This window comes from Anopheles moucheti, chromosome 2 (genome assembly GCF_943734755.1).
Source record: "Anopheles moucheti chromosome 2, idAnoMoucSN_F20_07, whole genome shotgun sequence".
Lineage (NCBI taxonomy): Eukaryota > Metazoa > Arthropoda > Insecta > Diptera > Culicidae > Anopheles > Anopheles moucheti.
In genome coordinates this window covers 62,975,439-63,119,617 of record NC_069140.1, presented here as the reverse complement: position 1 = coordinate 63,119,617, position 144,179 = coordinate 62,975,439, and the positions used below count along the sequence as shown (strand labels likewise).

At 39.9% G+C, this 144,179-nt stretch overlaps 11 protein-coding genes across 16 annotated transcripts in view; 4 read left to right on the top strand and 7 right to left on the bottom strand.

Moving 5' to 3' along the window:
- Positions 1-41,339: 41,339 nt before the first annotated feature.
- Positions 41,340-43,335, top strand: LOC128297061 (sodium channel protein Nach-like). The gene is made up of 6 exons (XM_053032621.1): positions 41,340-41,779; positions 41,863-42,298; positions 42,364-42,709; positions 42,789-42,903; positions 42,981-43,090; positions 43,166-43,335. The coding sequence occupies exons 1-6, from the start codon at positions 41,340-41,342 to the stop codon at positions 43,333-43,335; spliced, it is 1,617 nt and encodes a 538-aa protein (XP_052888581.1).
- A 522-nt stretch (positions 43,336-43,857) lies between these two features.
- LOC128296687 (succinate dehydrogenase [ubiquinone] flavoprotein subunit, mitochondrial) lies at positions 43,858-47,757 on the bottom strand. Its single transcript, XM_053032146.1, has 4 exons — positions 47,637-47,757; positions 45,437-47,182; positions 44,658-45,024; positions 43,858-44,460 (listed from the first exon to the last, which is right to left on the bottom strand). The coding sequence occupies exons 1-3, from the start codon at positions 47,688-47,690 to the stop codon at positions 44,845-44,847; spliced, it is 1,980 nt and encodes a 659-aa protein (XP_052888106.1). The 5' UTR covers positions 47,691-47,757; the 3' UTR covers positions 43,858-44,460; positions 44,658-44,844.
- Positions 47,758-48,275: 518 nt separating this feature from the next.
- On the top strand, positions 48,276-51,858 carry LOC128309741 (1,4-alpha-glucan-branching enzyme). The gene is made up of 4 exons (XM_053046205.1): positions 48,276-48,647; positions 49,147-49,316; positions 49,775-50,465; positions 50,546-51,858. Exons 1-4 carry the CDS (start codon positions 48,562-48,564, stop codon positions 51,645-51,647), a joined length of 2,049 nt encoding a protein of 682 aa, XP_052902165.1. The 5' UTR covers positions 48,276-48,561; the 3' UTR covers positions 51,648-51,858.
- A 100-nt stretch (positions 51,859-51,958) lies between these two features.
- LOC128308258 (serine palmitoyltransferase 1) lies at positions 51,959-59,403 on the bottom strand. Of its 2 annotated transcripts, none has more exons than XM_053045475.1 (7): positions 59,144-59,403; positions 55,171-55,357; positions 54,614-55,101; positions 54,190-54,517; positions 53,871-54,106; positions 53,663-53,792; positions 51,959-53,599 (listed from the first exon to the last, which is right to left on the bottom strand). In XM_053045475.1, exons 2-7 carry the CDS (start codon positions 55,219-55,221, stop codon positions 53,423-53,425), a joined length of 1,410 nt encoding a protein of 469 aa, XP_052901435.1. In that variant the 5' UTR covers positions 55,222-55,357; positions 59,144-59,403; the 3' UTR covers positions 51,959-53,422. The 2 variants fall into 2 exon arrangements, with proteins under 2 accessions (XP_052901435.1, XP_052901436.1); XM_053045476.1 differs by lacking the exon at positions 59,144-59,403 and adding an exon at positions 58,679-58,783.
- A 978-nt stretch (positions 59,404-60,381) lies between these two features.
- Positions 60,382-63,240, top strand: LOC128299712 (general transcription factor 3C polypeptide 3). The gene is made up of 2 exons (XM_053035754.1): positions 60,382-61,929; positions 62,003-63,240. Exons 1-2 carry the CDS (start codon positions 60,472-60,474, stop codon positions 63,161-63,163), a joined length of 2,619 nt encoding a protein of 872 aa, XP_052891714.1. The 5' UTR covers positions 60,382-60,471; the 3' UTR covers positions 63,164-63,240.
- Positions 63,241-63,403: 163 nt separating this feature from the next.
- Positions 63,404-94,070, bottom strand: LOC128299711 (probable serine/threonine-protein kinase DDB_G0282963). Of its 5 annotated transcripts, none has more exons than XM_053035752.1 (7): positions 93,711-94,070; positions 83,358-83,381; positions 70,506-70,825; positions 69,658-69,971; positions 69,464-69,595; positions 65,372-68,026; positions 63,404-64,887 (listed from the first exon to the last, which is right to left on the bottom strand). In XM_053035752.1, exons 1-7 carry the CDS (start codon positions 93,814-93,816, stop codon positions 64,554-64,556), a joined length of 3,885 nt encoding a protein of 1,294 aa, XP_052891712.1. In that variant the 5' UTR covers positions 93,817-94,070; the 3' UTR covers positions 63,404-64,553. The 5 variants fall into 5 exon arrangements, with proteins under 5 accessions (XP_052891712.1, XP_052891708.1, XP_052891709.1 ...); XM_053035748.1 differs by lacking the exons at positions 83,358-83,381; positions 93,711-94,070 and adding exons at positions 68,786-69,244; positions 76,609-77,113; XM_053035749.1 differs by lacking the exons at positions 83,358-83,381; positions 93,711-94,070 and adding an exon at positions 76,609-77,113.
- A 3,151-nt stretch (positions 94,071-97,221) lies between these two features.
- LOC128310192 (trimethylguanosine synthase) lies at positions 97,222-101,294 on the bottom strand. The gene is made up of 2 exons (XM_053046774.1): positions 101,257-101,294; positions 97,222-101,110 (listed from the first exon to the last, which is right to left on the bottom strand). Exon 2 carries the CDS (start codon positions 101,080-101,082, stop codon positions 97,963-97,965), a length of 3,120 nt encoding a protein of 1,039 aa, XP_052902734.1. The 5' UTR covers positions 101,083-101,110; positions 101,257-101,294; the 3' UTR covers positions 97,222-97,962.
- A 3,586-nt stretch (positions 101,295-104,880) lies between these two features.
- LOC128299069 (carbohydrate sulfotransferase 9-like) lies at positions 104,881-105,944 on the top strand. Its single transcript, XM_053034920.1, has 2 exons — positions 104,881-105,130; positions 105,208-105,944. Exons 1-2 carry the CDS (start codon positions 104,881-104,883, stop codon positions 105,942-105,944), a joined length of 987 nt encoding a protein of 328 aa, XP_052890880.1.
- An 871-nt stretch (positions 105,945-106,815) lies between these two features.
- On the bottom strand, positions 106,816-107,829 carry LOC128297052 (carbohydrate sulfotransferase 11-like). Its single transcript, XM_053032609.1, has 2 exons — positions 107,631-107,829; positions 106,816-107,552 (listed from the first exon to the last, which is right to left on the bottom strand). Exons 1-2 carry the CDS (start codon positions 107,827-107,829, stop codon positions 106,816-106,818), a joined length of 936 nt encoding a protein of 311 aa, XP_052888569.1.
- Positions 107,830-123,392: 15,563 nt separating this feature from the next.
- Positions 123,393-125,609, bottom strand: LOC128297041 (signal transducer and transcription activator-like). The gene has a single exon (XM_053032598.1). It carries the CDS (start codon positions 125,607-125,609, stop codon positions 123,393-123,395), a length of 2,217 nt encoding a protein of 738 aa, XP_052888558.1.
- A 6,353-nt stretch (positions 125,610-131,962) lies between these two features.
- LOC128298343 (neural cell adhesion molecule 2-like) overlaps positions 131,963-144,179 on the bottom strand; it is a 17,474-nt gene continuing 5,257 nt past the window's right edge. Inside the window, exons 2-8 of the mRNA XM_053034093.1 lie at positions 138,169-138,315; positions 137,709-138,079; positions 137,009-137,159; positions 135,817-135,971; positions 133,838-133,984; positions 133,017-133,470; positions 131,963-132,425 (exon numbers count right to left, since the gene is read on the bottom strand). Of these exons, the coding sequence (XP_052890053.1) occupies positions 132,229-132,425; positions 133,017-133,470; positions 133,838-133,984; positions 135,817-135,971; positions 137,009-137,159; positions 137,709-138,079; positions 138,169-138,315 (1,622 nt within the window). The 3' untranslated portion in view covers positions 131,963-132,228. The remainder of the gene's footprint in view (positions 132,426-133,016; positions 133,471-133,837; positions 133,985-135,816; positions 135,972-137,008; positions 137,160-137,708; positions 138,080-138,168; positions 138,316-144,179) is intronic.

Sequence of the window (144,179 nt, the reverse complement as noted above, 5' to 3'; positions counted from 1 at the left end):
TTACTTCATAAGATAGATCCTTTTCTTATAACTGTCACCCTCTTCACTCCCTCTTCACTTTTATCGAATTATTACTGAGGTTTGGGATAGTGAATCGATGCCTTGTGAATGGAATTTTGGTATCATCTACCCCATATACAAGAAGCGAAATTAACTAGAGTGCAGCAATTACAGGGTATTACGGTGTTGAAACCGCCTACAAGATATTTTCCCTTATGACCCTCCCTATCCGCGACTAGATGGTGGTAACTTCGGGGATCATCTTCTGTAAAACATTCCAGATCCTGGCATACGCTGATGACATAGACATTGTTGGTTCACGGCTCTTAGCAGATGCTTACCAAAGGACTGAGCTGCCGGCAAAAAAATCTCGGGTTGGAGATTAACGAGGCAAAAACCAAATTGATGTTGGCATCATCAACGGCCCTGCTATCAAATCCTAACTAACGCAGGGGTGATGTACAAATAGATGACCACACTTTCGCAGTCGTCCATAACTTCACCTATCTTGAGTCAAAAGTCAGCACCGACAATAACATTGATGTTGAGATACGCACTAGGTTGTTGGCTGCCAACCGGTATTTTTACATTCTGAGGAAACTTTTCCATTTAAAACACCTGTCGCGACAAACGAAGCTGAGACTATATAGCACTAACATAGTTCAAGTACTCACATACCCCTCTAACACATGAACTTCAATATCCAAAACCGACGAAACCCTCTAAGCTGAAGATGTTGAAGAAGAAAATGCTCAAAAGGATTTTTGGCCCCGTATGTGTGGAAGGACACTGGAGGAGCCGCTACAATGACGTGCTTTATGAGCTGAATGGCGAACTCACTGTCGTACAGTGGATGAGACTCGTCAGGTTCCGGTAGAATGGTAACGTCATGAGAATGACACCGGACGACCCAACCCGTAAACTCCTTTTAGGTCGTCGTCCATTTGGTAGACCCAAATTGAGATGGAGTGATGGCGTTGATGCGTCCGCTAGAAAGGCCGGGTTAATGCTCTGGTAGACGAAGGCGCTCGACCGTGTGTGGTTTAGAGGATTTTTGCAGCAGACCAAGACCGCGAGGCGGTTGTAGCGCCGGACAAGTAAATAAGGTATATTAATATTATCGAGAAAGTTTCGGTGCTGTATTTAATCGTTCACACATGACAGGACCGAGACACCAAACTCACTCACTATTCCTAGCGATAGGAAATTGGGATGGAGGGAAGATTATGCTCAATTTTTATTGTACATTGATTCGACATACGCAGACATTAATCGAACGTGGCACGATGCTATTCTCTAACATCCGTGTAATTCTGTAAGAGTACCACTGTATTTAAAAAACCTCACTTACTACACTACAATAACCCTTAGTTATAAATTCAGCAGCCCTGTATTCATCTGATTATATTATCATGTTCTTTATTTCTGATTCGATTCCAGAAGAATTAGTATTTCATACTCATACTACCAGTTTGTAATATGGTCACTTCATTATTGCTGAATGTTTTTCAAAACCAAAGAGCAAAAGCCAAGTCGCTTGAACAAATTGTTGACGGGCATCATCATGAGCGATATGAATATTACATTTATTTGGTGATGACAGCGTTTACTGGGGGTAGATATATAATAATATAAATATATCGTAAAACTAATAACTATGTTTCCCCTACAACGTTGAACAAAATATCTTGATCTTGATTGAAAAATCAAAAATTCTTGATAAGCACCAAGAGGTAAGCCGCAAAGGTTAAATCATATATAATATTACATAATCATTAAAAAACAACATGAATGATTTCGATACGGCCAAGCCGTTCTTACAAAAAAATACCTGATTAATGAAATTCTACACTCACTTTTCATCAAATCCAAATGAAACTAAATTCCTTTTTTCGATTTACATCCAATGACCTGAGTTTCCAACACATGCCTAGAGTTGTTGTAGATCTTAATTATGTTTTCCAATGCATCATTATCCGCGATTAATACGATTTGCTATACCGCTAACTGACAATCCGCTAAACTAACCTCACGCACCGAACACCCTAAAGCTGGCACCTTTCACAGTGACTATTCACTGTAATCCATGCACACTAGACCAACACTAGACACATAGAATTCGCTCATTCCAACTAATTTGCCGTTCCGCCGAGATTGTTCGTTCGTCGGTCCTTCTCGTTGGACATAACCATGGACGGTGGAAATAATGAATATAGATTGCACATTGGTGCGTTTTGGTAAATCTGTTTCATCGTGATGGTGATACATGGCTTAATTAATTGGGCTGGAATTAATTTCGGATAGACGGACGTAGACCCGCCTCTGCGCTGGATGTTGGTCGGGATTGATCGTAATGAGAATGTATTATTATTCGTAACAGCTTTTTCCGGCCAAGGTAAATAAATGAAATGGATTCCTTCAGCCAAAGATTTTATGGTTATAGGTACGATAAAAAGCAAAGGGTTAATGGTACGATTCGGTGCAAAGCAATTATGCAGCAGCATAACAATTTGTTTTGTTTCCACCACACATAACAAAAGAATTATTGTTGTGACGCATGATAAGACATGATCGATGAGTATCTTTTATGCTATTTTACTGTAGGTCAGCATAGTCCGACCGAAATATTATCCCTGACATATCTGATTGGTTTGAAGCGATCCATTCTATCCGTACTTACTATTCTACCGTTGCATACAACCTTAATAATGATTAATGGGGTATTTCGCCATTTCAGTCATGATGTTTCAGCACTTTAAATTAAGCTTGAAATTCGGAGTGCATATAACCAATAGATATAACCCCATGACCGTCCGATTGTCGTTTCAATTGGACAAAAATTCATTGCGAACAGAAAATGATTGCCTGTGTTCAGTGTGTCTTGATTATCTACTAGTCCAATTTCGTGCGAATCTTTTCTTCACCTAAACGTATTCTCACGTACGTTTTCTCGCACTTTTTTCTTTCAACGAAAATGAACTCTAACAACTGAAGAGCCATTTGTAACGTCTTCTTCCGACACTCGACCCTCGAGTTTCTACCATTTCCTTGTCGTACCGGGTCCAGTAGAAGGTACATGCTTCTGCCTTGCAATCACCGCTAGTAATGGGAACTGGATTATAATGTGTACTAAAAGCATTGCAGAAAAATTGCATACATTCCATTCGGACACCTGCCCATATGCATTTGCAGACGAAATTTGCAAGCGGTAGCACAGTACGGTAAGCAGGGTGTAAGCAGGGGAAATAAAAATGCTCTGCTGTACGATTCGCTGACTACCGAAGGTAAGTGAAAATGGTAAGGAAGTTCGAAATTCCTTAGCATGGGCACAGTTGGACGAAAATAACGGCCCTGTTAGTTTGGTAGGATTTGGGTAAAATTTATTGCAAAATAAATTTGGCCCTGATGGCAATGGGTTGCTTCAGCTGCACTTTTTTTGAAGCGCACAAACATTTCACGAAATGCAAGAAGATATCTTACATGTAGGGGTGTCCATAAAAACGGGCTTTAGTATCTACTGCGCCCCATATTCAATTTATGACTGGCTAAAAATCTGTTTTCAATTTATGAGACGTCTCAATTACTTTGAAAAATTAAATATTTATGCTGGAGGATAATGTTCGGATCAATGAGCTGCAGCAAATGGTGGGTTCCGAAAATGAACCAAGAGTGGTAGCAAAATTTCCATCCAGTAAAGTTTTTTTTCTATCAATGAAGTATGGACAATTCAAATGAGTGCACAGGAAATTTTGACTCAACTATTTGACGAAAGCCAACCTTTCGTTATAAAATAGATTATTGATTTAATTTGTTTATATCTTGCACAATATTTCATGGAATAAATCAGAATGGTACAAATTCTACTTTGGTTATTTATCGTTATCTGACTAGTAAATCATAACTCAAGAAAACTGTACAATAGAAATTTTACAGCGATGCCAAACCCTTGCAGTTAAAATTTACGCAAAGTGAAATAACCAATCGAAAGCAATGGTTTGAAACTACTCATGCATTTAAATGAATCTCAAGGAAGAAATGTTTCTTGCAAATGGAACCCACATTGGTACGACAAATTAAGAATGAAAACACATGCACACAGGAAAAAAATGAATCATGCAAAACCACAAACGATGTCGTTCGATATCGACGGAAACGAACGAACGGTTTATGGCTGAGTAGAAAATGAATTAAATTAGCATATTTTTATCACAAGCAGTACGCTTCTTGCTGGCGCTCATGTGATATGAAACTGAAGAAAACCGACACGGTAGGTAAAACGTAGCTGTTGCGCACTGAAAGTGAAGTACGACGAATTTAAGCTACTGCTGTTTCTGCCTCGATGCAAAGCATGTTCATGTTTTGCATTACGTTATATCGCGTCTTGAGCATTTTCTCTTCCGGGAGATTTTTTTTTGCTCTGTCTGAAATACCGCGAAATGTTTCTTTAGTGTCAAAACTCTCCAAACGAACCAGATGAACACCACGCTGTGGTTACTAACTCGGCAAAGGTGCCCCAGTTGACGATGATGTCGATGATGATAGTTCTAGCAAGTTTTGCATAAATTATCGGAGCAACAACCGTCGGCTTTGCAAACCTTCCGAAGGCATTTCGCTTTGGTACATGCTCTGCTGGCACTTACTGATCGTGTAGTATCTGACAATTAGAGGGACCTTTCCTGTACTGATGAGGAGGGAAGGTAATTGCAGGGCCATAAACATGTTTGTAGTTTGTTTTTGGCTAATGAAAATTGAACTTATGCGAAGCAGGATGATACTGCATGTGGTTTGATAGTATCGATATTTCCACTAGCAAAAAGAAACCAACAACTAGGTTTTTGAGCTCGTGTACTATAGTGGTATTAATTGAAAGTATACGAATACAATAGCGTGAACATCGCAATGCATTTAAACAGAGTTGGTACATTGTTTTTTTGCATGAAACTGTGATGCTGATGTTGGTATTGTGGAAACCGGCCGCAATTTTCCCAACGTTACTTAATGGAAATTGCCAATAAAATGAAGATTAATATAATGTTACTACATTTACTACATATCTATAAATTGTTTTAATCAAATAGCTACTATCAAATGCTTCATAATTTGATAAAAATAGTTGAAATGTGTAAGCGGTTAAATAACTTTGAACATTTTATTTTAGCGAAACGGCTTTATGTTAATGATTGAATCTGTGTCTAATTTTGTTAAATTTTATTGGAACAATTCCGTCAATATTTACCACATAGGCGGATAGTCAATTAATTCCTTGCTATACGGGAACGGTCTTCATCGAATCTACCGTGGAACCGGTGCGGCTACCTAATACACCACCGAACCGCGCTTCACGTTAAGCATACAGTTCCATTTAAGGATGATGTAAATCAATATAAATAAAATGTTCCAAATACTTCCACTATATAAATATGGATACATGTGGACTTTTCGTTATAAGTCTGAAACCTAAAAATCATGAACATAATACAATTCTAAAATGTTCAGCATGCAATAAAAGTCCGTTGAAATCCAAATCATGCAACCGCTTCAACGAGTTATCTCGTTCGATTGAAGGAATTTATAACATTGATTGAAAATCGTCCAACGCTTAGCAAACATTCTATTCCACACTTTCACATCGAATTCAGATGGCAAAGAATGCCAGTTTGTGCTAGCAAAACAGGACCGGTGTCAATTTCATTCGTAAGCAAAATCGTGTATCAAGCAATCATATGTATCTCGTACACTAAGCTCTCTCAGTGTCTGCTAACCCTGATCTATTTGAATGACCACAGAAACGTTGATACATGTGAAGCAAAAGCTGTTAGGCAAAGTCACTGAGCAATCTCAAGGACACTACGGTAGCTACACTCAGAAAGTGCAAAAGATTGCCATCATTTCACAAGCTTGCCCTCAATGCCGAATGCAGCTTCCAACAGCATCTGTGTTGGTGAAGAATTGTTGGTTTTGGTTTCGGTTTGTCGTTAAAAGCCTGATAAATCGTTCGTTCAACTAAGGTTTCACCAAGACCATAGCTCTAAGCCCGTCGGTCAACAAGCTCCTTCTTTATGTTTACCAAGTGTAGAGATAGGTCACTGTCTCGTTCTCCCCTATTGAATTTCATGCAACACGAAATGGTACCCAAACACCTTCCACCATGGAACGTGTGTTGTAGAATCTATGCTATAAAGAATTGTTGTGTGGAATCAACCATGGGAAATTTATGGAAAGGTAATTATATACTTGTTTATGCAAAAAAAATAAACAAGGCACCTGCTATGCAATTTAGGTTTAAGGACTAGTATTACTTTAAGCATGAAATACTTTTTGTTTTGTATAACCATGCGGAAATCACTATCGAAATGGTGCTTACTTGTTTTGTTTGAACTGTTGATCATACGTTAAAATCATATCAGATCGATAGTTTTCTATCAAAGGGAATGGTCCGCTTCATTCCGTTGCTAACCTGCTCGAATGAAAATCGAATGTGACGGTACACATTTTTTCGTTTTTGTAACCATTCTTTTACCAGTGTGAATAATGAGGATTATTCGATTTACAGAACTGGAAAACAAGCCTAAGCTTTCCATAATCTGCTGAGGTACACTCTTGATTGAATAATATTTCAGCTCACAGTTCATAACCATTATTTCTGTCATAGCACTACCCCTTCTATATTTTTTAGTCTGTGAATGTTTATCCATTAAAAAGTTTCATATTAGTACTGCCTCAGTCAACATTGAATGGGCTCAAACTTACCCTTGCAGATACCCTTTTGATAGCACAAACAGTTTGACTTTAACTGACCTTTCAATAAGGCGTGTTGCAATTTTGCCTTTTTATCATCTTAACACTCATCGAGGTTTCGGGTTCCTCGTCATCCAGTTATGCAAAAAAGGTTCCAGCTAGAGCTGAAGCAAACAAATTGGCCTACGGATGCTGCTGATGATGGATAAAATGTGTACACCCAGGCAAACAAGCAAACTCCGGAATAGTGACAACCTACTCCATCACATCCATCGTCCATTGGGCTCTCTTTAATCTCGTTCGTTCACGGTAGTGATTAGAAGAAGGTTATAACACTGCAAAGTCTGAGCCTTCGTCATCATATCAAGCTTTTTCGAACTGTCATCGAACGAAATTACGTGTTAGCAATCCCACGTCAAACTGTGAAAACTGTCAGCTTTCGAATGCATATCTCGTCCACTGGCGACTAGGGCATAAATTGAAAAACTTTTTTCATCACTCAACAAAATAGCGAAGGCCAACATTTCTTTCGCCCGTGAAGAACTGTGCAGGACATGTTTAAGACACTTCAATTAATTTTTTTTGTTCTTCCCAAACTGCGACACGCTAGGCTTGGACAAATTTCGGTAAGTATTAGTTTTACCGTTTGCTAACGCAATGCTGTTATTCGACAAGCAAATGATTTTACAAAATGCTTTGTTTAATATTAGTGCGGTAAAAAGTTTTTGTTTCTTTGCTGATGTAAGTAACTTTACAGAAGAAACCGGACTGTACAATTTCAATCAATAACAGTCATGTTTACATATAACATGACTGTTTCCAAACAAAGAAAAGAAGAAGACTATATTCTGTGTCGTGAAATTTGTGACTTTCTGTATCGTATTGTAAATGAAATGATACATTATTTGTTGTGTTTATTGATAATATCAATTATCATCTCAAATTACTGGTATTTTGCCCAAATTTTAATCAAAACAACATTTCTACCGATTCTGATCAAACAATACCACGAGTTATCGGTTTACATCTGATCTGGACCTCATCATCGTTAACAAGGAATCTCTATTTGATTGCTTGGCAAACACAATGTGAGGTAATCGAGAACTAGATTCCACGGTCGTTGCGAAAAAAGAGAAACAATGAAAAAAAAATATATTCCTTTTATGAAAATACTTTACGATTACGTTTATTTTGCATTTAAGATGAGGTTCCAGCATAAAATTCACTGACTAAAAACTAATAGTAATTGATAGTAGTAATTTGGCATTATTCCATGCATTGATTTACACGAAATTGAAATGGTGATTTATACAGTGACGTATGCACATACAACCAAGCTACTATTGTATTGTCCATACATATGACAACAAAAATTAAAGCATTCCAGACGTGGCCTTTGATTTATTTCATATGTAACTACTTGTGGTATAAATGTTAATCATATTTTCTATCATTTAACAGACAATCTACTGTTGTTAGATTAAAACCATGGTGTGTTGAGAATGCGATGAAAAATTTTAATTGACTCGAGTAAAACTAATCCAACCAGACAACATAGCACCCGTATTTTCCTTCTCAATCTTCCCATTTCTACGCTTAGTGACAATTTTCCTAATTGTTGTTATTTCCCTTTTTCAACCAGAACGTAGCGGAACGGTCAGAAAAACAGCGTCGACAACGAGTTGCTGTTCCGGGCATCATCTGTCACAGGACCCCAGTACAGCTCGTGGTTATCGCGCAGATTTGCTAATTGTATTCATTTGTTACCACCCGGAAACCCGACTGTGACATCCAATTAGCGCAAGACGGAAGAAACCGTCGGAAGCTCGGATGGAAAATGAAGGTGGCAATATATCTGTAGCGGTGGAACCTTTTCCGATTTCTCGCCTTCTCATCACATGACACGAACTAGGCAATACTGGACGCTCCTGGCAGCATAGTGAACTGTATTGCCTGGCCTGGAATATTGAAGTTTACGTACGGTCCAACAGCTTCGTAAAGCATAGGACGTTTGAAGAAAAGCAGCTGAAACCTATTTTCGTCAAATGTCGTAGGATGAATGCGCAACAATGGGAGAACTGTTAAATGTTTAATTTTAACTTCACTGCGATTCGTTCCCGTTGCCATACTTCCGACATTATGGCAAATGCCTTGTAGCTCCGTGCCAATGATGAATAAGCCTTCTGGGAAAAAAATTCAGGAAAAGGGTAAAGGAAAAAAAATTACCCTCGTTCACCGCTGTTAGCTAAAATGCCAAGTAATAACTCAGTAGCAGCAGCAGCAGCAGCGCCACCAAAAACCGGTTGTGGCCATGGCTAATTAACTGTTAAAAGTTTCGCTGACGCTACCATTTCTTATGAGCGCCATAGGCTATCAATCAAACTGAAAGAAAATAAACTTGAATGAGTCACGATTGAAAGAAATGCGAAGTAATCCTAAAATTATGAAGCAACAGTCGAGCAAAAGTTCAATCCAAATGCCTGTATACAAACAGATCGAATTAAATAATGAATCATTGCGAATACAATAGTTAAAAATAACTTGATAATCATTCAAAAATGTTGTTTCTTAAAACCAAAAAAAAAATCTGCTCTTGTATACGAGGTATAAGAATATTCATATTCAGAACATTCATCGATCGAAAATATAATTAAAAATACCACAGAAGGAACATTTCTAAAATTATGGTTAAAATTTACAATGAGAATCCTTGACAGTCCTTCACAGAAGAAACATCTCTTCGTTTCGTATTAATGTGAAGAAAAACGAGCCAAGTCTTTCCCCCATCAGCCTGCCACATCATTTTTACTTCACATCATACTATTTCAGTACACAAATTAAATCTATCACATGTAATAAACGCTAACATGCCTTGAAGCGACTAAGTAAAATTTCGATTTTTTTTTATTTACAATCATGCCAATCATGCAAACATTTTCGTTCACGTTTGTTGCACTCAATTACACTGACCCTGTTTGATGTGCTTCACTTCATTATGAGTTGTTCATTATGAGTGACTGTACAAGTGGGTGCAAGTAAAATTGAAAAGCTACTTTCTAGCGTTTGCAGGTATCTACGCTAAACCATTGCTGACAAACTGCCCGTGAATTGCTGTGAAATAAGGCCATGCTTACAATTTGTTACGCGTCTGCAAGAATTCGCTTTTCGAAACAGAGAAAAGGAACAACAGATGCAAACATGAACAAAACCCTCCACATCATTTACTTACAACCACGCCAGTAATCATTTGCGCCAGATCCCGAGCTGTTCCGGTGGTTGGGCGAAAAACGCCGTCATCGATAACGTGCAAATAATAATGAAAAAACTTTTTCAATCAAGTCCTACCTACCTACAAAACAACGTCGATCGCAAAGCGACCTTCGTCATGACGGTGACGGGCTTGGTAGCGCTACTTCCGGCATGTGCCCGCGTTACGCACTTGACGGACAATGAGGCACCGTGTTTGTTTTTGCCAACCGATAAAGCACACGCCTAACCTCTTTTTTTACTGCCTGTTATACTTCAAGCACACCTTTTGATAACAGTTTCCGTGTGGAACCGGATCAAAAAGTATCGTTTGTTATTTAAAGTAACGAGTTTTACCTTTAGCTTCATTACCTTCGCGTGGAGTCTATTGTTTGAGGGAAAAGGAAAAACTTTTACTTACACTGAACATGTTGGGCGAAGCGTTTGATTCGATGGAAGAAACAACATCCCAAACGTGCGTTTAAGCTCGATAAAATTAAATAAAACGGTTATACTATTCCAGAGTAAGGATAGGTTTCTTTTGCGTACTTCATGTTTGGGGTCATTTTCATTGAATCTGTTTCTAGCTTCCGTTTCTTCTTTATAGACGCCACAATCTCAAGATATCTAGGCCTGACTTTCTTTGATTTTATTTATCCGTACCTGGATAGTCCATTCTTCGTACGAAGCAGAAGTCGAGATGGGATTTCGTACTGCTCCTGTTGTATAACTAATTTAATGCGATTAACAAATAGCTACGAAAATATAATAAAGCATTGTGTATTTCTTGTGCCAAGAAAACACCAAAATGGATCAACTCCAAACATTACCTTAACACAAAAGAAGATTGAGAAACTAGTAAAAAAGATTTAATGCATAAAGCGACTCCTAGAGCAAATAGTAAAATGCACCAGCTTTCTCGTGTCAACCGGCTTGACAACATGATGCCCCGTATTTAACCATCTATCAGTACTTGAACTGTCAAATAGTAGCATATTCAATGGCTGAGGTTTTTCTGCTCACTTCGGAAACATATCACAACCTTCCATATCAAATACATAGTAGAAGCGATTAAAGAAGGCCCGTTCGGTCGTTACACCAGAAGCCCCGGCCGAAGATGAGCATTTGAAAGCGTAACACTGTTGTTAAGAAGTTTTTTCACTCCCTATCGCTCAGCCCTGCTGCCAACGTACTCTAGTCTCTGTTCTATGATTTATGGGTTCTTCGTCTTGAATTGGACCCCGAACGGACGGTACCATTTTTGTGTCGTGTCTTCGAACGCCCGGTTGCATTAGCGACGAAGCGGTAAAGCACTAAATCATGTCAAGAAGAAAAAAAAGTTTACGACAGTCTCTTATTGTCGATGACGTTCGCTCAAAGTATTATCCTTATGTCATCAGCCACTGTCGCAGAGGATTCGAGGCTCTGATATTCAATCTTTTCCTGCGGTCCAATTTCCACATCGCATCCAATGCTACGATAAGGATTGCGAACCTTGTTTACTGTTGATCTTTGACCCAATGGTGTTTGTTCCATCTTCCCGTAAAGAGCATATTGAATTTCCGACTGCAGAAATGAAAATTTGAAAAATGCATATCAGTATCAAACTGAACCCTAATGGAATAGTGACCGTCTCTTAATACAAAACACAATTACTGACGACAGCCGAGTACACCCGGGATAAGGTGGCCTTTTACCGTTTAGAGGAGGAAATGTCTTCAAACGAAAGTGAATTGTACATCATATTAAGCCACTAGTTATAAGCAATACGTGTCTGGCCGTTCCACTCGAATAAAAACCACTAACGTGCTGTTTTACAATTTAATATAGTCACTGGTCCGGTGGACGATGGATATTTCAACAGTTATAGAAGTAGGTATAGGTATAGAAACATCTCTAACTCATACTTCCTGGTATGGTACGGGACTTCTAAAACAGGTATGTAGTCTATCTCCAAGCACAAAATAAAGTTTTTCAAAAAAGGGTAAAATAAAGTAGCAATAAAGTTTCCCAGTGCAATGTAGGTTCGAAGATTTATTGCTTACATACCATTCCATGTTTGCTATCACTTTTTAGTACCAATATCGGTAGCATTTGCTTTATGCGTAACAACTAAGGGCTTTTCACAGCGTTCCTAAGTGAACAGGGACTGAGCTTCCGATACTTATCAAAAGTACACAACTGAACTGTGGGAACTTTCAAATGTGCAACCATTGACTCTAGAGATTTTCTGGCATGTAAACAAATGTGATTTTCTAGAAGACCTTTAGTAGTCACCAAACACCATACATCGTATTATTCACACAATCCGTGAATCCATTGGGGTTTCAAATTTTAACTAAAGGTCCTAGCTCGGTTTTGGGTTTCCCAGCTGCGTATTAATTTGCAATAATTAACGTTACACATGCTCATTTTGAGAACATTAAAGTGTTTGGTTTTAATTTTAATGTACTGTGATGTGTCATGACTATCTAAACATAGTCTTAAAATCTAAAGCATGCTTCATTACTTGCATTTCATTAATATGAATAGAATTTTTAATACTCTTCCACCGATCAGAATCCCGGAGACTAATCCTGGGACCGTAAATCAGTGGGACCATAATGTGGATGGGGCGGAAGTACGCGAGTCCATTAATTTTGTCACCGTGTATTCACTGCACCTGTACCTTAGGGCAACGTCCTCGGTTGCGAACCGGTCGTGAATTATGTAAACGATGTAACCTACCGTGATTCGGTTCCGTGGCCCCAAAACGTATTATTTGCCATAAGATACATTCTCCTTCGTTCTGCCGTATCGCTTGCAATTGGTCAATAACTGACCACGGTACTGTTGTACCCGTGTGGTGACGGTAGCAGCACGGTTGTTGCAAATGGCCTCGGTTTGTTTTCAAATATGGCCTCGCGCTATAATCTCGGGTGGTGTTGATTAAAATTTCATGATTTGACCGTGTGATGATAGCAAGCCGGCGGGTCGTTTCAAACCAAACAGTAATTATTGGCGGATATTGCATTCTGGTCGTTGCATTCGTTTCCTTTCAAATTTGTTAAGCTTTCATTCAAATGATTAAATCGAGTTGTTGTTAAATGTTTTTATATCTTAAACATTTCATAATTTCAAATAGTCATACATTTGTACACACTCGAACATTAGTTTAGGTAATGTAAGTTAGCATGCTCTGATGTTTATTTTTTATTCAAAAAGAACGATCACGACAGGCTCTGCTGTTACTGTCAGGAAATACAACAACAAAATTGTCTTCTTCACTTAGATTCTTCACTTAGATAACTACTGTCTAACTAACAATTGCAGTAATTGCTATTGTATTAACCGTTATTTTATACTACCAGTATGATGTATTAGTTACTTTACGAGCAATGCTTTAAAGCTTAATCATGTTATTTATCCAAACCCGATAAAAGAAGAATCTGCGACTAAGTTTAAAGCTGGGAACAAAGATGAAAAGTTGCGAACATGACATTAATTGAATCAAACCTACACATTCAACTTCACACACGCACACAAACACTTACAATAATCATTGCTCACCTTATATGCTAAAGTAATTCTTGCCTTCGCATGGGTTTAGGTTACGCAGGCAATAATTAATCAAACAATCTATTCCTTCAGGGGGTAACCATTATCGTTTTTCACGGTATACCCTTTATGCGTTCAAACCGACGAAGTCGGTGTCATTAATTAAACACTATCCCAAGAAAAGTCAAATTGTGTTTAATGCTACGGCTTATAGGACGACTGATGGTACTGGAGAAGGCTGTGGTTGAATCGTTTACCACAAAACTCAAGTGGTCCCATTGCAACCATTTATGTTGATGAGCTGTACTGTTCTAATTGAAAAGCACGAGCCTTGTTTAATTAGTGGGAAAGAAATCGACATTTAATGTAAGCAGTTTGGATATTTCTACAGAAACTCTCTTGAAGTGGGTGCTTTATGTTTGTAAAAGGAGTCTCCTTTTCAAACAGAAATTATCTTACTGTGTCTACCTAACAACCGTTAGCGACTCTAGGAACGGCCAATAATAAATGAATTACAAATTCTGCCTACCACTCAATGACGTAAACGCCACCTCCCTAATTTTCATTATTCATTTAAGTCATCAAATGACTGCGCTACAACAAATCTGACAAATTTGACTGATACTCTGTTGAAGATTCTATTTGCTTTTTCAAAAGATTTCAATAAACAATGCTCAGTTTTGAAAGTGACAGCTAGTAATTTGAATATGTATGTGAACCGATCCTGTGACAAGGAAAGACAACTGAATCTGGTCGTGGAAGTACTTAACGGTAACAGCAAAAAGGGAAGCATTCTCATGCATGCGATTTGCCACACGCACCATCCATTACGTCACTCTGAATCCGGCTGATGGGTTCAACTTTAAAGGGACAATGACAATTTCTTTATGCCTTTTCGTACGCAACAAAACAACGGCTCGAGGGAAATGTTTTGTCACGCTTTTACTACTGCTGTGTACTGATGCGACACCCTCGATGTGCATGTGAAAAATAACGATTCATGTGCTTGCTGCCAGGAGTGCTCCATTTGCCATCAAGTTGACGAATGCTGCCATGGTTGTTTCCGGTTCCTAAACTTGTCTTGCGGAGGGAATTTGAAAAATGATCAAGTACCATTTTCCTCACTGTGAAATAAAAATCGAAAGGAACAATCGTAAAAGCAAAAAAAAATCAACACAAACATCGGACGAGCACGACCAGAATCCAAGTATCCGTTTTTGAGAGTCATTGTATTTTTTCTGTTTTGTTTTTTTGATTTTTTTGCTTTGCGCTACGGTTTACGCTTCCAGGCAACATGCTGGTTGAATAGATCGTAGACAAAGCTATGCGTAGCATTAACAAAATGTTACTGTTGTTTGATTAATATACCTTGAGGGTTTCGCACTTTTCGTCGCCTTTCTAATGCTATCTCTGGAATAAATTCCCCATCGTGTTTTTATTGTACCGGAATAAAAGAAACATGCTAAACACTGTAATATTATTCTTTTTCAACTGAGCAGTTCCTCTGGTGTCCGTACGTTCATAACAATTCGCTTTATTTTACATTGTGTATTCCATAAATGGAGATTGTTGTGTTTCGTTTTGTATATTTTTTTCAAAGCTTGATGGTATAGCATTTGTCAAATACTACATACATGTTAATAAAACTACAACTTCATAGTTTCGAAAGTGTCATTTAAGAATAAGTGCCACTAATATGCAACAATTACCATCTTTATCACTAGCCAATGTTTGATTAAGAATTATCCATAAAGGATCACTTATCACAAAGAACAAATGCGTGAGCTTCTGATGTCTTCAAGCTCTTCAATGATTCTCAAATATCGACCACTAACTTTTGTTTTTGGCGATTTATGGTAAGTAGGCGCCATGAGCGTGAATTCGTTGGTTATGTCAATTTTCTTTCCTCATTCATTCTCCCGTTGCCTCATTTGCTGACTACTTCTTGTTCGTGAGCTATTTTGCTCCTGGCCTACCAGGATTGCTTCCCATCGGCTACCAAGGACTCGAAATTAATAGGGTACAACTGAACATTCAGCCTAAACGATGTATAGAATGCCTAATAACGTAAAAAAATTCATGAAGCTGAATTCTAGTGATGTGATGAACTGAAAAAGTGATGAACCTTGGAATTTAGAATGTCCAAAATATTAAGAATATTTTGAGATTATTTATCTGTGACTTGGATTATCGTTCGTCGAATAATCCTTCCATGCTCGATCTAAAACAAAATTGATGGCTTTGGCATGGCCATAGAATTAATTTTTATTACATGAAATATTCAAAGTTCAATCCTTAAAAATATGAACCATACTGGACACATTGTACCATTTCTTCATCTACCAGAATTGAGTAATTTTACTATACTTATTTTAAGTAGCATGAAATACTATCCATTTAAGATCCTAGATCGAGGAGAATCGCACCATTACTACCAACATCCGTATTGATATACGTCTGCATACGAAAATCCTGCAAATGCTAGAGTAACACGAATCACCAAAAGCCTTTCCAACCCACGCGTAGAAGAAGTATCTTATCGTAAATTGAACATAAAAGCCTTCAAGGATTTATGACCTCCTGCATTAGATAATATTCCCGTGTCACGAAGGAACTTTTACGAGCCCATGAACATTGCAGCTCCAGAGCTAAAACTGTCTATAAAGACGATCTTATCAAGCCAGCCACAATTATCTTCATCGTCACGAGTTCCAAAGCACTTAGCGGTCGTGTGGTTTGTACAGCCGAAAATGCAATGGATAGTTTCGTAAATGATAATTGAGTGCTATCGTTTCTCGAAACGTTTCTGATAGGTAATATTGACGTAAAGAATCGTTATGCTCATCAATTTGTACCCTCAAAGCGAATTAACAGTATTTCATAAAGAAAGTGAAATTTTCTTCTCTGTTCTAATTTTAACACAAACTAATAATTAGTGACAGTCGTAATTTTACTGTTTGATACAATGTTGCTAAAATCACCTAACGCACTTTAATACTTCAGGCTGCAACGCCTTGTATGTAACACAACCTCACTTTGAACAAAAATTCTTTACACCATTCACCCGTTACAAATTTACCATAAACTTGCACAACTAGGAATCACCAACAAGGTACACTGTTTAACAAAAATGTCAGCACGCAAACTTTGCTTAGTACAAACATTATTAGTAAATCATGGTTCATCTTCAACTCGTGTGTGATTTACTACCCTTGTTTGAAACATTTCAAAACCCGCCCGCAATAAATCATATTTAGCACTGCAGCACACAACAACATTTAAAATTAAAACATCTTCGGTAGCACATGAATCGAATCGGTTGCTATCCCCGTCTGATACCATATTTGGAAGAACGCACGCACCATTCGTTTCATAAATTTGTTTGTATCAAATAAAACGAACACCAATAAATTACCGGAAATAGCTTCACAAATCTTCCTGCCTTACCCCACGCCTGCTAAAGAAAACCGAGCACCCTGGCTACACCATAGTCGTCCGTCGTTGGAATCCTTCGAGGAATGATAAGAAGCAGGGCTACGTGACCTTTTTTTCTTCCTGCCGGAAAACGATCCACCTTCACCCACCAGGAAACAAGGAGCAAAGCCACAAGGAACACTACAGCGACAAAACACGGTAACACGCCGTTGCGAACCGAAAAGGTAACGAACGCAACTTGACATTTTCCAACGTGTCAACATCGCCGGTGGGCTCGTAAATCTTCGCCTATGTTTCCAGCCCATGGTATATGCTGAACGCACCAAAAACTCCATGCGTCACTTCGATATGAATACGAATCAAGAGTCGCACTGGTTGACATATCGCTTTAATAAATGAATTTTTATGTCTTGTCGTTTTGCAGTTTACCATGCGGGAAAGTGAGTAAAACCGATTTACGATCGCAGTTCGTTTACATTGAGCCAAAATGAACGCATTTGAATCATTGTTAGGAAGTGACACCATAAAGATATCTTTGGTGTAGTCAACACTACACTTAGTGATGTTGTATTACATCACAAGAAATTTATCCCAAATTATAGTTACCAAAAATGTAATTCATGCAATCTTGATACTGATATCACTGTATTAAACGGTATAACTATAATAATTGTATTTAACATTGAAATAAAAAAAAACAATCACAATTGTGAACAATGACGGGTGAAGCTGAAAAAAAATCCATAACTAACAGAAAATCAAGACTAAATTAATCAACTATTATGATTAAATGGCCGTAGTATGATAAGTAAATAATAATTATAAAATACTACTACTACTACTACTACTACTATTTGTGAACAGTGGAAAATCTGGAATTTCGGAAGATTTTGTACAGAACTTGCCCGACTGAGATACATAAATTATTTTCGGATCATGTTTAATTTAAACTAGCATGTGCCAAGGATACTGTTCCCTTGTTTAAATTGTTTCTATTCAATGCTTTCCAGACCAGCATACTGAAATCATTGCATTCACACATTTCACAACTGATTCCAGAAATGATTCTGACTTCCCCAGTAGTACTCGAAAACTATGTAACCTTATACAAGTTCCGGAAAGTGAAAAGTTGCTTAATTGTACCTCACCAGTACCTTGTTATTGTACTCAATTCAGTATAAATTGAAGAGAATCCAGGAATGGCTTCCAGTTTGCACATTTAACACACTTAGTTGAAGCATGTCATAGATATTCATTCAGAGCTGTTCATTTAAAAGCTGTTTGTTTGTTTTAAAACATGTTGTTTAAAATATCATTGCAAATTAACAACTTTGTTGTCTTATTTCTATTATATAAGCTAATATGCGTACGTATATGTATAATACAATTGTACGTACTATACGTACAATACGTATAGTAAGTATTGCCTTTGACAGGTTCTACTACTTCCTTTAAAAAAAACAATTCTAGTTCCGATATGCCTACGAGGGTTGTTCCGTAACGCCTACGACTACTATCAATATGTATGACTTCAAGAGAACATTTGAAAGATCATTCGATGAACAACACGCAGGTAATCAATTATAAATGGTATTAAATTTTCTGTCTTATGGTACATTATGGATAGAGTTGTACCGGAAGCAATCAAATTACGCAAATCGTATAAATGGTCAAGTTTGTCGTTGTTAGTGTCTCCTGCATAAGCGAGAGCTTCAATGTTTTCTCTACCAAATAAAATCATTTCTAGTCTCTATCCCTACACTCGACGTGGTTCACGCTGTATCCATATGACAATTTTAGCCGATTGAGCACCTGAACGTGTGGCGAAATTAGCAACATTTCATTAAACGAATACTCTAATGGAATGTCTTCGAACGAGATACTTCAATTACCATTCACGAAACATAAAGCACTCCAGTTTAACCGTCAATTAAAATATCATTTTCATGGGTCATTACTCTTCACTGTATTGGAGTGTTTCACTAAATTTGATAGAACGATGGGATCCATTTTCCATCCACAGCTGCTTAGCTGAGCAAGCCACCCTGGAAGGCATTTTCAAATGGTAATGATTTACTCGTCTCGAATGAAAACAGAGGCTTGTGGGTTTTGGAAGCGTTGACGCTTTTCATTTCATTTCTGAGCTTCGTTTGATAAATGCAACCGGTAAAGAATTATTCATTGCTTTTTGGTGGTTTTTCCCCATGCCACAACACTTCCCGCTGATGATCCACTGTGCTGACGCCTTTCGAGGTTCCGATGAAATGGATCGTAGCCGCTTTCCGCGCAGCACAACTTTACACGATAGTGCTTTTCCATTACGAATGCTAACTAACCCGGCCAATACATGTACAAAATACACAGCCAACGATCGCTCGCAGCCAACCACGTGTTTCGCTGCGTTTCCAGAGCAAAGCGTTTCACTGTTCAGCCCGTAAAGAAGAGTTTACTGTTAAATTAATTGCTTGACGAAGAAAATACCTGCTGCCAAGCATCAGCGGAGATAAACGAAGATTGCAGCTGAGCTGAGTGGCTCAAGTGGTGGCTGCTAGCTGCTAACGAGCGCTGCTAATTACGCTCAAAGTTTTAATTTAGTTTTAGCAAGGAACTTATTACGTTCCGTGTCATGTTTGGAACAGTCACATTCGGAACCCTCCTTCCGTCAGTATGGTTTCCGTTGCGATACCGTTGCAATCGTCCCTGCAGTGCACAACACTGGGAGTTCGAAATGGTTTAACCGGATGAAAAATACTACCAGCGTTCGATGATGAACATCCTCGTGGGAAGCAAGAACATGAGCAAGTAAACCAAAAAGCTGCAGAGAGAAAACAATTACATTGCAAACGTTTTCGGCTACCGCCATGAAGTTTTCGTTGTTTTTACTTAGCATTTTGCGCCAATACGTTCTCATCGCTTCGAAATTAAAAGAAGTGGCACAGCGCAAACCATAAAGGAAGTTGTACAAAGATAATTGAATTGTAAATTACGTTACGTTTTGCTGTGCGAATTGAAACAACATGAAAAAAAAACCACTCCAAACAGGCGTTCATGTTTCGTAACCGTTGGCCATTGGTTGCAGGCTGCCAGCATAACCGGAATTGTATTAATTTCGGGAAAGCTACCGTTTTGCTCATGACATCCACCGTACCGCAGTTTGACAGCGGTGTTTATGAGGCACATCCTGTTTCCAACAGCATTGTGCAATAACTCTTTTCACAATACACTTGCTGAGTTTGCAATTTTATTAATGATGACTTTATAAAGTATAGGGAAAAAAGGTTTTATAAAAAATACATTTGAACATTGCATAGAATTCGAATTCGACGTAAAACGATATTGTCCTGTCCGCTTTTTTGCTGCATATTCGGACAATATAGAACGTTCATAGAAGTTTTTATCAATTTATCTATGTTTGAAATATTCTAACACAGCAAACAGAGACACAAGTTGATCTACAAAACTTGTACTAATCTTGTGAAAAACATCTTGAACCAGTTTCCCAACTAAATATTTGCTTCTTTGCCATTCGAACCCCCCAACAAATCTTGAACAAGAGACTAATTTACCTAATAACAATCGGTATTTGATTGAGAGAATGGGAGATAAAAGTTTTGGATGTTAATCAAACCATTTCCCAAAGTTTACTCCCCTCCTCCCAAACCATTTCACACAGCCGAGAACATTCTAACCGACACCGGAGTTCTCGTGTGGTAGTTTTCCCCCCATTCTAACAATCGATAACCAAGCTTCTGAATCGAGCAAGGGTGTGAGAGCAAATGGTAGAACATCACACGAATTTCTATTGAAATTATTGAAATGACTTCATCACGTCCCCCAAAGTGCATAACCGCCGAACGTCGCACCGTGCAAAGTGCGAAGAAAACTTTCTACTTAACGCCAACTACCAGACATGGCAACGCGTCTTCTGGCACGTTTCGTCCAAGATTCATTCGATGGTTGCAAGAAGATCAAATCAGAATGCGAACGAAATGCCATTCCACATTGCTTCCCGTCCAATTGTTCCGCCGCCAAACCCCTGGAGACCGCAGACAGGGAAAGTTTTGAGGGCAAAATATTTTCACTTCCACCGATAAGCGACGGCTTTTGGACAACGTTGACCGTGCCTTGATGGGAAAAGCAAATTAGAAATTCATTCACACATTCTTTCAAACCTGATTGCTTCTGCTATTTAAATTTTACGCTGAACAACCGTACGGGCAAGCTGTGTCCCAATAGAGAGACAGGAGCAGAGGTTCTAACAGCACGTAACTCAAACACTTTGTTCAGGAATTTCCCTACACCCGTCACATTTTTGCTTTTAAATACATTTTAAATAACTGCTCTTAAATGTTACGTTCCTACATCTCAAAGCATTGTTTCGCCCTCGATTGCCTTGAAAATGCCTTATCATTTTCTTACTGTTGCATGATGTATTATTGTGTTACCAGTTTTTCAGACATTCCAGATACATACTGTAAACAAATATCATTTTTTGTGCTGAAAAGTAATGTGTTTGCGTAAGTTAGTTTTAAATAACAACAGACCATACTTTAACGTACTTCCAGTTTCCATATCATTTCGGCCCGAAGTGAGTTATCGTTATCAGAAAGCCACCAACTGACACATCTGGTTGCGTTTACCTTCAGGCATATTCGCATTATTAAAACGGGAGCACCCAAATGCTCATAAACAAGTTTTCATACCCATACAAGCAACAAACCATCCCCAAGTTTTGCAAAGCGCTATAATGTTTATGGGCTCAACGAAAGAACGCACGTACCAGTGCTGTGTGTAATCATAAATATTCCTTTTTACAGCAGAAGCTCAAGATGAAAGTTTAGGCCATAATTTTTTATCTATCTTTTCTTTTCTTGCCGAGCGCAATAGCAAGCAAAAGCACCAGGGTGACACTTTGCGTACGATCATACGCCATCCCGGTTGGCTCACCTTTAATATCGTCTCCGGCGAACGACAAACGTAACAAGCTAATTTCGTACGATAAGCCCGAATTCGCTCTACACCGTCTTAAAGCATTTTGTCGACGTGCTCAATAAATTCATGTTAATGGTCGAAACTTTTCGTAGAACCTAATAAATGTCTCATCGAAATGCGTTTTCCTAGAGCACTTGGTACCGCCGTAGGCTTATGTTTTCCTTTTTCCTTTTAGCGGAATCGCATATCCATTTTTTTCCTCTGGGCAGATTAATCTACTGGAGCAACATCCCAACCATGCCAGCGATTGAGAATATTATCCGTACAGCATGATAAGCCGCGCCGAATTAAATATCCATTCGCACAAACCATCAACGCTGCCCTCTGTGCCTAATCTAGATGGAACGAAATCAACATTTTCACCAGATTGAAAGAGCAAAGCTGAAAACATGCTAACGAATAACACACAAAAAAATGCTCTCCTGTGCCATTTTCCTTACAGTCGAACGAAGCGATTGTAGTTAACCACATAATATCGACCACATTCTATTCCTAACGCTCGTAAACATCGATTATCGTGTCCATCGGATATCCAACAACGGCCCGTGACGAAGGAAACAACTGACAAACGCGTGTCTTTCCGTGGAATCATCATCTTGAGCACAATTCTGCCCAGAACCAGGGACCAATGTGATGGCGAAACACCAGAATAAAAATGAGTCCACAAACACACACACACACACACACACACACACAGCCAACGGGAATGGGGAAGGATATGATGAAGCAGATTAGCTTTCGGAGTGGACCATTCTTTCTATTTGCCGTCATTTCCGTTGAATAGCATCTTATCAAAATGAGGTCAACTATCGAGATTATAAGTAGATGGTCATGAATGAGGATGGGATTTTGCCGGAAAGGTTACAGTGGCTTGGAATGAGTGACAACGTTACGGTAGGTGGCCAATATAGCCCAACAACACTAAAAAGGCACCGACCGTGGGAGTGAATGATCTTCAACATAAGTATCCAATTATCCGAGCATTATGTATAGTTTCATGCAACTTACAAGATTGAAGACATTCATTTTCGAAGGATTCATTTAATATCACTATCGGGTTGCCTCTGTTTTCCATTGAAAAATTTGTCACATTTTAGAAAGAAAAGTAAACCCAAATATTTACATTTCTTCAGCACTGATCCAATCTTGCAATATGAATCCCTGTCTTGGCGGCACTGTCCGGTGTTCAACACGACAGGACTATTGGGTTTGTAGGTGTGCAGAACAATGTTTAGTATAGCGATAAGTAATTAGATTTAAGTAGTAAGTATGATGTTGAGTCTCCATTTGGCATCATCATGTAAAGAATTCCATATTAATTAATATCATTAATATCAGAACTAAATCTCATCTCATTCCGACTGTTTCTTCCTAACAAGCACTACCTATCCGACTACGTGTGAAAAACAAGTCTAGTAAACTTTAGTACATCTTTAGTCATTTCGTTTTAGTCTAAATTTTTAGTCTACTATTTTAGTCTTTTTTAGTCAGTACATTTTTAGTCTGCTATTTTACGTTATTTCTACTTCGTTTCGTTTTTTTTTTTTGTAAAACAGCCTTAGTAAACAGTATAGTATGTTGTGTAGCAGACATGATCTAGTAGGACGTTCCACTTAAAAGAAGATGCTTTTTCCGAACAAAATTCATCATTGCTGAATGACAGCTTCCGTCATTTTCATTCCTTGCACATTATTCCACTGGTATTGCTCATTCGTTCTCTTCGTAGGCATTAGTTTTTTTAAACTGGGATGTTTGTCATCGTTATAAAAGTGGCACCAGTAAAACCTGTGCGATGCTCGGAGGGATTTTACCACAATAAACAATGACGCTTCGGGTCTAGTCAATAGAATGGCTCTCGAATCCCCTCAAACGTACCGCAGGACCATTGTGTGTGTGTGTGTGTGTGTGTCCGTTCGAAATGGAAGAAAAATATTTGATAACAAAAACAACAAAACACCGAAACGAAAGCGGAAGAACGTCTGACAATGACTGGCGAGAAAAGAAAAACGAAAACAAACAAAAAATATATGGTCCAACCTATACGACTTTCCACTCCCAGGATTTGCAGCGAGAAACAATGGAAATTCGAAACAGAAACTGTTTCCTACTGCTAACAAATAACACCCACAATACAGCCGTTTGTGGATGGCATTTTTCTCACATTCAACAACAAAGGCTGGGAAGAAAAATGGTTTCCTTTCCGTCTGCTCCATACTGATCCACTTCCTATGCCTATCTTCTCTTCCCCTCTAACGCTAGATGCTTGTTTTCTCGAAGAAACCCGCCACCGGCCAGCTATTGTGAGAGATAGCATAATGACGTTTCAAAGAAATAAAAGAGCAAAACAGCATCAGTAGTATAATATTCAAAAGTTCAAATAAAACTTCTACGCCGCGTTGCCGACGACCACGCTCTCGAGTGAATTGCACCGGGTCTGGTGTTTCGCAAAACTTAATGCACTGAAATAGTTATACCACTGCAAGAGCCGTGAATTGCCATGCAGGGAATAGGTGAGAGCATTCTCGCTGCCACTGAAACAAAAACACCTCTCGAGCGGGATGCTCATAAACGGAAACAATTCTTGCGTGGTTTTCCTGTTCATCAAAGCAAAAGTTTTCAGTTTTTCTATCGCACAGTGGTCTACACTTCGCTGCGGGATTCAACGGTTTCCTACCTCGACGAGTTTAATGACGAGTTGGAAGGAGGAGAAGGTAAGGTATACAAACAAACAAAAAACATCACCATTAGCTGCTATAATTCATTGCACTAACAATAATGAAACACCATGCGTCTCCATCGCGACCTAGCAGAGTCTTCTATTTTATTTACTTTTCGAAAAAACGACCACACACTACTGCCCGTTTGCTTTGATCGTCATGTTCCGATTCGTATGTCTTGCGAGACCTTTTCTTCCCTATTCGCTTCAAGAGCTCGTTGACAAGATCTTTCGCCTGTCGTTGAACGTGTACCAATATAATACGATATCGGGCGTAGCATTTGAAGCAGCTAATAATAATGCACTTGTTGCCAGCCAACGGAACACTACCCAGGGAAGATAACGTTTTTTCGTGGAAAGCTCTTCAAAGACGTTCTTATCAACGGTCTTCGCGGAAGAGCCTCGATTTGGCTTTCGTTACAACCATTTCAACTTGCGTAATTTGGCAACCTTGCTATGCTGCTTTACTCCTACGCAACAAACCTACCGGGCCAGGATACCCTTTTCGCGCGGTTGACAGATTTTTTGGGGCCATATCTCGGGTACAATTAATCACCCAAAAATATCCATCCACCCTAGCCGTCGAAAAACGTATCGAGAGTATTGACCGTTTTCCACCAACTGCCTTTGGCTAATTAGAAAGCGCTGAACTGGAACCATTTTCAATCGAAGTACACAGCCAAGAAACGACTGAAAAAGCAGCGCTATCTTCCAGATGCCATCCCGTTAACAAACACAGCCGTTTTGATAGAATTGGGTTCGAAAAACCCTCCCTATTTTGCTTCCTTTGCCGTCGTATATTTCGTTGCTCGTTTCGTAGCTGTTCGGTAAAATATGCTTACATTTTATCGAACTGTTCAAGTTTGCTGCGAACGGTTGCGCATCCAATATATCAGCGTCCGTTTCAGGCGAGTGTTTGAAGGCTGTAAAGATAAAATATCCCTGCACGTCTTCAACTATCAGATATCCCAAAGTTGACTCGCGCGCCAACCTTTCGCACTCGGTCGCACTCTAAATCCTTCGCCAAACAACCAGCTGACCTTGCAAGGACTATTGGCTTTTTTGAGGGCGAACGAACTAAAACTGTCAAAGCCCAAGACATGCGCATTTTCCAACATGAAACCATGTCAGCGAGGTGCGGTGAGGCGTACCGTTGGACTTTGTAAACATTTTACGCTGTCTGCTCGTACCATCTGCTTACCCTACTACCCCCCGGTCCTTTTCTCTTGGTCTGAAATTTCTTTATAGATATATTTTACCCTCACCCCATGAATACTTCCTACTGCTTTTCCCCTCGCCCTTCCAGGAACACCATTTGCGCTCCCAGTGGAGTTCCAGTGATTTTTCTCGGGACGTGACGTTATTCACCAATTTGCCCGAACCGTCGATAAACATTGGTCGCCTTACACCACCGGCTTTCCTTTTGTTCAACCCTCGCCATCTTGATCTATCGATAGCTACACGACACACCATTTAAAAGCATTACATAAAAAGAACATTACGCTTCTACCATAACCATTTTGCTCAAAGCATCGGCAATCGGCATTGCAATAGACTATTTTGAGCAAAGTACAAGCACATGAGCAAACACGATTGTTTCAAGGTGTCCGCGAACGCTCTCACTCTGATCGTTTGATTGAAGAGTGAAGAAATGTTGTCCATACAATGTAGATTCAGGTTGACATTACGTATATCGGGTGAATTGGATGAACCCCATCGTTGATCTAAAATTAGCTTCCGTTCGTGAGCTAACATTTTTATCTCAAGTTACACTTCCAACGCGCAATCTCAAACAAGTTTCTCGCTTTAGTGGGGGAAATGAATTCCAACCTATTTTGTCAGCTGATAGGTACTTGCGCTTCATTCGTGTCGATGAACAAATATAGTGAATTCGATGAACAAATATAGTCAATAGAATTGCTCTGCTGAAATAAGGATGAAACAATAACGGTGCTTTATATTCTTAAATACTAATGGACTCTAAATCCTGATTGCAAGTCAAAAGGAATATTACAAATTAATTGCTAAGCGACGATAAGACTTAGTAGACAATATCAACCATCACGAAATCACTAATTTTCAAATTACTGCTAACACGTAAATATTAAATATTACAAACTATTAAATATTATGGCTATTATAACAAAAGCTAATGATGTATTTGGTAGCGGCGTCGATTTACGGCAGGACCAAGGCAGAACTGATTACCCAATAACAAGTAAAGTAATAATTAGTAAATTAATAAAAGCCAAGAATGGCAGGTCTAGACCTCTTGAGTTTGTTTGTTGTTGGCATGTTTTGTAATTGCTTGAAACTCAAATTCAACAATCGAAAATGCTTTAAAATAATAAAATATTTGCCACATGGAAATTTTTAAAATAAAAAGTAAACAATTAATTTTGTATTGTTCTTCTTGTTATATGAATAATATATATAAGAATAATAATAATTATTATTATTTTTGATAAAGTTATCTAGAATAATCTAACCTAAAACCGTATACTAAATCTCGTAGTGAACAGAAACAAAACAGAAAAACAAAAATTCGTATATCTTTTAACAAAAATTCGTATGTCCAAAAAATGCACATATATTACTGAACTATTTTTCTTCTTCTTTATCGGCCAAACAACCTCAAGAGGTCTCGGCCTGCCATTTCTGGCTTTCTTTGACTCAATTTACATATTACTGGATAGTCAGTACTGCGTATGGGATTGGTCCGGTACGTTCGTGTGTAGACCGGCGGAGAAATTTTCTTTTCTTAAATTTTGTACGCAATAAGGTTCCACATATTAAAATGAGTCATCAGACAGTTTGAAATAACTTATATTTAAAAAAATAACAAACGCGAATTTCGTTACCAAAATAATGAGTAAATCTTGTTTTATGTTCTGTTTTTTCGAAAAACTCTTTTTTAGCTTCCCAACTATTTGTTGTTCGGTTATTACTTAAAACATTTCCCTCAAAATATATACTTCACATCTAGGATGTGGTACACGTGTGCACATACACATACGTGCACGTACATGGGTACACGTGTAATTTCTCAAGAATTACTCATGATTGAAAGTTTAACTGTTGTACCATTGTAGGGTAGGGAGACAATCACCGTTCTTGAAATGAGAAATGATAGATTTATGGTGAAATGGTTTGGTTATGGTTATGGTTTAAGGTGAGAAATGGTAGGTTCAAGGTGAAAAAGGTTTTGGGTGTAATATATCGAAGAATAATACGTAGAGTTGTCTCGCTGATCTTCTCAAATATCATGCTTGCATAAGGATCAATATTAATGTAAATAAACTTATTTCATCTTTGAAATAAAAAATAATGTTTATTGCTGCGAATTTCCCAAAGTTTATTCGGTAAAATTTCTAGAGCAGAGTACAATGACAGAATGTTCGACCGAAAGGCATCGCAGTTAAGGCCCAGAAATGACTCTCTCTGCTGGTTTCCCATTGTTTTTGGCTCTGAATACCTATCACAAATGATGATGTCGAAAGTTGTCAATACAAATCCAGTGAACGTTCTCGAGAACATTACGAGGGCTTTCCGTTATAGATTACATCAAAGGTATTGTTAACTTTAACTTTTAAAAAACTTTGCCAGAAAAATTAATAGGTCCAAAATGCTGCTATAGGCTATTTCGTTCAAACGACAATCAAAACGGGTTAGTAAGTTAAAAAGAAAAAACAAGCAATAAAAACGAAAATCGGTATGGTTACTACCCGTTATGCTCAGTAAAATTTAAAGAAAGCAAAAGAAGATGAATCATTATAAATCCTACTCCATTTCTATTAATAGAAAACTCTATTGCTAAAAATTTACAGTTTCCAATCTTACGTTACTCCTTACTTTCCCTAAACCATCTCAATAAAGTTAATTTATCTTTACAACTTCTAAATGCCTGCAAAACAATAAACCTGCCATCCAGTCAACATTATAACGATGTATCAACAATTAACAGCCTCCAACGAAATAGCAGAAAAACAAACTCTCGATCATAAATCGTACTGTTTTCTACAAATAAATTTCACTTTTTACGCCCTTTTCACACAAATTCTTTTTCTGCTCACGTTACTAGCTGGCACCAACACGACGCAGAGGCTCAAATCAACAAACAAGGACACACAATTTATGCCTTCTATTAGCATTAATATATCCGTGAAAGTAGTTCATTTGGACGGTAATTAAATTCACCTTCAACCGCGACTCGTGTCGCCCCGTGATGGCGTTTTTGCACGTAACTGCCGTATACGCACCAAACCAACGATATACCAGTTGGGTCTGGACGATTTGAGCTCAAACCTTGGCCACCTAACCCAACCCCTTCGTGTTGCCGTGCCGTGTTGGCCAAGCGTGCAGCACTTAGTCAACTGTCAACGAGTCGTACGGAACCCTCCAGAAGAAGCGTCCACTCACACGTTGTGGCAATCTACGGTCACAGCAAAAACCTGTCCAAGTGGCGCTGGCTGTTTGCTTCACGGTCCGTTTCAAGCGTCAGTGGCAATAAATTATCTCCCCTAGTACGATTCGAAACTCAACGATCGCCATGGTATGTCTCATGTCGTGGCTTCCACCCAGCTGCATCCCGTGAGCACCGCTCGAAAGGACACATTTTCCTACGGTCCGGCGGTGTTTGAGCGTCCCCTTGTTTTACCCAACTCACCACCCGTCGAAAAGATCACCATCAGCAGAATTGAATTTACAGTTGTAGCAAGTTTTCTGTCTCCACCTCTTAGTCGACCCATCAACGGACTACCTTCTGTGCGCTGAGACTACCCGTTGGCCGGCGCAACCGGCGTTCGCTAAGAGTTTCTGCAGTCTCTCAAGATTTGTGGTTTTTGCGCGCTGCAATCTTTCCGAAGAAAAACCCCCGAATGCCGTTTCGCGCGAGCGTTCGGCAAGCCGTTGAAACACACGGTGGGACGGAAATGGCCCAAGCATGGAAAGAAACATTTTGGGACTGCCGAACCAACGACAAGCCGGTAATGCTGATGGGAGCGAATGCGGGATGGAACAATTTGCGACAAGGGACATCCGCCCATCCTCGGGTCATCCTTCTTCGGTGACACTTGCTAACCGTGAGAAGTACCGTTGATGATAACGGGAGCATTAGTAGCAAAAGGCAAACTTCTTAACGGATTGGTGCGGTGTTGTTCGAAAATTCCTGCGAGTGCCAGTCGTCTGGGCCGAAGGATTCGAGCCATGATAAAACTTGCCGGCGAAACGAAACGAAGAGATTTACAGTTTAAATCAGTGTCATCAATTCCATTCAACCGTCGGAAAACCCATTCCGCGGGGTTTAACTTAAGCGGTTGCAGACCAATTTTTGGGGCAAGAATTTTCTGGCAAATGTGATTTAGGGTGAACTACATACAGTGACCGGAAAGATGCGACATCAAAACCAAAGCTATAATGACAACACTATGCTTAATACTCTTCTTATCACTTTTTAGAATACTGGGAAGATAATTACTAGACTAGATGTACGAGTTATACTCATTGCAGCTAAGCTAATGTTTTTATATGGCTAAAATCGTATAAATGAAACAGTAAGATATTTAAAATGTTTTATTATGACCTTTAGAATAAAACTTAAAATCATATTCAGATGTGCATTCTATTCTAGCGATCAGCCTTTGAAGTAGTCAATAATAAGGGCTCATTCAATTATTACGTAACGCTGATAGGGGGGGGAGGGGGTCAGTACCAGCGTTACGATTTGTTACATGGGGGGGAGGGGGGATTTAACTTTTTGTTACGTAACATACAATAAGATTATACTATGATTCCCGCTTCATACTATATGTATGAAAAATTAACTTATTTTAGAGATTTTTATACAAATTCCATATTACCTATCTACTTTTCGACTATTTAAAGGTCAAGTTTCTTGGTATCGTTTGATACCCACTCATTGAGAACTTCTTCTGATGAGAAGAGCTCTAAACAGACTCAGATGATGCATCCAAGTTATCCACTATCGTAAAGAGCTTCATACAATCATACATCAAACATTATTAGTTAATTATACAATATAGTTTAGTGCTCGGAAGCTCATTCACGGTACAATGAATAACTTTTGCCAACTAGAACGTGCAACATCGTGATCGGTGCTTGTATGGCAGTATTTAAACTCAGCATACCAGCTAGAAGCGTTGATTTTAATAGTGCCGAATTTTACGATGCTTATCAATTCAATTTAACCGATTTTTTTAAGCAAATGCAATTTTTCACTTGATATTCTAAATTAATGATGTTCAATTGGGTGTTAAATGATAACAATGGGTGTTAGTTTTAATTTTCCCGGCACCTTGTGGTCTTGGCCTGCTGCAGTAGTCCTCTAAACCACCTACGAACAAGTGCCGTCGTTAGCCAATCCATAATCCCGGTCTGTCTAGGGGACCCATCAGCGTCAGCCATCTATCTTAACTTGGGCCTACCAAGCTTCCTCTGTTCATGAGGACGACCTAAAACGACTTTTGGAAAGGGTCGTACGATGTCATTCTCATGACGTCTCATCCGATGTACGACGGAAGGTTCGCCGAACAACTCATAGAGTTCATCATTGTAGCGGCTCCATTGTCCTTCCAAAGGTACGGAGCCAAAAAACCTTCTGAACATCTTTCTCTCGAACGCGGCTAAGAGGATTTCGTCAGTTTTGGACAAAGTCCATGTCTCACTGGCGTATGTAAGTACTAGAGCTAAATAAGTTCCATATACTCCCAGCTTCGTTCAACTAAAAAATTTTCACTAAATCTACTTTACCAACAAATGTATTTATGCTTTCGTCAGTTTTTTAGATCGTTTAAATCTGTGTTTTATGAAAAAAAGTTAGTCAAAAAGATGAACGAATAATGAGAATTAACAAAACACAACTACGCAAATAAAAGGTTGCTAGATAAATAAGAAAGGAACAGTACTGATAAATAATTTACGTACGATTTTTTTTTCTTAATAGATTACATCGATTCTTCATGGTACTTTGTAATGTAAACTCTCAAACGAATTTCTAAAGCTTTTTAAATGGACGATTAGCGAATCCTTCGTTTGGGATCTGTGGTATTAAAGACTTGTATACGAAGCGTCTTCCGGAAATTGATATCTTTGTCAAGAACCTATCCAACCTTGTTTAAGTTAACTTATTATAAGGAACTAATTAGGAACGATCAAACAAGTCAGCCTGGCGTGAGTAGTAAATTTATTAGGCAGTATGTTTGTTTCTTTTTGCATTAGTCGAAATACGATGGAATTACATGGATTACTTAAGAAAATTTCATTTTTTTTTTCAAACGAGGGGGGGGGTCAACGAAATGTTACGTAATTAATGGAGGGGGGTTGCGTCCAGTGTTACGTTTTGTTACAATAGGGGGGGAGGGGGTCGAAAATTGACAATTTTAGCGTTACGTAATAATTGAATGAGCCCTAATACGTGTACAACTACAGATATTAATGCATTGTATGAACATAATACATAGCACATTTAATTACATTATGAGAGAAATAATAAGCACATCCAACCACAAGTTTTAATTATATTTTTCTGCACATTTCATACCACTTTGATGTGAACATTGAAATTGAATTATCCTTACACATGGCTGTTCTGGTGGTCACAACACCCCGATCGCAATCACTACCGTTCACAGTGCAACGATATTAGACTTCAGTGGAATCGCTGTGTCAATGGTATGCGACAGCTGATTGGTATGCAAAACTAATATGTTTACGTTGATGAAGGTTCCTGTGTGCTTCAGTACACTTCGTTGAAAAATCCGCATGAGCGAAAATGAAATAAAACTGAGAGTCAGATTACCTGAGGACATTGTTCTGCCTGTTCTTAACTTAATATTTTTTCCGAACCCCGTACCACATCGACGTTTGTCACTCAAACGTATTTTTATCTAATCTTTATTTCACGAATTGTATCAGGCATTTAAACCAAATCATCCAAACAACAATTGTGTTGGACTTCCAAAAATCAGACTATTGAGAAACACCTTTATTACTACGATAAATTAAAGGATTTGTTGTTATCTCCGAACCAATGCACATGGTATCGCGCATCACGTATGCTTTCAATACAAACGCTATACGTTTTATATAGCTGTTGTAGCACCAACTGACCACTGAAAACACGAAAAAGCTTTCCTCTGTTACCTACTGTGCTAATAAGGGTCATAGTGTACTTCTGGAGCTGTGGAGCTAACATCTGCCAGCGCTCGAATCGTTTGCTGTGGCCAATATTGGTGTCGTGCCTCGGTCCTTGTTGCGTTCAATAATACATTGGTTTTTCTTTCACACGATGACTGCTGCTCTAAACGTTTCGTCATTTAAAACGAGCACATTCAAAGCCTCACGCGTAAAGCAGATGCTTTAACAAGCCATGCCATGTCAACATTTAGCCGATCGTGTTTGGGGCCATTTGTGACCCGCTCATTGCTGTCTACAGATTATCGACCATTATTGCTGCAAGGTAAAAAAAAACATCCCTCAAATTTGTTATGTTTGGCCCAAAGCACTTATTCTGCTTAGCGAGAAAGCAAAATTGCCCACAAAGTACTTGGGGAACTATTAATCATTTCTCGACGGTCAAATATAAAGTCATTATGTCTCCGGTTCACCACCACCATATTGATGCTAATGGTTTATCGGAATGTTGTTTCTAAAGCAAGCGAAGAAATAGCCATGCCTATCGAGATCAAGCTTCAAAGCAGAGTAAACATGCACCAAAACTATTATAGTTATTTTATATTAAAAACCAATCGAACAGCTCTGCATTCATTCTTTTGTTTTATTCTACTTTTTTCAATATTGAAATAGCGTGGTGTTCCTGTGAACTGTCTAATTACAGTTCATGGAAAATATGAATAAGAACAGAAACAATATCTCATATTTGTATTTCAAAAGTATTGCATTGCAATTGATGTTTTTTGTGTAAATTTTTGAGTTGTCCAAAATAATATTCATTTTAATAATTAATTCGTTTTTTAATAAATATGCTGTTTTCAGCAGTAATTTGTTCCCCATTTGCCAACAATATGTTACTTTTGACGTAATTTTGGGTCCCGCAAAATATGGTCCCTCGAGATGTAATCTCAATCTTTGACACTTTGCAGGGTGATCACCATGTAGTAGGTTTTTTTCAATTTTGTTTCATATTTGACCCTTTCCAGTTACCGGTCTGGATTTCACACCACACAAAATAACATTCGCTACCGACCGAGGCCAGTCTTTGTCGAATGTCAAACATTAATCAACACTGGCCAAAACGAAACGAAATTTGGATATTTCTTTGCCGTTCGCAATTACGGCACAAAGATTTGCGAGCACGCATTGCCCGCGAGGGTTAGGATTGGTGGGTCAAATATTTGCTCGTTACATAAATTTACCAATTCTTCCCTCACATTTAGCAGCGGTCAGTACGGGAAAAATTAAACTCGAAAGAAGCCAAATATCACAGAGAACCTTCAAAACGATAATTTGTAACCAGTACTATCGTCGAAACGAAACCGTCGGGAAAATGAGAAATGGATCCATGCTTTCAAATAAATGGGACCAAGCGCAAAAACATTGCAATGAATCCCCAAAAAAAACCTCACAACGGCTCGGGGGGGGGGGCTTGTCGAGCGGGGCATATTTATGCCGTCGTAACACAAAAATTCAGATGAGGATACGACGACGATCCGGCATAATCCAACCGTAACGAAAGCGTGAAAACGACCCCCTGGAAAAAGAAAAAAGGACGCCCAAATTCCCTCCGGGTCAATCTGGGATCCTTGGGCCAATGGTGAGCGTTCAGCTGTCCATTTTATGAATATCGCTCGTAAAAATGGACCGAACGCCGTAAAGAACCTTACGTAAAATAAAGCTACCACATCCGCCAGTAGCGAAGGAAGAAACCCGACCCGATCCCGGCCCAAAAATGGTTACACGCCGCTAACCTGCTAAAGCGTACTGCCTCCATCTTGCATACACTTGGCGCCTGCTGTCTGAATCCACCAACACACCAGCAGAACTAAAGATAACGTTGATAGGTTTAATGAGGATACATAAATTTTATCAGATTGAAGGATCGATAAACGTGACTTCCTTCGTTAGCACCTCGCATAGAGTGCCTGTGGAAGCGATTCACCTGAAACCCAAAAGACCCGTTATCGTTATGCGTCACCGTACGGAAGGAGATCCAGCGGTAAAAATTTCACACATTGTTGCAAAGCTATATGGCATAACTTACAGAGCCTTTCTTGTGTACATGTGTTGACACTTAAACTGGTCGTACAAATAATTAAAATATATACAATAAAGCATAAAAATAGTTATGATTTTTCTATTTCTTATATACATTAAATGTATGCAAAAGTTACAATAAGTTGTCTCACTACGAAAACCTACCAACAGGTGTCGGCAAGTTGCACTATTACGAACGAGTTCTATATTTGCCCATTTTGGCACCATGTCAGAACTAACGCATAAAACATCCCCCTCAATTTCCCATTCACCTACCCGATATCTGCAAAAACCTCAAATCGAAGCTGAAAATAATTTCCTTCATCGGTAATAAAATAGAAAGTATGTGTCGCCTGTTGCAAGTATCGTTCCGATTGACCCAGAAGCCGGAAAGAATCTACCGCATCCGCGTTCCCATAATCTCCCGGTGCGACCACAATATTACGAACATTTATTACAGGCAATGCGCATATCCGGTGCAAAACAGCGGAAGCGAACCTGTTCCACTTTGCTTACTTCCACGGACGGCAAATTTCATCGGGATAGCGGCATCGGGAACGGGCAAACCATGGCATCCCACCAGGGGCTGCATTGAGGTTGCAATCGAATGTGGCAATAGCATTTTATTTCCATTTTCTAATAAAACATTCCATCCGGTACCATCGGTGCTGCTACTTCGAACCTTCATGTGCATAATGCAATGTTTTTTCCCGCTTTATAGTTTAATTTGTGGTGGAAAAAATCTGTCAATAGTGAAGGTGGCATAGATTGATAATTCCAATGCCAACCTTTATAGGTAAAATATTGCAATATTGCCCCATTATTGCATTCAATTTAGTGGCGTCGTCTAGCCTACTTTTTTACATAATTTCATTTTTATGAGCCGGTCGGATAGTGTAGGAAGTAGAGTCGTTATCTGATATTGGGTTTATCTACATGCGCAGGATTGAAGATCCAGGTAAAATAATAAAGAAAATCAGACAACATATGCAAAAAACTACCGATGGTATTCCGCAATAATTACGGCTAAGACTACATAAATCTACATAGTTCTGTTACTCATACTAATATAAGCTACTGTGAGTCGATTTAATTATCAAGCTGCTTAAAAAGCTGTTCGATCTTAGATTTGAAAATACGCAGAAAAATTGTACCCCCGCATGGTTGTTGATACAAATATCATACTATAGTCGGCGTCGCGAACCAGTTAACAAATTTTAACAGTCGTTAAAAGTTCATATTGGTTTACCATAATTCATGGGTTGCTAATTTCTGTTAAAATAAACGACTGTTAATACAGTTAACGACTAGCCGTCAAGACACATGGAAGAAATTATCGAGCGGTAGAATACAATACTGTTAATTTGTATCGCGTACGCTTTTGACGATCGTTTATTTAACTACATCTCAGAGCCTGTTGTTAAAATTAACAAATCAATGATTTTTTTTCTATCTAATACATCAAATAAATGAGACTGTTTCAACGATATTTTCGATGCACGTAGTTTAAAAATATGCATTTTTAGAATTTTGCGGATTAAACAATTATACTTTTATTCTATTTTTTCACATAATCATGCATCGTTCTTCGGTACATGTTGCATATGCATTAAAACTACAAACCAGTCAACCTTTCTGGTTAAAACGATCTTTCTTAAACGAAGCCTTTCTCCAGCATTATATGTGTCCCCAATCGTGTTTCTATCATAATATATGGTCAGACAAATGACTAAGAGCGTCTAAGCGCGTTCTGGATTCTGTTGTTCTGCAGTGCCTGTTTCACACATACCACAAGCAACAGAAAGGAAACATGCTGCCTTTAGTATATCACAAGTTGACACTGACGCACTACGCGACACAATCAGCGCTATACCGTTTGCTGCATATCCGCATGAACGAAAAAACACCAGCCTACACCAAGCGCACTTCACAGCGAAGAAGACTAGTTCCCTCAACACGTTCAATATTATATTTTTCGACTCCAAAACAATGCGCTTGCCAAGGCATGCCAACATGGAATGCCTACTTTGTTGACAACAAAATAACTAACACATATGAACACGCTTACAAATCTGTATGACATAAATGATTGCTTCACATAAAACGATTGTCAATTCATTCATTCGCGATACCGAAGTCGAGCAATTTTTAGCATCTATGGATACATTTTAACGGCTGTTAATTTTTTAAAAAATTCTTTCGCGATTCCGTCTTACATCTAGATCACATTTTGTTAGATTCCGGTGGGCTAGTCATTAAATGAGAATGGAACAGAACGCTTCATAGGCGCTAAACGGTCGGTCACATTGAAATATCTTCTTCAAGAGTGTAGCGTTATTTGTTATCAATCGATCCCACAATTCTTCCCCTTTTTCTTATTATAATCCTTATGGATGTCTACTGTTTGTTTTTATTTGATTCTAATGTATTCTTCAAAAAAGTCACATAATTTGTTGACTAAACGAAGTGCAGAGAAGGAAGTCGACTTTGAGACTTTGGAGTATAAACGAAATTGCACCAGGATTCGACTTTCGCGGAAATTCGAGATACGCGGAGTTTTCCCGGATAATAGCGGTCCGCTATAATAGCGTATCTCGGGGTCTGCCTGTATTGCCCATACACCACTAGACATTGGCTATGTTCGGTTGTGTGACTATGTGTGTGTGTGCTTCATTTCATGCCTAGACGAGGTCTGAATCGTAGGGGTTTGTGGAGACCGCTACGACCACGAGTTGTAGCTGGGCTCATGGAACGTAAAAACTCTGTAAAAAACCAGAGTCTTTAAGCAACTTCACGGCTTAACCACAATGATCATGGATTGCTAAACTACCAGTTCAACGAACAGCTAAAGGCTCCACTAGCAGCCGTCATGCTGCCGCCACCTAGTATCGATGAAACCCGAAAGGTCATCCACCGGCTCAAGAATAATAAAGCACCAGGAACCTAGAATATGAAATTCAGCTACTTAATAGTGAGGTCCCCTGATAATAAATAGGCTGATCGTTACATGATCGACACCAACCACCCTGCTTACAAATTCTAACTTACTTAGAGCGGACGTACATAAAGGTGTCGGCACAAGGAAGTCGTCCAAAATTCCACCTATCTTGGCAAACCTACATCAACCCTAATGTTGAGATATGTGCTGGAATTCAATCGGTCGTTCTACAGTCTGAGCTAACGTTTGCACCCGAAACATCTGGCGCCACGATCGAAACTGGGACTTTATAGTACCAGGTATGGTTCTAGTACTCACATTCCACTCTCTTTATCTATGACTATTTGAAATTTGACGATGAATTCGACTTAACGGTTGGATTGGTGACCAAAGCGATGACGGCAAAGTACCTGCTTTACCGTTAAAGGGTCCACCTGGAGAGCAGAATACCAGTTGACGGCACCGATGTTGAGGTAGTGAGGAAGTTCTAGATGGTACGTTCGTACGATCAATTTTACTTATTATCTTTTTTCAACAATTTACCATGTTTTATAGCATTCTTCGATCCATTAACGTGAATTTCTATCGTTCGCTTGATTTTGGCGTATCAAGTTCGAAGCACCAATTTTAGATCGGTTGTCCGTGCGTCAAGAAATGCAAAAAAGGCCGAGTTTCTTGCAAATTATGAACCTTATCTGTCATCGTAAAGACACTTGTGATCATTTCGTCACTTTTTCACTTGCACATTTACATCAGTATGAAGCACACTCTAGCGGTCCTTATATTCAGGCACAATTTGATAATCAGTAGGAAATTATAGCGAAACAACACCACAAAGCGCTCATTAATTGAATTTCTTCTCAAATAAACTAAGTTTTCAATGTAAGAAACGAAATCGCTTTCAGGAACCACGATATCGCCAATTATGTTTTTGCAAAACTACTATGATGGCTTCTTCACCGAACACATCATGATTCCTTCAAACATCTTTTTTAAGTTCTTCTTTAAGTGTTAAGAACAACGAGGAAATGCCTTGTTCCATTTGTTATTTACTCTCAACACAAGCGGTGTTGAAAATAAACCAATGCCGTCATAACATAAATTAAATAAATAACAACGGTTTCGTTGTGACGATCTCATCCAATCGTATGGATTTTAGAACAATTTCAGTCTATTAACGTTGCAATGCAAGTTTGAAAGGTCTTCTACACGAGGATTTCCTAACGTTTTTTTAACAGTTTCTCGTCGATTTGAACGTATTTTTCTTCAGTTTTCCGCAGATATTACCATGTTTACCATAAAAAAATGTTCTATCAATGTGGAGATTTTCTCACAACAGAACCAGTTCTAAATTCTCTGCGGGTCGTTCCTCCATTTTGTGTTGTTAAGAAAGAGGTGTTTTTGGATAATTCATCTGGGGAGTCGTTATGACGAATATTACGGAAGTGAAAAAAGGCTAGCTTCTATTCTAGCTTCTAGCGTTAGGATGATTTACGGAAAGTTACAAAAGTATGAACATCTAAAAGTCAAAAATTCCGTCGAAGTAATAGAATACAGGCAGTCCCCGAGATACGCTATTATAGCGGACCGCTATAACCCGGGAAAAATCCGCGTATCTCGAATTTCCGCGTAAGTCGAATCGTGGTGCAATTTCGTTTATACCTCAAAGTCACAGAGTCGATTTCCTTCTCTGCATTTGATTTATGCAACGGATCAGGCGATTTTTAGAAAGGTTACTGTTGGCAACCACCCTGTTGTTGTTACGTTGTAACTCTCAATGACAGTTACACACTATCATTGTAGTAGTAAGAACGCACAGTCCTGAGCACAAGTCAGGATTAGGAACCAGGAGTTCAGAGAGCGTTGACCGACCGGACGGATAAGAGTATTATAATTTGTTATTTTATAATTGTGTTTTATGTTAGTAATAAAGTAATAACCAAAGAACTCAAAAGTTACATTAATAAAGCTAAAAACAAATGTTTAACAACGAGGATCCGCGTATCTCGGGGACTGCCTGTACACAAATACGTTGAAATAATAGGGAATATAGTAGTTGTGAACAGCGGGCGGCCCAGTGGTGTATTCGAAACGGTGCTGGTCTTCACACGACAGGACCAAGGAAAAATCCCATCCGCATCAAACTTCCGTATACAGAACTGACTATTCGGCTACGGGTAAGTAGAGTCAAAAAAGCCAAAAATGGTAGGTCTATACCCTAGACCACCTGAGGTTGTTGTTCCGATGAAGAAGAAGAAGTTTGAGTACACTGCATAGTTCTTTTGCGTAGCCATGTAACCGGGCCGATATTGCTAATAGCTATAAAAGACAAAACTATGGTTGTGTTGCAAACATTATTGCAACTGCGAATTGTCTCATAATAATATAATGAGTCTGAATCTGAAGTCTGAAGTCTGAAAAATATAATGTCTGAATATTTTTTTTATTTTTATTATAATTCTTGTAGGTAGGCAGGGCAGGTTAAAAAAATACTATTTTTGCGTGATGAGGGCCTGTTTTCCATTCGCCAGTTCGTTTAATCCTTTTTTTAAAGGATTTTTTAATAATCTTTTTTTAACTCTATAAGCAGCAGCGAACAACAGAGGGGCCGCAGAACGGGGAAGCGCCACCACCCATTCCATCTCGGGATTTAGAAGTAAGGAGATGCTGTACGAGCTTCAGAAGAAGGAGCTCGAACTGGAGAATGCTCTAAAGAAGTTGGACTTAGAAATGATACAAGCTTGAGGAGATATCGGGAGCAAAATCGATAATGGCCATCGATGCCAGAACAAAAGTCAACACGCAAGTAGGAACTGCCACGCTTTTGCGGAGATGTTATGCATTGGCCATTATTTTACGCGACGTATGTGCGCTCTACGAGACATTGTGGCTTTAGTGACGGCGAAACCATAATACGGCTCCAACGGGCACTACGAGGACCGACACTTGAGTTGGTTGACCATCTTACCGAACGCAGTTGCCATACGGTTTGTACAAAGTGAGCGAGTTTTTGCGCACGGAATACGGAAGGGTTCTGGTCGAAAAGGCGCGAAAGTTAGCCCCCGTAAGGACCGAACGTCTAGAGACGCTATCCACGTACGGAAAGATAATTAGACAAATGTGCGCAATAGTAGAAGCTTCCGGGCTTCACGATTACGAATGCTACGTACGCCGCTGAAGGAGCTGATAGTGATAGCTGCCCGGAGAGCGTTATAAAGGTTCATAGCGGGACGGAATCATTAACTACAAACAGTATTGTTAATTTATTTCATCAAAACAGTGAAAGAATAAAACGTCTATGACAACTCTTTTCCTACACGAATCTCCACTCCCGCAACAAGCTTGTTGAGGAGGTAATTATGCAAACAAGCTTTGGCAGGTATGTTGTCGTGTTTAGTGAAGTCATTGTTTAATTATTCACCAAATCGATCTCTCAAGAAAACATATAAAAGGAGTCAACATCATAACTGCATTTCCAGTCCCATTTTGGTACACGTGTGCGATTAGATGGAACCCATGAACAATCCACCAGTGCCGGGAATATTTCAACCGAGGCCGGTACGAGTTTCACAATTGCCACGCTACCGAAACCGCCAGCATAATAAATCGAACTTCGACCAAGCTCTAGGAACGGTGAAACTGGTGTGGCATGCCATTCGTGATACGTTTTATGATTTCGCATCCATGTCCAAAATTCATGGCATGTACTACATGCAAAGGCAAGTTACGAACGGTTTCGCGCGGCTACTGTGGATTGCCATCATAGTCGGTTTCTTCGTCTTCGGAACCGTACTGATCTATCTGCTTTGGCAAAAGTTTATCGACTCACCGACGCGAATGACGATTGCATCCGAAATGAAGATCGTTCAAGTACCCTTTCCCGGTATAACCCTGTGCCATCCGCAGAGCGTTGTGGATTATAAGGCAGAGCGGTTCGTCGAAAAGATGTAAGAAAAACGTTAAACGTTACTAGCAGTAGTGAGCTGAATGAATTGAGAACTGAAGTGATTGTTCCTTCGTCTTTACATAGCAAACTGCCTCTGGGCGCTACGAAAGATTCGGTGCTCAAAACATTACCATCCCTGGGCTATTTCACCGAGCATCAATGGACCTTCCCAAGACCGCAAGACTTAAGAATGATCGATCAGGTTCTGATGCTCAACAACTACACCATCGAACGGGCCATCGATGAACTGGGCATGATATGTGAAGATTTCATACTGGTGTGCTACTGGGCAGGCAAAAAGTTTCCCTGCTTTACCAAACAAGCTTTCCTCGGTTGGATCGGTTCCACTAGCCACTACGGTGCCTGTTGCTCTTTCAACTATCATCCAAACGTGCGAGGAAGTAAGGAACCTTTCGTTGTCAACACGTACGGTATGCATGGTGGGTTGAGCGTCATTGGAACTGGATATCCGCAGGCGTCGGATGGCAAATCTGGCGCACTCTACTCGGAAGGATTTATGGTAAGTTACGAACACAGGTTCATTACACTAGCTCCAAAGTTAATCTATCAACCAACATGCGCTAGCTCATGATACATCATCCGCATGATTTCGCCGTTGAAGCCTCTCCGCTAACGCTGATACGGCTACGCAAGGAAACATTCGTTAACGTGCTACCGACGGATTCGCGTTGCTCAGAGCAGGTGCTGGCACTACCCCAAAACCAACGGGATTGTATTGTAGGTAGTGACTTTAATCCACCGATTGCAAACTATCGCCAACCGGCATGTACGCTGCAATGTTTACGAAACGAGGTACACCGGAAATGCGGTTGCCATCCATTCCATCTGCCCCAGCCCACGGAGAGCCGGGCAGGGCAAGGTGTTAGGAACTGTACTGTTTACGATTCGATGTGTTTTGTGGAAAACTATTGCAAGTATTTCCATTTGCGCGATGTACTGTATCGTCCTTTTAAAACTCTAATTTTTTTTGTTCGATCATAATTCCACAGACATGTTCAAAAGGTTAAAATGCAACTGCTTGCCGTCCTGCAGTGATGTCACGTACAAAACGGCTTCGATTGTGTCCGAATTTTCTGCTTACAACTTCTCGATTAATCCTTTTTAGTATGTATAACGTTCAGTAGTAAACTGACCCGTGCCTGCTGTTAATAACACATTGTGCTCCTCCATTAATTTAACAGTAAGGAAACGAATCTTTCCGATTTTGAGTTTATTTTTCACATCTTCATGAGCAACCAGGTTGTTGCGGCTAACAGGCGCATTGTCGTGGTATCATGGATCTCATTGCTTTGTAAGTATTTGCAGCAACAGTGTATCGCTTGCATAGGAAATTCAATTCGAGCCCACTTTTGTCTTCCTTATCCAGCAAATCTGGGTGGAGCATTTAGCTTGTGTCTTGGAATTAGCGTTCTCTCATTATTCGAAGTACTGTTTTTCGCAGCATTTCGCTTGCGAAAAATGTATTACAAACTGAAACATCGTCAAGAACAACGGATCAAACTTGTGGCACCTTTTGCACGGTTGCAAAAGTTCTAATCCAACACAGAAGAAGACCAACATATGTACCGATAAATAACATCTTGCGATTTGTGAGTAAAAATATAACGTTTTTTTATACTTTTTTTTCAATAAATATTATTGTGCTACTGTCATGGACATTTCTCATATGAGGTTATGTTACATCAGCATGCACAAACCACATCGCATGAGGTACATCTCTCATTTAATTCGTTTTGATATGATTTAAAAACAAAACAAAATAAGTTACATTGGTTGTTGTATTGTACTTTTTATTTTGTGAATAATCGGGTGTACGTCTTTCGAGTAACTACTACTGCTTTCGATAAGAAATTAATTAAACCTACAATTTTTCGATCCATTTCCAGAAATGGAAGAATAATTAATGAAAGTAAAAAAAGTACCGCTGTTGCGTACAACGGATTGTGGAACTTGTAGCTGTACGAGCATATTAAGATCTATTGTTTCATGTCTCAATGTCTTCATTCATGTAACCAGAACACATTCATTTGAATGTTTTGTTGCGTTACGGCGTACAAAAAGGTTTATTATCGATCATTTGGTTCATTTTCGACTTCCAATGCAATAGGTTTTTTTTCTGTTTGTTTTTGTTGCATCGTTGCATTTACTAAATCTAATGAAGTACACCAATTAAGAATTTGAGGTTTTTGCTTTTGGTTTTTGGTTTCCTACAATAACGAAAAAAATCTAAATAAATATATCGAATTGCTTTAAGTTTTCTCACTGCGTTTCTTTTTGTTTGTTGATTTTCCCTTTTGCAGAATTGCGCCAAGTTACTCATCGTTTGCAAATCGCTCACTGGGTTGCTTCTTACTAACTTGCAAGATATAGATGTTAGATATTTGGAACAATGGCAGGTTTAACACAATTTTGAGCGAAATTGATTCACCATCTATTATGTTACAGGCACAAGGCAAGGATCGACGTTAGTTGGAACCATTTCCAGGAATACAGTTGTTCGTTTGTTTTCCATATCCTTCTGTGCTCAAACTTTCTTTATTTATGTGTCGTTGTGTGGTATTAGCTTTCTTTTTTCTTTTCTTACACATTCCTGCGCTGTGTCGACAATCAAGATGCAATAAATATACTGTGATGGGGTGTGACCTGAACTGTATGCTGTTACTGAAAGGAAAGACGAAAGAATCATTAATAATCATGATTAGCGATGAACCCAGCCAGTGATACGCCTATCGAAAGGCGCCTATCTCCGTTATCACTAAGTAGATTGTCTGCCTCATTAACTTTACTCAATTACAAACTAAGTAGCGGTCTTGTTGGTCAAGGTCATTACGATAAGCACGTACGCCCTCGATACTCACATAATACTTTTTATAGCCGAGCCAAGCTGCAAGCATCTCATACGCTTCTCGCTAACGGTCAAAAAAGATGCAACAGCGTGAGGATGATGACGTAGAACTTATTTTTTTTCTTCGTCGTTGAAGCGTTACACTCCCCAAAATAGATCACACAGCAGCAAACATCGTTCGATTGTTGTTGTTATTTTGCTTAGTAGGACCGAATTGCTGGCGGCACTGTGGCACACTCCTCGCTGAGCGTTTCGTCAATGACCGGACGGTAATCGATGGTTACGTTCCCGGTGGCTGGATCGATCCACGTCAGCGTGTGCTTGCGCCAGTGTTCTTCTACTGGTTTCTTCTGCTGTCCTTCGAGAGGTTTGCTGAAGTCCTGTAACGAGAAATGTAAAGGATAGTAAAAAAGAGTAATAGGAAACGCAAACAACAGCCGGCATTGTACACAATTTCTACCAATGGTGAAATTCATGCGCTCATCAAACACGTGTCTTCTTCGTTAAGTTTTGTGTTGTCAAGGTAAACACAATTATACTTGCGCATATGATACGTCTATGTGGATTGAAAACTACTTAGAGATTGGATTCTACTGCAGACACGTATTATATATACCACAAATATATCAAATGCAATCGTATGGTACATCACAACATTGCATTATTGGGTTCACACGCATTTCACACGCTCACTTCACACCTTACTACCGAAAACAATTGCCTACAATTATCACTATTCTGTAAACATCTCAATCGACACGACAAAAATCTCTTTTCACAAATTTTACTTACATATTCATCGATACGCTGCTTGTAATCTTCACGGGCATGAGCACCTCGGGATTCTTTACGGTTTTCAGCGGCCACAATTGTCATGTTGGCGTTAAGCAACAAATTCTGCAGCTCCAACGTTTCCACTAGATCCGAGTTCCACACAAGCGAGCGATCCGATACTTTCACGTCCTTGATGGTTTTGTAGATGTCGCTCATCTTACGCACACCTTCCTGTAGCGTTTTCTCCTCACGGAAAACGGCAGCATGAGTTTGCATAGTCTTCTGCATATTCAAACGCAGTGTCGACGTCGGCAGCTGTCCATCTGCGTTACGCACCCAATCCAAATTGGCCACCGATGCTTCGCCCGCGTTTGGCTTCAGTTCCTGGACCTTCTCGCCTGGGCGATTTTCCTGAGCGATCGTTTTAGCGCAAGCACGACCAAACACCACCAGATCCAGGAGCGAATTAGCACCGAGACGATTAGCACCATGCACCGAAGAACATGCGGATTCACCGCAAGCGTACAGTCCTGGTACGATTCGATCCGCACCATTCTCTGTGGTCAGCACCTGGCCCTTATAATTTGTCGGCACGCCACCCATATTATAATGCACGGTCGGCAGTACGGGAATGGGTTCACGGGTTACATCAACACCGGCAAAAATCATCGCCGTCTCCGAAATACCGGGCAGTCGCTGAGCCAACTGCTCCGGGGGCAGATGATGCAGCTGCAGGTAAACGTGATCCTTCTCTGGGCCACATCCGCGGCCTTCGCGAATTTCAATTGTCATCGAACGTGACACGACGTCACGCGATGCCAAATCCTTCGCCACCGGTGCGTAGCGCTCCATGAACCGTTCGCCCTGTGAATTGATTAGATAGCCACCCTCTCCGCGGCATCCTTCGGTAATCAAACAACCGGCACCGTAGATGCCCGTCGGATGAAACTGCACAAATTCTAAATCTTCCGACGGTAAACCGGCTCGAGCCACCATTGCCGTGCCGTCTCCAGTGCATGTATGGGCCGAGGTGCAAGAGAAGTACGCACGACCGTAACCACCGGTGGCCAGCACTGTGTTCTTCGCCCGGAAACGATGGATGCTACCGTCCTCCAGGTTCATCGCAATCACACCAACACACTCCCCATTCTGCATAAGCAAATCCATTGCAAAATATTCGATGAAATAGTTGCAGTCGTAGCTTAATGACTGACCGTATAGTGTGTGCAGCAGCGAATGACCGGTACGATCCGCCACGCAACAGCAACGATGCGCCTGGCCTCCTTTGCCATACTTCAAACTCTGCCCTCCGAACGCACGCTGGTAGATCTTGCCATCAGGCGTACGGGAGAACGGCATTCCATAGTTCTCTAGCTCGATAACGGCCTTCGGTGCTTCACGGGTCATATAGTGGATGGCATCCTGGTCGCCCAACCAATCGGAACCCTTCACCGTATCATACATGTGCCATTTCCAGTCGTCCTCTTCCATGTTTCCCAGCGCGGCATTGATACCACCCTGTGCGGCCACGGTGTGAGAACGCGTAGGGAACAGCTTTGTGATCACGGCCGTCTTAAACCCTTCCGCTACCAGCCCAAACGCGGCACGGAGACCAGCTCCGCCAGCACCAACCACTACTGCATCGTAGGTATGATCAACGACAGGATACTCTCGCGAAATGGCATCTGGGTTCGATTTGGCAGTATTCTGTCCAACGGTGAAATGCAAGTTGCGTTGTGACGTACCAGCAGTCAGGCCTCGAACCTACGGTAGGAAGATATCGTGAAAAACACATATACCAAAATCCTTGGTTATCAAAATATACACGGAAAAGATAATAAACACACATAACCTATAGGCAACAGTCCAGCGGAAAGATCTGGACTGTCTCAGCAGGCTTTGCTCTCCCAGTACTACGGACAAATTGGTGTTGTGAAATTTCATTCAACCGTTCTTCAACAAAGATTAGATTCAAACCATTTTTCAATGCTACTGAAAAGATCGCTAATTATTTATCTAAACTTATTACATAACGCGACGGGCCGACCATCGCATACGGTAACAACCGTTATTCCCACCAGCGCAATTTGCACAACGTTGTGTAATCTCGCTAGCAACAAATTCATCTGGAACGGGCGGTGAAAATCTGACCGCTTTTCGTGACACTCGTGGTAAATGGCGAGCTTCTCGCACCGTTTCTACATCCGCATACACTTACCGCGGAAAGCGCGTTCTTGGCTAGCACCGTTGGAAGTCGTATCATTCCGCTCATCTCGTACCAACTTACAGATGATTTGAAAATCACACTACCAGTGAAGGGAAAACTGCTAATTTTATCTTCCCACTCCAACACACAACTTCGTGTGCGATTTTGACACCGCGGGAGGAAAAGAATCGGAAAACACAGATGATAATGTCACACAGAGAGGCACTTTCTGGCCCTTTCTAGTGACAGGAAAATAAAAATACATACATTTTCAACAAAACGCCACTTTCCGATTATAACTTTAATTTTCTTTGAAATTATTTTTACTGCAATGAATATTTTTCTAGAGTCAGTTTGCGAGATTTAACACCAACATAAACGGTATTTTCATTTAGGTGTAGTGTAACCACGACCTAACATCGATTAGACGGATGGAACCGTTTCTCTAGTTGTCATAAATCGATTAAGCGTTTTGCCGACGAAACGCATGAGCTGTTTGTTGTTTTGTTTACTTTTTCTGATGTTTTCTTCCACACATTCTTTTTGTTCGTGGCACCAATTTCTTTGAGCCAAAAACGGTGAAACAAAAATGATTTATTTGCAAAGTGATGTCCGCAGCAAGCCATCACATCTTGCTTCAAAACTGTATTGTAGGCACCTAATTTTCCTCAAGCGGTTACAAACAAAACATTAGAACGAATGGCATCCATCCCGGTGTTCTTCTTCTAATCCTGATCGGATTGTGTCTCGAACTTGCCGACGAAGCTCATCCCGATCATTTCGTTGTTCGTTGCGTAGTAGATCGGAGGTATCGCATCTCTAACGTTCTCTTGGTAGTTGCCCGCGCTGTTAAGTACCATCACGGTACAACACGTCAATAGGTGTTCACGTTTGTGCATTTTGAGCAACATTCTTCACTATATCCACTTATCGGAAAATGGCAAACGAACCGCAAGTGAATTTGAAAACGCTGTTTGATCTGGACCCGTACCTCAATTCGCATGAGCAAGAAATTCGGCGCAGGTAAGCTTCCAAACGTTCCTTTCGCTTACCACGACACTCCGCTTGCCGGTGCCGGTAATACGACACCACGGCAGTAGTGTATCGTGCAATCGAAACGAAGCCAGTGTAATTTAATACCGTATGGCATAGTTGAACTTTTAACTCGAAACCCTTACATTGCAATAGAGAAGTTTCGTTTACGAAAATCTCACCATTTCCTTCCTAAGCTGACCGTGTTTAATGAATGTCACATCAAGGTCATTGTCGTTCGGTACGCTTAGAATGAGCCGCGTACGCGACGTGCAATCGTCATGTTGGTTTGATCTTAGCATGCGTGCATTTCTGACGATAAGGACAACAAGATTCGAACAAGTTCAACCGACGGTCACCGGCTATCAGCTGTTGAGAAGATTGCACGGGAAGAAATCCATAATAGTCGCCTGCAGTGATGGATGATGTTTGAGAAACGGGCGTAAATAATTTTCTATCACGAATGTATATTTTCTACCGGTCTTTCTAGAAACACCGAATTCCGAGGATGGATTAAACGGTTGAACGAGCTGGAGGGTGGATTGAATGAATTTACCCAAGGATATAAGTACTACGGGTTGCATATCGCCCAGGACAACAGTGTTGTCGCCCGTGAATGGGCTCCCGGCGCCAAGGAAGTGTTCCTTACAGGAGATTTCAGTGAGTACCATTGCACTTTCCTTCCACTGTAGCCATCATTTCTGTTGTTCCGCCACTAACGACCTCTACCTGGTCATTGGAATTGTTGATAACATTGTTTTTGTCCTTTGCAAGTCGCTTGCTGTAATCTATAACATCTGCTAAACATGACCTACACCGCCGCAGATTTAGCGAATTCATATCACTTTGTCACAAGGGAAGTGTAGCCTATTAAATAATCTAAACATTAAATAATCATTATTAAACGCAACTCTTATCAGTCATGCAATAACATAAGACTCTATTCAACCCCTTAAGGACTCGCTTAACAAAAGGGGGGTTTGTGTTCCAAAGTATGACCTTCAATCGAACTTCATAACATAACATAAGCATTTTCCTCTTTTTAATGCGGAAGTAAACTTCTTGTCTATTTGCATTCCACAAGGATTAATTATTTGTTTACCCATTTCGCCCACTAGATAACTGGCAATGGTTAGCGACGCCGTACGAAAAACAGCCATTTGGTAAATGGGAACTCAAAATTCCACCGAATCCGGACGGTTCCTGCGCAATCCAACACCTGTCCGAGATCAAGGTGATTATACGTAAGCAGGACGGTTCGCTCATCGATCGCCTGTCACCGTGGGCAAAGTATGTAGTGCCACCACCCAAAGAATTGGGAGTAAATTTTCAACAACGTGTATGGCATCCTCCGGCGCATGAAAAGTACATGTTCCGCCACCGGAAACCTACTCGTCCACGAGCGCTGCGTATTTACGAGTGCCATGTTGGTATCGCAACGGAAGAATACGGCGTGGGAACGTATCGAAACTTTGCCGACAATATCGTTCCGCGAATATCAAAGCTGGGCTACAACACCATACAGGTGATGGGCATTATGGAACACGCATATTATGCTAGCTTCGGGTATCAGATTACGAGTTTCTTTGCTGCCTCCAGCCGCTGCGGAACGCCGGATGAGTTGAAGTACATGGTGGATAAGGCACACGAACACGGTATCTTTGTGCTGCTCGATGTGGTACATTCGCACGCGAGCAAAAACACGCAAGATGGGCTGAACCAGTTCGATGGAACGAATGCCTGCTACTTTCATGATGGAGCTCGTGGAAATCATAATCTCTGGGATAGTCGTCTTTTCAATTACTCAGAGTAAGTAGCTTGCTTCGATGTCGAACATAAATCTCGCGAAAATTAAAACTGCGCTAATGTTCTATTGTGATGCATTTCAGGTATGAAGTGCTTCGATTCCTTCTGTCGAACCTTCGCTGGTGGCGCGATGAATACAATTTCGATGGATATCGCTTTGACGGTGTTACCTCAATGCTGTACCATTCCCGTGGCGAGGAAAGCTTCTCGGGCGATTACAACGAATACTTTGGGCTGAACGTCGATACGGAGGCACTCATCTATCTGGCCATAGCAAACTACTTCCTGCACGAGATGGACCCGAACGTAGTCACGATTGCAGAGGACGTGAGCGGCATGCCGACACTCTGTCGCCCGACCGAGGAAGGAGGTGTTGGGTTTGACTATCGTCTCGGCATGGCCATCCCGGACAAATGGATCCAGGTATTGAAAACGAAGAGTGACGAAGATTGGAACATTGGTAACATCGTGCACACACTTACGAACCGTCGGTGGAAGGAGAACACGGTTGCCTACGCCGAATCGCACGATCAGGCGCTGGTCGGTGATAAAACTATCGCTTTCTGGCTGATGGACAAGGAGATGTACACGCACATGTCGACCCTGTCCGATTCCAGCCTTATCATTGACCGTGGCATTGCGCTGCATAAGATGATTCGTCTGATCACGCACGCTCTCGGTGGGGAGGCTTATCTCAACTTTATGGGCAACGAATTCGGGCATCCGGAGTGGTTAGACTTTCCGCGCATCGGTAACAATGAGTCGTATCACTATGCACGCCGCCAGTGGCATTTGGTCGATGATCAAATTCTAAAGTATCGCTTCCTGAATGAGTTCGATCGTGCGATGCACCATGCTGAGGAAAAGTACCACTGGCTCGATTGCCTGCCGGCGTACGTCAGTTGGAAGCACGAGGATGATAAAGTGATCGCATTCGAGCGCAACAATCTGCTGTTTCTATTCAACTTTCACAGCACCAAAAGTTTCACCGATTATCGTATCGGCGTGGAGCTGGCCGGGAAGTATCGCGTCGTGCTAAGCTCGGATGATGCCGAATTTGGGGGTTTCAATCGTATCGATAAGAACGTCGAGCATCATACATTCCCGGAGGGTTGGGCTGGCCGTCGGAACTACATGCAGTTATATCTGCCCTGCAGAACCGCTTGCATCCTTGCGCCACAGTAAAAGAGGCATCGCGCGTGTGTGGGGAAGACATTGTAAGAAGAGTTATAACTGGGACACGCATCACGTTACCTACCCATTGCTCCTGCCGGAACAATTTGGTTAGTTACGTTTTCTAACTAGAAATATGTTGATCGTTACAATGGTATAGTGCTATATAAGTAGTGTAAAAATAGAATCTGTAAAGATCAATAAACAAATTAGCAATTTGCAAAACAATCAAGCCATTTAGGAACAATTTTTCATTCTTTCATTTATACTACAATTTTGCCGCTGTATCAGAACCATCACAACAAATCAGAATAGTGTTGGTGTTTCAATTTTCTCGTTTTATTCCGGTATCTACGAAAATCTCATAACAGAGTTCATCATTCGTAAAAGCTTATCTGTTTAAAGCACTGTTAAGTATGTTTCGTTTGTAAAGCGTATTTTATTTTGCATCTTTTTGCCAAACACGAAAAAGTCATACCTGCCTGCCTGTCGAAACGGCCACAGCCAATCCTTTCTCACTAATACAAAAAATAAACAAAACATTGTGAATCATTGTTACAGTGCATACAGCAAAAGACTGGACAATTCTTGTTTGCTACCAGTTGGGACATAACAAAACGATAAGAAACACTCACAAATAGCCCATATAAATCGTCGCACGAATTTCGTTATTACATAACTTCAAGCATTTGCTTCTGAAGCTTAAGGCCTTAGCATTTGATCGAACCAAACCAGCACATCTGTGCCCCACGCATGCTTCTGACTCTAAATGTGTGGTCTGTGTAACGCACCACAAGTGCAAAAGTTTCCATTGATCGTTTGTTTACTAATACTTGCTTCTTTCCTTGCCAGTGCTCTGTCCAGTACTTTCGGGGTGTAATAATCCCGCTCGTCCTCGCTTATTCTAGTTCAGCTTAACACGGTACGAACACGCGATCTCTTACAAACCTAAAACCAAATCTACACGCTAACAAAGATACTGGTGCTGTGTTTTCTGTTTTGTACATTTACAGACAAACTCGTCGGATAATAAAAAAAATCTAATTACAACAACTTCACAAGCAACATACGCCCATCAACAATTACCTATCATCTAAACAAAATGCTGGCCAACGAAAGTAGTGTTTGGAAAAAATGATCAGAAAGCAACACAAATACACACCACTTCGTCCAAATAAAAAAAAAACAATGCATTTGTTCGTGAGAATGTTTATACAGAAAAATAAAGTTTAAATAAAGGGTCTACCTTTTCCGGTTACTATCTGAAACAGTGTAATGGAACGTACTATGACTAATGTACAGACTCATACCATACGATACCTATGATTAAACCATGTGACACGAACACACTATTTGTTTTCCATATAGCAGTGGCGATTTCTATGTCCTATCTGGTAGTGTTCGGTTGTGCCAGTTACTAACTTAGGTATGTGTTCGTTCTTTTAATGAAATATGTATTTTTATATTTTCCTCATAGCCTGCACGCAGTAGGAATTTTAAAAACCCTATATCTTTCACCAAACAAGTTAAGTTGTGCTATAGAAGGTGTCTGAGCAGAAGCTACTATACGACCTGAAACGTGCCGAACTGCTCTATCTGCGTACGCGGTACCGTTTATAATAGGTTTTGATTGGAATCTGTTCGTTTACTTCCTTGCCCTCAAACAGTGCTATTGACTCGAGAACTTTAGTGGATAGCTAGCGTGTGGGTGTGTGTATTTTTGGCGTATATATGTGCTTAAGTCACCGGCAGCATCATCCTATGGGAGTATTTTACAGAAGCTTATCTTAACCTGCACTGGCTAGAACTTTTTCCGAAACGTGCTCCAAAATTCGGAAAGCATCGTCTATTTCCTTATCCGTTAGCAAACGATTCACCGTTAATCGAATGCTTGGTCTCGGACAATGCTTCTCCATGTTTTCCAGATATTCGGCCGCAACAACAGCTAACCCATTGTCTATACACTGAAATAGTAAAACGAATTAGAGGCAATACAAGAAGAGCGATGTTTTGCATTGTTTAAATACCTCAGTAGAAATCTCGTCTAGGAGCATCTTTTCATGTGCCCAACATTCATGCTGGTGTTTCAGATATAAATGCTTCACTGGCGATAAAGCGTCACCTCGCGATTGGAAGTGTTTAAGTTGAGGAAGTTTTCTGTGCAAAATGGATTAGAAATGAATATATCAAACAACGGGTAGAAAGTTGTTTAAAATTTTTTTGGCAAACACCTACCCTGAAACCTTTCGACAGCGTTCTCGGAGCTCATTGAATATTCGTGGGCTGCTTTCAAAACGATCCAGCGCACTGATAGCTGCCTGTGCGAGCAAGGGTGGTAACGAGGCAGAAAAACAATATCCCAAACCGGAAAGTCGCTGATGTTCGACGATAAACGATGAACCGGCGCAAAACCCACCGATAGTTGCAGCAGACCATTCAAGTCCGGCCGATACCAGATCAACTTCCGTTTTCTAGAATCGTAAAACGACATTACATTAATAGTCAGATTTTTTGCGTATCAAACACATAAGTTAAGACTCTGTTGGCAACTCACATCCACATTGCAATGCTCTATCAGGCCACGTCCACATTCGCCCAGCACACCGAAAGATATGCTTTCGTCCAGGAAAAAGCGTAGCTTATAACGGGCGCGCAGTTGCACCATACGGGCCAGTGGACAAACTTCACCCGTATTCATGTAGATTGCTTCTGCCACCAAAAAACGGCGCGTTTTTTTAGCCTTCGCCGGATTGCGCTTATCCTCCGCCTGCTGCTTCTGCAACAATTGCTCTAAATCGTCCATGTCGTTGTGCTTATAGTAGAAAATCTTGCTTCGTGATGCGTCCAATCCTTTTTGGATAGCAAAATTCACACATTCATCCCTGCAAATAAATACGCAAGATTAACATAAGTCAATAAAGAATCGGACTTTGTGTGCTTTTCAAACGACAAGAGCAAAGAAACAGGTAGATAGTTACACAAATATCAAATCTCCCCTCTTGGAATATGCTGGAATGGCGCTGGCTATCGTAGAAAACGCATAAGAATAAACTACCGCTTCCTCCGCTTGCATAAATTTCGCCAACCGTTCTTCCAACTCCAGATGCACGTCCACTGTACCGTAAAATCCGCGTGGGCCACACGAACCGACACCGTACTTGCGCAAGCTCTTTATCGCTGCCTGCTTAATGTCTTCGTCCTCTGCCAACCCGAGATAATTGTGTGTAGCCATGTTGATGCATTCTTTGCCGTTTACATTCACCATTTTACCAACCGGACCGTTGACAATTTTCGTCTTCAGAGCTGGGTGATCCTGCGGCACTTCTGCCACGAGCGGCTCCGGTATCCATCGTGCAAGAATATCTTCGTCGGACGTTGGCAGCTTCTTCGTAGTGCGTTTGTAGAATACTATCCATATCACACCCAACGCCAACAAGGCTTCCAATGTCAATTCGAACGGAGACGACTGGAATCAAAAGGATAGGCACATGACGCAAACAATTACAGTGTCATAGATTTAATTAAACGTTATTACCTTTTGTAGAATGTCATAAATTTCATTGATTATGTACGGCGTGTTGACCATTTTGTGCGCGGTACCAACGTTAGAATATGCTGACCCGTGATTGATTGTGAGACCTCCCGTTAACTAGGCAACCAATAGTTAACTTTTCAACTGTGCCGCACAATTTTTTCTGTACAAAGCTGCACTTTGAAAAGGTCTGGAATGAAAAGAAATGGAAAGCATTAGAAAATTATTATCTTCGATTTCATACCACCTATACCCGAAAAACATTGATCGATCGATCGTATCGATTAGAAATCATTTAGTAGGAAAAAAGGTTTTGAAGAGCATTCGAGATCAACAACTGGTCATGTCAATTAACGTCCATTAGGTGTTGCCGCTTAGTGAATGTAAATTTACATTATGCAATGTGTGCATCTAACGCAAGGACGATCTTGGGCCTTCGTGGTACTTAAGCCGGGGTAAACAATGAACATAGGTTCTCAATGCGAAAGGGAGAAGAGAGAGGTACGGAGTATTAGTTGATAAATTTCGACTACAAGTAAAACACATTGCTGTATCATCATTGAGGGAGTATTTCAAATGACGTAATATACGAATGCAGTAAAAATTCCCCCATTGTGGTACAACATGCAACAACTTTTCTAATCTAAATTATGAAGTAACACATCATACAAGACGATTTCACTTATCAGTACCGGATAAGAAATTCTGATATGTTATCAAGGTAAAATTAATATCAATGTTTATAGCTTCACGCTTAGCTGGATGTACACCACGTTATGGGTGAATTTAGACTCTTCAGTAACAGTGAATTAAACCATCTTACAAAATGGAAAAATGTATAGCTTTGTAGTCTCAAAAATGCACGCAGCATTAGCATATGTAACATAGAACACTAGAATGTAAATATGTTATTTAACCCATGGCATGTTCTCCTTTGCGGCAAACGTTGCATCGCGTGATTTCGATGTCATCGATAACCGACCTCGGTGTCATTACAAACATGTGTATCGTGGAACATACCAACAAACACACACACACAGGAAGTGGTCAGAACATCGTGAACGCATGACATTAATCCGCTACTTCCTACTACTTTGCATTTGAGCGACATTTACATTATGAAAAACTGAACCGAATAATACGATTCATTTTGCTAATGGAACAACTGTTGTTTCTGCTGTGATCTTCAGCAAGACACCTTTTTCTATCGATAAGAGAATATATGTCTACCAGTACTATGCATACTGGTGTGCTACAGTTGTTGCCAGTGTGGTTAGAGGCGTAAATATGTGTATCTCTCTATAACACCTTCGCATAGTGTTAAATGGTTTTCAACTCCAACAAATCCATGTCGTTCGAAAATGTCCCAACTGTAACAGAATGTTGAGAGCGACGTGGTAATTGAAGGTCGTAAAACATTTACAACGCCAGATTACCGTACCCAATCCATAAAGAGTGGCTCTCACATAACGATTGACGATGAATAATTCGACGTACTATCTTTGCAGACTTATCCATGTCATGGTCAAGAACATTGCCTATCCTATTACTTCCAAAATACTCGCGGTACAACTAGTATATGTTGCAGTATGAATGCGAATGAATTATTTAATAAAGTTTACTATTATACTTCTATGTCCAAAATCAGAACGCTTGCCGTGGACACGACGGAGAAGCGGTTTGAGTTTCATTAAAGATTTGATCTTATTACTACATTAAATATGCGTTAAGATTCAGATCTTTTTCAATTGGATGCTATGCAAATAAACTGTTCTAGGTCCCAGTTAGGGCCAATTTATAGACCGCCAGCTTTGCTGACCTAATCTTGATTTAAATTGTACTAATCAAGCAATGTTTTAAAGAAGAAAAATGAGAAAAGGGTCTATTAACTTATTTCAACAAGTATTTGTACAGCTAAATCAAATGATTTATATATTTTTAAATGTATGCAAAAGCTAACGCTTTTAACGGCAGAAAAAAATACTCCACGCCAGGCGTCAATTATCCCGGTTTGTTTTTGTTGGTGTTGGCATTCGTTGCATGATCTAAAAATCCGTTGTATAGTCCGTAGCGTAACTATACGGCCTCTTGAATTTTCGACCAGAAAATAACAGATAAAAGACACAGATCATAATGACATTGTTTTATGAGAATGTGTTTGCGTATGTTTAAAAATTCTATTAATTGTTTTATCAGGAAATTGCTACGAAGTGTGCTACGGGGCTGCCATTCCTCTTCCTTTAACTGCAATTGAAGCGATATGATCTTAACTAGTAATGCTAGCTTAAATTAACGTAGGCCCACTCCAGAATTAAAGTTTGTAATTAAATTGTTGCTTTTCCATGTATGTCCTAGTTTGAAGTAAAAGAGAAAGAAATTTGAGATTGAAACGAACAGCTGCAAACGAATCTGAAAGAGGTTCGTTGGTTGGCTTCTACTTATCGTAGACCCTCCCTGGCAGTCGAAGAGGGCAAACAGGGTAGCAGTGGCAAGCGGACCATGATAATATAATATTTCCTCACATAACACAAATTAATACAAAGCGGTGTTACATGTTTCATCGCCGAGGTTATTCCAACGTTTCTTTTGTTCTACTAACAATACTAATAATTATACAGCTACATGTATTGAAAGATTTATTTTGTTCAACATTGTTACAACGGAAAGGATACAAACTTGTTGACAGCTTTGCATAGACCTTTCGCTTCGAAATACAACATTTTCTTTAATAAGCATCGTTATTGTAGTTACACTACATGGAGCAACCTGCACAAAAAATTTGTGAAATCGTATTTTTCTATTGCTTAGAAACTCGATGGAACATTATTTTGATCAATCTCGATCTTTTTTCATATAAAAACGAGTGATCGTATAATTATGTTATGGACTGTATTGAACGTAACGGTGGTTTTAAAATGGAAAGAAGGTGAAAGCTCATAAGCGACCAGCAAAGGAACAGATTATGAACAGTGAACAGATTATATTCATATTAACAGACTCGTAACGATAATAATGTTATAATGAAATAATTTTAGGAACCTTTGGCTAATATAAACAGTTCCAATTCTACATTTAATTCTCGGCAAAATCTGCAATGTGTTTTTTGCATGTTTTACCATAAATCCTACGATGTTGAGTATTTCGCAATGTTTGTGACAATGTCCGATCTTTCTTTTACAGATCTTATGAAGTCCAATCACCTCCAATACAACCAACAACCAAACTTTTACAACGTTTTCGATTTTAGTCCCTAGCGCTTAATATCTACCCTACGTTTACATTTGAGGTCAGTTCGTTCGAAAAGGCATGCCCATAGAGCTTTCTAGACGGGGTGTTGTAACATTCAATATTTAGGCACTGGATGGTGACGGAAACAGGTGTATCCATAAAATACAGTCCCCATACACACTCGTGCAAATGTGACTCATTTCCACCAATCGCGACTCATGCAGATAAGCACGTGAAGCACCCATACGCTCGTGTGGCGTGTCGAGAAGAGCGAACTCCACACCTGAACATGTGTACGGCTTCCTTCGATTAGCTGCTTTTTTCAGGCGCGCCACATTAACCATGCTGGATAATGTTTCCTAAATTTACTGTAAAAATTTCATTGGCCATCTTTTTCGCAATGTGCTGCGCTGATTCAACCGTTCGAGGACAACTTTAACAGGCCTTTTTCCCGTTTATCTAAATGGCACTTTATCTACTTTTTGCATGGCACTTCGATCATCCGATCCACAGAATGATTCACCGAAAACTCATCCGAATATACTGATAACACACATCACATTACCACGCGCCGCACACGTCCCGACTCGCTCTGTTTCGCTCACACGTTCACCGGTTACCCTGATTTCACCGCCCGATACTACGGGAGTGGAACAGGCATGCCAATCGTATAGTTTTTTCCTACGTTCAAGAATAAATCACCGAACAGTGAATCAAATAGGATTCTAAATATCACCCCGCTACACACCTCGAGAACCTTGGTTGTGCTCACGCACCGCACTACCACAATAAACTACTGCAGTGTATTATCCACACTCTGCCGAAAAAAGCCCAGCGCTTTTATATCCGATGTGTTCTGCCAATTATCCGCTGGTCTGCCACACAGTAATGCTGATAACTGGCCTCCACCAAGGGTACACGATTTCTTGCACGATTTCCGGCACAGAAGCTATTTTACGCTAGCATTTGTAGAAAACGTTCACAACTTTTCCTACCACGGCTCCGCGCCCGAAGAAATTGCAAAGCGGTGTCACATCAGCCAAGAGTTTAGTTCAGACCGACCCGACGAGCAAATTTTTGACATTAGGCAACATGCCGTCTAGGTTGTTGTTTTACTGCAGTTATTAGACGCGTATAACACATTCGCTGTTATGCGGTTGTGCTAAATTTGACCAATTAACGACCAATTTTCAATCCTTTTTATCCGAAATTAAAGCAAATATGTTCTGCTGCACGTCCGAAATTCAATAATAGTTTCATTTCATAATAGTTTTGTTTTGATTAACTGTAGAACCGGTAGGAACCTGAGGCCGCGGTAAACGGTACCGCGGAAAACGCGTATAACTTGTATGCTACCTCGCCGCGGTCGACTGTCAAATATCCGCGGCAGACTGTCAAACAGGCGCTCCGCGAAAGGCACTCTCGCGGGAACGCGGCTTTGTTCAAGATGGACACCTCTGCGGAACAGCAGTCGCGGAAGATTTGACAACCGATACGGACCGAGCTGAGCCGAGCCGAAGTTCTGTGTTAACAACGAAAGTGTATAACTGTATAACGCGGTACTGCGGAAAACGCGACCCGCGAAACGGCCTGAGCTTTCTATAAAAAGTTTATCATTGATTGATTTCAAATTGATACTTAAAAATAACTTATAATATTAAAAACATTTGAATGCTTTTTGCTTTGAACTGTCATCGTCTTCTTCTATCATTTCACTTACAGCAATGCTGAATTACCTATTACCCGTGGACATCGATTAACCGGCATACGACCGGTTCGCAGTTGTACGGATAATCGACGGTATGATCGAAATTTGTCAAAAATGCTAGTTGGGTGCCCCCTTTATTGCTTATCGACAAACCCTGTTCATACAATCTCTATGAACCTTTTCAGAGCGTGTGCGGCAGAGATGGAGGATATAAAACCACTATTTGTTCTTTTTCCACTTTATTTTATACCTTTGACAGCACCCATGGTGTGCTGATTTGTTTACCTTTAAATATCAGTTCCGTCGCATTGCCACTATAATTAATCGATACGTGAATCGCGCGTGATACGTGAAAGACGGAAAACACGATGTCGGAAAGCGATGTCGATTTTGATGCATCCAACGTGGAAATTGAAGAACTCGAAGTTGACGAGGTCGATGAATCGGCTCTTTCCGAGTTTGTGGAACTGCAACAGCAGCCCGTAATGATGCATCCGGCATCACATACCACGCAATCGACCTCATCGGCCGGTGCAAATTCTTCCGCGCAATCGGAATCGGAAACGGATGACGAAAATATACAACAGCGGGAAGTTTTAATCAAGAAGCTAGTAGCCCGGGAAATCAGTTTCTCTGAGTACCAGGCACGGATGCAACAGGATGACGATTTGGACGATGATGATGCTGATATCGATCAGAGCCGGAAGAAGAAATCCTCCTTTTTCCAAGATCTTAACAACTCGCGCCGTGATATTCTAAAAGGTAACTTTCAAGGTTCCACCAAACCCGAAGGAAAAGCGGTAATGCGACGTCACAAACGTAGTCTTCCTACGGCACTACAAGGTTTAATGGGGCAAGCAAACCTGTGTTACGCTAGGGGTGACACAAAAACTGCGGAAGATCTCTGTATGGAAATCATCCGGCAGGTCCCTTTGGCTCATGAACCTTTCATAACGCTGGCCCAGATACACGAGATGGATGATCCGGAAAAGTATCTGCAGTATTCGCTAATCGCTGCACATTTGAATCCTTCCGATTCGGAACAATGGTTACATGTGGCGGAAATATTTATCAACCGCGGTAACGTAGAGGAGGCGCTAAAATGCTACACCCGAGGCATCAGAGCAAATCCAAAAAACGTCGACATACGCCTCAAACGGGCCCAGCTGATGGAGACTAGAGACGAAAAGCAGGCACTAAAGTACTACTACAACATGCTCCCGTTCATCCCTAAAGAACAAGCCGATTTTCTCATCAGTACTGCCAAACGAGTGGCCAAAAAATTTCATGAAGAAACCAACGTCGGTGCAGCATTAGACGCAATGCAGCGAGCATATAGTACGGCGCCGGAGAAATTTAGTATGGAGGACATTAATCTGTTGATTGAACTGCTAATTGCCAACGGCCACTATCGCCAGGCGCTGGACATTCTTGCAATGCACGCAAGCGTTGAACTTTACAACTACGAACTCGGGGTTGGAGAGGAATCTCAAATGAGCCCAGACTTCTTCATCGTCATTCCTGGCGACATAGTTCTTGATTTGCGTACGAAGCTAGCAGTAGTTCTGGTGCATTTGAAGTGTGAACAGTGTTTTGATAAAGTAATAGATGATATTCTCGCACACATTGACCCAGAGAATGATGGCGATTGTTATCTGGATGTTGCTGAGGCGTTGATGAAGGAGGAATACTACCGTCATGCGCTGCGGCTATTGGTACCGTTGATCAGAAGCAAGAAGTTCTCCCTAGCTGCGGTCTGGTTGCGCTACGCTGATTGTTCCCGATGGATTGAAAATTATGACGAGGCTATTATAGGCTATAAAAAGGTAATGATGCACCTTTAATACTTTTTTTCGGATCCTTTAGCTAATTTATCAACGTAATCCGCTCTACTCCTAGGTAGTTTCGCTGGCAGATTATCTGGATGCAAGACTAGCACTTGCAGCACTGCTTAAAAAAAAGGGCCAGTACGACGAAGCATTGAAAGCATTAGAACAAAATCCCGAAGTTAATTATCTCGACCCGGAGGTGCTTCACGAGCGCTGCCTGTTGCTGCATGATGTTGGTCGCTACCAGGAGCTTCTTGTGGCAGGTTTCATGTTGCTCGCGCGACATTGCTACCAGATTAAAAAGCGCCAGGATATTGCGGTTTTATCGCACGTAAAGTACCATGAGAACAAAAGTCGGATTCTCGGTGAAGGCGTACCGGATTTCGTAACAGGGAACGATTTATCGGTTGAAACTGAATGGGATCTCGCCCTCCGTTTGCTGACCGTGGCTGATGAGCAACGCGATTATACGTACTACATGAAACTGGTGTTTACGTTGCAAACTTCTAAACGGTTTCACTGCTATCGCTCGGAACTGCAGCAGCTTGCCCTAACGGCGTGTATTTACAATCGGGATCCAACCTTTGGATTAAACATTATGCGAGATCAAATCCGACCCTTGTTCAACCTGAAGGGCGATGCATTTGAAGCGAAGATCAACCATCCGCAGCTTTGGAATTTGTTTAATTTGGTCGTGTTCATTAGCGGCGACGTGCGATACCAACGCTATCTGTCGCGAATTTTCTTCCGTTCGTCAAGAATTGGAATGTACCCGAAGGTGTTAATTGCCAACTATCATCTCAACTGCTCCACCTATAAGTACGCCCTAAACGAATACAATAAAATATATCTCGCCACCAATGATCCGCTGCAAGCGATGATGATTGCCGTCACACTGACACAGATCGCCTGCCAAAAGTTCACCAAGCACAAGCAACAACTAATCGCACAAGCGAACGTGTTTATGGAAAAGTATCTCGCTGGACGTCCGGAAGAATTACGTCACGAAGCTTTTTATAATTTGGGTCGCATGTATCATCAGTTAGGCCTACTTCATCTAGCAGTCGATTACTACAAGCGAGTGTTAAACTTTGACAGTCCGATTGTTAGGGAAAATCCGCAGTATTTGGATTTGAAAGCTGAGACTGCTTTCAATTTGAGTTTCATCTACAAACATAGTGGAAATCATGAACTAGCGCGTAAATATCTTCATGATTATATTCAAGTATAGGTGATAAGAGTATAAATTTATCGTGATAGGAAAATATACATATTTTATACCAGTACTACGATCAGTACTCGTCACTTGATATCTGTGTTATGATGCCAACGAACTCTATGTTAAACTCTGCTAACAAACTGGAACAGTTTTGATTTTAGCCCACAAGGTGTCGTAATTTCGGAAATCTCAAGATCTGTTTAACACTTCGATACATGTTATTGGTTTTATTGAATGTTTAAAAATATTAACACTTTAGTCATCTATCAAATGGATCACTCCGTTAGTTATGTATGCTACTTTCTTTGCAAGGCAATGTTTGTATTTGAAATTCCGCTCTGAATTATCATGATGGACAAAGCTCTTGTATATTTCTTTTTGATCTCACTTCATTTACTTTCATACCGTTGCCTGGTAAGCAAGCACTTAATAACATGATTTATGTTCAGACTAATTGTTCTGTGCAAATCGTTATTCTTTACATTTGAAGCAAGGCTTCACATTGACGCCATCATAAGATAAACAAAACTTCGTGTAGAGTAATATGATTTTCATTGATTTTTCATACATGAATTGTAATGCGCGTAATTTACGTTGACGTTGAGTTGACGAAAAAAAACCATTTTTGTAAAAGCCGTTTCGGTGATAGTATCAAACATCAGTTTAGAGCAATGTAGAAAATGTAAAATGTTGTAAATATCTTGAAGAACTCGAAACAGAACAAATAAGCTTTTTTTTTAAATTTTAACATAAAACTTATAAAACAAAGAATAAAAAAAACGCCGTAGCTTGTAGTATTCAATCCCATATTTCACGATAATTAAATTGTTGATATTCGATTATAAGGATTGATACAAGAATTTGATTTTTTCAATTTGCTGTTTGGTTATGCAGATTTTTGCAGAATTTTTGCCTTAAATTATTGTTATCAACATATTACAATTATCCGTTTTCTCTTCCGATAATCTAAGGTGAAGAAATGATGACTAACGTGTTTTGTTATGATAATTATACTGTTCTTGCAGAAGTATAAATTAATTTGTGGGTGTGTTTTTATTGCTTGTCTCCACTTAGCAACACTAGCAAATGTGAGAGTTTGGTAGTAAATGCGGAAAAGAATAATTTTATCAACTTAGTGTCCTCACCGGGATTCATCCAATAGCGGTAAAAAAGTTCTCAGTCTTTGTTAATATGCGGTGCATTATAAAGTTTTGTTACAATATCTATATACGATTTTTAACAGCATCAATGACTTCCACTAAACTATTCAACGTTTTGCTGTGGTAACATAAACAATCTATTTTAGTATAACTTTTTCGGTTAGTACGAATTGTAGAAGCTTTTAAATTACACTGATTTCTTGACTAAACTAACGTTTGTTTCATTGAAGTTCAGATTCAAATTATTCCAACGTAATTCGTCGCACGCCACACGACATGCAAAACTTAGCGCTACTGATCATGAACCGTGCACCACATTCATGGCAAAATTTGGACATGGGATTCATGATCAGGTTTGGAATCCCGTCTGGGCTGTCTTTGTAAGGAAGTGATTCCTTGATCGAAGCACTAGTTATGGGCGGAAGAGATGTGTGAAGCGGAAGGCTGTTGAACGAGGTGTCTGTCGTTGGCTGCGCAGGTTGGTTCTGACTGTTGGTAGAGCTGCGCGAACCCGGTCGTACCTGGCGTATTGGTACAGGGGGTCCATAATCCGGTGGTGACTGCGTGGATAGACTGCTACATATCATCAAAAAGGTGATGGGAAAGTCGGAAGAAATAGGGGACACAATTAAAAGCTGTTAGTGAGGCAACCATCGTTAAATATTAATTATAACCATGCGCATGTACACTTTACTGCATATCGCCTCTGCATATGTCTGGGATGAAAACGTTTAAAGATTTCGATTCATGAAGGTTCTTCATTCTTGATATGTATCAGCTTGTAATTCGATTATTATATCAGTAATGTTGACAGAATTTTCATTAAAAATTATGCGATTGTTTCTAATAGTTAACGTGTAGATAACGTCATATTAAATTGTTCATAAATTATATTCCAGATATTGTTATTTTTATGCTTTGGTTGTATTCAAAAAGTATTATTATGCTACCACAAAGATGTACTAGCGATACCGATGATGCAGTTAAGATTGTGTGAAGCCTTGGTTTGTTAAATTCGCATGGGAATGGTGTGAAGTTCGCATAGATTTACGATACCTACCTGCGATACGCTGAATCAGCACTGGCCTGTGATCGTTCTGAAGATCGCTTATTCAGCGGATAATCTTCCACGCTTAACAATTCCTCGGAATCGATCGAGCATACTGAGGACGAGGAACCGCACATACGGTTTAGTTCCTGTACGCTTTTTAGTAGATCACGCTCAAGATGATCAAAAGAATCTGTTTGGTACCGTGCTTCGTACATGTATCCGGTAGGATGGGTAGAAGTCGGAGTAGAAGATGATGTGCCGGTGGTATGGTTAGCGTGATATGATTTGTTACTGTAGCTAGTCTTCCTACCGTTTACTGGACTTGGTGATGAGAAGTACGGATTTGCAGCTTGTTGCGCATTCTTGCCATTCCCGTTCAACGCAGTGTCCGCCGTTGTTGGTTTATGAATATTGGGTAAATTTTGCATAGTCGATAAGGATGCACTAACACCAGTATGGCCGTTACTGGATGGCGGTGGTACGGCAGGTAGAGAAATGGCTGCTGAGTCTTCACTCATTCTTCGACGTGCAATAGCTGGAGAGTTTCGCATGCTTTTCAATTGTTGTCCTAGCGGTTGAACAACTTCGGCACCCTTTGAATTTTCGTGGCCATTGTCAGTAGTTGTGCTGTGATTATGTGGAGTTTTGTTATTAATCGGATTGCTGTTATAGTACGAGTTACTGCTGATGCTGTTACTGTAATGGCTAGGACTACTAAAGCTACTACTACTATTACTACTGTTATTATTACTGGCTGTGCCGCTACCATTCCGCACACACACATCCACTCGTGGCACGCCACTACTTTCATTATTGTGTGCGTAGTGGATTGAGTTAACGACAACTTTGCTATGACCGCTGTCGAGGCTGTTGCTTCGTTTGCCATTGGTTGAATCATTTTGAGTGGTCAATGCACGACGACTGCTGACGGAGCTATTTGTACGGGCAAACAATGAATGTTTAAAATCCTTCGCACAGGTTGGCGACCGACGATGTAAATCCTCCAGAGATTGCATAAATTCATCAACGTCGAAATGTTCTAGCGCAGAAGATATGACCGATCGATCACGACTAACAGAAGTAGACGGTGTAGTGGTGCTTAAAGGTGATCGCGTGTTCATAAAATCGTTCAACGTTGACCTTGGTGACACCAACCTATCAAGGTTGTAGGATGTTTGCAGTACAGGGCTCTTGGGTATTTGATCATCCCTCTTAAATGTCGATGTTGGTGTGGAAGGTTTTTTCTGCTGTTCCTGTGCATCCGACTGCCCGGACTCTTGTCCGGTACGGTATCCCGAATCTTCCCGATCCTGTCGAGTAAGTTGTGGTCGTTTGTCACAGTTTGTACTATTTTGGCTAACTCTATGATCCACTGGGGTCGAGGAATGACTTGCTACGGGACTACTGTTGTTGCTTGTGGAGCTTTCAGCACTGCTGATGGGGCCATCGTTGGTTTTGCTATAATCGAAACTTGTTTCTTTACGAGTGCGTTCTGGTGGTTTTGGTGCCACACTTATAGAAGCTCGTGGAGGCGGTGGAGGTGCAACGGATCGTTCCAGTTTCGGTTCAACAGATTTTAATGTAAGCTGCTTTCCTTCTGCAGATATGTTGCCGATAATGCTGTTATTCCTGCTGCTGCAACTACCATCGATTTCCTTAGCAGAAGATTTGACCAGATTTATAGGTAAATTATCACATTTGTTTATAAGCTTTGGATCGATGTAGCTAGTATCAGCACGATTATCTTTGTCTGCTGGTGGTTCTTTCTGTTTCGTAATACTAGGCTTTCCAATTATTGCGTCCAGTGAAATAACCATCGGTTTAATGTTAACATTTTCACTGACATTATTACTGTTATAAGTGATGTTGATGGGCTCCAGCTTTATTGGAATTAGCTTTTGCGTTTGTTTTTTAAATGACTCATCCTCGACTGTCGGGACGCTTCGTTTCGTAGTCTTTAGTTGTTCTTCATCGGTTGTAATGGTTTCATTATTTTTTGCGACAGGATGCACAATGTTCAGCAAGTCTTGTTTCTTCTGTTGATTTGCTTCTGCGCTTAACGATGACGTTCGTTTGCTAAGACTATTACTTTTGTCTTTCATATCCTTCTCACTGAATGCTAGCTCATTTTCGTACTTAAGAAATACGGCCAATGAATCCGTTTTGGACAGTGGTATCTCACCACCGGCTGGATTGTTTGGATCCTTGATATCCAGCTTGAGATTCTTTCGAACCGTACTGGAGTCACGCAGTTTCGGTTTCGGTTCCGTCATCTGCAGAGCATTAAATGTCGATTTGATCGGCAATTCGTCATACTCGGAGGATTTGAGAAAATTGGGTGACACCGGACCATCGTCAGTGATACCTTTCTGTATGTTAGACTTTGCCTTCTCCACATACATCGGGCGAGACACTTTACGTGGCATTCGCAAAGAGTACGCTCGCCGGAAATTCGAATTGTGGTGCGTACTTTTCGTCGTATTGCCACCATTAGTTGATTTGTCGGAAATAGTACTACCATTAGTGCTCATATGATTGAGCCGTGTTGTGCTGGTAGTACTACCTGGGGAGCTGGCATGTATCAAGGACGTAGTAGGAGAAAACAACTCCTCAAGCTGCCGTCTAGCAGACAGGAATGGATCGTACCGGTCAGGGCTGTATCCACTGGTAGTGAAACGGGTATGGGGGAGAAAAGAATAAACAAAATCGTAGTTCGAATTGGATCCAATCACGTGACAAACCACGTTATTGTACGAATTATTAGTTTTTGCAGATGTTATAGTTTACAGGTTTCAAGCATGAAAAGGAATAAATGCAACGAAGCGTCCGTCAAGTGGTACAGTCTATTTTCATTGTCCGGTTAATGCAGTTGATGAAGTTGATGCATAGCATATTGAGTGCAATTGGCGAGAAGAATAGATAACTAACGCAGGTGTTGGTATACGAAACACAGTATGTAATTCTTCTTCGTCTGTATGTACAAAACTGGCAAACGTGCATTAATCATTTTATTTAGTACAAAATCAAGTGAAAACCACATGTATAAAAATGTAAATAAAAAAACGAAAATTACCGATTCTTGTTTTAAAGCGCATACTAAGACTCGTCCATAATAATCTATTGAGCTTGCAACCGGTGAAAAGTGCTTCTCCGTTATTCTAGGTGCAACACAGAATCTCAATTTTACAAAATCCCCCACACATTAATCCGCACCGAAAGTGAACACTACCAATTCCTACACTCGAGTAATTAATAATTAACTGAAAGATATTTGAATACAGCAAACTGAACACACTCATTGCTACCACTAATTCTACCGATACCGGTGACACTGTAGGCTCGTATGAGGTTTGAACGAGCACTAGCTCTAATCACACTTTATCGTTAACCCTGGCCATGGAAACAGATAAACCACCAACCAACCTGTTGTTCGTACATCGTACAGTTTGCGCGATGACCGGTCGTTGGGTCATCCGTTCGCTATGGTTATGGCCAATGATTTCGAACTTCTCAACTCTCTGCTCGGTAGTCCGCAGTTGTTTGTGCTGTTTGTGCACCGTCGTATTGCTGTCTATAGTGGAACGGTTCAGTAGATTTTTTAGATGAGTACGGCAACCGGCATCAATTCGGTTGTTGTTCAAGTTGTTGTTATGGTTGCTGTGATTGCAGTGGCTACTGTTCTTATTAATGATGTTGCTGTTGTTACTGTTATTATTGTTCGTATCGCTAGGCAGTCGTTCACTACTGAGTGTTAATGTCTTGGTCCGTTTCGTGCCTTTTTTGGGTTCTTCACGTTTGATGATCTTTGGTTCCTTGGTGAGACTAAGAACGTTGCCCAAAGAGTTTTGCTGCAATGAATGTGGTGATAGATGGAATTTTCTGCTGGGAATGGATAGGCCGGTATTGGATAGAGGATGGTTGCGTGAAAAAATAAATCATGCGGTAAAATGAAAAGAGGGGTCAAAATGAGAAGCATCGAAAAATAAGAATAAGATATAGTTAGTACAGTCGTATTATTAGGGTTTTGCGAGGCACTACGGAATGCACAATAGATTTGCACTTGTCACTCGTTCGTGTAATTTTTCAACATTTTCGACTTACTTATCGCTCGACACTGATGAGCTCATCGAATTGTGACGTGGCATGTGTAAATCTAATTCAGCCAGGCTGTTCGTAGATCCACCGCAACTCAAACTTCCCGAATATTTCTCTCGATTTAAGGCACGTTTCGATCTGCAATGCATAGAAAATCGTTGAGACACTTGTGAAAATCATGGTCTCGGCCGATTGCTTACCGAATTTGTGGAGCTTTATACTGAATTCTAGCCTGCAGCCTTTCCTTCGCTGCTGAAATGGTTTGGTTATTGTTGACGTTTCTGTTCAGTAGCGCTTTCTCACGACACCACTCAACATGTCGATCGTACGCTTTCATACCAAAACAGCGCTCACAGTACGGACATGGTTCATTCTGTTGTGACATGCTCCTTTTTAACACCGGCTTTGGCGTACTCGCAGCACTTGGCATCGACGTGGACATCGTTGTAGAGCTGAATTCTTTACGTTCAAATGTAGGTGTTTTGCTGAGACTTAACTTCCGTACGGGTATAGCCTGCAATGTGTGTACATTATTAGAACATTAACATTATAACGCATTTCGACGTTAATTGTCACATTGTAGTAGACAGTTATTATTTATCACATGCATCAACGAAAACAATAATGATTAATTTTCTTTGAACACATAAACAAAAATTTCGCGTAATGAATGAAGAACACGGAATGAAATGTGAATTTTTTTATGAACTGCTTTAAGAAAAAGAAAAAGGCGGAAAATTAACAAATAAATAATAAATATGCAAATGATACACACAGCATGCACATTAAGGTTGGAAAGCTAATCCTGTTAGCTTTAGGATTTTTTAATAAAACATTATGGATATGATGTGATTGTTTCTAAGTTTCTTTACGTGATTTGACTATATCCAGTTATTTACGTTAAACCGTACATCATTTTGTATACTTAACCGATACTCAATACTGCCTTTACGAAAAGTTTTCATTCAAAAATATTCATTTAACAGGATTGTTTAACTTTTTCATATACAACTCGACGTTGGAACACATGGAAGACACAAAAACTCACCTCATTAGAGGAGCTTACCGTCTTTTGTGGGAGTCCAAAATTTTTCGGCAAGTAAGACGCAAGCTCGGTGCCTTCCCTTCGCTGACGGGAAGAATCGAACGGTTTTCGTTTTTTCGTTTGAACTCGCTCACAAATGCTGGTATGTTTGGACAACGATGCCGGTGCGAACTTCCTCAAACAGATTGGGCATGGTTGCAGTTCCACGTTCGGTGGTGGTTCGTACGAGGGGTCGAACGATTTGTAAGACTTGCATTCTTCGATGTAGACAGGCTCTTCCTTTTCTGTTTCAGTATATTGTTGTTTTTCGTTGAGATTATTATCTGAAAATAGTAACAGTATGGTATGGAAATGTGTTACTAACAATCAAGTGTTTATTTTTAGTTTGGAAAATTAACCTTATTTCATTGGATTGTGAGGGAGAGTAGCGTAGGAGAACAATTTCAGCTACTGTTTTCCAAAAATCCGATTAAACAGACACGATAAAAATGTTACGCTAACGATTCAACAACTTGCTGTTCAATCGTCCAATCGTGCTTTTATTTTCTCTGGAATATGTTGTTACTTCCTTTTAAACCCGCGTGAACTACATACGGCGTGGTAAGTAGAATTATTAATCATGCCATCCAACCCTAGCAAAAATGATTAAAACATCAGTCAGGCGTGTCCGACAGTCGTGGTCTCGCTCCGCCTATCCATCTGTTACAACAAGTGAGCACAAAGACGAAGGCTATTTGATATCGTGTAGCTTCAATCAAAGACAAGATATCGCGCCATCTGATGCCTGTGGATTTGGCGAGCCGCCTGTGGGAGACCAAGTAAGTATAGTAGTCCAGCGCGAAACCGGTCATTTGTAGTGTCTTCGTTTTGGTGCTCAAACTACCAGATCTTGTTTTATTGTTGAGGTTTTAATTATGTAAACCATTCACTCTCCACCCGAATAGTTTCATGAAAGTTGCTAATTATGATTAATTGTTTACTTTACTATTTTATATTTTATGTTTTAATCTAATCTCCAACAGCAGCCAATAAATGGCTGAAGAATGATGACATAATTCAATTTTGGGTTCAATTTCTTGAAGATAAGCTGATAATAGATGTACCACTGGGCTTAACAAATATGTGTCAAAGATAAAGAAAAACATCAAAATGGATAAGACAACATTACTCTTGCGCTATTTTTATTCTTCGACGCTCCGTCTGGAAAATTTTATAACGTATGACAACGTATGAAATAGCATCAGCAAGTATCCGAATAATTTTAGTATAATTGCCGGTTTATTTTTGCAATAAACCGGTAAAAGCACGATAAATTATAAGTAAACTTAATTTTATTCGTAAATTCTTAATTAGTAATTAGTATATTTTTTCATAAAAATTAACACGGTCCTACCATAGGACGCCCATTCCCTGTTTGAAGATGGAAATGTCTTCAATCCAATGTGAAATAAAATGTACCATTCTTCGTGTATAAAAAAAAAGGTTCCACTAGAAACTGAATAATTTATTTTACAAACAATATGCAACAACATGACCTGAACATGCTTCAAATGTTTGGTTGTTACACATAAAGGTATACATAACTAAAACTCTATAAAAAATATGTTTCACGCTGCATAAGTTTATTATATCTTAACGTGCCTGCTCGGTAGCTACAATTAGAGCTATTAAATTTATAGCAGCAAATGTCTGCTGAATTGTTTTGAACACTCGGATGCTCAGCTTCAAAACTATTTTGATTAAGGTCAGTCAGGCTTACCGTAGAAGATGTATGCTATAATTTTTCTCGACAGGAGTACTATTGCTTGTGAATTTTTAGGTCGTCGTTTTCTATTAAAACGTAGTTAATGTCAAACACTGCTTTTAACAAACGCATGAACCTAAACTATTGGAGCTAGAAATAGTGAAATAGAATTAACCTAGTGGGCACATCGCGTTTTATAGCTTTAAAACAATAAAAACATTCATTTCGTTCCTCATTTAATCTGGTTGCCTGTTACAATAAAAAAAGTGTTACGGTTTGCGTACGAGCTTATTTGCTAGACACGTGCTAACAAATTCAAAGCCAGTGGGTCACATGTTTAGCGTTCCGCTTAATTGGTATTCCAAGTGAGTTACGTTAAGCAGGATTTGTTGTTTGTTGGTTTCACAACGTGTGTGAAACTCTTGTTCTTTAGTTTATCAAACCGTGTCTTCTCCAAAAATGTTTCAATATGCAACAGCATTCGAATGATTATTATTTGTTTACACTTTCATCAAGTCTCCAACCCGGATTGTGTTAAAAAGGGCAATTCTTTTGAAGAATGTTTACGCGATGAGATCATTGTGGGCGTTATCAATGAAAAAAAATGACGAAATAATTCGACTATAACGTAACAGAATTCAATATTTTGATTTAATTTTATACTGCACTTTGCTGTGCCTTGTTTCTTTATCTGTAATAAATATCACTCAGGTTCACATGACACGTTCGTTGAAGCTTAGTCGGGTATTCATTTCGATCGAATAACTTATACATAGCTTACGATCATCTTTCCATTTTGCGCTGGATGGATCGCATCCAGGGCAAAGATCAAATGACTTTAGCAAATATTGCACTCCACTAGCAGCTCGTTCCTCCTTGTGACACTGTTAGTTAATCTCCATTTACGGGTTTGCGTTGGTGTCATGCACTCGATTCTTAACGTTACTCCTAGATTCGTACAATCGACTAGTTAAACTCGATTCGTATAATCGTTGGGAATGAAATCATCAACGAACGAATGTAGCCATCTCATGTAATACCATTTCTACAAAACGGTCTTCCTGACGAGGAAAATTGTTTACGAGTTTACTAACATCAATATACGCTTTGCCCGACAGTTCCATGTTTTAGTAGCACATTTGGCACTGATCACACGCACATACTTTACTCACTCTTATTAACCCATTGATCGAACCCGAAGCAATTTCTTCATGATCACGCTGTTCAAAGGGCTTTCAGTAGAAATGCGGCGCAAACAAGAAAAGTGGTTCTAACTGGCGTAGTTCATGAAGAACAAAGGAGATAGCTCACATCACATGTTCAATTGACACAACACGTCTGAATTTGATGCTTCCCATGCTGTTGACTTAAACTCGAATGAGGTTCACACGGGTTGAGAAACTTCGTTTCCCTCTCACACAACATTAATACACTGATGCGCGTGATTGAATAGACTGCACCAACTCAACTCGTATTTATTTCTTGTTTAACAGACACATAGATTAAATTACGTCATTAACTCACATTGCAGAAATTTTGATGATCTCTCAATGCAAAATCACTAATCTAAAGACAGCATTCGTAACACAATCAATCTATCGAGTAGGTAATCAGCGCTCTGTGCTTGGGCACTTGACGTCGACTGGACAGACACAACTGAAATCGACATGTCACTACCGAAAACAAGTTTACCATTTAGCGACTTATGCTGCACGTTTCTACCATCGAACGCTCGGTGTTTCCCTCTTATCGTCCTGAGATCGATATTTGTCATCTCTTTTCTACTGTGCAGTGGAAGGAGCACATCAAATTCGTAATCACCTATCTCTGTTACCTGCAGATATCAACACGTTTTTTACAGTAGAGCGCAAAGGAGATACCAGCATGCACTGGTTATGTTTAATGCTACTAAAATGGTGCACATACTGATCAATCAAATCATAAAAGGATATCTACGTGATTCGTCGATTGGGGAAGCCTTTTTTCCAATCAGTGCAGCATATACTAGTTGTACAACAGTACACACAATATGGGAACGACAACTTTAAAGCGTTTGGCGTTTCTCGTGAGAAACCGGTTTCACCTGCCGAATATCATGTGCAAAATGATTTATTCTTTAACAATAATTTATTGCGTTTGAACTTCCAACTAATAAAGCCAATACTGTGGGTCAATTCACTATATTTAACTGACATCTGCTTAATGAATTTGTTTTTCTATCCATTTACTGATCATTCCTTCTTTTGATCATTTTTACCAAACCCTGACCAAACCGAAATATATATCAATTATGGAAATGTTAATGTTATGAATAAGTTTTAAACCGATAAAAACTTAAAAACATTTTCTAATAGTGCCAAATACAAAGTGAAAAAATTTTAGATTTGCTGCTGACTTTTTTGAACAAAAATTTACAAAAATTATCACAACACAACAAAACAAAAAGCCATTAATTGATGTCTGACCAGTTCGTAAACCGAAACCAATTTCGAAAGAATGTTTCTTTTTTTATTCACCGATGGCTGATGATCTTAAATCGTCATACAAATTAAATGGTTCCGATAAGCTCCCCAAACAAAATCACGCCGTTGCATCTCATTATCGGCTACTTTATCCCAACGAACCGGTTAAACACTCGACGAATGTTCGCTTGTAAAGTCCATGTGTGGTAAAAATTCATGAATATTTGATACGAACAGGCCGGTGCAAAACAACATTCAAGCGAGTTTGTTGTCTTATCTGCTTGATATTCCCAGCACCTGTGTGCAAAATCTCGATGGAAACAAGTTGGGACTTACTTTTTCTTCCCGACCGAAGAGTTTTCGTAGCGTATATTTCACGATTAAAATGTCGAAAAACATATTTGATGCTTCGGCTTCATTTGCGATTCGCATATTGTTGTGAAACAACATTTCTTCCTTCCACTGATTCTTACCACAAAAACGTAGCCTTGAGGTTACGTTGTCTAACCTCGGTTCAATGTTCAAACTGATACGTAAGATGTTGGGCTCTTTTTGGCAGCTGTGTTAGGTTCACGACGTACTTATTAATCGCGTACTGCATGTATCTCGAGCTCACCATCATAAGCGTGCCATATGGCCTCATACACATCGCACAGTCTGGTCTTTGCCACAAAAGACGTTTTTTTATCACCCCAGGAGGCCAAAATGGTACTACGGGCGGATTTTTAATCGGACCATGTTGTATTTAATTTCTTCATGCACCCTTCACACGGGCAACAGGGTGCCACAATAAACACATTTTGGCCCGGTTCGTATTTATTTGTGCGTGTACACTGGATTGATTTATCTTCATATATTTTTTTCCTGACCCATTTCCTTCAATCGTTTCCACTCGGTCTCCTCCGGGAGCACACAGATACAGCTATACCAGTCGTGAGGTTTTTCACCTTGGAATATGGTTAAAATGGAACTACATTCACGTGCGAGGTAAAAAAAAAACCTACACCATGTGCACCCTCGGCGTGGTGTCCATCGATAGCGCAAACGCTGACGCCACTGACAGGGTGTCGGTAAGATTAAAGTATACGCAAGACTGCCTCTATAAAGGGACGCATTGTAGTCTCTTTCGGAGCAGTGGGTAATTTTGTAGGATTTTTTAATGGACAATTCCTTTACGGGTATGTTTTACTTTGCAATTAATGGTTTGTGGTGAATGAAAAAGCTCACTGAGCAAATCTACAAGACTGTCGTTAAAGTTTTCGAGAACGGAATGTAAGCGGTAATGCAACCGTTGTGGAGTTAAGCCTTACTTTTCTGAGTGTGTGTCTTCCTTGGTTCAGCGGTACTTCTGTACCTTCTGTGCCTATACACTTTACTCAGATCTTTACGCAGGTCTGTTTAATTTTTCTCAACTGATAAGAAGGAACGGCTGATGTCATTCCCATCTTTTTGTAAACATTAATTTAAGTTTATGATCTTTACGTGTATGAGCCTCCTATCATATTCATTGACCGTATGGTTCATTACTAGAAAGGGGAAGGTAATTATTTTCAAGGGGTTAATTATTTTGATCAATTCAACTAAAGCTTATATGAAGCCAAGGAATTTGAATGTCCAAATAAGTTTACATCAGTTTCCAATCATGCTGTTTTGTATTTCTAATTACGAAGCAACCTAATTAAACCCGGTGGCGGTTATCGAGTGATTGATGAATTTTGAAATCCGATAGGGAGCGAGCTTTCTCTAAGCATAATGGGCAGTTACTTTCCGTCGTTGAAGCACCGTATGGTTACCATACGTGGCCATTAGGTTTTTTTTACGATCTACCCCTGCTATGTGCAATTTCTGGTGGAAAGCTTGCCGGTTCCGAATATTTCTTTTTTCCTCCCGCAAGACATACCTGATTTGCACGGCCTCAGCGATGCCCGTTTGCCGGCGGTAAGGATCTCGTAGTCGGTAAGGTTCTTCTTTTCTGCATCATCAGTGTCGACCGTAACTACCGTGCCGTGCCCACTGGTCGCTTCCAGCGGATTAGTAACTAATTTGAGTCGACTTTTCGAAGCACTTCGTTTCAAGCTCAAACTTTTAAATGCACTAGATAGTTTCGACCGACGCATCGGAATGCCGCACATTTCTACACCAATGGAATCGCGATGGTTCGTGGTGCTGGCAAGATCGAGTGCATTCGGATCGTGTGCATCGGTGCGTACCCGCATACGCACAGGCTCCGGCAATTCGCCAAAACTACTGCCATACTGCTCGTACTGGGCTACAAGATTGAGCCCGTTGGAGGTAGATTTGGAGGGTCCTGGGTTTGGTGCCGTAATTTCCAACCCAGACGAGCACGAGCGATTGGAAAGATTCTTTGACGATTTCGATTTACTTTTGAACAGTTTGTTCCACATTTTGTCAAAGAGCTAAAGATCACTTTTCACCACTGCACTGTGACAGTTAAAAACGGAACCTGCTGCAGACACTCACACTCGCACTGCTTATGTAGGATGGCTTTAAAAAAGAAGAAAAAATCCTCTAATTGCTGTGAGGTCCGTTCTGTCCCACGAACTACTTTTCACTTTCGGTTAGATCGCTTTACTTCCTTCTTGTCATTCGTCTCATAAAACTTATTTGAGGTGCCTCACTGCGAGTCTTCAACTATGAATGTTTCAATAGATGACGCAGCATTGTTCTGTATGAAGCATTGTATCTGCTCTTTCACTTTCCGTCAAAACTTCAACTCTCATTTCAACAGGGCTAATTAAAAGTACAGAACTCAGCGTACAGGAAGCGTATGATCGCTGCTCACGGCACCCACAGCACACCTGTCACCAATAAGTAGATAATTGACTGCGGCTTCTATTTACAAAACGGTGGTTCCCTTTCGCGTGGCCATTTCCTTTTCGCCGCATTTGCTACCATCACCAAAGTTCAACGAAACCGATAGTTTTCCCTTTACTTTCTGCTCATTTTACCCTTCATTTTTTGCTGTTGTTTTTATTTCGGAAGCGGATAGAAATTCCCCCGCTGCACCATTTGTGGCAATGGCCGTCACCTATTGGACCTAAAAATGCGGGCCCCCGTCCGAAACGGCATAGCACATTTTCGATCAATTTCCTTATGGGTTTTTGCGGTGTAGCCTAATAGATATCTTCGTTTCCTTTGCGTGTTTCCATTAGCCGAGTAATAGATGTTAGAAAGCATTCCACTTGTCATGCTTTCCCATGCGTATTTTGGAAGAATAGTTTTTAATTAAGAAATTGTTGTACTACTTAAAAAAACAAATCTCTTAGAATATCGGATTTAAAAATTGAATTGAATTTAAAAATAAGTTTTGCTTCAAAGCAACAATTATTGATTCTAACTCAATTAACTACCTAACTGAGTTACACTGTTTATCAAGACGTTATGTGCGTTGCGATAGTGTCATTAAACTTAGGCAAAGTTTGAAAATAAATTGCACTGGACACTTAGAAACTTCACAGTGCACGTTCACGATCGGTCAGTGTAGAGCCCAGCTTCAGTTTGATGTATGATAATGTATATAGGTGCCACTCTGCCGCTTAAAAAATGCATAGCAATCAAACGTGCATAAGTTTGAACTTAAGCTAACGATCATTCATCACCGCGATGTCATGAACCTTCGCTGTGGTTAACATGAGCATAGCCACAAATGTACGCTTCCTCGTATATTCACATCCAATCACACACTCACACACATGCTAGAAACACACGTGGATCATTATGTGGCGGGGAACATTGTTGCACATGTTAAGCCTGCTCTTTGATGAGCGGCTTTTGGGAAATTTAATCTCCCGGATGGAGTTCCTATGTAAATGCCACGTTTCACTCTACCGTTCTCATGATGCTTACGGTACACATTTGCACTCAAAGTTAAATAACTCGATGGAGAAATTTGATTCCTTCTGCAACCACCATTCAACCACAACTAAGATTTGCACCGTACCCGCCGCCTTCAATTAACATGCTTCACATTGCAAACACATTGCCGCCTTTCGTGGATTACATCAAGGTGCACTCGATTCCGGAAAACGCTACTTTAAATGACAGTCGAATCGAAAGAGTGACTACAACATTAGCTTAATGCACTTTTCCTTTGCTCTTTTCGCACTGCATTAGTCGACGGGCAAGAAGAGTATATTCAATAATTCACTGTTAACGAATCACAAGTCGTTGCAACTATTTTTCACTTGTAGCTAACTCACAGCTAATAGACGAAAATCATGGTCTATGGAACATTAAAGTACACCAACACTTTAATCACGATAAACATACAAACTTGGCGTCCGACACAACCGGCTCATCAAAGCCATACGTGTAGTAGGCCGCAGCTGTTGCTTCTGTAGCCGAAGCTCCTGTTTCTATCACTGATCTTGATGCCGTAGAAGTCGCGATGCTACTAAATTCATCGGACAGAAAGAAAACTCATCTTGCCCACGCTCTCCGGACGCGCTCGCACAATTGTGCGTTGAGACCGAAAAAAGGGCTCTCTTTAGCGATACTGACACTGTGGGGAGATTACAATCATGTTCGGCTTAGGAATCTCTCGAGCAACCGGCAAAGCACAGTTTCTCGGGGCCCAGAGCTTCCATGATCATCCGGGGGAGACATTAACGGTGTTTGACGAAGGCGAGAAAAGTATTTTATTTTCTTTCCATTAATCTTTGCGTGCTAGCGAACAATAGAACAAATTGATGTAGCGATATAGCATGATTCATCAACATGTTTTGGTATGTTTTGGCTGTATTATTGGATGCGTATGCTTTCATAAGCGCATCGTTTCATGCAGTTGGGTGTGAAATAAGTAATGCAAATTTCAACCATTTTTGAGCAAAGAAGTAATATCAATATTTGTTGTTGATAAAAAATGTTCTTCTGTGCACGATCGCTCTCCATACTCAAACAAGGCTCTACCACAATTTGCAAAACATGTATAATGAGAAATACTGGCACCCCGTGGTTTCGTTCGATACAGTACGAAACATGAGAATAGCTGATGAGATTAGGAAGCGTTCACAGGCGTCTGAAAACTGACGCTTCTCTAGCACTGGTACGATCTTCTTCACAGAATTGCGGCTTGCATCGCTATACGGTTGAGTGATGTAAATAAAACACTCGTACCCATCCACCCACCTTTTCTAACCCTTGTCTATGTTCTGTTCGCTGTCCTCTCAGCTGAAACCGTCATCGTCGCGTAGGCGATTCCGTTTCGAGACACATCAGCGTGCCGCGTCAGAAGAGCTAGAGATGCGCGAATAAAAATGATGAGTAAAAACCAGCGTATGCCAGTGCCGTTCCTGTTATAACGCGCTACAATGAGCGGCAAATGGTTCAGAATGCCCGAATGTAACAGATTGACTTCATTTTCCCAATATAAGACATATGTCAACTGAACATAGTTTGATGCTGTATAAACAATTCAATAATGTTAAACAAATCAGATTACACCTCGTTACGAGAAAGCCAAGAATCAACGGCAAACCCGAACATAATCTCAGCTCTCTGCGGCTCGAGCACCACAAACTGTGTCTTTGCATCATCATCATCACACTGTTCGTGTTCTTGAGGAAATCGCAGCTCAGTGCTCCCGTTGGAGATGTCGTTTTATTTTTGTAACGCGTTCACTCACAGTTCTTCTGCACGCGGGTCGCTGCTGCACCGTTCTCGCATGCAGTTCTGTGCAGCAGCGCTACATTTGTTTATGTTGTGTTTTGATTTTCGTGTCTCCCTTAAATTTTGCGTTCCGCCGTATTGGAATGGCTTGGACACTGCCAGAACGTCTGAGAAAAAGGGCAAAATGAGAAATTTTAGAACGCGTATTTTCTACACAATGCCTTACTTTCCGTAGGCTCCCACACATAAGCAGCCGTGCCGCCGCATTAGGAAAGAGCAATAGGATGTAAATGGCGCTCGTCGCCACCGTTTTGCCAGCTCACCATACCACAGTATCACAAACGGTTCATACGAGTGGAAGCAGAAATAGAACAACGGTGTCAATGCAGCAATCTTGGGATCTGTGGAGGCGTCTTTTCATCAATTGTATCATGACTGTGGGCAACGGATAGATTTGTCCGACAAAAAAAATTAACCGATCAACATCGCCATTCACTATGGAGCTTCTGTTTCGATAAAGTCTCAACCGTATAATAAGACAAGTAATGAAATCATTTGCAACACGCTTCAATGATTTACTGTACATTGGTTTACTGGCGACAACCAGCGTATTTTGCGGCAAAGTCTATTGGTACCTACCAGTACCAGACAAACGATACTGGTTAGTGGTAGTGGACGTCAGTGACCGGAAAGCGGAACACATAACTTATAGATTGCAAATCTTTACGGATCCGATATGAATATGGTGCGGGATGCCGCAAAAGTGGACGTCGGTGGTAGCGCCATAACAGAAGCCAGTGCATTAGCGAAGGTCTGTTGCACAATTTGCGGCTCGTTGTATTTTGCATAACTTATGGAAGATGGATGGTTCGATGAAAACGACTCCATGTATATCCGTTAGGTCAGGGAGGATCAACTGTGCACCAAACTGGGCCTTGAAAAAACGAACCATTGCTTTGGATGTTTTGTTTTCATTAAAAACTTTTTTCAATGTGATGTGAGAAGCAAAACAAAAGTAACTAGTATTTCGTGACATGCTGTAACCCTTTTTAGTAGCATAGTGTCCAACATAGTTCTTCTACCCTGCAATCACTCTTGCGGGAAATAAACTTCCATCAGAGAATGATCGTTCACCTTTTGTAGGACGAAATATGTATAGCGTGTAACTATCTTCTTTTTTAAATTTAACATATAGCGTACTACAACAAGACGCAATTTTTGAACATCATAAGAGGAGTGATTTTTAATATCTGAAACACAAAGCAGTGACTACATTTTTGCTTACATAGCCCAAAACAAGCATCACTTCGAAAAGAAATTACTTGCGGAATTGGTGCTCTAATTCTACATTACTTTTGTATACTTCTTCAGCTTCTTTAAACCAAAAAATATTAATGATGTATCTCACAACCGAATACAAATCATCAGCCTTCTAAGAACATGTGTTCTTCCGTTCGTACCAAATTAATTTGCATTGAAGCACGCGTACAACATGCTGGGCGGATGTTTGATGCAGTGCAGGTCATTCCTCACTGTTTGTTTTCTCATCTTGTCACTTGTACCGTTCACTGTATGCTAACGGTGTTGTAACGTCGACATAACTACGGCCGTCCCCCCTGCTGCGCCTAACAAGCAACCATCAAACATCGTGGAAATCGTCGTTTTTTTCGTATTGCTATAAAAAACTGCAACGGAAGCGAGAACTAGCATAAGAGTGCTGGGTAATGTGACCTCTGTCTAGCGCATGTAGCGCAATTATCGGCATTTAGTAGTAATCCACACCTCATGCATCAGGATTCATCCACATGGGCTACAAAATATGCTACAATAGAAAGCCTCCGTGCTCCAGATGATAAACAATCCGCTTAATGAGTGGCGCAGGTTCAAGAGTTCAACGGAGAACGCCACTAGCAAATATTTACAAAACCTACACCAAAGCAACTGGGAGTTGGGATGAAATGCTTCCCACAAAACACCACGCGAACCTCCACACCTTGCCTGTGACGGTGACCCATGATCGGTTACGGCACGATGGAAATGGCGAAAGTTTACTAAAACCTTGACGCTTTCGTTTGCTGCCCGAAACACATTTCCCACCATTTAACCAACTCCCAGACGCGACCGACCGGATCTGATTCGATGCGAACGATTGATAGGCTCTCGGTTGCAAAGCATAATGATAGCGTAAGGGTGACGCGACCACAGGTTGAAGGCCCCATTTTTTCACTTTCTTACTCGGTTCCCATTTTCCGTCTCGCGGTGCGTGTGCTTCGCGGGAGTGAGAAAAAATCGTTTGCCAATTTGCAGCCCCAGTGACTATGCAAATACTAACTAGTGCCTGCAAAGAGGTAAGAGAAAGGTTGTACACGGAAACAATATACGAAGACGGCGACTCACACGGTCGTCCGCTCACCGGAAGCGCCGCATTACGAAATGGATCTCACGCACCTCACGTACAGCCATTGACCATGCAAGAAGCTCACGTGCCAACCTTTAGCAGGCTTGCGGTACGACGTGTACTATTTGCGAAGGCTACCGGACTCTCTGGATGAGACCAACAGCGAACGTTCTCGTACGGCGTGAGCACGGTCGAGAAGACATCACAAGTTGTCTATAAATATCAAAAACGGATTGAGACCTAGTTTTGCTCACAAAACTTTACGTTTTGTGCACACATTTTTAATCTAATTCAAGCTGCAAATGATCGTAAGGGGTTCTTTAGTACTATTTATAATTTCAGAGTGCGTTCCCTATCTGCAAATGCACGCACTCAATTCCCGGTGGCCAGCGGTTGGCACATATGTCATTTTCGCCAGATTTTACGCCGTGTTTATGAATCACGTGATGATTTCTGGTACGTTTGAGGTTTTTCGTGCGTAATAAACAGCAGGAATCACTAGGACTGACTTTATACAAATTAAATACTGAAGATACATTATTTTTATTGCATTTACAATTCATAACCTAGCATGAGCTTAAAGAACAACTACATTGGTCATTTTAAACGGATGAACACTTTACCTGACCAGCTGCCCTCGAAACGATCTGCAAAAAGGAAAAAAAAACATTTTAACTCTCTTTTATTTCCGTAGAATATAGCAATTATACGATATTTGGTTAGCTACCCGTAAAATTACTTCTCATAAGCATGATCGTACGTAAAATTAGTTTTGAATAAGGAGGTGTGAAATTACGGAGTTAAACATGGAAGCCACAGTGGATATACTGAAATACATCATGTATGAACAGGGATGGAAACACCCCAGATCTTTTGCAGAATCAATCGAATACTGAGCCATTTTTCTGTAATGTGTTACATTTGTAAAGTAAGAAGTAAAATCAATTCTAGCCCTTCCAAATTCTAGAAACTCTTTCGCTCGACTTCAGCTCAAGCGAGCGGCACATGCCGGTGGGACTAATTACGAGCATCAAACAGTTGCATCCATTACGATGAGATACCCTCTTCCCGATGCTCGAACGCATCCGTCTCGGTAGCAATCAGATTGCGGATGGTTTCGATATTTTTAGTCATGTCGGTGCAATCAACGCTCGACATCCAGAGCGCATCGTTTTGTAGACCCGAGAAAGAACTAATTGGATCTCCGGGTCCTCGGGAGGTCTCTGGTGACAGTCTTCGTCAAACTCCCTAGAAAATGTCACTTTTTGTTTATGCTTTGCTCGTTGCGCAAGAGGACACTTTCTCCATTCCAGTGCACTTTTCCCAGTGTTTCCGTCCCAACGAAAAGTGAAGGTGCACGCGGTTTCGCCGTCCTCACTTCAAACGATGCTTTATCGGACGGAACAAGAGCGCAACCCCGAAATAGAATTACCTCCGGCATCAGCGGAGCATACGAGTGCATCGAAAACGCAATCTTAGGACTCATTAACCGACTGTTTCGAATCACCAGACAGATCGCTTCGGGATGGGTTTTGAAGTTCCATACCGGCGATGACAATTCGATGCCGGTGATTGAGTAGGCGGAAATGATGCACATTTCAGCGGTATACATTCGAGCGGATGCTTACTTGCTGTAGCCTGGGGAAAAGCACCATACGCTAGAACACTACGCTCATTAACCGCCTACAAGCATTATCGTGCGAATAGTGTATCGAAGGACACCAGACAGGTCGAATCGAACGAATCGACTTCGCCGTTGCGCGCTAGTTCATGGCTAGCTATGCGTAAGATACTGCGGCTTGCGACATTACTGAAGCCGAGTCAGGCTGGTCGTGCGCGCTATAAGTGTGCAAAACTTGCAATTGCTGTCACAAACGATGTCCTCAAATAACACGCATGTTCTCCTGTCTGTCACATACAATGCACAATCAGTGCACGGTCATTGATAACATCAGAAATGTTTTTAAATTTAATTTAACGACTTCCTAATTGAGTTCAACGACTTACAATGACACACAAGTCATACTAACTAACCTTTTTCATTTAGAGATTAAACCCAATTGCTCATGTTTTCTACACCTTGATAAAATACATTATTGAACATTAAAATGCGATACTTTAACAATTGCTCCATAAAGAGAATAACAAGGAACTGTGCATATCATCGCTCTGTTTATAAATATACAAACTTTCACTCAAATGCTTAATATATACAATGTCATTAAATGAAACAAACCGCAGGCATCTCGTAAAAGGAAAAGTCAATCTTTCTTTTTAAACTCCATCAATCACCGGTACGGCCGGAAATACTTCTATGTGATGCGACGCGTCCCGTAAGCAAAACAGTATGCTATATGCGTGTTAAAACTTCTCACTTTCTTTGCCTCTACTATAGCGGAGTCGTATGTTTTATGGTGCTACTTCATCGAAAGTTTTAACTTCAAATCGTTAGCTTAGCTCGGGCATAAAATATTCTTCATAAACAATGCTGGTAATAAACCATTATAATTTGTGTTTGTTTGTTAACGTAATTAACTTCAACAAAAATTTTCTTTATCGTGCAGCAAAGATGAACACAAGTGATACAATAAATTATCATTATTTCGTTCACAAACAATTTGCCTCAAATTAAAGTCGATTATTCCATTTATTTAATTTGATCTTTAACAGAAAATATTATTTATAACACTTAATCTATTATTACTACACCGATCTCATGGTTGTTCTCCTAATGGAAACTAGTGTTGCTAACAAACATCGAACGCAATTTTAAGTACATAAATACCCATTTTCGCCCGAGGGTTGTGCCGGGCATTTTTGTGAACAAGTACGGCCATATTGACAAAATGAACCAGTATTACACTGATGGGTCATCCTCTGAGGAGGGCACTGGCTTCGGTGTTTTTAGCGAGACCACCGAAGCATTCTTCAAATTGAGGCAGCCATGTTCCGTGTTCACGGCTGAGCTTGCCGCAATTTTTTACGCACTATTGTTAATAGCAGCGAGTCCCCCGGATCAGTACTTCATATTTACAGATAGCCTCAGTGCTATTGAAGCACTGAAAACTCCAAGGGCTGTTAAGAGCCAAGACCATTTTGTAGTTAAAATTGTGGAATTGCTCGGCTCTGTGTTTAACAAGGCGTTTAGAATATCGCTAATTTGGGTCCCTTCTCATTGTGGAATTCCCGGCAATGAGAAAGCAGACTCACTGGCCAAAACAGGCGCCACAGAAGGCGTTTTTTACGACCGATCCATCTCCTATCAAGAGTTCTTACGCACCCCACAGCAACTTTTCCTGTCTCGATGGCAGAGCATGTGGGAGGCGGATGAACTCGGTCGCTTCCTTTTCTCGGTCTCTCCGCAAGTGTCCCTGCGGCCTTGGTTCGGTGGGCTCCCTGTAGATCGTGCATTCATTCGGATGATGTCCCGACTCATGTCGAATCATTTCGCATTGGATGCACATCTACAGCGTATCAATCTGGCTGAGTCAAAAGTGTGTGGCTGTGGGGTCGGATTCCATGATGTGGACCATCTTCTATGGCACTGCGTGGAGTTCGAAACCGCCAGACCCTCCTTGAAGAGTGCAGTCGTGGACATCGGTGGAATCCCGGATACACCGATTCGAGATGTTTTGGCTGGCAGGGACCTGAAATACATGAGGCTTATCTTCCGCTTCGCCAGGGACAACGGTCTTCTCCTTTGAATCCCATCCTTATTTCCACATGAATCCTTTCATCCCCCATCCTTCGTTATTCGTTGTGTGGTCCTTGTAAATAAATGTTTTTTGTTGTGCCATTTTCAAGCCGTTGAGGAAACAGTCGCCTTTGAGGACAGCACCAAAGCCGCAAAAAGGGGGCAGACTTATAGGTGTATGCTTGTAGTCCGTCTTAATCATTTGTTGTCTGTTTTGTTTCAGTTCCGTCAAGGCTTTGCCAATGTCCAACACCGAATGTTGTGTATGAGAAAAGCGACGCAGTCACCTGCCAGCCACGCCCCGAGCCTCCATGTGGTTGCCAAACCACACTAACAGTCATCACAATCACAATCTCATCTACAACAATAGCACCGGACCAAAATCAACACACAAAACAATAGAACAGACATAACGATTACAACAACGATAGACAAACCGACAAACAACACAGACATACTCCAACATCCAATACAACCGAGTATGCCCGGGATAAGGCAAATCGCAAGGAGGAAATGCCTTGGGACAATTGTTATTATCGCTCAACACAAGCGGTGTTGAAAATACGGCATTGCCGTCATAATATGAATTAAATAAAAATAAAAAAAAAATACCCATTTTCTTAAGACCTAATATTAAAACATTTAGACACACAAATGCGAAACAAATTTAGAAACATTTGCGAAACCAAGAGTTACTGGTTAATGCCTTATACAATACTATATACTTTACTATACTTTACATTAATTGCTACACTCCGTGTAAAGTATTTTTGGAACGAAGCTTTGAAACGAGACTCTATTGATTATGTTGCAGCCTGACGTTGCAGCCGCGACACAGCTTATCCGCACGCTCGATGTTGTCTGGGAACTGACAGCATCCGATGCGTAGCGGATATAGTCGTCTCTGTCGCTAGCTGTGGTTTAGCTCTCTCCCTACCGGTACAATTACGTCCTGTGATGCGGCGGGAGAAGATTCGGTTCGTGATCGACAGGCTGCAAGGACGTGGATCTAGCGCGCGGCACAATCGCTGATCGTTGTACGCGTTTTTAATAAGTGTTTTTATGTACGTATTTGTTAAGTGTTAATAAATAAGTTTTTACCCACAAAAAGACACAAAAGATTACATGATAAAAATCACTTAACACACGGTAAAATAATTAGAAAAACTTTCAAACATATGTGGCCAAACATTTTTTCAAAATTACAGTTATGTTACAAAATATGTGGTTGTGTTTGTAAAAACAAACAAATCATGATATTCTGGTGATCCACTCACACTAGTATTTTGTTTTATTATCGAACTCAAGTGTTACTTTAGTTATCTTATGATCTGCTTTACTTGACCATCCCTTAAGTACAGTTTATAATGCGTAATTACAACAACAAAAAAACTTATCAGTCAGTTGTACAAACACTTAAAAATTAACAGGTGCACTAACAAAGGTGCAGTAATGCCTAATAGCTAAACTCGCAGATGTGAATAAACTGTTGTTTACTTTAAACCGTGAATTTCATCGCGTTCGTTAAATCGATGTTTCGGTCTCTTAACCTTGACATTACGCGCCGTGAAACTTCCACTTCCAGCTGTCTCGGTTCATGTTGGTTAACACAAGCATAACCCAAAGCTGTGGCCCACCCAGCATGGGGAGCTGTCACGAGGCGTTTACCAAGTCTGTGAGCAGTTACCAAACGATCAAAAGCTCGCCGACACCACACCTTCTGGTGCGCGAGAGCCTAATGCCCCGGAGGCTTTGTGACGTTGCCAGCCAGTTTATCCCACTGACCACGGTTTTAAGCGACGCGGCAAACTTGTCGAATGATCGCGATTAATGTAAAGCAAGCACGTCAGCGAGCGTATTTAAACTTCAATCAGCCGATTCGCAAACAACTAGTAATTAGAAGCATTAGCATTGGTTGTCGTGTCGTAAGAATTCTACAACACAAACAACTGGATGCTGGATACACAATTAGCCGGGCTTGATCTGTATCGGCTGGGAGACGTTTGATGGTGTGATTAGATTGATTCGCGATATGACATATTCGCTCTACTCAATTTCAATTAATAGCTCGCACATACTGGATCAACATTACATAAGCAAATACAATTTAGTATTGCAGAACAAACGATTCGCGTAGGTTTCTGGCCAGACATAACCCTTTTGCTTCATCAGCTCAATTTAAGAAATCAAAACATTTCATCCCTTTAAACTCTCATTGGCTCGCGAGTCCGTTCCATTATACTTCCGGCGACATGGAATGGAAATGAAACGGAATAGAGAACAACACCGGCACGAGCTAATCTTATAATTAAATTAATTTACTAAACCATCACTTCCGGTCGATCGCACGTTCCATGTCGGTCAATGTTTTCGATGCCGGTGCTCGGAAATATCGGAAACCGCTGTCACTCCTAAATTTGCTACCCCGCAACCAAAAGTAGGCTAGTTGGACGTAAAGCTTCCCTCTAGGAAACATTTCATACCACACCACAACCGGTACAACCAACCTATCCGGTCGGGGTGGTAATCGTTCGAGCAATGTGGTCACTTTTTATACGCGCCAGTCGCTCGCAAGAAGCGGCTTTTAATGCCAGAACCGGTCTTGCCATAATCGGGAAATTGCGTAGGATCGATTATTACGCTTTCGGGCTCAATATCGTTGCATCGATCATCGGTGCGTTTCTCTTGCGTACGGGCGTCAGTGTGCCATGGTTGGGGAAAGAGTTTTATATTTGTGGGATGCTGACCACATTGCACATGGTGCGATTCGGCAACAATCGGGACAGATTCTCCATTGTTGGGATGATATATGTGAAGAGAAAGCCAATTTCGATGAAAATGTCAAAGCGACAACGCCTGAAGAGACAATTATCGACTACACCAAAGATATGATATCAGTTTTGCTGACCATATTTGTGTCACGTGTAGGATCCCGGTTTATGCCATTTGTTAATTTGTGTTTTAAAACTCTGTTCAAAGCGACACGTGTTTCGTTAATATATTAGAAAGCATCCAACTCACAATAAATTTTGCACTTAATCAAATTGAAAGCCAATTTCATAGTCACATTACAAGTCATTAGAAGGCAAATTAGGCGAAATATATTTTTTAATTTAAATGCACAACACTATAAAATCGATTGCCTATCAAACCTCGACACTAAAAGATTCGCTAGTACTAATTGAATTTGCAAACACATCTTGCCACATGATACCAACAGTGTGCATGTATTTATGGCTCTTGCACGTTTCCTTCGTTATTTACAATTCAAGGCAAACCGTCGATAGCTTCTAACTACACTAAACTACTACTGACATCATGCATTCCCTCAAGTGACCGCATGAGGCTTCGTTCTTGCTCATCGACCATTCGTTAAGTATATAGGTTTCATAATACCCGCGTCCTCTCTATGTTGCGTAATATCGGTCATAAGGGTCAAAGCATGGAATAAAAAGGGTTTCACCGCTGAATGTGCTATAAAGTAAAGTAAAGTAAAGCTAAATACCTTTGCACATAACAATTGCAAGTTCTTATCGTTTTCAAGTATGCCGTCCGTATCGATAAGCGGTGCAGTTTAATTTAGACTCTTATTATCTGGTCTTCATTTACATGACCTTCAGCCGGAATAAGATGGTAATGAATTTATTTATTCCGATACTGTTTTTTTTTTCGTCGCGACGACATCTTCCGCAAGCGTGATTTGTTGCTCCATCCCTTCAAGCCCAAAATAAACAAATTATTTGATTTTGAATCTTCGCGTATTAATCTTTTTTACTTGAGATGCGCATTCTTTCCCTATCCAGTATTGTTTGAATTTGAATACATTAACATGCTGTTGAAGAGTTGGCTAAAGCTAAAGAGCTGTTGTTCTGGAAAGGATGTGAAATAAAACCACGTCTTCCCCTGATTGAAGTCAATGAATGATCGTGATTGTTGGACGTCGTATGCATTGCGTACAAACCGGAACCTTCACGGAAGATCACGCGAAAACCGCAAAACCAAGCAGTACAGCTACCGACGAGCTCGATTTCGAGGAACATTGCTGTTGAAATATTCATTAGACGCGAAACTGAGCTGTAGCTTAACCGCTAAACTGTTATGGCAACAAGCGAGTTGTGCGTTGAGGCAAAACAAGTGGTCCAGGAATTCAAAGATCGACATTTGACAAATATCCAGATTCAACAATGGCAGACGATACCACAAAGATGATCTTTTAGCTGCAGTAGCTGCAGGTAAACCAATCACCTTAAATTATTTTTTTTAATTAATCTAATTCACTAAGCTACAATGTAAAATATGCCAAGAACTCGTAACAATAGACAACCTCGACCAATGCGACCAACAACCATATCGTCCAGTGTCGGATGCTATTAAAACCCAGCGGAAGAACAGTACAAACAGATGATGTCATAGGCGTGGTGGTAATTATTGATAATTAATTCCAGTTAGAGGCATCCTTCAATGTCAATCGCTCGTGGTGACACGGTAGGTCGGTGAGTTGACATGAGATGAGCTAGAAAAACTAATAAAGAAAACTTCAACAAACGACACTTTAGTTCGCTCAACAAAACACACCAAACAGATGAAACATGAACACCGAATGCGGATGAATTATCTTATCTTACGAGAAGTGCAAACAAACAAACACCTCTCCTTAACCACCATGATGTTTATTTGTTCGACCTCTGTCCTATCATTTATTGCTTCGCCGGGGTCCAAAACGACACGTGGATGGTTGACGTACTGGGTTCATATTTTTACATTTACTCGAACTATAAATAGTACAAGCAAATTAGCTAGATAAGTATAAGTAAAAGTAATATCACTGTACATCAGCTAAGAAGAGTGAACAATTTATGTTACGAATTGTCGTTAAAGGTCTTATGGTCTATATTACGACCACGACGTTACTTTCGCACGACTGATGTGGAGTTTTTGTAAGACTAGTTGCTTTAAGGGCTAAATTGGGCTTGAATTGTAAGGCTTTACAATGCAACATTATTTTTTGTATTTTTTAAATATTATATTTCTAGTATCATTCAATAAAATTCTGAAGGTAACTGTAGTGGCACACCGTTTCAAGAGCGTATAACACATAAATAAAGAAGAATATTTGAACGTGTCTGCGCCATTTCGTGATTGTTTGAAGCGAATGTCTAGTTCGGGCCTATGTGATGGTAAATATTTTGTTCCACGCAGACAACTTTTTAGTGTGCATATATTAGCCCCATATAACACACCAAACAAGCTCTGCTCCCTCTTGTTGATCTTTTTCATTTTGCTGCTAAAGGTTTATTTTTGTTGTTGAGATGGTTTGGCATTTTCTGCGCCTTGCGACTAAAAGCGTTACTCGTGTTGGTGGTGGGGTGTAGCCGGGCTCCGAGTTCGTATGGGCGTATGTGCACGCCATGGGCGCAAGATTTTTCTACACAGCGCTTTGGCACAGCTGACACCCACTAAATGTGGATTCCAGTCAATGTATTCACTTCTTTCTTTGAACGGTGGTATGTTTATTTTGCGCGAGAATACGGAAACGGTGCCCACGAACGAGCGCTCATCCGTTAGCGAAATATCATCCAAACATACGTGCGCACAAGAGCTTACGCGATCCATGATCAACACCGTTTAAGCTTAACGAATGGCATTCCAACCTAGATTTGAAGTACCTCTCGCGATATTGAGCATAAATTGCGCACCAGGTTGCACTGGTGTGTGGGGGCCCTATTAACGTTTCCCAACAGAATAACATACTCGCATCTTGCAGCAGACACCCACAAGAAAAAAGGACAACTATAGTACACCCGTCCGTGTCGCTGAGTTTACCTTCTTATTAGAATCGCATGTGCCCTTTACATGTCGTATGCAATGTAGGCCACTAAACCCATTTCACACTATCGTTTTATTTAGTTAGAGTGTTTGCCACGATATCTTGATTACGCATAAGCACTGTATGGAGCTGTAGGAGCTTGAATAAAACGCAAATACTTAAATGTGGCCATGTTCGCGTAAAGTATAAGTGAGTCAAATCTAACACTTATTTTGCCTATGACTTCTCAGAATTCAGATCATGTAGAGATCACTTTACGTCCTCGGTGAGTTCACCAACCGAGCTGAACAGCCGGTTTGCTTTTATACTGGAACATACTAGCACACTGGACATCTTTGAAACCTGTCGGGTCGCAGACAATATCGCGGGACAAGCAAATATGGCACCCATTTATGGTACAGGGCGACACTTGGCCGCAGTTATGTGTATGCTATTTAGGATCCCGCACACTAACAGCATGATCTTTGCCTGTACGCGAGTAGAGGATCGGATCTACTTGGTGGTCTCTGCTCAATGTTGAGCCTATTTCATCATTGTTCACTTATCCTTGGGCAGCCCTATTTCGGCCAACAATTCGAGGCTGTCCAAACGGGTGAGCGCCCTGAGCTTGGAGTGTTTCATCAGAACCATCAACATTGATTAATTGCTTCACCCACCAATTCGAACGCCATCGACGACTAATTTGAAAACGATAACCTCCAAACATGATAAATCAAACACATTAATGTTTCAGGACTGTCAGCTATTATCACAGAGATCATGTTACAAATGTTTGCCACAATCATATTCGTACTCATTGAAGAATAAAGATCGCACCTCGCTCAACCAACGATGATGCTAAGGGTGATCTTTGCCGTAGAACGATGTGCGAGAAATGGAAACAAAAAGCATCTATTATTCAATCATGTGCGAACGAGTTACATGAAAGGCACATGAAACTCTCATACGCACATCATAAACAATGCTACATGGTACAAATACATCTTCCCCTAACTGGTATCTTAGCTTAAGCTTGTGCTTTAAACGATGAACATGTTAAATCGATAATTACGGGGCGCTAGCATATTCTAAACGTGCAGGGATTGGCAACATGCGACTATACGAATCCTCATATCCTCATCCTCGTATGGTGATTAGAAAAAAAGGTAGAATACCTGTCTTTAATTAATTAAATTAATTTTTCATGACATTTCATTGCAACAAAAAATGCAACATGAATTGTTTTATTTCATTTTGCATGACATCACTCGAAAGCTGATTCATGAATGGCACAGGTTTGAGAATGTGATGCTTTTCGATTTGCTGTAGTTTATCTACTGTTACGAAATTTTGGCCTTATAAGAAATGTTTGTGGCACAATGATAAAACGTGTTTTCAAATTTTCCCAAACGAGCGCTTATCTAACTAACATTAAGATAGGTCATAGTGCTACAAATGTTTCGATAAGACACTTACGATTGAACCGCTCCTTGAAGTCTTCGTCGAACCCATTTTCGATGGCGTTCTCCAGGGCGTCCATGGCGCTGTTGATGCTTCTTTCGAAATCAGTGTCGCTATCCATGGTGGCGTCGCACACTGCCGTGTTCTGTACTGTAGATCAAACAATTCCCGATAGTGGATGATTGATTCCGGCACTTCTCTTGTCACTACCTCCTGCATTGATCACTGAACAAACATGGCACAACTTTCGATCACTTTGCCACGCACTATCAATTACTTTGACTGCTTTACATCACAAAATTTGCACATCATTTCTAGCGCACAGAGCACGTAACTTATTAATTTTCGTTTTCACGGAACTCACTTCTGCCGGCTGTTGGGATTATTCTACACAGAAAACAAATACTTAATTTAGACAAATGCGCTGTTTCATTAGCTTAGCATTATTTTCTTACTAACTCCACTCGCTTACTTGCGTATTTCAACTTTTAATCCTTGGTATGAACAAAAGTGTATGTTGTATCCACGTTTCCTTAGCCGTAATCGCGAAGCAACTGCGGATAAGCGCGTTTGACGGTGGTCTGTTTGCCCGAGCAAAACACAGCCCTGGGCTTGGCCAGTCAGGCGAACAAACGGGTATTGAATGGAGTTTTCTCACTCGGCTTGCTATAGTCGCATCCCATTCTCACACTAAGGCAATGACCATTCATTTTTTTATTGCGTTCAATCTTTCTCGCTCCCACCTGGCCCATTTGTCGCCTTGCCAGAGATCGATCGGACGGAGGCATTCCATCGTACACACACAAACAAACACACCTTCAAGCGAAGTTCGTCGTAGGAACAAGCATCAACACCACCACCACAAACAGTGGCGAGGGACAACACAGAAATAATATGCGCGACAGGTACCTGTCGGGCGTATGATATCATCATCGCGTATCAGAATCTCGTCTCCACCGTCCTGCGAAGAAGCATACCGATCCCAAGCTGTCACACGCTATCCGATTGTTGCTCAATTCGTCTTGAGACTGGATCGATTGAACAGCAGCAGCCTACGGATGTGAAATAGTAGTCACACAAAAACGAGCAAGACACACCCGATCGAATGCAATTTACTAAGCTCCGTTCCCCCTACTGGGATCGAAACAAACAAGTGCGTAGGTTTCTGTTTGGCCGATAGTTAGTGGCACGGTCACCACAAACGTCTACCTAGTCGAAGTCGTACAATAATTGAATTTGTGCTTCTTTCATCCTAAGCGGCACGTTACTTTAACACTTCACTTTAAGCGAAGATTTTAACATTACAATTAACCGCAATGATATATAAACAAAGTTATTATTTACACGTACCCTAATATGTTTTTTACACAACTAGGATAAATACGATACATACCAACACCACTTTGCACAGGCTTAGCCATAAACTAACAAACAATGCTTATTTCCATGGTGACAGGCAATGGACGTTATAGCAGCCTGGTTTGATCGATAGTTTTCTTTTGAGTTAACTGTAGAACAAATGTTCAAAATAAGCAATAATGATGGAAGATTTTACTATCGTTACATTCTGTTCTTTACCGTCCTATTTTTTTAACAATCGCCATAGCTGCTGCGTGCTTAATCTCATTTCAAATTGTAAAAGCTTTTTATTTTTTACAAAAAAATCTCAATGATTCTTCAATTACGCTCACAAGAAACTGCAATGCATTTTTCATACTTCATCAAACATTGATTGTATAGATATGAATCTGCATAGAAAATTGAGATATTTGTCCCATACTCTAAGGATCGTTGTGATTGCGAGATTTACCACACATATTCAAATTATACTCCATGCACGTGATGACTAAAGCAATAGAGTATTTGTTTCATGTTTGGACTAATTAAAATAGGGGAGGCAAAAATAGGACAGAACCACTATAAGAATATCCTTTTCTTTTTTCTATGTACTGTGAATTTTTTATTATTAGCCACTAGCTAGCACGATAGTTTTTTTCATAAACCTACGACAGGAACACTCTAATTAAATTAACACTGGCTAAAGCTGTCGCGACGAAAACAATCATTAATTCGTTTTACCTCTCTACCGGCATACTCTACTACCGCATATTCTAGATCAGACGTACGGTCGAGTGTGTATCCAAAGTGCCTAAATTATGACCAACTAATACTCACTTGAGTTTATGCTTAGAAGAACTGTTGGAAAGAGAATTTTAGAATTATCTTTAACTTCCAATTCCAATCAACGCACACGCGTGACTGTTTCGAATGAAGCAAACAAGTACATCACTAATATTTAACACTCTTAGCAACGATATCCTTTTTACATTGTATTGTAAGTATGACCGTTCCGCAGCGCACTACCGTTTCGACCGTACTGCTCAGATGTGTCCTATTGACTGACAATTCGACCGAATCGGTTAAATGGCGATGACGTTGCTTGGCGACCACAACACAACCATATTCCCTGCCGACACTAATCAATCGCGTGCTAGGTTTTCCTAGCCCTTAGTCTTTTTTGCCATTGCGCTTATGTTTGTGAACGGCAACAGTTTCATGACCCATTGATCAGTAGTGCGCAAGGTGAATTTACCGCCCAGCACTGTTGTACGCGTGGATATTGCAGTCGTATGTGTTTGGATGTGAGACGAAACTCGCTTGTATTGCGTACTGTACGCGTTTGGTCCGCGAAGGGATTTTTTCTCCATGGTAACGTGTTCGTTATAAATGAACAACAACACATTTGCAGGTAATAATCATGGAAAAGCTACGTTCAAACATACCCATTCTGTAAAACAAGCGAATCATATGTTGCGACCAACATGTGTTGCCAGAAACTGATAAAGTATTTTATTTTCATTACGTTTTGTGGAAACTTCATTTTGAATATTCACAAGGGCAAAACCCTCGTAAAATGGTTTCAAACGTGTGAACACACACATTTCCACTAACCCATAGTTACGGTTCCGTGTCGACATACACTCGCAGCAGTGTTAACCTTTTCTATGCCCTACAGAGCCCTCGCGAACAGATAAATGCTTGAAGTAACGTTTAATCTGCATGCTACGTAATCGATTAAAGTGCATCGATCCATATGTCCTCCGGGGATCTCGTGTTAGTTACCTCCCATCAACAAATTGCGACGGATAGGGCTTTCATAAATGCAATTTCTGTTCAAAAAACATGTTTCCACATATGCGGCAGATTCTCTTCGTTCGCCTGGCACGAGTTGCAGACGGGTCAAACAAGTATACATTCTTTTCGTACAAATTCCCAAACAGCTTCTCGTACCAGTCATGAATAAAACCTGTTTCAAAATGAACAAGAGAGTAACGACCTTGAACATGAACTTCCTTCACATCAACGGGACACGATTCACTTGTTAAAATCACCAGAACTAGATACAACCGAAATATTATGGATGCTTGTCGTGGCTACCAGTACATCACCGCGTTTTTATTCGGGATCATCATATCGAAACACACGAAACGCATGAAATGTTGAAATTAAGTATTTATTACTCGTATATGATAAATTTCTGTAAGTTCCTTTAGTTTTTCTCATTTTACTTATATAGTGTTAATGCATTACCTTTATCGTTCATTTCTTACACTTACAAAACTTATTTCTATAATCAACACACCGGAAACTAAATTGCTTTAAAAATATGTTTTTTTTCCTAACGTTCGAAGGAAAATGTATACACGAACAGAAACGTCTAACCTAACATTCGTCCTTAACGGAAGCAAATACAATCCATCTAAAATGTTCTAATACATTTTAGCGGTTCGTCAGATACCTACACTTAAGATTGTCCTAATGAAAAAAGAGCTAGCGTGTGCGACATCGCCAACAGGAAATGAAGGTCGCAGAATATACAAACATTGCTTAGCCAACAAACCAATCTTATATAGTTCGCTGTCCATGTAGCATATAGAACGTTGGTGTTTTAAATAAAATCTCCTTAGTTACATCGACGCTATTACAATGTGTCACAACACTACTCTCAATTGCCATCAGCCGGTTCGAACCGAATGGTTTCTGCGTTGCTATTAAGTGAAATTAAAGACTGACTTTGTGTGCGTCACCTGGATGGGAATTTCTTCATTCTGCGAACCAAAATTAATCACAAACAGCATTTGTTTTTAAATGGCGGAATGCAGTCATAAATTACGCATGTGTGCTTTTTAAACGCTCTTTCTAGCGGTGCTGTGCTTGGTGTTTCTGTCACATCCATACATCAACAAATGCAATGCCGTGATCGGTTTTATTCGTTGATCAAATCTCCATAGTATGCGGTCAGTGCGATTAGTTTACGGTCGAGGAAGTTCTGTTCGATTTCAACGGCACCGTTTGGTCCAGCCAACATCGTCAGTTGCTGTGTGTTTGAGTTGCGTGGTAAATAGATGGCAACGTTTTTACTCACACGCTGGGCAGCTTGCATCAGCTGCGTGGCGGGAACCGGTAGCAACGATTGCTCCAGATCGTAAACCTCTTCCTTCAGATATCCTGGACCACCCCATGGGGGCGATAGGAACACAACATCTGCCTGCAGTCGATCGACCAGCTGCATAAAATCTCCAACGATGAACTCTATGCGGTCCGCTACTCCATACACGGCTGCATTGTGTTTGGCCATCTCAATCTTCCGAGGGTCGATATCGACTGCGATCACCTTTTGACAGCTAAAAGCAAACTGAATCGTATTGCCTCCACAGCCACAGAATGCGTCGATTATCAAATCCGAACGACAACGTTCGGCCGTATGTGATGCCACCTTTTCCGGTGTGACCGAAAACCAAGATTCCCGATCAAGCCGGATACCCGAGTCGAAAAGCGAAAACAGAGAAAACCGTTTATACCAATACTTAAGCAGTGATCGGTCGTTGGCGATGTCGGCCGGAAGGCTGGCCACGAATTTAGTTTTGCGTTTCTTTTTCTTCTCCTTCTTCGTGCTGGTTGGCAATGCGCATCCACTTTCGCTGGAAGCAACAGCTGGAGTTTCCACAGCGGTCTCGGGTCCATCACCACTTTCCACCGAATCAACATCCTTTCCGGCAGCAACCGGAAGTTGATTATACTCGAGGATCGCACTCGATCGTACACTTGCTCTGCCCAGCGCTCCTGGGTTGGTATCATCGTCGTCGGAAGAAGTGTGAAGGAGCAGTGCTCCCGGAGCGGCAGAATCGGTCTTGTCGGTGGCACCTACCATCTGCAGTTCGTTCCCATCGTCATCGAAGTATGTATGCTTTGGTTTGTGGTGTTTCATTTTCAACACTCGATTGTGTAACCGAATGTGCTTCTTGCGATAAAATACCTCGCCAGAGAGGTTTATGATCGATTCCGTCTCATTGGCCGGATCGGAGAAAGAGTATCCCATCAGCTCAAACGCAGCCTTCAGACGTTCTTTTGGCGTTTCTTCATTGTCACTCTCGTGACTGCGTTTCAGGTTAATAGGCTTTTCATTCGGTGGTCTGTCATCACCTCCGTCGCCTGCTGGTGATGATTGCGATGGTTTCCCAAATGCCGTTGGTAAACCGTACGATTGCAGCACCATCGATAAATCTTCGACCGACTCTGCTGTTTGTGCATCTTTAGGTTCCTTGCTACGCGTGTCGTCATTTCCATCCTTGGGTTCATTCGTTTCTTCCGTTTGTGACAAACGCATTTCTGCAACCATTTCCGGAAGCTGCTGTTCCGACTCCTGGAACGAGGAGCGAGTATCGCCTCTGCTTCCACCATTATTGGTGTGGCGCTTTCGTTTATGGTACTTTGAGTTTGTGCTACGTTCACCACAGCTCGCACTCTGCTCGTCGTGCGCGTGTTCGGCCATGAAGTGATGGTACTGTTTGGCATACAGCTCTTGAAAATGTTGCTGCCACAAAATCTGCCAATATTGCTCGCCATCCATCGCGGCCTCTTCATCCGGTGGTATCGGAGCTCCCGCCGTTTCATTCGCACCTACTAAATACTCCGTTTCAAGCATATCCGAACTGTTCGAGCTTTCGTTTGAATTTTCAGAACTAAGACTTGCGGAAAGGTTTGAGCTTTCCGAGCTTACCTTCGAGCTACAAAAATCGTAACTCGAAATTGTCATCCGCGTGACGTTGGTCATGGAATCCGTAGTGCCTATCGTAAGCGGTATGCTCGATGTAACAGAATCACATCGTGGACTTAGTAGAGCTTCATTTTCGCAGCTCCCTGAACGGTGGGCACACCAAAGAATATCATCTACACCACCGCCGATGCTGCTGCCCGCTGCGCCTTCACCGAAAGGCAATTGCCAGTGTGCCATTTGGTAAGTTGATTTAGTGTAGGGGTGGGGCGAACAGGCAGACACAACGATTTCCATACTGGTTGCCGTAATTGCATCGTTATCGAAAGAAAAATCTTTATCCACCTCTGTCGCAGTTCCCGGAGTGGCTTCACTTTTGTCATGAGGCGTATTGGTACCAGTAGCCTGGCCAGCATCTCCCGGTTCTAGGTACTCCGGATTTATATAGTCACTATACTTTTCAATCCAAGACGCCCAAATTATTGCCTCGCCGTGTTTGCTCCAGTACGTTTCCCATGCGTCGTGTAAATCCTCCCGTCCGAATGCCTCTGGAAGACTGTTGTTCCGTTCCATTGATGCAACGGATGGCATGGGCCCCGCACACCCTGGACCATGTTCATTATCGTCGGTATTAGTACGACCACTTTCAAGCAGCTCATCTTTAAGCGATAGCTTCCGTTCAAGAATTCGTTCAGACAGGTCAGCACCACTGTCGCTAGAATGCAATCCGGATGTTACGATACTTCTCACGGTTGAGTTACCCGTCGTTAAGCCTGTCGCAACAGTTTGCGATCCACCACCAGAAGCATAGAGCACATGTTCGTGCTCATCAGTACTGCAATAGTTGGTATCGGAGTGACTGGCACTGGCACTGAAGTAGCAGCTGGCGTCACTTGTAGTTCCCGCATCTCGATCACCCCATTTCGATGGCATTTTTCGCACACCATCACGGCCAAAGCTAAGTTGCTTTACTAGCGGTTCCTCGATAAACACATCGTCCACCTCTGCACGGTCCAGTACATCCAAGAGCTCGTCCGAAGCACCACCAGTCAAATATTGTGCAGTTTCTTTTACATCATCGGCAACACCCGCAGTTTCTGCTGTCTTCACAGCTATCGGAGAATATGACCGTTCTGTTTGCGCTGTGGGATCCATCGATGGTATCAAGGGTACAGAATCACCACGTTCCAAGGTGGACACGTAAACATCGTAGTAGTTTTTGATAAACACACGACTGCACAAGCAATAGATGCTTTTTTTCTTATCCTTCACCAGTGGATGCGACAGGTAAATCTCGGCTAGGGGTTCCCAGTGGCCCTCGGAAGCACTCATCGTGTTTTTGTGCACTACAATGCCAGAGCTGAAAGAATACAGTACACAGTAAGTCCCATTCCAGCGTTTCTATCAGGAAAACCCCAACCGAACACATTCACAACTCGCCCTAGCTGTGTGCTTTATGAAAACATGTTTCAAAGCAAAAGATTTGCATTACGCGATTTTACTTACCATTTGAAACACCACTGGGAGGGACTTTTAGTTTTCGTTCCTTTCAGATCGACATTTTTTATTTACATTCAAAAGAATTCAACTCGCTTACATATAAACGAGAAACACGAAGTTTACCGAAGTGTCAAGCTAGGTTATTAAACATAAGATGACTTTTTCGAACAACCTGACAGTCAAACAACAGCAATTTCAAAACGAAAAATATCGTATCGTGTGCGAAAAGTTTCGGGCGGTTGTGAAATAATTCGTTTGAGTTTATTAGTACAGCGGTGGTGTGGCGCGCTCCAACACGTTCTATAAGGGAAAACTGCGGTGCGATAGAAACAACGAAATTTATTATTTAAATTGTCCTGAAATTTGTTATTGAAACATATTACAGTACAGGAACGGTTATAATTGTAACAGAAAAAAATTAAAGTGTGAACCGAAGTATATTAATGTACTAATACATCGTTTGGCGAATTTTTCCGATTATTCGGTACAATTTCTGATTTTGCGGAAGAGAATCCTTTCGTTTTCTATCGCTTTTAGCTGTATTGATTATTCTGCTATACTGACGCTATGCTCACGAACTACGATTCATATATTCAAAGAACGTACGCACTCTGTATAGAGACGGAGTTTTGAAGCAACTGGATGACGCCCTAGCCACACTGAACATGGACCTCCTAGCTCTACAAAAAATCCGGTGGCTAGTGAATGGTGTGCACAGGTATGACAGCAACCGCTACTACATTTACTACAGCTGCCATGACCGCTACCACTACATGTTCGCAACGGTTTTTGCCATAGGACCCCAGCTGAAATCCGAGATCATCGGTTTCAGGGCTATTGATGACAGGCTATGCACCTTGCGCATGAGCGGCAGATTCTTCAACATCATGTACGTTCACCCCCACCCCCACTGAAGACAAGAAAAAAGAAAAGAATAACCTGTTTTACTGTCGCCTCACAAAAACCATTGACCAGTGCCCGCTCCAGGCATGACCATAAAATCATCCTGCGGGACTTCAATGATAAAATCGGTAGGAAATCAATATACCGTCAATACATTCGTAGTCTACAAGAGCACAGCAGCAACAATTTTAGTCGATTGGTCAAGCTTGCAGTAACCAACAATTTGGTTGTTGGAATTATAAAATTTCGCGCGTCACGATATCCACAAAGACACGAAGACATTCTCGGATGGAGCCACCAGCAATCTGATCGACAACATGTTGATATGCTACCGAAGGCAAACTAATCTGTTGTATGTCATAACATATTTAGGCCAATACCGTTTTCGTTCACTAATTGGTTGACCTAGAGGTAATTTTTAGGATCGCCCACCCCCGCGGAAATGGAGCAACTGAAACAAATTCAGACTCACGGTGGCTTGTTGTCGAAATATGGAGATGTGGTCAGATCCGGAGCAGTCCTAACGCGATGAGCTCAGTGTTTTGATGAATTGCTAAATGAGTTCTAACCATCTAACCATCTCCTATAAGTCAATTCAGATTCTGGCACACGCTAATGACATAGGCAACATTGGTTTACAGCTCTTTTTTGAGCTGTAAATGCTCATATGCTCTATTATGAGCTGTAAATGCTCAATGCTTACCAAATGATTGAGCAGATAGCGGAAAACCTCGATTTGAAGATTAACGAGACAAAAACCAAGTTGATTATGGCACCACCAGCGGGCCTGCTAACAAATCTTAACTTACGCAAGGGTGACATACATATAGGTGGTCGCACTTTCGAAGTCGTAGTCTTCGAAATCTTCTCCTATCTTGTGTCAAAAATCAGCACCGATATTAACATTGATCTTGAGATACACGGTGGATGCAAGGATGCTAGGATGCTGGATTAACTAACTGGTCTTTGTATAGTCTGAGGAAATTTCTCTACTCAAAACACCTGTCGTGACGATCGAAACTGGAACTACATAGAACTTTTTTGGTTCCAGTTCTCACATACGACTCTGAGACACGGACTTTGTCCAAAACTGGCGAAACTCTCGAAGCCGCGTTCAATACGAAGATGCTCAGAAAGATATTTGTCTCTGTATGTCTGGTAAGTGATACTCTATGAGCTGTCCGGCGAACTTACTGGCGTACGGCGGATTTGACTCGCCAGGTTCCGATGGGCTGGTCACGTCATGAGAATGACACCAGACGACTTAGTCCGTTAAGTTCGTTTAGGTCGTCCACATGGACAAAAGAGGTCCAATTTGAGATGGAGTGAAGGAGTTGATGCGTCCGCCAGAAAGGCCGAGATAATGGATTGGCAGACGACTACGCTCGATCATTAGCGATTTAGAGGACTTCTGGAGCAAACCAGGATCGCGAAGCGGTTGTGGCGCCTGTGTGTGGATAAGATCAACGTTTAACAATTCTTTAAAATGGAACTGAGGCTTTACGGGTGGCGTAAACTGATTAGTTTTGGGTGTATATGAATGAATGAATCTGCATCCCTAATACAAAAATTCATAAATCCTCAAGATAAACGGCCTTGTGGCGACCCAACGTAAATTCAATTTGTACACTATCCGAGACACAGTAGTATAAGCTTCGCCATAATCATCAATTACAGCAGAATAGCATTTTAGAATTATCAACGATTCTTAAGACATGTTACGCTCGCACAATACGATCACAACGCTTCTCTTAAAACCATGACCCGTCGTTTTATTGATCGTTCGTATAATTTTAATTTTCAACATGCCTCTGTCCTTGTGAAAAACATCACTACGCGTCTCATTAATACGGAACTAAGTTCTTGTTGAGACAGACCGGTGGTGTATTAGTAAGGGTGCGGACCTTCACACGTCCGGACCGGTCCAAAAACCTATCCGTATATAGTCAAAGAATGCCAGAAATAGCGTGCCTAGATCACTTGTGGCTGTTGTGTCAACAAAAAAAAGTTCTTGTTACGTGTAAGTTACTTTACGTATAAGTCACTCTTTGTAAATCGTCTTCGGTGAACGATTGATAACAAATATATATTTTAGGTAGTTAGCTTTGCTAGAGAGGGCAAAAAATACCTTCAAATTAAACACAACCTTCAAATGTATGAAATACTCTTGCAAATCAGAACATTATCATTTGAACAAACAATTTAAATTTTCGACACCTTCCTCGTCATCAACATGCGTAGTACAACTCCATCCATTCTGAGGTTGTTCTTCTCGCTCCCAGTAGTTCAGAGGCACCATTGAATAAATTATCGCAATCTACATGCTTAATGATGACAATTGCCAAGACAGACTCAAAGTTTTCATACAACAACTGTTTAGGACGTAGGACTGTAGGACGAAATAAAAAGAAGTTTCACCAATTTTATGAATGACCCATTTGTTTGACCCAGGCACACGTGGACGACTAAAGTACTAAAGAACCTCAAGGATGGTATTGCTAACAAGAAGAAAGAACAATAAACCTCTATTTGTAACTTTGTTATTTGATCACATGTCAGTGGTAAATTTAACTCGCTTACAGACGTTATCGACGGGAAAGAAAGATTGGGTCAGCGAAAACAATATTAAGCATTGTGCCCATATTTTTTGTCTCATTAACTGTTTTATGAATGTTGCATTGACGCCACACTTCCAGATCGTAGGTTATTAGTGCAGGTTTGGGTATCATGGGTGCGTCGCGTATCGTACACGTGTTCCGCAAAATAAAGAGGCGAGCAAAATGTCAACCGTTAGCATTAAACATATCTAACGTCCAGGCGTGCATAGGAGGAATTTTTGTAACTATAACATTGGTCATTTGTTTTCTGAACTTCGAATTGATTCGCAAACAATCGGAGGGAAGATCTACTGCAGATATCAATTCATGGAGACTAGCTCACCTGTCGAAAGCGTGTAAAAAATGGAACAATGGAGGACGTAAGGAATATTTTATATCTTGTGTTAATATATTAACACCAGTCTTTTATTTCTAATCGACATCTTTGTCTCTTTAGATACTAACCTCCAGCCGGCGTTTTACTTACACAGCAAGAATCACAGTTTGGTATATTGCTTAGTGTTTAAGGCGGGCACTAGCTCATGGTTCTACAATTTTAACTCGTGGGCAGGATACTCGGAGTACGAGATAATGCATATCGATAATCTGTTTCTGGCACGTAAAATCTATCCAAAGGAAAACCGTCTCACATTGATGCAATCGATGGAGCATTCCTTTTCGTTTATTGTCGTTCGGCATCCTTTCGAGCGCTTAATGAGTGCGTTCGAGGATAGATTGGTGAGTATGAAAAATGCGCACTATTCGCGTGTTGCCCATGCCATCTACAAGCGTTATCATCCGATGGGCAGAGGCACCGTTTCGTTTCGCGACTTTGTGCAGTACATAATTGATGATGTGCAATACAATAACAGTACGATCACGTTAGATATTCACTGGTGCCCAATTAACAATTTGTGCACACCATGTTTAGCTAGATATGATTTTATAATCAAATTAGAAACATACAACCAGGATGTAGAAACCATGATTAAAAAAGCCAATTTGGAAGGAATAGTGAAACTAGCGCAAGTAAATCACGTGAGAAAAGATCCAGTTCAAACTCTTGCCATGAAGTATTTTACACAGATCACGCAACAGCAAATGGACAAATTGTACAGTATTTATGAGCTAGATTTTGAGCTGTTTGGATATTCTGCGGAAACCTATTTTCAGATACCCAAAGCACTAGTGTAAGCTACACATTATCTACTTTATTACACGTGACACATGAATATATGTGTATTAACTACTACGCACAACGGATTCATATTTAAGAAGAAAGTTGGTAAAATTTAGCATGATTGAAAAACTAAAAAGTCTAATAAACCCATCCGTGCTAGCGACACTAAATGTTTCGCGTTTCAAAAGCTTTCACCTTTCGGATAGCAAAAGCGAAAGGAATAGACTATTAGCGTCTGACTCAACGTACTTATTACTATGATCTAAGCCAATATCAGATTTCTTCGAAATATTGTTTTCGTTCTACATATGTTTGTTTTCGGAAAATGACAATGAACAATGACCTTTACGCAACCCTTTTAACCTTTTATCTTTACTTAAACGGATTAATCCGTAAACCCGTAATCCAATCGGACAAGAAATGCAAATAAAATTATCAATGCAATGCAAATAAATTAAAAAATTAAATAGTGATTATTAATTAGGATCACTATCAAGTACAGATGTACTTATCTGTCAACAATTATGGAACTCTTAGGCAATGGAAAATTAACATTACAAGGTTTTGCTTACAATCAAGCTTTTTAAACTACAATAACAATCATTGTTTCAAGTTGTGTGTGTCCACTCTTCAATCGTGTTGATTGTTCTTTCATTTATTACCATGGAGACACCGCCCGATTTCGTCATTGATGCATTCTGAGCGTAATTGAAACAACTTGCTTTGGCTTACGAGCGAAACAGTGACACATACCACAGACTGTTTCAATAATGATGCAAAGTTTCTAATTTAATGTAAGACACGACAGAAATATAACGTAATATTACAGCTTCAGTTAACAACTAAAATCTCGTTTTGGTTTATTTAATCGCCCATCGAAATATATTATGTTTGGTTAACAAACTTAAGATACTTATCTGGTGAGTATTGGAACAACTCAAAATCTATTCGATAAATTTCGTAAAGATCTTCATATTGTTTTTTGGTCAGTTGTGAAAAATATTTTTCCATCAATCGACTTAATGAATCGCGCCGCGAATGGTTCATGTGCACCGATTTAATTTTTTGGTGCAACTGTGTCCGGTTTGACAGGTACGCTAAGTCTTGCCCGAATGTTTCCATCTTTATGATCGAGTCGTATCGAGCTAAACACGGCGTACACAAATCATTTATCGGTCGCCAATGAAGATCAGATGGCTGGTTGTTTCGCTCTTGGTCCACCACATATCGGACAAAATCTTGAAATGATGGAATACCGTACTCGTTGCCATCATTGTGGTAGCGTTTGTAGATTTGGTGGGATAGATTCTTGAAGTACGGGTGCAGTTGTCCAAGTAAACGTTCCTCGTAGGCACTTATCAAACGCTCGAAGGGATCGCGTACCACAATGAAGGAGTAAGTGTTTTTCATGCTATTTAGCAGTACGCTTGGTTTTTCCCAATGATAGTTTTGACGAGCCAGCATGAAGTTATCTGTTTGTTCATCCAGTATTTTGTCATCACTAAAACCGGCCCATCGATTAATGTTATAGAACCAGGTGGTGGTACCCGACTTGAACACCAAGCAGTATAATAAACTCTCGTTTTTCACATGGATGTAGAAGGTTGGTTCGATTGTATATTCTACAAAAAATAGTAACAATAAATTGCATTATCTCCTGGTTCAGCGTTACATGCTGTCACGCATGCTGCAACACGTACTTCCACCGTTATTAGTGCGCTCACATGCTTCACGTAAATGTAACAATCGATATCGATTTATTTCTGCTATGGATTTCGTTACATTTTTATCAATAGACAACACTACACACAAATATACTAACACACCAACGACAACTGTGGCTACTATTACTCGTTTAAGCTGCGAACGAATTAAAAACGACCCGTTCAATGTTATCATTGCGACAGCTGAAATATGACTGAGGCGAATTGAGCTAGCCTCATAAGAGGCGAACGCCATGTTTCACTTTAAGCACGTGCGATGTCTTGAACGATCTGAACAGCACATAGAATTTGGGACTCACCGGAAATCTGTCATGTAGTGTAGCATACAGGGTATGGACTCCATGTTTCATTTAAACCAAAAGCCAAACACCTTGTTTGCTTTATGACACACACACAGCACATCAGGGAAATAGAATAATTATGAAACTGTATTGCTTTGATGAAAGATAGCGTTTTGTAGAAAACTTCTCCAAAAATAATGGCTTTATTTTTTCATTCTTAGTCAGGCGAACATTTTGGAATTGACATAAAAACAGAGTAGAATTACTAAATGTTGTACTGAATTGCACAAAGTTGCGTACCTATAATTTTAAATTTTTCTTGGGCTAAAGTAATCATGTAATTATATGTTCTTAGTGTTCACGATCGAGTTAGAACGATGGTTAGTTCGAGTACTTGTTGGACAGTGCGCTGTATTAAGGTATCTGCTTCTTTCCTGTGAAAAAAATTCCAGGTGTGGAGCAGCGATTTTGCAGACCTTCGATTTTTTATGTGTACCAGAGTTTTTTTACATTATATACTATAGGGCTTGAATGAATTATAGTGACTTAGTTTTCCATTTAGGAGCCTGTATTCAGAGTCCCCACCTTCAAGCACGCGTGAGTCTTAACATGAACCTAACGATAGGTTATAAATTGCAAAAAAAACCAAATTGCACATATTGCTACTTCTTATCGTTATACTCGATATTTTCGTTGATGTACATCTTCTTTCAGTTGGTCAAAAAAGTGTGCGTATCTTGAGAGGGAGAAAACGTCCAGGGTACAGATATCGTGTTGCATTTATAGCAGAAGCCAAACACATTGCTTACTTTTTGACACATACAAGCAAATATACTAATGATTACAATTGTATTGCTGATATGAAAGATAACACTGTGTAAATGACTTTTCCAAAAATAGCTTTTTTGTTTTTGTATTCTTTGGCACACGGCATCGTCAATGAAATTGCAACCATTAGGGTGAATACTCATGCGTCTCTCACGCGTGTCAGGGCCATTAAACATCTGAAATGTAACAAATCAGGTGGCAACGATGGACTGGTAACATCAAACGAGCATCGAACATACAACTGCAGCTATCTGCGAAGCGTACACTTGACTGAATTTCAAGGCCTCGATGATTGAGGATCAATGCGTTGAACACAAAGAATATGATTGCCGGAGGCTACCGTGATAGGACTCGCTTTGGGATCAGAGTTTCAGTTGAAAGCGACGATCTCAAGGTACTAGCTTTTCAACTACCCTTGGTACAGTCGTAATTACGGAAAACATCTTTTTATCGGTAAACATACGTCTGGACGTACAATGGAGAGCCACATTGACGAACTTGAAGTTCGTTTACGAATGACGAGCTTGTTTTACAAACGCATTAGACTTATTAGGTTTAAGTGGGTTTACAACAGACGCCGTTATTACCTTTAGCTTCCAAAGTCTATATTCAAAGCTTAGAAATAATGTCATAGCTTAGATTGATCTTCAAAAAGAAAAAGGAATTCTGGACATTCTGAATGCACAAATATTTCGACTGCCCAGAAGCTGCAACAAAGCACGAAACGCTGAAGAAACCGCACAACATCGGTTACAACAGAGACAGTAATTGGCGAATGGCGGAGCGGAGATGCTACTGCTTCAGGTGCTACGAATATGACCGCATCGCGGCAACGTGTTGGGGCAAGGACCGATTGGCAAAGTATCATAGATGATGCACCAGGACAAACACCTGGGGTCATGCACCAAGGAGCGGAAATGTCTTGTCTGCAAGGGTTCCGACGCAGTTGAACACTCCTTCGGGCAACGAACATGTCGGCAATCATGAAGGGTAAATTCTCAGTTAAGGTATTATTAAAGTCTTCCAACAGAACCTTAACCATTGCCAGCTGGCACAGGATATGCTGCTGCAGACGGCGCGACAGGAGGGCTGCGACATTGTGTTAGTCTTCGATCCATACCGGATCACGTAGGACAACGGCAACTGGCACCGCTGGAGGACTACAAGCGAAAATGGACGGAGATTGCGGCAGTACTTCCACGGACGGGTCATAGGCGGCGACGTGCCTGGTCTGGAGCATGGGGCAAGGAGCTACGCAAGAATAACAATGATCCTGATGATGCTGATCAGGATGATGACTTTGTAACGGTGAACTACAGGAGAAGAGTTCACAGTGTAACGGTAAATGCTGCTTCAACCGATAAAACATTACCTGCAGCAGCCAAAAAGATACAACCAGCACCTGTGGTTGTGAAACAACCTTCTGTAAATCAACTTAAGGTTGATCTCAAACATATTCCCGGCGTGGAATATCAATGCGTCGGAATAGGAGTCAAAGTGTTCGTGAAATCAGTGGAGGATATCGAACAATTATTAGAATAACTAGAAGCAAAAAGGATGCGAAGTTTAATTCGCATGACATGCCTAAAGAAAACCCGTTCAAGGCTGTCCTACGCGGATTACCGCTGGTAGACGGTAAAGAAATCATGGAGGAGCTGCGGGAACGCTATGCCATGAAACCTATTGAAGTGTTTCGCATTAAGCCAAGAAATGAGGAAATGAGCGGTTCAGCACATGCCGCTCCCGCCGCAATCAAATCACCGTTATCGGGGAGTTTGCTATTCTCTATGGGTAACAAGCTTCGCGTAGTAACCTGGAACGATTGTTCCGTGAGATCGAAGAAAATTCCGCTTGCTGACTTTCTTCGACGACAAGCCATCGACATTGCTCTGATCACCGAGACACACCTTAAGCCAAATGTAAATTTTGTGCTTCCTGGATACAGTTTTATAAGAATGGACCGTCGGGGCTCCACTTCCCGAGGAGGAGGGGTAGCATTCGCCACCAAACGAGGACTACGCTGCACTCAGTTACCCAACTACAAAACTACTATGTTAGAAGCCATCGGTGCTGAAGTACACTCATCTACCGGGGTAATACGATTCACTGCGGTTTACTGCTCGCTCCAAGGTCTACTTGACCTTGGTCACGATGCTGCCTTTAAACGCGAACTGTCAATCATCACCAGGACAAACGCAAAGCTTGTTGTAGGGTGTGACCTTAATGCACGACATCGTATGTGGAATAACATGCGCACCAACTGTAATGGTAGACTTCCATTCGACCATGCTCAGCGAGGACATTACACAGTCGATTTTCCAGACTCCACGACATACGTAACATCAACAGGATCATCTAGTACATTTGAATTATTCTTAACCAACGTCGGGATCGACAAGCCAATGACGCTGGACGACCTACATTATGACCATTTCCCGGTGATTACTGAAGTAACCTTCGTAGCAAGCCATGATCCAACACTTCGGCGTAAGAACTTCTACAGTGTTAACTGGGAGCGTTTTGGGCGATTAGTGGACGGTGAAATTCAGGTAACCGAGGTCAATACCACTGAGGAGATTGACCTTGCGATTAGCAATCCAGAAAGGGCCATCAAGAATGCTGAGGAGGTTTGTGTTAGGACTAAGCCCGGGAAACCTGGGAAAGATCCTACGTGTCCGGAGAGCTACCGCTCAATCAGTTTGCTAAGTGACTTAGGTAAACTTTTTGAGAGGATAGCCTTACATCGTCTCCAGGATTGGGTGGCTCAACTAGAGCTCATCCCTTCCCTGCACAGTTTGGTTTTCGTCCGGGCCATTCCACTACACATCAGTTGCTCAGGCTTAAGGGGACCATAGAAAACAACAAGAGAGCATCAAAGTCCACTGCTGTTGCCTTTCTAGACATCGAAAAGGCTTTCGATAATGTTTGGCATGGTGAATTAATTCATAAGCTAGCTGAATTTGGCCTTCCTATGTACTTAGTGAAGACCATAAACAGTTACTTGGATGACAGAACGTTTAGAGTAGCTTTGAGCTCTACGATATCTGATCCCTTTCCCATTCCAGCAGGTGTACCACAAGGCAGTCAGCTTGTTCCGTTATTGTACGTTCTGTACACAGCAGATGTGCCGTTTCTGCCCTGTGATGGACAGCTGTCTCTGTTCGCAGATGACATTGCCATCGCAGTTAAGGGTAGAAACATGGTTGAGTTGAGGAGCAGGGCTCAGCGCTGCCTTGATAAATACCTGAAATATGCATCAAATTGGAAGATTAAAACCAATATAACCAAAACGCTAGCTATGGTGCTTCCACATCGTTATAAGCTCAAACTGCTAAATCCTCTTCCGAGGAGCAGAGTGAATGTGGGGGGTGAATCTATCGAATGGTCCAAGGTCATAAAAAACTTGGGCCTGCTGATTGATCGCAAGATGCTATTTCGTGAACATGTGCAGAGTATCTTGAACAAAGGTCACATCCTTATCAAGAGCCTGTATCCTTTGATCAATCGTAGGTCCAAGCTTCCGCTCCAGAATAGGCTGGCACTTTTTAAACAAATTTTTGTACCAATGGTGACGTATGCGGTGTCCGTGTGGGGGTCTTGTGCACAAACTCACAGAAGAAGTGTCCAGATCAAGCTCAACAAAGTGCTGCGCATGATTTTGAATGTAAGCAGATACACAAGTCTTGTCCATATGTATGATAAAGCTGGCGTCGTGCCTTTGAATGCATTAATAAGAAATATTAATATATATAAAAAAACAAATGTTTGCATTCGCCCTACGAACAAATTCGTGGCATAGGAGATTTCATTAGATATTAGCTTAGTTTAAAATAGAATAATTTTCTTAAATTAGGTTGTATATAGTTAGTTTGTTAGTATAGTTAGTTAGTATAAGATTAGGTTAATTATGGAAAAAGTCGAGCTAATAGCAATCAATTTCAATGAGTAACACAAAGCTAGCAAACAAACAAATAATTATTTAATATTCTTATTATATTATGAATTTAGGTAAGAAAAGCAAAAAGGCTGCGTATAACAACAATATTTTAACAATGAAATTGCATAACCATTATCATGAATAATTGAGTTATATATATATATATATATATATATATATATATATATATATATATATATATATATATATATATATATATATATATATATATATATATATATATATATATATACATATATATATATATACAATTATATCGAGAGATCGATACAATGGAAAAAAATGGAAAGAGTTCCATTCGAAGGAAAAAAGACAAATTCGAGATTCAACTCTTTTGAAAGTGTGACTAGTTGTGAACCACTCGTTTTAAAGAGCAGTAAATTAAGTAATCTATTATTTACTATTAGTAATCTACTTGCCTTGCCTAGCAGAATACGTTCTTTAAAGTTACGTTTACGTTTACGAACGATTAAGTTCAACTTTAACTAGTATAAAAGAAAAAAAGATTTATGTATACCAGAAAATTCAATTAACAAGTATATAATAAATATTCAAAACACGGTCTGGCCTTTCAATTACATCTTCAATTAGGCTCATCCCAACCACTTCGGGTTGTCATAAGCAATATACGTATAGAAAGAATATTGTAAATGCTTTAAAAATATTAAAGTGGATGCTTTCATTTATTTCATTATATAATCTTAATGTCACCTAATAGCTATCAGGTGTCATTCCGCTTTCTCCAATATTGAGCGTTCTAGCCTGTATCGAATGCAACAAGAAACCTAGTCAGTTTAATATGGTGGCAGAAGAAAAGCGAATGGGAAATATGAACAACACAAACAGCTCTGGGATATACAGCTCATCATGTGAGTAGCGATGATCACTTAAACGATGAAAATGATGAACGATGGCATAGACTAGCACATGTATGTTTAGCAATAGTGAGATTGGTACAGAGCCTTGTCCGGTACTATCGTTTTCATATCCCTCGCCGCACTTCGCATTTCTCCTAAATCCTTTACCGTAATCAACAGGAATTGTATGGAGATGATGCAAATCACTAAGAACTCTAAGCGACAATGCACAACAAACTCATTACGGTGGAATCTTCAGTTTAGAACGCCAGGAAAATAGCAATACTGGAATGAAAGCAAACATGGACGATACACTGTATATAATCTCATTTGCATTGTTGTTTTGATACTAACCTCCTAATGGAAAAGATGCTGAAGGAAGAAATAAAGAGAAATAGAGACTTCGCCAAAAAACCGTTCAGAGACAACGCAGATGCGATGCTCGCGTCTGCAAAATAGGCACAATAATCCAACAAAAGTCAAAAAAGTTTGCTGGATGACAGGCTTCAGAGGGTTTTAGTACGAAAATATCATTTTGCTGCTGCCAAGAATTACTTGCCATGAAAGGTAAGCAAGGCGCATAAGTACGTTTGGTGTTGATTTGCATGTTGAGTACAACGGGTAAAAATGTTTAAAACATTTCGCTTAAAGAAACTGCTTTAAAAAATGCTCTACTGTTCGTATGTGTATGAACTGTAATGGTTTTTTTTATTCGAAGGAGACGGCCAGGCCGAATTGCATGAACTATAATTGTTAACACGTGTAAAATATTATTAACAACAAATGACACTTGTCATGTATATTTACCGAAAATATAACAGCAAAAGAACTCCAACTGTTTGTTGTTTGTTTTGAGCATTGTTTCAGTTCGCTATCGTGTTTGGGATCATTTCCCGCGCAGAGTTTTAAATTATGTATGAAACATTTCAAACACTCTTTCCACATTCACTATTCCTGCAATTCATTGACATTCTAATTCTTTAACGCGTTGATCGATCGTAATTATAGCTAACGGAAAACCACCGATACCAATCGCAACCCATTCTGTTTCCGATCCCACCGAGTCATTATTGCACAGCTGTCTCAATCCTGTGAAAGTACCAGACTAAACCCTCTTCTCGGTCGAACATTCAATTGCACGTTCAATTATTTCATCATCTCGATCCAATTTCAATACACTAATGGCTTTTGATACCATCCGCTATTTCCGGTATCTGACTTCGGAATACGTTTCACATTATACGTGCTGAAATTTCACAATGTTTCTGGTTGTACGTTTTGTCTCTTTACCACCTGTGACGTAAGGTGTATTGACCCAAATGGTACATTATTTCAAACATTCCCATTAAATCATGCGCTCCTGATACAGAATACAGATAATGTGTGCATAATTTTCCCAAGGGAATGTGCATTCGACAATAAAGTTCTACTTTTGTCATGTTCGTAACATACTATCAACTTCAGAAATTATTATAGAATTACAATACTTTTTAAAACGATGGACCGATTTTTGTTATGACTAAATAGTAAAGTAATACTAGTAAAAAAAATTATAGTCTGCAATCTTGATTGAATTATTTGCAATGCTATAGGGAAGCACGCTTTATTAGGTAAACGATGATCTCATTTTCATGCACTCGCAAACCTTCGGTGGCATATTGCTACCACCATTAAGTACTCATGAAAAGAACGATGTCAAATCATGTCCAGAACTTTCCGAACTTTTTCAAAACTCCAATCTTTGACACCGTTTATCAGTCGATTCATAATTAAATTCAAGGAAACCTAGGAATTACAGGTTAAGCTTAAGCTGCAACCGCTTAGCGGTCTTGTCCTGCTGCAGGCGTCCTCTATACCGCCCACGGTCGAGCGCCTTTGTCTACCAATCCATTATCTCTGCCTTCCTGTCGGACGCATCAACGCCATTACTTCATCTCAATTTGTGCCTCTCACCCCTCCTCTGTCCTTGTGAACGACCTTAAAGGATTTTACGGACTGGGTCGTCTGGAGTCATTCTCGTGACGTGGCCAGCAAACCGGAGACCTGGCGAGTCAAATCTGCCGTACGCCAGTAAGTTCGCCGTACAACTCATAAAGCATCACCTTCCACAAATACGGGGCCAAAAATCCTTCTGAGCATCTTCCTCTCGAACGCGGCTAAGAGGGTTTCGTCAGTTTTGGACAAGGTTCATGTCTCAGAGGCGTATGTTAGTACTGGAACTATATATATATAAGTTCTATATAGGCTCAGCTTTGTTATTTGCGATAGGTGTTTTGAGTGGAAAAGTTTCCGCAGACTGTAGAAAGCATCCTAGCAGGTTGGCATTCTAGCATCCTAACATCCAGCGTGTATCTCAGGAGCAATGTTAATGTCGGTACTGATTTTTGACCCAAGATAGGTGACTTCGAAAGCGCGATCACGTATTTCGTCGCCACTCTTGCGTAAGCTAGGAATTGTTAGCCTTCAACAACTTGGTTTTTATCTCGTTAATCTCCATCCACTGAGGTTTTCCTCCTCCTGCATTTATGCATTGCTTTAGATGCTTTAGATTTACCAAACAACGTATAGTGCGTTATGCACCTGATATGATCAACCAACCTGTTTGGTGTAGCATATAGCACCGTGATTTTTTAATTTTACAACGAAGTGCTACAGTGCTAGTGATTGCATTTGTAGAAAACTGACAAAACTTAGTGACGTAAAGATTTTTTTTTATACATCGACTATATTGTGATATAAAGCAGAGGATTTTCAAATCACCGTTTTCATCGACAAAATCAAATCATTATTCTCAAGACATCTTTTTTTAATGTCGTTAGAATAGCCAAGCCATATCGACTTATTTTATCCATATAGACGGATAGTCAGTCCTTACTACGAGGGTTTTGTCTGGATGGGATTTTGCCTCGGTCCTGTCGTGTGAAGACCGGCGCCGCTACTAAAAACCACCCGGCCAAATGTAAACACATTGATGTTAAAAAAGTACTTTAGTGCTCGCTCTTTTCAGATCGCTCTACGTAGGGCTATACAGTAAATTTCTTGCAAAACTGCCGAAAATCTTGCGCGATTATCGAGACCAAAATGTTGAAAAACATATTTAGCTCCGTATGTATGTAAGAATAACGGCAAAGGTGCTACCATGACAAGCTCATTGAGTGATTGAGATCATTCTATTAAGCAGGTGATGCCATTAGAAGGACACCGGACGACCCAGCTCGTACAGCCTTTTCAGTACATGCACATAGGCGTGGATGAGCAAAAATTTGATAGATATTTAATATAGCGTTAAGTAGATCTATAGTAACCTATAGTAATCTATAGTAACCTATAGTAGTAGTAATCTATAGTAACCTTGGTTGTTCAATGGAAAACGATGTGTAGTAACAAAGTATCTTAAATTTGTCATTTATAATAGGTTTATCTATTGTAATATCAAGCAAACTTTTGTTGCCATGCCGTCCTGTCTTTTTTTCTACGGTTGTTGCAGCAAGTTTTCGTTTCTGTAAGGTTTCATTATAGTTTTATCATAATCGGTCTTCAATTTTCGTTATTTTCGTCTTCAATGTTCTCTCTTAAATTCGAGCACATTTCTCCGTCTTTTGTGCATGATTGTTTGTGATTGTCTGCGAAAGGAGTATTACTCACCTCAAGTAATCTTTTGTCGGCAAACCCTATTGTTTCCTTGTTTACGCTTTCCTGGTCTTTTATTTGATCCGTTTTCAAGCTTACTACAGCGCTAACTCTAAACCTATCCGAACCGAACTCAAATATAAAACACCAGCAGATGAAAGATGCAAAACCTTTAACAAGAGCTGTGGATTGTAGAGAAATGAATAACGAGAGTAGAAAAATGGTAATGCTTGGAAGCAGTAGAGAGCAACAGATTTCGTCTGATAGAGCGAGATAGTTAAAAACATGACGGCATCATGAAAACTTTGTCCAATTTTCATTTCCGCGCTTCACATTTGTTTCCCAGTTTTCCTTCGCAATTCGTCAAACATGACGGCAAATAGTGGAAAACAAATTCATGAGATCGGACTTCTGATGCACGCTTAGCTGTGTTTTCCATTCACTTTCCCGTCCCAACGCTGGTTGATTTAGTTTTCGGTTCTTTTTCCGGTTATGCACCTTGCACCGTTCTGTTATATGCGTTTTTCGTCACTCTCATTCACCTCATAATGCTCAACAAGGCACAAACTTTATTCAAGTTTTTGTTCGTTCGCCTTTGCAAATTTTGTTTGGTAGAGCGACAAAACAGAAAAAAATCAACACACACATAAACGATCATGCACACTATATGCATTGAGGTTGTTTTCTGTGACTTTCACCTAGTTCCTTTTGTTTGGTTGTGCAAATACAAACCCTTATGTATAGTTTTTTGTTCTTCGGGGTATGAGTTTTATAATAGTACACACATTATCATCGGTTCATGGCATAAACTGTTGTATGCCACAAACTGTACAACTGTTGTATGTACACAGAATACTATGTTCCATTTTTACCCTGGCAATTAAACTGTAAGCCCAAAATGCGTTCATTAATTTCTTAGATGTCAAAATTGAATTTTATATTCAAACACATTAAAAACCCACAGCCAAGGTTTAACAGTATACTATATTTAGCCAGCGAATAAGCCGAAGATATGTAGTGTATTTTACTGATTGATTAACTGTATTTTAATTATAGCTCCAGTTCCAAAAATCCGGGGTACGACTAACGAATTTTAAAAAATGTTAACAAGTCTGACTCAACGCAACAACGAAAGGCAAACAAACAACAGCACCACATCGTTAAAAACATCGAGCAAGGAAGCGAGGCGATACTATTGAAGTGTTCTTTTGTGGGATCTATTTACGATGATATAATTGTCTCCTTCCTAGTTTATGTTATAGTCAATATCAGACAGCACATCATGCGCATTGAAATGAATGCAGATCATAAGGATAATCCACAAAAACTACTACAACGTATTATATTTCGTTTAAAGTATTTTTTCCACATTTTCTATCACATTACTAACATTAACTGTGGAATTTTTAATTGGATTCATTGTTTGAAGGTTGTGAAATAGTGAATATTATAAATTGAAATTGTTCTGTAGTAGTTAAAAAACGTAATAATTTTAGCTAAAACAGCACATATCGAACAATAGTTTTATTCTCAAGGTAGACGACCACAACGTATATTCAACAAACTTTGAAATTAATCACCACCTTTTGGATCATGTACATTTTCCATACAATTGAGCAATTTGCAGCTCTCGTGTAAAAATATTCATGTACACGAAAATGTAGTACAGCATTTTAGTCGTACGCATTATTGCAACACCAAAAACTGGTTTGTTTCACATAAATTGAACATCAACCACGACATAAACGCCACGTACAAAACTGAAAATACTAACAATGAACAATCCCAACACCCAATTTGCGATGCTGGATGGACGAAAAATAGAGAACCGTGTGTGTCATGCCATTACTTATTCACTGCATGCCCATTTATCGCTAGAATCCAATCCAACTTCTGTACGTCATCTGTCGTTGCTGGATCCGATTTCCCCTGCAAGTTTGCTCCCGCGTAGTGGACAGCTTGAACCCTTTTTCGTATCGGATAACACCAAAGCTAGAAGCGTGCACGTGTATCAACGCATCGTATTTTTCTTGCAGTATGAGCTTGATGAATGCAAATTCATCTTCTGGACCGAAACAATCTCAAAACTTCGTTTCCGCCATCGCTGCACCAGGTAGGTTTTTAACTGCACATGTGAACGTTGCTTGCCAGCACTCGCTCACGTCAAAACCAGCATCTGCAGTGTGGTATACATGGTAGGTACGAAAGTGTTCCACTGCTGGTGCATAATGGCATCACACTCATTAGACATTTTGCGGAATTGAGGAAACGGCCTGTTCACAGATTAAAAGCGAATTGTATTTGTCGACCGAAACATATATCATTTGAGTTCATTCGAGTAAGGTATAATTCAGTTACCGATTGTTGGAACTGTTTCAACATTTTTAATTCACTGACATCTGGTCCCAGCATAAGGTTTCTAAATATATAACAGTTTGTGCTTTGCGTGCGTGAATATTCCAACCCTTATCAGGCTGTAATGTAAAGCTTCAAAGATTTTTTTGTAAAAAGTTGAACATACAAAATTTATGTATAATAATTCCATTACTTTGTTAAATTTCCTATCCACAACTATATATTCTTATATTATTAATACTTCGTGAAGTAGATAGTCACTACACTAAATAATAAAAATTTACAATTATTAATTAATAACCTTAACATCAACCAATGATTCCCTAATAAAAATTTCCTGGCACTAATAACATACCCGCAGTTTTTAACATGACGTTATCATATTTTTCATATAAAATAAATTCTTATTTATTGCAACACGCTTCACTGAAATATAGGCCAATATCCCATGTGTTGCATATGATTTGATTAAAAAAACGAACAAATAAATAAAAACGTAGGTTAAAACTAACTGAAATCATCACTTACGTATCTTGCGCTGAAATGTTTGCCTATTTCACCTTTTTAGCTTTATTTCAATAATGCTATCTTTTCGCTAGGATGTACTTTCTGCAGCAAATTCATGTAGCAATGTCATAGTTTTTGTTGTTTGTCTATCACACCATTTTGCAAGTTCTTTATGAATACGTGCATAGGAAGCAAATGTCTAAATACGGAAGCTAATGTTTCATTTCATCCTTTTGCCAACGATCATTTCAGCAAGAAAAACCCAGACATAAAACATGTTCTACTAATGTTTTTAATATGTTTTATGTGGCGGTATGACGTAATGCAGATAAACAACTTGATTCGTTTGGTCGCTCCATAAGGTTCATCGGGAGGGAGTGGTAGTGGTGAGGTCCTTGGTCAGGTAATTAAGAATATTATTGTTTGAATATGCATAACCATTTACTCATCGGCTATAGGTTATTTATCTCCAGGGATATGCTTCTCAGATGCAATCGAGAGACATCACCTTATTATTGAGATTGTGCAATTGTATCTCAATTTCAATATGAAATATAGGTCTAGCAGGTATGCATTGTTCATCAATCATTAATGAAACATGATAAAAACATTTCGTACCTTGCCCTCCATTAAAAGTTTAAGAATATACCTTGATCATGTTAAGCTGTACTACACAAATGAATCTGTAACATTTTGAATCAAGATTATTGCCTCCAGTTAAACTGTTAATAACTGCAACCTATTCGATAGTAAGTACCATCGAACAATTTCGTAATAATATTAAATCTATTGCAATCTTAATCTGAAATACTGATCTATTGGATCTATTGGAATCTCATTCTAAAGTACAATCCTCATTAGTTTCGAGACATTTCTTTCTCAAAACAGCGAACCTTATCACGAGAGTTGTGCAAATAAAAACTTAAATGTGATGAATATCTTCTAAAGCTTGAGGCACTTGAAAAAATAATAACTGGTTATGTTTTTGAGTTTCACATCTCCACGTTAAACTAATGCTTTGGAGTTGACTAACAGAAATTCATTGTTTTAAATAAATTTAACGAACCAACTGTGCACTGTGCTCTGAACTTATACAAATTTTCTTTAAAAAAGTTGTATTATCTATGTTTCTAAATCATGCCTAATTTTGAATGGATGATAATAATAATTTTGAAACTATTCCCTACGGGCTGCCATATGCCAGTTTTGCTGATAAAAGAGCAGTTGTTACAAAGTCTTTCATAATTGACATTATAAACAAAAGTTTTATGCCAAGAAAAATGTAAAAAAGCAAACTCAATGGTATTTTAAACCATACCCAGAACACTGTCTGGAACACTGTCACTTGAACTCAACCAAAATACGAGTGATGCCATATAAAACGACGTGGCACATATGGGTAGTGTTGTCTTTATTTTCACATCACTTCATTTCTGTGTTTATAATCCACTAAGATTAAACATGCTAATTCGCGGCATGCATTAGCTGCTCGTGATCAGAAATAGTGTGTTATTCTTTTTTATTTGTTGCTCAAGTTGCTTCAGAACAATTGTCTCATTAGCACATGACTATTGTGGCAGCAGCTCATCTAATTTTCATTCCTCAGATTAGTTCTCACCGAACCCAAAAGCAACTATTTCACGCACAACATGGTGACATATTTTAAGCATATAATTGCATTTTCATAACTAGAACAAAACGAAACAACGGCCATAAAAAACAGACCAAACCTATTAAATTTTTAACTGAAGGCGTGATATGTACCGAAAATAAACTTTTCCATGTCTAAGTTTAACAATTTGCTTATTGCATAATATATATAAAATGTAGAAACAAAAGAAAAAACTGAATTTTGCATGCTACACAATTTTTAAGTTGGGGTGTTTTTTAGCGCCATCGGTCTCCAAATGAAAGGACCGAGACAAAAACTCATCCTAACGAACAAAAAACAAACATACATAAATTTTAAAACGAAAAAATTAAACAGTTTTATTTGTTCACCAACGAAAACGTTAATTAACAACAATTCTCTGCTGATTCTATATACACTCTCACTCATTTTGCAAAACGTTCTGAAACGTTTCAAATTTTCGCATAAACGGGTTTTAACTGTATTTTCCTACCGCTATTATTGTAATCGTGCTCAACTAGACTACCACAAAAGCCCGTTTTCATTTACCTGTACAGCACGATTGAAACTAATTCTAACATATCAATTTGTTTCATATAAATTTGTATGTGAAATTAACATTTGTGCCATTAACATAAGCAATAAGATTCAATCTATTAACGCACAAATCGCAGCTATTCAAACAGTCTTGTTTGCTTCATCATGCACGATCGCGATTTGTTATTTTGAATAACCTTTATAAACCTGAGTGTTAATTATAGCACTGTTTAAAAAACATTTTTTCGAAACGATCTTATACTATTTTTGTAATTTTTGATTTCAGAGAAAACCTTCTCATAATTGTTTGAATTGTGTATTACAATGTAAAAATTAAGGACAGCAAATATCGTACGTAGTGCGCATAAAAACCTAAGAATACAAGCAAATGTTATGTCAATACTAACTCACGCAAATGGTTTTAAATAAAACTTTTTGCTTGTATTGTAAAACCTCTGCCTAAACCAACAAAAAAAGTGTTAAATCTTGATTTTGGGAATTTTCACATAGGAAATGCATCTGATCCACTGCCAAGGAATGGCCAAAGGGGCCATTTAGTTTTACGCTGAGTACATTGGCTTACCAGTTAAAACACACTACTTCTGGCACATCGAACAAAGTACGATCGATTTTCGTAAACGCATTGTCCCAGATTATGTTTGCCCAAGCTTGTTGAGCAAACAGTCTTGTTTGTTTCATCATGCACGATCGCGATTTGTTATTTTGAATAACCTTTATAAACCTGAGTGTTAATTATAGCACCGTTTAAAAAACATTTTTTCGAAACGATCTTATACTATTTTTGTAGTTTTTGATTTCAGAGAAAACTTTCTCATAATTGTTTGAATTGTGTAGTACAATGTTAAAATTAAGGACAGCAAAAACCTAAGAATACAAGCAAATGTAATGTCAATACTAACTCACGCAAATGGTTTTAAATAAAACTTTTTGCTTGTATTGTAAAACCTCTGCCGAAACCAACAAAAAAAGTGTCAAATCTTGATTTTGGGAAATAAATGAGATCTTCTTAGACGTAATAGATCCTAATGTTTCTGAATCATACATAAAATTAGATTCATACATAAATGTAGATTCAAAATATCTTTTTCAAACCGGAAGAATATGTTATGTTGTTTAAATATTTAGTTGGAGTCTTCACGCTTCATGTGAGAACAGGCCAATGTTTTCAAGATCAAAGAAAGTCACCTGGTCGAGGGTTGGCAAGGTGGACTCACTCGTGATGGGCATCTGGTACTGATTGTTACTCGATTGGTTGTTCGTCACACGGTCGTTACTTGGAAGTTTCAGCGTGGCCTGCAGCTTCCACGCGACATAATTCGTATCGTAGTTCTGCTCACTCTTAATTTCATGTCGTTGAAACGCCACGTGCTTCGGTATGTACGGGTACAGATAGGAAAGCTCATCCAAATCGAGTATACGATCAGCCAACGAGTGGATGGACAACTCCTTTGCCGTAAAAGGTTGAACATGCAATATCTTGCGCAGCAAATTGTTGCTTTCATGCACGAATGCGATCGTGATACCGCCAACCACCGTTTCAGAAAAACGCAATAAGAAAGTTCCTGGCTGACATTTGCTCAAATATTGCTCCGCCTGCTGCCTTGATATGAAACCAATGATTCTCTCGTTTAACCAGAATTCATGCAGGTGCTCATGTATCAACTTCATCACCTGGTAAAACCATTCCCAAAATGTGTAATCACTGCCAGGCAGATTTTCTTTGCAGAACTGGGACCACGTGATGGCGAGGTCGTCAGGTACCGGAAACGGTTGTTTGTACCCAAGAGCTTTTTCACATAGGAAATGCATCTGATCCACTGCCAAGGAATGGCCAAAGGGGCCATTTAGTTTTACACTGAGTGCGTTGGCTAACCAGTTAAAACACACTACTTCTGGCACATTGAACGGTGTACGATCGATTTCCGCAAACGCATTGTCCCAGATTATGTTTGCCCAAGCTTGTTGAGCCTGGGATACATGTACGGTAACTACAACGGGACATGACATAGCCCATACTGGAAGGACGAGATCACAATCCGCAGACAAGCTGAACTGGAATAATAGAGCAAACTTCTCATCCATTACACATTTGTTGGGTTGCTTATGCATGCGCTTTATCTTTTGTAGACGCATACTGGTGAATTCAGCTGACAAGTGCTGCGTGACTCCGTTATACTTCAAACAGCTGACATTGTTCGCCATTTCACCAGAACTATGATTAGAAGCTTTTTTTGTCCGATAAAGTTCCTGTGCTTCAAGCTCGGAAATGATGGACACCGTCACTTGTGGCTGATTTGTCTTGATTTTCATCGTCTTACCGAGGAGCAGGCGCACGGTTACAGCGAAAATCGCGTTGATTTTCATAATTTGGGGTGGTTGTTTTTCGACGATAAATGAATTGAAGATAAGCGTCTCACACAAGCTTGTTACATATTTCATTGCTGTCATTAGATCTTGTGCCTCGATTAGATTGTTATATCCTTCCAGTTGTGTGTTGATAGCCTGCGTTAAGTGTACCTTCGTGTTCCAGATGATCTCTGCAAGATTTTCGCACCATAACTGTATGGTATCCAGATTGTTCTCAATCTTTGCCGATGACCCGATACCAACGAACCGTTGATTAATTTTCCATTGCGAAAGATATTTATTCAGGATCTTGTCCTGCAACTCTCCCGTCATGACTATAGTGTGCTGCAATGCCTTGACCAGTGCTGTTCGTTTGCCACAAAATTTATGCAAATGGTCGTCGAATTTGTCTTGACGTAGAGCGACTAAATATGTCATTTCTATTTGTATCTTCTCATCTAGCATCGTATTAAGCTGTGCTCGATGTTCCTGCAGCGCATTCTTCTCCTGTGCCAGATAATCGTGTTCCGTTTTTATGTAGCAGAGTTGGACGTCGTTCTCATGCACCATTACTTGGAGTCGCTGGAGTTGCTTGAACATCTCTGACACCTCCATATCAGCTAATAGGATGCATTTGTACGGGTAGGAAATACATTGTTGTTCCAAACATTTCTTCAGTTGCTGGTAGAGATCGACTGGGTTGCTTGAGAAGAGCTCTAGTAAAATGTTGACCGAGTTGTTCTGTTCTTGCATGGTGTGAGGGGAACATTTCACTCCCAATCGCTTCACCTTGTGGACGAGTTGGTTGAAAAATATAGCCGCATGTTGAGCACAAATCGCCGTCGTGTTGTCGGGATAGGTCGGTGGGTTGACCATTTGCGATTTGATCCAATTTGCTAACTGACTTCGCACCTCCACCGATATGTTCGCATCATACATGAAGCGAAACGCTTTCAGCGTGGGTTGCTCTAGCTGATTCAACCAGGACCACGGGTAACAAGCCATCCTGCCAGATTGCTGATTAAGTTCGTGTAGTGCAATGTGTAATGTAGACTATGATTTTACCTCCAAACAGCTCAAATCAATTGGAGACCAACATAAAATGGGTTAGTTCGACTGTAGAAACTTTGTGGTTTAGTTATACAGCCATCTGATATCCTTTACATCCGAAGGATCTATCAACGCACTATTGATACATGTACCGTTCCCTGTCGTCCTGAACAACAATCAGTTGGTGCAAATACAAGACTTAGGACAAACTGGAATTGTTGCTAACAAGTTGTAAGATTGTTTTTCTTTTCACTTCGGTAAGATATTTGATCACTTATCGATCTGTTTACCAAATTATGACCATTCTTGTACATACTTCTTGTACATTCTGTACCCAACTCCAGTATTGGCGAAATATATTGGATGCTTCACGTTTCATAGGCACATTGACATCCTCGAACTTATTTCCACCACGTGGTAAAGACGCTTACAATCCGGTGTATAAGCATTGTTGATTCCTCTACGCACTTCGAATGCCACTAGCGGCCATTTTGAACATAATCTGCGCAGTCAATGCCAAAGCAGGCTGGAGTAGAAAGCCTCGTCTACACGTCACGGTTATCAAATCGCAAGACTGACAGCTTATCTAATTTCTGTTGCATAGAACGTGACTGACAAACAACAGCTTTCCTCGACCAGGTAAGGTTTTTTTTTGGTGTTTTCTGGATTCCAATTTTCACAAATTACGTTTGTAAGAATACAAATGAAAATTTTGAAAAACGTTCACAAAAGCAAATTGTTTTGTTCAAAGTTTGTAGAAGCAAGGTGTCATTATATCCACCTCTTGGTTGTCGTTTTTATGCTGTAGAAAATGTTGTGAAATTTTGACAAGTGCTACATGTCGATGTGTGTGTGATGTGTTGTGTTTTGTGCCACAGTGTTCTACGTGAATCTTATACAATTATTCGAATACACATTTTACGTGAAATTTCGCGATGGTTTTGATGGTATGGTCCTAAAGTATGGTATGCATAGTTAAACATCGATTGTACCCGTGTTGTGAAGTTTTTTTAGTGATTCTACAAAACCTAAAATGAAACCGGTATTGTAGAAAGTGTTCTTCAAATAAAGGTAATAGCAGATCTACCTACAGATGCACTTGCAAAATAACATTTTATGGAGGGCAAAGGGATCTATGTTATCCAATTTGCACTAGCGAAAACCAGCAGTGAGATGCACCAAGCAAGCATCCTAGTGAAATATCCCAATCCCAATATGGAAAGTTGAGCACAACTGGTAAGTCGCACTGGTTACGCAGCGCGAGAGTACTAATAATTTCGATCCATTACTGATGATGGCTCCATATGCACTATACTATGATATTTGTTGGTTTCTATCTAGTTCGCAGGTAGATGTATTCAGTATGTACCGAGCAGTCATAAAACCTTCAACACAGAAACCTATAACACCAAAGGAAACCTGATGTGAGTGAATTATTCCCTTGTGTGATCCTCCATTTTCATCGTCACGTTGCTATCTGTATACGGTTATGCTTGGGTTTAGCCTTGATCATCTGTTGCATCGCATGACGCTGGTAAATATAACTTAAATTTTGCGTACGGTTGAGTATGTTTAGTAGTATTTATGTTCAAAGTCGAATAATAGAAGCTAGGAGAATTAGCATCGGCGTAGAGCTTAGATGACTTAAGTTATGCAAACTAAAAAAACTAGAAGAAGTTTAGATCAAAATAAATGTGCCGAAAAAATAGATATACCGAATTACACGCTCACTTATTCGTGTTTTTATTTTGGTTTACCCGTTTTCTAGTTCGATGTTAGCTAATTCGCGCGTTTTAATGGAGTTTGCTTCATATCATACGTATTTCAACTTAGCAATGACATATACTATATAGAGAGTAACATCGTCCATAGTTCGCGGGCAACCAAAAGCAAATTTGCGAATGTATACCGTACATAAAAACGCAAGCAATCAGAGAAAGACATATTGAATACATGTGTGTAATTTAAATATATCACCCTTTTGGAAATTTTGTATACTTCAATGACAACCTAAACTTGTGTCGTTGTCGCTCCATCAAACGTGCTTTATTTTATTTAACAAAACCACTGAGATTAAGCTCCGTTTTAAGTCGTATTCAGACCCGCTTGATCATACAACGACACAGCTCTAACTATAACCATGACTAAATTCCCATTTGCTATCCTAGCTGGATGAAATAAGAGTGCCGAATCGCATGCTATGTGCCATTACTTATTCAGGGCATGTCCATTTATCGCCAAAGTCCAACTGGACTGCTGGACGTCATCTGTCGTTTCTGTATCCGATTTCCCTTGCATATCAGCTCATCCCAAAACTTTCTATGCGACTGGTATGCAGACAACATGAGCCCTTTTGTGCGGGATAACAGCATTGCTAGAAAAGTTTACGTGTATCAACGCACCGTATTCCTCATGTGCTATGAACTGGATGCCTGAATGCAAATTCATCTCTCGGAACGAAACAATCTCAAAACTTCGTTTCCGGTACCTCATCTACGCAGTACGCAGTCCGGTACCGCATCTACCTCATCCACACACGGAGAATGCATGCTGGCGAACGGTAATGTAGGGAGTCGCAATTGCAAGAGAAAAGCAAGGCAAAATGCAATTAAAACCGGCCGAGCTGGACAACTTTGGTCGAAATATTGCCACATAATAGCATCAAACTCATCACAAACCATTGCAGGATTGAGGAAATGGTTTGGCGATGCATAGATTAAAGGCAAATTGCATTGTGTTTTATCGATTGAAATGTATACCAGGTACCGAAGCTTGCGCACCAACATTTTATCATAAATACAACAATGGTTTCAAGAAACAACTTGTCTGACATGTTTCACACCTAAATGATAAGGTAATCGTGCCAGCTTGTATATTAGAGCAACACATTACTTATCCAGAATATGAACCTTGTACTTATCTGGTTGGATAAAACCGTTTTGCTTCGAATAACACGCAACACACGAGTTGTATGAATTATCTCTAAATTTGACTTCAATTAGAGATTTTTCTCCAGATGTGGTACATAGTTAAGATATTGCTAACATAACCGTAATGCAACAAACAGTACTATTTAATATGACTTTAAAGGGTAAACATAAAATGAAAACCACGAAAAAATATAACACGCCATGCCCGCGCAGTAATATGTTGTACAATATACAATATGCGAGATACACAAGATGTTATTTAAAATTTTTTGTTTTGATGATTTGCAAAAGAAATTGAACTATAATTTAAGACGCTAAGCATAAGATGTGCAATTCTTCATATTGGCGATCTTAAATTGGGATAAATTCACCAGTGATGTATATAGTGATCGAACAGCTGGAAGGATAAAGCTGTTATAAAGTTGACTAGCCAGTATTTTGTTGGTATTATTTTCCGTATTTTTCGTATCAGGGTTTTGAATTTATGATTGGTATGGCCGACATCTCTTAACCTCGCTTTAGATTCGCAGTAAATGTACATATTGACATATTGAGTGGAACTCTTGGTGAGTTACATCCTAATAGCACAGCACGTATAAAAAACGCCATGCTCAAATGATTAATGTCTAATGGAAACATTTTTATAAAAAGTGTTTTTTAATGTGCTCGATCGTGAGCGGTTTAGAGGACTCTTGCAGCAGGCCAATGACTATTCCACTTGTTATTTGTTGTTTCTTATTGTGATATAACTTACCTTACATCAGCGATGTTTATATACGAATGTATAGGAACTGTACTTATCGATTCATTTCATTAAACTGTATTTCAGTTTTTTCGTTGTTAATGTATTGTATATCGTACATTCGAATCAATTGGATGTTGTTTTTGTTTGTATAACTACTCTTCACTTTTAGACGCAATCAGCACAAATATTCCTTTATGGAACTGCTTGAGCTAAATAGCATTTGTTGTGTAATCTAGCTCGCCTGTCAATGTTGGATTCTATTCCTAATATTTTTTCATCAAGTGACGACGATATAAATAAAACTTTCATCTTTCTAAAACGTTTATCCTTCTAAAACGTTTATAATATCTCTTATCTGCTACTTTTCATGTTTGTGTTGCAATGATTTTAGTATCATTGCATACTTTCAAGATTTGTCAATTTTTAATAGCTCGTCGAAATCAATCTTTGTTACATATTCAAAAATTAAGCCCCGCTTCTGATTCCTTACGTTAGTTGGACAACTGCATATGTTACCACTGGCGATTTGTTTAATTTTTTATTACAATTATTTAAAAAAATAGTAAAAGTGAAGGGTGCTTTGTTTCGCAGCAAGTGTGCCGAGATTTGTTTATATTAGTAATTTCAGTTTTTCATTCAGAAGTATAGCTAACATGTTTTATGATGTTGCTAGCATATGTTCAAAATGATATGGCACGACTCATATATTGAGAAGGCGTTCAGAACGTGAACGCAAGAGTCTAATGTTTTCATGTATGAATATTAATCTTAATACTTAGCTTACGAAAAATATTCGTTAGCAGTTAGGTGAGGATTGCCGTATGTTTGCAAAGTCGGGAGTTTGTAGGTATCTATGAATGAAAATATTCTTTTTAAAATTATTGGTTTACAAAACCGAACTGGAAATAAGAGTACTTTAAACGACCCTGATTTGACTGACACCCTGAACGTGACTATAAGCCATTTTCAAATCACAAAATTATGATGCGTACTCAGCAAAACTAAGATTTTAAGGACGTTAGTACTCATCAGACGTTAGAAGAAAAAATAAAGATTATCTGAAGCGCAACTAGCAGCAATGCAAGGTCCGTAGTTAGAAGTTTTGGTTTTCCATTATAAAGGTATGATGAGTGTTACTAAACTAGTTGAAATATGGTAAACTTTTCTAGCAGAAATATGATTTAGCATTGCTGATATTACCCTTGCAAATCTACGCACAATTATATATTTCAATCGAGCTAACAAGATTTATAATGTTCCTAAAATGCATCAAAGCTGCTATTTCTCGTCAGTTATTTTTCATTTTGATGTATAACTTCAAATAATATATTTGTTGTATGTGGAATGTTAACATGGTTTGATTCGATTTGTTCTTATTGCGTAACATGCTTTCCTACTTTTTTGCTTCCATCTCAATCTCGTTTGCTGTAATTGATTTAATCCTTTGTGGTCCCATAACATAAATTATTTTTACACGACAACGAAATTTTATCCCTCACATCACTTATCGATGTACGTACAATGCAACAGTCGGGCATTAGAAACGTGTAGAATCTGAATGGACTGCCAGTTTCAGTGCATTTATCTGCGGGTGCTGCTGTAGTGTGGAAGGAATACACGTCGTTAAAAGCTCTATATACACATACAAGTGAAGATTTCACATATTGTATATGAAGTACTATCTGCTAATTTGATAAATTCATGATAAGAAAATGATTATGTTGATTATGTATACGCAAATCCAGTTTGATGTGGGTCTCACATCGCTGAGATGGTATAGTTGTATATGTTATTAGTTGGTTTGGTTGATGTTGGTAATGCCGGTTGAGCACTGAATTGTAACGATTCTGGATTACATTGGGTTATGCGCGTCATGGAAGCGGAATGTGGAATGATAACTGTACATCTTCAGATCACCTTTTGAGAATAAAATACGTACAGACGAGTTTTCCATTTTATTACATGTACAGAGTATCTGGGAAGATTGTTTCACTTTGAACGCCGTTAATTCATATCCATTTTTCGCATTTCCTCGTAAGTGTGTGGCGCTCTACTTATGGTCACACACCATCCTCCTATTGTTTCTAGATATCGCAATATATTACATGAACCATTTCGATCGCCTTCTTTGTGGTACAATTAGTATTACTTTTACTTTTTTGCTAGTAGTCAGATTACATTTAGTCATCAGGGGTTTTACCAATGTTGTAAATTTACCGTAGCGTGTAGATTGTGCTTGTGTAATGACAAATGTATATTTTTGCGTTGTTTGTCTATACTTATCTGTAAACAATAGACCAAAATCATAGTTATGAATCTCGCATGTTTCAGAATGCATATAACTAGATCGATGAACAAAACCAAAACAAGGCACGTACAAAGCATGATTAGGGTAGCAGTATGATGTATGACTGTATAGTATCAGCGCTTACATTGAAATTAACTCTTGTCGGAGATAAAAATATGTGACCGCTTATTTTCAAAATACGCCTAATGTATTCGCCTTAAAGTTCTTAGCGTGCAATTTCGTTGACATCGTAATCGAAACAACTGTCTCATTTGTCCATAATTCATGATAAAGGCTGAGAGTACGTGTTGTCTATGAACTGAACTTAATTTACTAGATTAATGGCAAATTGAAATTGAGTATCGTCGATTGCATGCTTGAAAATTCTGTTGCCCATAAATTAGTGGTTGCTGTTGATAATATGTTTCCATACCTGCGGTTCCATAACACGGTGCAATGTAGCTGAGCCTTCAGTGAGGAAATTCGGTGGATTTTTGGCGGCGTCGATGGTGTACTGGATACAACGGAAGTGACGATGCTAGCGTACTGCTGGTGAATCCATGTAGCGAGTATTCAATGATTCATTGGCATGGAAAGTGGAAGATACGCAAATCATACCACCGATAAGGCAGTGCACAGCGACGGCAGTAGGTGTGTGGTAATTAATACGATGAAAATGGAAAGTGTCCATGATTTATGGAAATGAGTGCTCGCGATCGTACTGGCATCGCTGCTGCTCAGCAGCCCCTTATCTAGCAACCCGGCACCGTGGACGGCAGGTTGGGCGGACGGTTCCAGTTCCATATCTACTAAGCGCGTTGAAAAATACAAAAAAAAACGTACCCACAAACCGTGAGGAAAAGTATTAATGAAAAGACAGGAAGTGAGAACAAACGATGTAATTAATGAAAGATTTTTCACGGGATTGATGTGGTTTTGGCCAGTGTTTTGCTGCCGGCATTGAATACACATCTTGTCGGCTGCACAATAGCTTCAAAGGCATACATTTGTTCGTAAAAATGATATTTAAAGCTCAATGAACGATTTCTAACGAAACAATACAACAAATTACGGAGTGATCCGCACTGGACGCTTTTAACTCATGAAAAAGTAGGAATATAAATTCGCAGTTGGTAACTGGTTTTATGAATGTAAACGACAGCATTGCCATAAAAGTAAAATGTTCGTAAACGCCGCCGTACAGTGTATGAAAAGCATTCGTTTCCTTCTTCATAGTCAACCGATGTTTGGGAAATGATGCTTCGCTTTTGGTAATGATTTGAATGAACAAGTAAATTTATTCCTCTAGTGCAATCACACCAGCGCAAAAAGGAATCGAAATAATGAGATTCTCTAATTTCTCGCCGGAAAAGTTTCAACTACCACAGCGCTGGGCTTACCTTCCGAACGAGTGGAGAAGTGAAATATACTCGACAGCTTGTTCCAGCCGTGATCGTTTCTCGCCTGCACCCGTGCCTCATAGTTACTTGCTGGTTTGAGATTCTTCAACTGAAAGCTCATCCGATGCCGAATTGTGGGCTGGTACGTAGCGTACGGTGGCACCATGTTGAAGAAGTGATTGGGTGCACCGTAATCATTCATCTCCGGTATGACAACGTTTTCCCACTGGTCGCCACCGTGGGCACTAACGCTACCACTGAATGGGCTGTTGTACAGGTGACTGTTGGCCGACGCCCGATCGCTGTAGATGTGATTGTCAAGGGGTTTTTCGTGGTGCAAAAGGTGCATGTTTTTCGAGGCGAGTCGGAAGAATAGACGGTACTCGCGAATCGGAGAGTAGCTTTGCACCGTCCAGGAAATGTTGTACTGATCTCGATAGCTGCTGAGAGTGGGCTGCAAGGGAGTTGAAATCTCATGAAATATTTCACATAGCATATGGTATTACAAGCACAACAGTAATCAGGACAGAGTTATCTTGGAGAGAACTACTAAAGTTATCAAAAGTTAACAATTCGCGCTGCTGCACAATAGGAATACATAACACAATGGATTAATGTTAGTGTTTTTGTGAACAGTGAAACGATGTATACGAATTGATAACGCAAGTTTAAGTATCATACTTGAGGGTTGTTTTGGGAATTATAGAAAGTAACGAAAAAAATTAATCACATTTCGAAACACATGCAACGAGAACATCATCGTCACTCGCCGACCTTAGGAAAACGTAGAGAATTCGTGCTTCCTGGAGTGTGATACTTACCGAGTCAAAGTAACATAGCGTTGGTAATCCGCTAAGGGACAGCGTACCACGGTCTTTGCCAAGAGCATTCGACGCTTGACAGGTGTAGTTACCAATATCAGAGTATGTGACATTTCGAATAACGAGACTGTACTTGTTGCCACGATTCTGTGTACGGAGATGGCGGAGATGACGAGAATGGAAATGAAGAAGAAAGATTAAAAATCATCAAAATTGCATCATGTGCAAAAATAAGTGTAATGTGTACGATTTCATCACAAGAAAGGCATAATTTAAGCGTTTTTTACGTTTAGTGAATGTTTAAATTAAAAGAAATTAATGAGCATCTTCCATCTTAAATGTGCGGTATTTAAATGTAGAAGTTGAGGGGACACCACACCAGTAAATTAGTTTATTCACTTTTAAAGAAATTCATTTATTAATTTATTTACTTTAGAAGACACTCGGCTCGATCTTTGCGGTACCTTTAGGATCACTTTCGATAACGATGAAGCTATGGGTACATTTCACTCATCAAACAAGCATCTCTCATCAAGTGAACGGGACATAACCACCGAGAAAAGGTCTTGAACTCTACACTTTGCTTTCTGGTTGATGGGAAACACTGCCATTTCACAGCATGAGAAGCGATAGAACAACATGACGTTCTTGACGGGTTGTGTGCGCTATCGTGCTATCTTTATGCTCTGGAGCGCTTGAGCATCGGGGTAACCAGAATATGTCCTCCCTTTTTTGATGCTTGCAGCTCATGCAGGAAAATGGTGGTTTCAATTTCTGTTTCGAAATGAATTATTATAATAAAACCTCCACTCATTTGTCGCTTGTGTCTTTACGTACATCCTTGAGTCGCAACTTTTGCTTGCATGACTCCTTGTGCTATCGAGTAAATTAAATTGAAAGTTTTAATTTACTTGGCGACACATGGGAAGCTGACATAATTTATGTGACTGACTGAAATCCAGCATGCTACGATGGGAGCATCGTTTGAAAAGTATTATGACTAAAGCTTTTAACCGAACGCAATGTGCTAGATGATAGAGTTGCAAAATGTGTACGACATTAAGGGACATATGTTCCTTTGGATGCTTCTACTACAGAAGTAACGTAACAAAATCATGTCATATTGTTGTTTCCACCCCTTTGTTAAGCGTGTTAAATTGGGGCTTGCTGATTGATGGAAAACTGGCTATTGATCCAAATTTCCAACATGTAACAGTGTCAATAATACTTTCATATGATTTAATTACAATAATTGTTGTGACACACACACGCTTTGCTCTAAATTATTATGAAACACACTATCTGAAATATTGAAAAATATTTAATTTTACCTTATTTTTCTGTTATTAAAATAACAGTTTAAATATTGTGAGTTTAAATATTGTATATTTCATTTGAAGATGATATTTCTTCATAATGTTGAAGATGATGGTTCATAATGCATACATTCTGTGTTCGTTATTAGTTACGGTTTTTATATCTCGTTCAAGTTATGAAATGGTTACCTATTCATGTCGGGCTTTATTTTCATTCCAGTAATAACAGTGTTTTTTCGTATCGTTTTGTTTTACATACGTTAACCCGAAAAAAAAAATATTTCAAAACGATCAAACTGCAATCAAACAAGGTTTCAATTACCCTCGATATCACAGAACCAACGGAATGTGTATGCGTAAGTGGACACTGTGACTCATTGTCATGCATAGTAAGCTTTTTATAAGTTTTATGTTTCATTCATTGGTTTCGATGTCGATATGCGAAAGTTTTCAAAATAAAGTTCTCAGTTGTTGAAATTCTGCTCTTCTCTGTCGTCATCGTAGTTTGTACCTGGTGTTCAAAATTGCATTACAATTTATCTTCGTGTGGATTGCAACATGGCATTAGTTGCACTGTTTTCAATTCTAAGAATGCTTCAGTTCCGTCGAACCATTCTTTCAGTGTAACTTGTTTTGCTACATGAGTATTTTGTTGGAACCTACCTGTTGGGAGAATTGTTCTGTTATGCCGAGTTGAGTTGTATCCTGGTACCAAACAACGCTCGGCGAAGGCTCCCCATGTACGATGCACACCAGCTGAGCTTCATGGCCGATTCCGCTATGTACGGTCGGCTGCTCGACTTCAATTTCTGGAGGATCTGTAACGATGATAAATCTATCATGGTGAATCTGTGTAGGCCAAGCATATTACACTTAGGTGCGTTTTTCTATTGTGTTTTTAGTTTATGTTTCTGGTTTTATTCAATAGTAGAATAACGATTTCCAGAAATTTAAAACTCGTTCGTTCTACCATTCAGCTTTCAGTTGTGAGGGTCCAAACTGTGTCTGCTTAATTTTGAAATTGTCTAATGAGTGTGATACTATTATGCCGCAGTAGTCTGGCTCTATTGGGTTTAATTGCATTTTGCCTTGCTTTTCTCTTGCAATTGCGACGTCGTCCATTACCGTTCGCCAGCATGCATGCACCATGTGCGGTAAAGTACTGCGTAGATGAGGTACCGGAAACGAAGTTTTGAGATTGTTTCGTTCCGAGAGATGAATTTGCATTCAGGCATCCAGTTCATAGCACATGAGGAATACGGTGCGTTGATACACGTAAACTTTTCTAGCAATGCTGTTATCCCGCACAAAAGGGCTCATGTTGTCTGCATACCAGTCGCATAGAAAGTTTTGGGATGAGCTGATATGCAAGGGAAATCGGATACAGAAACGACAGATGACGTCCAGCAGTCCAGTTGGACTTTGGCGATAAATGGACATACACTGAATAAGTAATGGGGCACATAGCATGGGTTACTCTCATTTCATTCAAGGGACATTGAAATGTTGTTTCGTAGTTATGTTGTTGTATGGAGTCAGATTAACGGAATTCCCAGGGAAGAAATATTAAGTACAAACATTTAAATTGAACTAAAAATGGTCAATTACAGTATTCTTTTTCTAATTTCTTAAAATATTCATAACTTACACAATACATTACATTAATGACTGCTGGTTCGATGATATTTTGGTATTGCATTGGAAAATATTTGATGTGTTTATGTACCAAAAAATCTATAAGTATGCAACATATTCGTAAATAGCAATAAATCGCTTGAGTAAATTAATAAAACATATTTTTAGATGATTGAATGAAAATTATCTGTTAAATCATTAATACTCTGTTACTACTTACACAAGACATTTACCAACACCTCCCGAGAATCAGCTTGACCGACACGATTATCTGCGGTACATTTGTAATGACCGCTACTATGTCGGTTAGCATGCAGAATGTCGAGCACATTTCCCGTCTTATTGGCTTCACCATTTGGCATCACGTTGTTCTGCAAGTAAGCAACAAATGTTGTAAAATGTAGCTTTCTGTTTTTAGGACAATTTTAGGATTTTAGTTTTAGTGACAATTTAGTTCAGAATACCACAGAAGAGAGTTAACACTACTAGAAGGATTTTCAACATCTATACAGTGTTACAATCGGTTGATTGTAACTTAATGGCAATGTTTTTTTTTTATTGTTTTTTTTAATTTATTTTGATCCATGACTAGATATTGCTATGCAAATATGAGAATAAACTGAACTAAAAATAGAAATGCATTTAACTAGTTGAACGCTCATAGGTATGAAGAGAGTTACACATACGACGATGAAGTACTAAGTAATAGCGACAGAAGAGAATTTGTCGGTTTTCCATTCTGGTGATTTTTTGAAGACTTAATTACAACAGTGCATAAATAACAAGTGATTGCTTTCGACCGGTAATCTACGAATGTCAGACGTAAATGAGACGATTTTTGACTGGATTGTGTTAGTGTTATATAAAATAAATTGATACAAAATTCAACGGAATAATCGATCTAGTTCACAAAAAATTACCTTCCTAGACCAAATAATTTTCGGAGTAGGATTGCCGGATGCCCGACATTCCATGCGTATTGGTGCCCCTTTGTGGATGTCCATTTTGTTAGCCGGTGAAATGTAGTCAATTTTTGGAGGTACCAATATTTCCAGTGTGTGCACTATTTCTTTCGGTTCCATTGAACCTATTTGACAAATGTAGTCTCCGGCGTCCGAGTTGCGCACGTCTCGAATTTCTAAGTTGTACCCTGTTGACAATGCTCCATGCGGATCAGTGTGAGCCTGAACGGGCATTAATCGAATCCTTGGATTCACCGTGACCTTTACGTTTCCAGCTGTTAGTACGGCAATGTCACGCTTCCAAGCTAGTACGTATTGGCTAGAGTTTTCTATTGCAACGAGAGAATAAGGTTTATGTTACCGGTTTTTTATATTGCTGATTATGATTTTGGCGCTATAAGTCAAGGTGTTATCTTACCTGTCTCATTAATTTTGCACGGCAGCACTACCGTGGATCCGATGGCTATACTGTACTTTTGTCCAAGTGTCAGGAACCCAGGCGAATATCTATCTTCCTCTAGAAAACTGCTATCTGGAAAGTGTCCACCTGGGATGGCAAATGATTCTGAAAAAAAAACACATCTGTTCTTTAGTCGGCATTGATGAAAATGAAACAAAAATGATACTAGCAGATAATAAGAAAATCAGCCGAGTACACCCGAGATACGGTGTCCTTTCGCTGTTCAGAGAAGGAAATGTCTCGATACTAATATGAATTGTACCTTAGATTAAGATTCCAATTGCTGTAAGCAACACGGCAAGGCCGTTTATCGTTTTTAAAAATATTTGGAATATTTAAATTATGAAATTTCTGTGAAAACTCCAACGCTGGTCAATACAATCAATCGGCAGATCGGCTCGGTCGTAGGTGGTTTCATATTGTCCTACTTCAAGCTAAGATTACAATGTGTCTCTGTCTCGGAATCATGAGTTATCATGTAATCATGAACTCGTAAGGATTACGCTATGAAGAAACAGATTTTTTTTCTTTTATAAAAAAAAATAGATAACATCTGCTGAAGACGATATATTTTGTCAGATATGTTAGAATACGAAATACACATTTGTTTTACAGTCCTTCTACATAGCAAACGAGTATTGATACTAGTTTACGAGTATAGATATTAAGAGATATTAAGTTATACGCCAAAGTTGGCTTTAGAACAGTAATATTTCAGCCTGGAGATCTTCCTGGAAATTTCACGGATAACACGATACTATAATAATGCATCCATTTTTACAGTTCTTACATGTGACTCTGCTGATCTCAACGTTACCTATTCATAAATGTTAATAATTACTAAACTGTGATGGCAAACTTCACAATGCCAGTTCGTTGTCGCAAAAATCGATAACCTGATGTGCGGACAAATATTTTCTCAAACTATAAACAGTTTGTGCAAAAGTATGATTGCGTCTTCTTTATAGCAACACACTTGTGATCTTGTGCTATCTGTTTTTCGACTACATTAAAGCATGCGGCACATTTGGCTGTTCATTTTTTCACACACGCCAATCGTCACGCGACCGACTTTAAGGGTACAGTAATATGCAGAATGCCCACGTTCTAACATGAATGACAAGACGTAGGTTTATTCGTGTCTACCAGAAAGATGTTTATTCTGCTGTAAGAAATGGATACATGTCTTTTTCTATGATATAAGCATACATTCTATGTCGCAGCGTACACAGTTTTTCATCACTAGGAAGAACGTGAAAATTATAGCAATTTCAAAACATTCACAGCCGCAATTTATTCTATTCCTGCTACATGTACATGAACCAACCTTCAGTCGTCCAATACAATATAATCATACTTTTGCAATGCTTAATTTTACACGCATAAACTAGCGGATATATAATGCCAAATGTATCCTTGGACATTTTAAGTCAATTGAAGCCATTATTTAAAAACCATTTATGAATTACTCGTTTTAGGAGCAAAAGAAGCCATTATATTTGATAGGTAAAATCTATTAAGCCCACGTTTAAAGTTGCGTAGAACATATTTATATGTTGCAAAATAAAACACACGAATAAAAGTAATGCATCTCGCTAAGAAGTGGTGTCAGGGTATTCAGCTAAGCCTTAAGCACGCATACAAATGTAACATTTGGTTGCTGTTGTGCCATTTGAGCAATTAGGTGGTATTTACAAACAACAGCCCATATTGATGTTGTTTTACAATATCTACGTAAAGTGAACAGCAGATATTCATTTGAATACGTATTGTGAAACCGCTTAGTATGTATTTCTTCTGATTCCTTCTCTCCTACTTGATGTGGATTGCGTTTTCATTTTAAAACCTTTAAAACCTGATATGATAACAGCGCAAATGAGATTAAAATAAATCACCTTGTTCATGTTATTTCTGATCCTTAAGTAGCATGTACTGCGGAGCTCATAGCGAAACAAAGCGTATTGCGAAATTCACTTGTCCATTCGGATAGCCTGGAGCGAATTGATCTAAGGTTCATGTAAAAATGAATGCAATAATCCTTACTGAACGTTTATTTTGGTTGGAAGTTATGTTTGTTGTTGAGCTGTTTAGAAACATATTAATAAAGTTGTTTAAGATTGTTTTGCTACTTGCCACTTACTGATTACTTTTAGCAATATCATTCACAATCCAGAATTGTACTTAATTCACAAATCTTTATTTCATTAACGGTTCTCTTATTTTTTGATTACAACATCAGTGCAGATAAGAAGTAAAGAAAATTAGGAAAATACGTCACGGAGGTATAGGAAAGTTGATTTCGCTTTATTTAGTAGCTAAAATCACTTTAGCAATAAGTAGTATGTAAATACAAAATGGCAAAAAATGATTTGCATTGAAGCAATATTACCGCATGAGAATATTATCATCTGTATTAACGTTAGTTTTTGTGTTCCATTGTTCTCGAAGCACCGATGATGCACACCTGATTAACAAAAGCTCATCGGAATTGCTTTTTCATCAACACCGCAAAGTCCGTCTGAAGTTTCTTAGCTTTCAACATAGAGCTACTTAAATTTCGATTATCTAAAAAAATATGTAAATTATGTAAATGCTTTCCCTAGCAAGCGGTTTTGATTGAAATCAGTGTTGTTCTTCGTCTCCGGTACACTCCTATGTAATCTGATTTTATTATAGGGGAAAAGGAGGTGTCTAGTGATCCGGTATTTTATATTTTACATCTATAATAAATTAGTCTTTCAAAATGTGTCAAATTCTGTGAAATGGAATATTTAGCTTGTATGTAAATAGGCGCTTAATTTGGTTGGGTTTCTTTTTTTTTTGGTTTCTTTTAAAATGTGTCAAACTCTGTTAAATGGAAAATTAAACTTGTATGTAAATAGGCGTTTAAGTTGGTTGGGTTTCTTTTTGCATTATTTATCCAAATTGCCAGAGAAACCACAAGGCACTTAACGATACAAAATGCAGTACCGTGCGCTAAAAGGAAATAAGATGAATAAACTAGATATTTTGAAGAGCGCAAGCAGTTGCTTAGAGTCAATCGTAACTGAATTTCTGGATCTCAAACTAATAGCATGGTGCAAAAAGCCGTCCGCCAAATCAGAAGACAACATCGGCGTTGAAATTTACCCTTGTGCGTATCGCCACAATCCAGGACGTGTCAATGAGTCCTAGCGCGCAGCAGGCACCAGCTTTTTCGGCCATTCTCATAAAATACACTTAAAAAGCTCCATCCTCTTCTGCTGGGACACAGGATCCATAATGTTAGATTATGTCGTAAAGTGTGGTATGTAGTATTTGTATAAAAAGATAGCAAAATGTCAAGGGCGTGTAGAGGACACACTGGGACAGTTAAAGAAGCGTTTAATGCTGTGGACAGACTTTCACTGCACACGCAGGTGCATGCTTCATTCAAACTCCGTTGTTCGCTTTTATTTGAGCTCAGTGATGGCTCAATCGTGATGGAAGACAGTACGAACACACCATGCATGCTAATTTACCGCAAATATTGCATCTCTTTTGAGTAAGGGTTGTTAAAATAAAAAAAAAATCTCAAAACGAAAAGCAACAATGTTTTAAATTTGCCGTGTGGAACTAAACAGAATGATATGTGTGAGCATATATTTTCATTCTAAGAACTTATTGAAACTAAAATTTTAGGTATTTTTATACGGTTATAGTAACATTCAGTTCTAATATAACTACCTTTTTACTATGGAATAAACTTTGAATTTCCCATCAAAGTGATTTAAATGGTGCCCTAAATATTGCGGATCCAAATGATAACACAAAAAGGCGATTGTCTTATCGAAATCATCCTAAATACGCTTTCATTCAGCGACAAATCGCCACTTTGCCTTTTCATTATTTCACTTTGCGATTGAAAATATAATCTGCCAACTTAGCGAGAGGCTTTCCGAGACAAGGCTTCCCTACCAATAGGAGAAAGATTTATTGTTGAAAGGGATTTAATAGCCGGTTGGTATTGGTACAGAGCGGATGACGTTGGCGGAAGTGTTCTCACCTTTTTATTTTTAATGTTTCGGACGCTACTTAAAATAAGCCATTAATTGAAAGCTGAGAAAAACCTGTGTTCGGGGGAAATTCTCCGATAGCTCGACGATTTTAGTAGCGTAACAGTCACATCCATTAACGAAATCAGATGGGCGTTGTCCTGTTACCTCTATCAAACTGCAATGCCGGCTTGCAGGAATGGTGCTATCAAAATGTAGCAAATAAAGTTAGAATTTCATATGGCGTAGAAAAAAAAAATGAGACGCCACCTTGCCGCCAGCCGTTAGAGAAATGATCCCAACAAAACGGCGCATACAAACAATCTGCATCTACAAATTGACATATGAGATTTTCAGTACTGTTCTTAATTATTCGCCGAAATTTTTCGACCGAGCTCGATTAAATTTTTGTGCTTCATTCTACCCCTGGCACGCACTTCAGCGTGGCGATCGTATTGTTACAAAAGGTGTAGTCACCATCTGCCCCTATCTTTGTTCGAACCCTCCTGTTTGAACTCCAACCACAGCTAGGGTGGCAGCTCGAGAATTTAATTTCATGGGAATGAATTTCCAATTATGGGATTTCAAACCAACGACGAACATTCTTAATATCGGCTTAAGATGCATCCAGGCGCCTCACGTAATAAATTTCAGACATATCTATTAGGAGATGCGGCTCAAATTTGACAGTTATTATGCAATGGATTTATAATAAAAGATACATCTAATTGAATTAGTGAATGGTTCGGGCTTTCAATAGATTAAGCTGATTGCTTCAATTTGGTTATCGACAAAATAGTCAGCTCGATTTACTGTGGTTGTATTTACTTTACTGATAGTAGTTACTGGATATGATTCCTTAATCTATTTTCTATTTGGATGTCTATTTGGTTGTCGGTTGTTTTCTTTAAGAAATGTGAACACATTAGTCGACAACAAAAGTCAAACTTGCTTTTAAAGAATAGATAATATAAGTGTATTTATAAACATTCAGCAAAATATTCTCTACGAAAAACATGTTTAAATTTTTAGTGAAACATAATCGAAACATAAATACAAATGCGTTAAATCCTTCACCATGTATACATTTTATTTGCATCTCATTTTTCTATGCAAAGGTTTAGAAGGATTATGAAAATTTTATGATAATCATTAGTGCAAACAATTGCGATTAATTCGTACAAGTTTGCATCTGCACCAAGGATGCTTCGCGATTCATGGAGAAATGTTAACATGCGTTGAAAGGATCCAAAGTTCAAACTCTGGATGTGTTACCAGAGGTGTCCATCCCTAACGGAAGGGCGACAGATGACAGGCGGACCTCAAGTAGTCATTTTCTCCATTGAACGAAGGGATGAACGTAAATGCAATAGCCCCGGGCTTGCCCGGAGTCTTATTAAACGGTCCTTTGAAACGAGGGTTCTCGACGCATCCGGGATCTCTTGATTGTTTGAACAAAGTCGCTCTGTATGCATTGGGTAGCAGTGCAGTTGGCGATGAGTTGGTACAATGTTAACAGCTCGGAAGGTAGGACGATGCTTACTTAGCGGTTTCAATAAAACTCAACCAGATAGGGAAATATGAAGCGTACTGTGCCGCTTGCACAAAACTGAACCCTCGATTCCATTAGAAATGTTGAACAGGAGGAAATTAAGACGGTGTAAGCAAACAGAGACTACGTAAATTGCGGTTAGCATGAGGAAATATTAATACGAATGACTTTTAAAAGCGTATTACGAGGTTTCATCAGGAAACACACATGGGTTGAAATTGAAAATGGAATCGAAATCAAATTTATAACTCTTGTTATTTAACTGGTTTTCATGTTCTCGACTACAATTGAAAAACTAAAAATAGTACAGGTAGTATTACAAACATCTAGCAATAACTCTATGAATAAATTTCCAAGTTCCTTCCATAGGTGAATTGAACGCACATGAATAAATTGTATGCAGA

Bases quoted from the DNA above. Each gene is read 5' to 3' on its own strand.
- LOC128308258 (XM_053045475.1), bottom strand. From the start codon at position 55,221: ATGGTCAACACGCCGTACATAATCAATGAAATTTATGACATTCTACAA. The intron at 54,518-54,613 runs GTAACTATCTAC...ATTTATTTGCAG, and splicing joins AGGGGAGATTTGATATTTGT to GGATGAATGTGTGAATTTTG. The intron at 53,793-53,870 runs GTAGGTGTTTGC...CATTTTGCACAG, and splicing joins CGCTGTCGAAAGGTTTCAGG to AAAACTTCCTCAACTTAAAC.
- LOC128297052 (XM_053032609.1), bottom strand. From the start codon at position 107,829: ATGATAACATTGAACGGGTCGTTTTTAATTCGTTCGCAGCTTAAACGA. The intron at 107,553-107,630 runs GTACGTGTTGCA...TATTTTTTGTAG, and splicing joins GCGCACTAATAACGGTGGAA to AATATACAATCGAACCAACC.
- LOC128299712 (XM_053035754.1), top strand. From the start codon at position 60,472: ATGTCGGAAAGCGATGTCGATTTTGATGCATCCAACGTGGAAATTGAA. The intron at 61,930-62,002 runs GTAATGATGCAC...CTCTACTCCTAG, and splicing joins CTATTATAGGCTATAAAAAG to GTAGTTTCGCTGGCAGATTA.
- LOC128310192 (XM_053046774.1), bottom strand. From the start codon at position 101,082: ATGAGTGCTTCCGAGGGCCACTGGGAACCCCTAGCCGAGATTTACCTG.
- LOC128309741 (XM_053046205.1), top strand. From the start codon at position 48,562: ATGGCAAACGAACCGCAAGTGAATTTGAAAACGCTGTTTGATCTGGAC. The intron at 49,317-49,774 runs GTGAGTACCATT...TTCGCCCACTAG, and splicing joins GTTCCTTACAGGAGATTTCA to ATAACTGGCAATGGTTAGCG. The intron at 50,466-50,545 runs GTAAGTAGCTTG...GATGCATTTCAG, and splicing joins CGTCTTTTCAATTACTCAGA to GTATGAAGTGCTTCGATTCC.
- LOC128297041 (XM_053032598.1), bottom strand. From the start codon at position 125,609: ATGGCTTGTTACCCGTGGTCCTGGTTGAATCAGCTAGAGCAACCCACG.
- LOC128299711 (XM_053035748.1), bottom strand. From the start codon at position 77,113: ATGTGGAACAAACTGTTCAAAAGTAAATCGAAATCGTCAAAGAATCTT. The intron at 69,596-69,657 runs GTAAGCAATCGG...TATGCATTGCAG, and splicing joins TATAAAGCTCCACAAATTCG to ATCGAAACGTGCCTTAAATC. The intron at 64,888-65,371 runs GTAGGTATCGTA...GATGATATGTAG, and splicing joins GCTGATTCAGCGTATCGCAG to CAGTCTATCCACGCAGTCAC.
- LOC128296687 (XM_053032146.1), bottom strand. From the start codon at position 47,690: ATGAGCGGAATGATACGACTTCCAACGGTGCTAGCCAAGAACGCGCTT. The intron at 47,183-47,636 runs GTAAGTGTATGC...TTCCTACCGTAG, and splicing joins CCAAGAACGCGCTTTCCGCG to GTTCGAGGCCTGACTGCTGG. The intron at 45,025-45,436 runs GTAAGTAAAATT...TTCTCGTTACAG, and splicing joins AGCAGCGTATCGATGAATAT to GACTTCAGCAAACCTCTCGA.
- LOC128297061 (XM_053032621.1), top strand. From the start codon at position 41,340: ATGGAACCCATGAACAATCCACCAGTGCCGGGAATATTTCAACCGAGG. The intron at 42,710-42,788 runs GCAAGTATTTCC...ATAATTCCACAG, and splicing joins GTGTTTTGTGGAAAACTATT to ACATGTTCAAAAGGTTAAAA. The intron at 42,904-42,980 runs GTATGTATAACG...TTAATTTAACAG, and splicing joins TTCTCGATTAATCCTTTTTA to TAAGGAAACGAATCTTTCCG.
- LOC128299069 (XM_053034920.1), top strand. From the start codon at position 104,881: ATGGGTGCGTCGCGTATCGTACACGTGTTCCGCAAAATAAAGAGGCGA. The intron at 105,131-105,207 runs GTAAGGAATATT...TTGTCTCTTTAG, and splicing joins AAAATGGAACAATGGAGGAC to ATACTAACCTCCAGCCGGCG.